The 121,896-nt window shown below is 47.8% G+C and overlaps 5 protein-coding genes across 15 annotated transcripts in view; 4 read left to right on the top strand and 1 right to left on the bottom strand.

The window, feature by feature from the left end:
• The first annotated feature begins 21,560 nt into the window (after nt 1–21,560).
• On the top strand, nt 21,561–27,228 carry TASP1 (taspase 1). Of its 2 annotated transcripts, none has more exons than XM_078602542.1 (2): nt 21,561–21,655; nt 24,809–27,228. In XM_078602542.1, the coding sequence occupies exon 2, from the start codon at nt 24,858–24,860 to the stop codon at nt 26,037–26,039; it is 1,182 nt and encodes a 393-aa protein (XP_078458668.1). In that variant the 5' UTR covers nt 21,561–21,655; nt 24,809–24,857; the 3' UTR covers nt 26,040–27,228. The 2 variants fall into 2 exon arrangements, with proteins under 2 accessions (XP_078458668.1, XP_078458667.1); XM_078602541.1 differs by having other exon boundaries at nt 21,626–21,714.
• On the top strand, nt 21,632–45,345 carry LOC144723649 (PITH domain-containing protein 1-like). 3 transcript variants are annotated; one of them, XM_078602544.1, is made up of 7 exons: nt 21,632–21,714; nt 33,768–33,970; nt 34,682–34,725; nt 35,172–35,249; nt 37,093–37,197; nt 41,796–41,904; nt 42,145–45,345. In XM_078602544.1, exons 2-7 carry the CDS (start codon nt 33,770–33,772, stop codon nt 42,244–42,246), a joined length of 639 nt encoding a protein of 212 aa, XP_078458670.1. In that variant the 5' UTR covers nt 21,632–21,714; nt 33,768–33,769; the 3' UTR covers nt 42,247–45,345. The 3 variants fall into 3 exon arrangements, with proteins under 3 accessions (XP_078458670.1, XP_078458669.1, XP_078458671.1); XM_078602543.1 differs by lacking the exon at nt 21,632–21,714 and adding an exon at nt 30,063–30,153; XM_078602545.1 differs by lacking the exon at nt 21,632–21,714 and adding an exon at nt 30,202–30,336.
• A 4,663-nt stretch (nt 45,346–50,008) lies between these two features.
• Nucleotides 50,009–57,155, bottom strand: LOC144723647 (cholesterol 25-hydroxylase-like protein 1, member 2). The gene has a single exon (XM_078602540.1). It carries the CDS (start codon nt 56,886–56,888, stop codon nt 56,013–56,015), a length of 876 nt encoding a protein of 291 aa, XP_078458666.1. The 5' UTR covers nt 56,889–57,155; the 3' UTR covers nt 50,009–56,012.
• A 26,404-nt stretch (nt 57,156–83,559) lies between these two features.
• Nucleotides 83,560–116,406, top strand: LOC144723645 (BTB/POZ domain-containing protein KCTD3-like). Of its 7 annotated transcripts, none has more exons than XM_078602535.1 (20): nt 83,560–83,594; nt 85,795–85,910; nt 87,096–87,149; nt 89,585–89,630; nt 91,362–91,435; nt 92,515–92,573; nt 95,095–95,175; nt 96,764–96,940; nt 97,314–97,407; nt 102,456–102,540; nt 105,116–105,221; nt 106,501–106,646; nt 107,093–107,180; nt 107,310–107,426; nt 108,544–108,729; nt 109,257–109,415; nt 110,180–110,276; nt 110,532–110,719; nt 110,915–111,053; nt 113,197–116,406. In XM_078602535.1, the coding sequence occupies exons 2-20, from the start codon at nt 85,852–85,854 to the stop codon at nt 114,302–114,304; spliced, it is 3,063 nt and encodes a 1,020-aa protein (XP_078458661.1). In that variant the 5' UTR covers nt 83,560–83,594; nt 85,795–85,851; the 3' UTR covers nt 114,305–116,406. The 7 variants fall into 7 exon arrangements, with proteins under 7 accessions (XP_078458661.1, XP_078458665.1, XP_078458664.1 ...); XM_078602539.1 differs by having other exon boundaries at nt 83,574–83,757; nt 106,531–106,646; nt 108,559–108,729; XM_078602538.1 differs by having other exon boundaries at nt 83,574–83,757; nt 106,531–106,646.
• Nucleotides 116,407–118,973: 2,567 nt separating this feature from the next.
• LOC144723644 (protein lin-52 homolog) overlaps nt 118,974–121,896 on the top strand; it is a 13,710-nt gene continuing 10,787 nt past the window's right edge. The window contains exons 1-2 of one of the 2 annotated variants that reach the window (XM_078602531.1): nt 118,974–119,057; nt 121,023–121,091. In XM_078602531.1, the coding sequence (XP_078458657.1) occupies nt 119,039–119,057; nt 121,023–121,091 (88 nt within the window). In that variant the 5' untranslated portion in view covers nt 118,974–119,038. The other variant, XM_078602532.1, reaches the window with a different exon arrangement.

Here is a 121,896-nt window from a genome sequence, read left to right as displayed (position 1 = left end):
GACCAAGACGGGGGTGGGGGGGGGGGGGAAACACACCCATTAGCATCCCTGCTCCGAAGATGGAGCAATGAAATTAGCTCATATTGAGGTGTTTGGTGGATTATTACATCGCAGAATCGTGAGAGATGGTTATAGCATGGGGATGGCCCTCATCCACCCCTCGTCAGCCACGATTGATCAACTCTCATCAGTCAAAATTGATCTTGGCTGATGAGAGGTGATGATGACCCAAATATAAGTTAATTTACTGCTATCGTAAGAAGTACACACGTACTTTTTCAGTGTCAAGTTCAAAGCATGAAATCCAGCAAGCAGGGCCAATCGAAATCATTGCATGCATGATTTGTTTTACAAGCATATGCAGCCAATGCCTACCATGGGTAATAAGTAGACCCTGTGAATTAATAAACAACTGTCACCACAATAAATATAACCAACCACTCAAAATGTCTCCACACGTGTGAGGCGAGCCAGTTTCTCTACGGTACTAGTTGACTGCGGAGAAAGGGGGGAGAGACATTTCACATGGATTGTTTAAATTCCTCAGGGAGCTGCAATGCACCTGCAGCTCCCCTCAGGCGCAAACGCGAAGAATGCGTCGCACGTACAAAAAGGTGTGGTCAAACTTTGCATCGTAGTGTAACTTAGTTTTCACATTTTAAAAAAATCGTGTCTAAATGTGACTGCATATATAAAAAAAAAATTCTGGAGGGCACGTGTTTGGGAGGAGAAGTGATGGTCGATGGTGTAACGTGGTGACGGACAGAGAGAGGAGGAAGGCTCTAATCGCAACCATAATACCTCTGGCATACCAGGATGACCAGAGGCTTGGTTGCATAGAGTGTCAATCTTGAATTTGGAGCTTTCGTGACTGCAGGAATTACTCTATGGTTCTTTCGGTAAAGTCACGTCTAAAGATAAAATAATAAGAGTGCATAGAGTGTGTTGAGAAGACTTTTCCGTTTGTTCTTTAATTTAAGCAGTGGAAGTTAAAGTTAGGATGGATGGAGGGGAGAAGTGATGGCGCGCTCTGACCTATGAACCCAAATTTGATTGGCGGGCAAGGCCAACATCAGTGACGAGTGACATTTTAACCGGTTCTGTCCCCCCCCACCAACTTCATGAACCTGCATTGGCAGGCCATGGTGAAGTAAGATCCCACGATCCTCATGACCAACAAGGTGTGATAAGGTCTTCATCCTGCGGGGGGTTTACAAAGGACTGAATATTATTATTAACTTAATAATATCAATTAAGAACAGGGTCTTGGTATTGATGGTCCCATACGATGTCACAGGCGTTCAAGTTTACACTTTGTTTGTGTAACAAGGAGAGAACTCAAGAGATCAGAATTAGTCTCATTTGCAAGAGTGGCCTGGGTCACCAAACTGACCAGAGCTAAAATCTATAAAGTAAGGTGGAGGTGTTCGTACCCTGAGCCGCGCAGCTACGCAGTACCGGATTATCCTAGTAGCAAAAAAGTAGCATATGCTACCGACTGTATGCTATGATTTTAGCACAGACATCTACTCCAAGTAACTTTCACTGTAGCGACATTAAACCCCATGACCGCGGGTTTACAAAGAATAACACTCACCCAACGAGAAATGCTGTTCATAAGCATTTGCCTTCTGTGTAAACAGTGACTGTTGCAACTAAATATTGCATTTGGTCTACGGTCAACAAGATACAGTATATAAAAGATGAATGTTTTATCCTGCCAGAACACAAAAAAATATAAAGGTGGTCACGTGAATGTGTTTATTCAGTTTCATGTTGGGATCGCAACCCAACACTAAGCTTGCAAATTGCCACATGTAAGCCTAATTGCCAATAACATTCCAAACGATGCCACTCACTCACACACTTGTCATCAGCACGGAGTTTTCGCAGTGGTGTGCATTCCTGGAATGCTGCAATAGCAATAAACACGCAAAACGGAAGCATATTTATTTTTTCAACGTAAAGACATAAATATACGATATTGAGAGAACAATTAGAGATAAGTCATACGTTACTATGATTTAAACCTCTACTTTTAATGGGCATCATCGGCCATGGTCAATCCGCTGCTGAATGAAGGCCTCCTCTTTCAAGTCGTCGCCACCACCCCTCGTGATTCTCCGATGGAACAATCCACCCAGCAACTACCTTCCTCTACACGAGCTCATCATCCAAGGCACCAACAACGTATGAGGGTCAAAACAAAATAAAACTCAAAACAAGACAAAGATTTGTAAGTGCCCAGGTTAAGCAACTTAAAATCAAAGCAAAAGCAAAACGGTGGGGCTTGAAATACATTGATGTGCAAGAGACGGTAACTTAAACACATCGTTGGACTGCTTCTCCCTCCTCGACGAGACCTCAAATAGGGCATTGGGGAGACAAAGGTGACTTGGTATCATTTTTGTTTTCATTCATGTCGAGGACAGGCCTGAAGGTCTATAACACAAAGGGTCCTGCAACAAAGGGCACGCCAGTAATTCAGACAAGGGATAAACACGGACAGGTTTCTTGAAATAAGCAAGATTTTAGGAACTTGGAAAAAGTGACCATGAGTAGGAGCTCCAAACTAGCTCCGGGACGACCGCCAGGACCTTCTGCCGTGTGGCTCCCCCAGCTGTGGAAAGCCGCCGCCCCCCCCCCCCCCCACGGCCGTTTTTTATGTCACTCTGGGCCCTGTCGATGTCACGACTGAAAACTCGCGTCCATGCTGATGCCCGTGAAGCCACGAGCCCAGTGACTCGGTGCAGGGTGCAGTCTGCTCACCCTCATTCTGTTGTCTCAGGAAAGCACTTTTGTGTGTTTTGTATTTGTGGAGTGTTAAAATGTTCACGTTAAAACTAAAAACTGTTTTTTTCGTTGACCAGGTAAAAGCCCACTGAGCTATTTTTCAGAAGCGACCTGGCCACAAATGATAGCCCATTGAAGTGGCTTATAATGTGGCAATTTATAGCAGCAGCCAAATGCTTTAAACAGTTTTTTGTGATCTTTCAATGGAAGCTGCTATGTTTAAAATAAATCACGGGTGGAAAAACCCCAATTTTTTTACACATTTTATCGGGTTATTGGTTTAATAAAAAAAAAACGATTTTGTCGAAAAAAGTCACGGTTTTAATCCGGCAAGTCAAGTTGTCGTCAATCGGCGCCAGTCATCGGATTCGCTATCCTCCTCGATCATCTCAATCGCGCCGTCAAAGAAGGCGGGAATGTTGCTCTCGATGAAGACGACCTTCTCCACCGACTTCACGCTCGGGCTGCTCCTCAGCTCGGAGTGAACGAAGGCCGTGGAGGAGAAGAAGTTCCTCTCGGACGCGGCACTAGACGTGGCAATGCTGAACAGCTTGCCGGCGATCTTTTGCCATCGGACAGCCAAGACTCCGTCAGGGTCTTGCGACCTTTGACCATCATCTTGTAGCGGAACGTGTTGTTTGTCTTCTCTTTGGTGGGGGCTATAATGATAGGGATTAACAGGCAATAAAACCGGATTTTTGGCCTTATTTCAAGGCTGCCAGCCTTGAAACAAATACATTATTAATATTATTAAGTGTTGCATCCTACTTTGTGTTGGCTGAACACAGCAGGGTCGAGAGGAAACCGCCAATCTTGTGCAACGAGTCGTTTGACTTTTGTGGCTGCGCCAATGCGTGGCATTCATGGGAGTAATAACCAAATCAAGATTAGGGAGCGAATGAGGGTGACAGAGCGAGCGAGTGGAGTGAATCGGCGAGAGTCGGGGCATCATCCAGCCAGGCTGCTGTCTACGCTGGAGCCTTTCAAACACACAACACCATGAGGTTGGACAGATTTTTCTCATCTGTAACGCCACACCTCTGGAACGACCTCCCCCAAGCAATCCGCACAAACAACTCCATCACTACATCCAAGTCACAACTCAAAAAACATATTTGCACTTGCATACAAATTCACCTCCACAACTTGCTTTTATTTTTCAAATTTCAATATCTGTAGATAGAATGTAAAATTCTATTTTTTCTCATTGTTTAGAATGTTAAATTGTTATGTTGAGTATTAATGTAATGGTGGCGCTTTGATTGGCAGATTTTGTGCCAGGAAGGCGTCAGATGTGTAAAAAAAACCACTTTACTTGACTTAACTAAACTTGTGTTTTTTTCATTCCTTAATTGGCTAAAACTTTAAAAGATAAATGTTATATTTGAAATTATATAATTTCTTACCTTTTTATTCATTTGTATTAAAAAATTTTCTCTGATGTGTCATGTATGTCATTGAAACGGTGTGTTTTTAGGGTACTTATAAATAAACTGAAACGGAAATAAGTCCCACTCCCAGATGTGACCGGTTCTCCAACCTCAACTCCATTTGTGTTGAACACAACAGCGGTGGCAGCGAAGAAGGATTTGGCACAGAAAACTCACCTAACGATTATTTAACGCCGAATAATCGAACAAATTCACGGCAAGTCAGATGAAACAGCCGTGCCAAAAAGACTGATGGATTCATCACAGATGAGATCGATATCAAGTTCGCATGCGATTCGTGCCTTTGGCATTATTACGTGGATATAAACCTTGGACGAGTTTGGAATCTGTCTACCAAGGCATGCTCTACAGGTGATGCATACTGTGTCAGCATTAACAGCCATTCCTTAACATCACTTGTCCCCTGTGCTATAAAGCACCATGTACGGTGAAATGTGGCGTCTGTCTTCGTTGCCTCGTGTCTTTAACCGTGATTGGTGTATGATGCCGATAGCAATTACACTTGTCAACACACCTTTTCTGGCATAAGGTATTCCAACGGTTTTAAGGTAATTTTGGGATGCTGATTCCAAATCTGGCATCAGTTTTTGTCTATCACATCAGGTTTTTGAGATATCAAATATTGTATTTTCAATCAAAACTGCAGAAGAAAAATATTAAATAAATGTGGATATCTACATAAACTGTTATTATAAACACACTATCCTAAAATACAGCACCATATTTTAACACTAAAGCAGACACTGACTCGCAACAACTTACAATCATAAGTGACAGAGTTAATTTCGGGTAAAAGAAATGAAAATGGGGTATGCCGATAGCATACAAATTATGTGATAGAGCAAATCTGAGATCAGATTTGGAATCAGCACCCTGAAATTAGTCTAAAACAGCTGCAAAAGTCCAGGCCAGAAAAAATTGTGTTTTTTTTGTTGACCAGTGTTATGCTCACTCTGGTACTAGCTGACAGCCTACTTACCTTAATGGCTGACTGCATTGCAATACTGTGCCTAACTTTACTATAGACATACCGTAGCATTCTCTGGGGTTGTTAAGCTTACACGATGTTAATTTTCATGAAGCCTCTAAAACACGCACAGTTCCTTGTGTCACAGTAAATACCTTTGGCCAGTCGTCAGTTACCCAAAACAGCATCAGTTAAACATTCCATCACTTTGTCATCTAAGCCGTTGTGATGTAAATTCTAGCAAGGTGTTTTTTTCTTCTATTATGCAACCAGCCACACAATCCGCAATCACAAGGCAACCCATCTTTTGTACAACTCTTCCCACGCAAATGTGTGCACAACTGGGCAAAGTTGAAATGAGCTTAATTCTTTAATGCATTTTAGTCACTAGAGCAATAGTTGTCAGCTTTGATCAATTTCTATTGTAAAAAACGAAATAAACAAACAGTTGCCCACTTTTTGGACAATCTCTTACCACTGCTTCCCCGAGTGGGCAAATGCTTTGGCCTACTTCCAATCAGATGACAGAGGTCATATGACTACGCAAGGATGTGCGCTCAAATCATTGTTCATCCAACGTGCTTTTCAACAAACTCGGTATATATTGGCGAGCAGCAACTCTCACACTCGATACCAGGGGTCGGCAACCCTCAACTCCGGAGCCGCATGCGACTCTTTAACGACTGCCTCGTGACGTTATTTATTAAGGATCACCGTCTCGTATTCATATCCACCGCGGCTCTTGAAATATTGAGGTTTTTTTTTACCTAATAAAATAAAAACCTCTTATACTGGTAGGAACATCCTGGTTACAGCAGCCCACAGGGGATTATTGTGTCCGTCCGTCCGTCGTGCAGGGAGGGACTGGGTGGGGAGGGAGGGGCTGAGTGGGAAGGGTGGGGACGGGCTGGGTGGGGAGGGGAGGTTGGGGAGGGGCTGGGTGTGGAGGGGCTGGGGAGGGTGGGGCTGGGTGGGGGCTGGGTGGGGGGTGGGAGGGGTGGGGCTGGGTGTGGAGGGGCTGGTCACCCCGTGGTGCCCTTATAAAACTCAACGTTTAACCTACTCACGCCGGCTTGTGCCCACCCTCATAGTCGGCCATATTTGCGGAATACACCACGCCGCCATTGACCCTGGCCATTGACCGAGCAACTCAACGTTCCTACCAGCTCCCTCCGCAGGAATGTGTTTGGTAGTTTGCTTGGCGACTCCTCCTCTATACCATGGCCACGCCAGGTTGCTAATTTTGGCAAAATTCACTCCCCGGTGATTCAATTAATTATCGCAATTCAAGGCCTCAATTTTATTTCAGAATATATTTGTGTTTGACTCATTGTTACCGCTTAGCTTATATTGTTTCGGTGTTACTTAGACAGTTATTGTTCACTCCGTTTATCCCAAATATACCTTAGCACGGCATTTGCATATAGTTTTCACAAATCGCAAAACATAAATTCGTACACAAGCGATCTGACCATGTCTGGTTGGTCTATCTTGACCAAATTATTCGAATGCACCAACTAAGCAACATTGAGCCTGAATAGTGCTTGGATGGGTGACTACAACATATAATACAGGTGTTGGAGGCTATTGCTGGGTTACATGGGGCACCCGGGTGGCAAAGTGGTATCTGCCTGGCCTAGTGTTGGGTTCCATCCCGACCCTGAGGCCTGTATATTGGAGTTGGTTGCGTGAATTTTTCTCCGGGTCCCCCGGTTTTTCCCTTCACATTTAGAATCAACATCACGTTTACAGTATTTGGCTGCTGCTGCTACTATACTTTTTCACGTGATCACCTGGTAAAATAACAAAAAATAGTTTCAATAGTAAAACATTGTGAGCAGCAAAAGCAGTAGTAAAATCCGTTGTCATGTTCTATACTGCCACATCTGTTCTCCCCACACTCACAACCCCGCATGTGACCAGAATAAGTACCTGGGGCGTGTGTAAGCATCGCTACTGGAAAGACAAAGGCGGTCGGGAGTGGTGCTGGATACCCACCTTATCGTGTACCGTGCCGGCCTTCATAGGTGCTCGCTAACAGCACTTGCCCCAACAGTCTGTGAAGGCTACACGGGGGTTATTTGTCTTTGATGTGCGGGTCAAATATCCTCTGCGACCTGCACGCGGTTTGGGACGGCCCTCATCCAGCAGTAGACCAACATGTATTCAGTGAGCCTCAACTCGATAGTAATAGGTCACATCGGTGGACGGTGACACCGCTGCAGGATGACATCGTTGTACAAAGCGAACGCGTTGCCAGTGACACGTCACGGAAACAGCTGCCGCAAAGCTGTGAGTGCATCATCGTATTCCGGTACTGTGCAGTCATCGGCAATGAGTCAGAATTACGCAGTTTAACCCACACATCGCACGGGTTTAAGCGTGCAAATGTTTCAGGGGGGGGGGGGGGGAGTAAACTTGACAGCTCTCAGGCAGAAGATAACTAAATAATAAAAGTAGGCGGTGGGGTAGGTCAGCATTTTAACAGGTAGACGTCACCGTGACTCGTGGACCGGGTCGGGGTCATATCTGCATTGTGTGTTACTCAATTGCCGGACACACTAAAATAACGAATTGCATTGTGGTAATGCTGGGTAAATTAATTGAAGGTGTACGAACATATGTAAACTAAACTATTTAAGCCCTTTTTTTTTAACCAGGTAAGGCCCACTGGTCTTTTTCAGAAGCGACCTGGCCACAGATGATAGCTCAACGAAGTGGCTTATCACGTGGACATTTATAGCAGCCAAATACCCTAAACGCACGTTTCTAAATGTGGACGGAAACCCCCGAGGACCTGGAGAAAAATCCACGCGATCAGGGGGAGAACATGCAGACTCCAAATATACAGCAGGCGTCAGAGATTGGGATCGAACCTAGGACATCCTGCATACCAGGCGAGGCAGTTAACATCTCACCACCATGACGCCGCCATCCGTAGTGCGTGAGGGGTACTTATTTTAGTTCCTTCAAATATGTCGGCTTAAATTTCGATTTAAAGCTTTCGTGACTGCAGGGATTCATCTTCTTGGTTCTTTCGGTAAAGTCACGTAGAAGGGAAATAATAAAATAATAAAAAGAACAAAAAAATTCTCACGACGCTTCGGCCACAACGCAAGCAGGTACGGCTGCTTGCGTTGTTTCGGCCACAACGTCGTGAGAATTATTGTATTATGTTTTATTTTTATTATTTTATTATTTCCCTTATACGTGACTTTACCAAAAGAACCAAGAAGATATGTCGGCTTATTCAGTCAGCCGATTAAAGGTGAAATAAAACTCCGCGACGCAAGCAGCTGCAAAGGAGTGATGAATGTCAGGTCACGTTGAGATATTCCGAGGTCTGGTGAAAAGAACGTGGAGCAACGAGCCCACGCTCACCTGAGCTGAACTCATAGCGCACCTGTAATCTGCCGGCTTAAACTGGGCACAGGTGTATGCAGCATACTGAGTTTATTGTAATAATGTAACAGCGCTTCATCAATCCACTGCTAGATCACGGTATGCAAACGCCACGCCGGTAGAGAGGGTTGCTTGACCATACTTCACCACGCTGGTCACTGCAGGTTGTTGAACGAACGACCCAGGATCAAATTTCGCTGTCTTCCCGACAGACCAGTTCTTCACCTGAGGACGCCTGCTTGCGTTGTGGCCGAAACGTCGTGAGAATAATTTTATTATATTTTATTATTATTATTATTATTTCATTACCCTTCTACGTGACTTTACCGAAAGAACCAAGAAGATGGACCCAGGATCAGTTCGGATATTAACCGCCACTATTGGTAGCCGTGAGCGTGAATCACTGTTGGACATCTGTGAGAAATAGCTGAAAAGCTCATCGGATTCCTCTTAGTATGGATATTTATATTCTGACTCTAATCAAACTCGGGTCACCCGCCAGGTTCGTAGCACAGTGCGCTCGTCAACACAGCAATACACACATCAAAAACCTCAATGACTTTGCCAATAAAGTTTTGGGCAAAGGAACCTTTTCCGAGCAGCGGTGCCATGATAAAGGGAAATCGGCCAAAGTGTTCCTATGTACAAAATAAATAATTTCGAGATGTTTGTCGTTCCATCGCTGAATGAAGGCTTGATCATAGGGTTTCCCCTTTTTTATGGCAACAAAACAGGTGTTAAGATGTTAAAACACCAAACTGAAACCTTTTACAAGGAATCATATCTACATTAACCACAATGCTTGTGGTCAGAATGCAAACAAAACCATATCAGTTTCAAGGACAATGCATATATTATCAGAGTATGTTTTTTGTTTGCATTCTGACCACAAGCATTGTGGTTAATGCAGACATGATTCCTTGTAAAAGGTTTCAGTTTGGTGTTTTAACATCTTAACACCTGTTTTGTTGCCAGAAAAAAGAGGAAAACGCTATCATCATATTTTGGGATTGGCAAAGAAGGTCCCATGATGAATGAAGACGTCTCCACGTGCCCTATTGGTCATGCGGGGGGGGGGGGGGATTTTGACCATACTTCACCATACTGGTCAGAGCAGGATGGAGGAGGGGAATGACCCAGAACTAGTAAAGACATGTTAATCTTCTATTTATCTCTCTGAAGGCAGTGTGAATGAGGAATGTGTTCATGTTTATATCTCAAATGTTTTGGTTGTGGCCTCACTGCCAATTACGAATTCCACTTATTGATTCGAATGCGTACAAAGTGTGCAGTCGTTGTCAGTGCGAAAATGAATGCACCCATTGTAAATCCGTGGCCACTTAAGCCGAACTTAATTACTCTGCATCCTGCTGCTGATGGCCTACGCCCGTTGTTTCGTCGTCCAGGGCCCACATTAAGGTTATTTTGTTTACACCTCACGATGTGAAAAATAATCTCGCGAGCCCAATGCGCTCGCCAGTTTTAAATTCTGCAGTGTTTTTAATGTGTCGTAAACCTCCACCACCCGACACGGCCAATCAGCAAAAAAGTGTCACGTTGACAAAAGACAAATAGTTCACTACTATAGCCCACTGGTGGCGAATTGCCCGATGATGCTGGATGCAATTACCAGCGAAACGTCGTACTCAAAAATTGTAAATGTTGTAGATTCACTCTTCAACACACCGATGGGCTAAAGTAGTGAACTATTTGTCTTTTGTCAACGTGACACTTTTTTGCTGATTGGCCGTGTCGGGTAGTGGAGGGTTACGACACATTTATAAATAACGCGATCTAATCCAAAAACGTTTATTATGAATAATATTGGTCGCGAAGGCCTACGTGTTAAACTGAGTGTTTTTTTAAGTACAAGTTGAGACGTGCCAATCAATGCAAGTGCCAACCCCCTTGTGTGTTTTTCCCTGCCGCGATTGTTTTCAAACAGCTGTTTTCGCAAACTTTAGCACGCTAAGTCTGGGGGGGGATGAGAGGTGTGATAAATAGGTGAGGGGTTAGGGGAGACAGAGTGAGTGGAGCGAGAGGGTGAGATGAGAGAGAGGATGAGAGGGTGAAGAGAGGTGAGAGGGAATGGAGATGTGAGAGAGAGGAGAGATAATGGCGAGGTGAAGTAGAGGTGAGATTTGGTCATTTATGGAAGAGGAAGGTGAGAGAGGTGTGGTGGGTGAGGTGTGATCAGAAAGGTGAGTGATCCAGTGAGGTAAACATGTAGGCGACATGCAATAGGGTGGGTGAGGGGTGAGAAAGAGAGAGAGCTGAGGTGAGAGGATGGAGGCGAGCGAGTAAAACACAAGGCACGTGAGATCGGTGAGGATTAAGAAAGGATTGAGGTGAGTGTAGTGAGGTGAGCGGGGCGGTTGGTAAGACATGAGTCCAGTGGGAATGCGTGAGGGTGTGAAGACAGCGGTGAGAGAAGGAGAATGGAGGTGAGCGAGGTTAGTAAAGCAAAGGTGTCTTTCAAAATATACTAAATGATTTCGTCGTATTGCGTTTGGTCGTGGTGCAACAAGCATAGCTAACTCAACACATTCGTCAATAGCACCGTGGCCTTTAAAGGACATATCCATAAAAGGCGACATTTCAGGCAATTGCGCTATGAAGAAGGGCCGTTGCCCGAAACGTCGCCTGTTATGAATACGTTTTTCTTTTAAGACCACGGTGTTATTGACGATCGCGTCGAGCTTTCGTGTTGTTTGAACAAGGTGCGATGGGTAAGTCACGAGAGCGTGTTCAGTTTAATCAGCAGGTGAGGGCGAGAGGTGAGCTCAGAGACAGAGACGTCACGGTGGCTAGGAGATGTCCACTACCTCGCCTGGTGTGCATGTGGTCGTGGGTTCGATCCCGACCCTGACGCCTGCTGCTGCTGTATATTTGGCGTTTGCGTTTCACTCTCTCATCTTCATCATCACAGTGGCTAGGAGATGTTAACTACCTCGCCTGGTATGCAGGTCGTGGGTTCGATCCCGACCCTAACGCCTGCTGCTGTATATTTGGAGTTTGCGGTGTCTCTTTCCCTCATCATCATCATCACGGTGGCTAGGAGATGTTAACTACCTCGCCTGGTATGCAGGAGGTCGTGGGTTCGATCCCAACCCCGACCCCCGTGTATTTGTGGTTTGCGTCTCTCTCTCCCCGCCCCGTGGTCGTGTGGATTTTTATCCGGGTCCTCCGGTTTTTCCCTCCGCATTTAGAATCACCCTCACGTGTTAGTGTAATTTGGCTGATATACACACACCTGTCAATCTATACGGTTTACCCCGTATTCTTTTACAGGGAAATTTCGTTTTCAGGTCCATACTGCGTACAGCCATTTCAATACGGGCACAATGTGTTTTGTCTATTTGTGTTGTGTTTCTCCCTTCTGTCGACACTTTGTAGGTTGAACGTTGAGATTTATAAGGGCACCTGGTGACAAAGAAGGTCTGAATTGGTCTGTTATAAGGTAGGCAGCACTGATAAATGGCTTGACAGGTACGTATACATTTCCACACGACGATAAGCCACCGACGTTGAGCTCTAATCAGTAGTAACAAACAAATAGATATATAGTTTAATCTTGATTTGAAACAGTCTGCCTCAGCAGCAGACCATGCTTTCCAACCTGACGACGGACGCTTGTGTTGCGCCCGAAACGTCGTCACTTATTCTATTCTATACCTACGTGACTTTACTGAAAGAACCTAAACGAGTATGGATATAGATTGAGTTGAGGTGAGCAGCAGGGTGAGGTGAGGGGTGAGGTGCCTCGCCATGAGCCTCTCCCTCCACCCCACCCCGAGGGAGGGAGGAGGGAGCGGTGCCGTGACGCTGGCTGGGCGACTTCCCTCCTCGCCCAGACCTTCGTCTGCCTCCTTATAAGGAAGAAAACCGCGTGGCGATGGCGCTGCCAGGGTGCGGCTTTTGTAGTCACCGCTGGCTGGAGGGAGGGGAGGGGGAGGGGAGGGGGAGGGGGGGAGGGAGGGGAGGGGGAGGGGGGGAGGGAGGGGAGGGGAGAGGGAGGGGAGGGGAGGCGGCTCCCACTCCACATTCCCGCGCCGCCCATTCACAGGGCGCACACACACAGGTAGTGACACACACACACAGGTAGTGACACACACACACAGGTAGTGACACACACAGGTAGTGACACACACAGGTAGTGACACACACAGGTAGTGACACACACACACAGATAGTGACACACACACACAGATAGTGACACACACACACAGATAGTGACACACACAGGTAGTGACATATACGGGTAGTGACACACACACACACGTAGTGACACACACACACGTAGTGACACACACAGACACACACACACACAGGTAAGGCAAAGATCACCCGTGTAGCCTCAACAGACTTTTGGGGCAAGTGCTGTTAGCGAGCACCTATGAAGACCAGGCTGGCACACCAGGGGGTGGGTGGCCAACACCACGCCCGGCCGTATTTGTCTCCCCAGTGGCGAGTTTAACACATCGCACCGGGTACTCATTTGAGGCTGAGTCGACCTAGGGGAGGCGCAGGACCGGTTCAGATAATTGTCAATGGTGTTGACCGTGAGCGGAAAACGCCAAGAGTCGAACTCGGGTCACTGGGTTAGTGGCGTAGGGCGTCTGCGCTGACTACTGTGCCACCGCTCCCCGCTGAGGCATGCGTGTTCCCACGCAGGTACACACACAGGCACACACAGGGAAAGCCAACCCCCCCCACACACAGGTACACACACACAGGTATAGCCTACCCCACTCACACACAGGTACACACACACAGGCATCGCCTACCCCACTCACACACAGGTACACACACAGGCATAGCCTACCCCACTCACACACAGGTACCCACAGGTACACACAGGTACCTTTACAGACTGTTAGGACGAGTGCTGTTAGCGAGCACCTATGAAGGCCGGGACGGTACATAAATGGGTGGGGTGGCCAGCACCACGCCCGACCGCCTTTGCCTCCCCAGTGGCGATGTTTACACACCGCACCAGGTACTCGTTTGAGACTGAGTCGTTCTAGGGGAGGCCCGGGACCGGTTCAGATAATCGTCACTGGTGTTGGCCGTGAACGGGAATCGAACCCGGGTCGCCGGGTTCATAGCGCAGCGCGCTAACTGCTACCCTACCGCTCCCCACACAGACGCTCACACACACACACTGGGTACAGACGCTCACACACACACACTGGGTACAGACGCTCACACACACACACGTGGGTTCAGCCCCGCACACACGTGGCCATGCCGTGCGAATAACCACGGGCTGCCACACCTTCCCTGCCTCCACAGTGATGGATACACAACACAGCTCACTGCTCCCTGTGTTGAAAACAAATCCTGGATGTGGTCATCCTATGCGAGGGACTGGCCCCCGCCATGGAGCTGTGGAATTATACCGATGGTTTGCATTTCTGCCTCTTCTGTTTGGATGTAACCCGGTAAACGTGCAACGTTGATGGCCCTACATTCCGTGTCCACGGGCTTATAGCACTCGATTCATAATCGGGAGGTTGCGAGTTCAATCTCGGTTAGCAGACGATTTTTCACATCATCGTTCGAAATTAATAAAGTATCACGTGGAGGACGTATTCAGTGGGTCGCTTTATGGATGGACTGTCCTCCGTCATGGGCATGTGGAATTCCCACCTATGCTTCAGTGCCTCTTAATTGTATACACCTGTGATGGGTATCCGATTTTAATTAGCAGTTTAATTGTCCACCAACAGCGAGCAAGCAGGTAGCAAACGTCTAAACTGGTAAAAGTCAATAGCCAAAGTATGTCCCTTCCCAACCCGTGGTCGGCACAGCCTTGGAGGACGAAACGTGTCGTGACGTATCGCCTGTTTGAGCTGTAAACCGCAAGCCCTCTCTAATTAGACACCGGCAGACGACCAGAGCCATATTGAAATTGTCCACGATTGTTGCCACAAGCAGTTGGGGGTAAACACATCTGGTAACGAGGAACAGGTCCCCCATATGCCGTGGTTTTTCACATGAAAGCCACTGCCCACAATTGACACGGCTGTACCAACAGAACCCCACCTTCTGCGTCGAAAACTTAATTAGTGGGTCAATTTAATAATCGTCTAAGGATGATGCCTTTTAATGTCAGAATTGCTTACAGTCCACTTGCCTTGCGTGGTGCCTTTTATCGCAGTATGACTTCCTTTATGGGTACAAGGTTGTTTGTCAGAAGGAGGAAAAGCATTTATTACCCTCCAACGTTCATCCTACAAAATTTATGGTCGAGTTTTCCAACGCCATGCAAATTTTCTGAAATGCCTTCAATAATCGTGGTCATTTGACGATTAAAGCGTATTTGGTACGCGTGTCATAACCTATGACATCGTCATTGTTGGAATTCAAAAAGTTACAGTATTTGTCAATGTCATGTATGGTTGCCAGTAACAACCCACAACTAGGTAGTCGTTTTTTTGGTGGGTGCTCAGCATTTTTGCCATGGATTTTGAAGCCTTTGGGTTGTGCTGCCCTCTGTCCCGTAGAGAGTGGAATAGCAGGCCATGTGCACTATAGCAGAGAGCCAAACCAGCATATGCGGAGTAGGAATGCATCAATTTCGTTGCCCACACTGACAAAAAAAACTACGTCCTCGCTACATGCTTTGCTAGATCTCTTAGATTTTTCACAGTGGAGATCACACTGCTTTTACAAAATCTCACCATATCCATTAATAAATAAGCAGACAATATGCCTCATTCCTACATATGCCCCTTCGCATTAAAATAAACTAAGTTTTTATTTTACACATCCTAGGAGGCACACGATACTTTGTGAGTGCATAATTTAATTAGCAATACAAACTCTGGACATGTGCCAGTAGAGCCAGGCTTGCTTGAACCAATGCCGGCAAACTGCCAAGGAACCCTAAATTCTATGGTTATTTCAGTAAAGTCACGTAGATAGAAAAATAAAGTGATTACAAATATCACGACGTTTCGATCTCAACACAAGCGGTCGTCATCAGGAACAGGGAGATTAGCCTCTGAAGGCAAACTGTTATAAAGGTTTAGAGATGGGCGGGGCAGCTAATGTTAATGTAGGATAGGGCCCTGACACCGGATAGGGCCCTGACACCGACAGTAGGTCTACACGAATCAAAGCATTGCACCTCGCTCCACACACCCACACTGCTGACGGTGGAGGTTGACAAGAAAACACAAATCAAGTGATAACCCAAAGTGGATGATGACATCTTTCCAATGATTGCTGAGCTTATAACCATCCTCTCGGTTAAAATGGTGTCTGTGTCTGTAAATATGGATGGCTTCATGAACGAATCTTTGTTCATAGCCAGTAGGCTTGCAAAGTACCATCGTCTTAGATAAATCAATTTCGTGTGAGCCAGCCGCATTAAAATAATGATCAGCCACGGCAGAAGTATTGGTCCTACCGTGTTTCAAATCTGCCTTATGCTCACGAACACGGTCCGAGACATGTCGTGTAGTTTCCCCAAGGCAACTGCTGCCGCAGATACAGCTTAGTTTGTAGACGCCGGGATATTGCATGTCAGGAATCTTGTCCTTCACAGATGGGATCAGATTACAAATTTTATGTACTGTGTTAAATCGGACCTGGATCTTGTGTTTGTTCATGATTTTGGAACTCGTTTTGGTTACCCCTGCTATGTAAGACAAGGTGATGGTTTTGATTGGATCCTCAGATGGCTCCTTTCTCACGGTTCGGGTGATGGCTTTGCGGATTGTGTTGTCAGAATATCCATTCGCCTTGAGAGCTTGGTGTACGTGTTTGAGTTCACTGGTCATGTGTTCATGGTCGGAGATACATTGAGCTCTATGGTATAGCGTTTTGATGAGGGGATTCTTCTGGGACGGGTGGTGGTGGGAATCAGGTTTTAGGTAGGTGTCAGTATGGGTTACTTTCCTGTAGACAGAATGGCGCATTGAGCCATCAGATCTCTTTTTGATTAGGACATCCAAGAAAGAGAGCATGCCATCCTTTTCTACCTCCATGGTGAATTTGATGGCTGGGTGTATGGAATTGATGTGATTAAGGAATTGGTTCAGAGCCGGTCGGCCATGTGGCCAGATGACAAACGTGTCATCCACGTTCCTCTTCCACAAGGACGGGCGTAGAGTGGATGCCTAAATGGCGTCCGTCTCAAATTTTTCCATGAAAATATTCGCTACAACCGGAGATAATGGATAACCCATTGGGGTGCCTTCCGTTTGTTTGTAGAATGTTCCATTCCAGGTGAAGTATGTATTGGTGAGGCAGTGTCTCACCAGGGCCGGTACATCAGCATTCAATCCTTGTTGGGCCAAATCTTCAATGATTGCAATGGTATTGGGCACAGGAACTTTGGTGAACAAAGAAACTACATCGAAACTAACGAGCAAATCACCTGGGGACAGTGAGATGTATTTAATTGACAATACCAGGTGAGCTGAGTTAAGTACAGAAGAGGTGGTCTTACCAGTGAATGGTTGTAGGGTCTCAGACAGAAATCGGTCCAGTTTGTAGGTGGGTGAGCCAATGGTGGAGACGATGGGAGGGAGTGGTGTACCTACTTCATGGATTTTTGGTAAGCCATATTATCTGGGTGGTCTAGCAGCAAAAGGTTTGAAGTAAAACCTTATATTTTTGTTATCACTTAATTTTTTTATTACTTTATTTTCATTTGTTCTATCTACGTGACTTTACCGAAAGAACCATAGAATACGAATTCCTACCGTCACGAAAGTTTTAAGTAAAGAATATGCCAAGGAACCCCTCTGTAGCCAAGGACTCTATAGGGGTAGGTGGGTGACCACCTCACTCTCCCTCGACTGCCACGGCCTACCCCTCATTCAAATCCAAAGTAGCAATATTTTTCCACACATGATATGATGCATGTATCATGAGCTTAATAATCAAATGCAATCGATTAATCTATGCATTGTTATATTGCGAGTAAGTCGTGTCTGCTGTTGGTTATGGGTTGCAACATTCCATCAATTCACGATAGTTTAAGCTCGCGATACACGCACACAGCAGCGTGTGTAAGAATTGATCTGTTTGTGATGAGAGTAATTTTTTTTCATTGATTGCATTTGTGTACGTGGGTTTGAGACATTCAGCCTAAAGCTGAGTTACAAAAACTACTCACGGAGGGCCTTGGTGGAAAAATGGACGTTCCAGCAATTAAACGCATTCGAAGAAAACATTAAAGTCATGCACCACTCAAGTAACCCTGGCAGGTGTAATGGGTTCACGTGACCTCTACACCAATTCGAGGTTGCGACATTCACCGCAGTGCAAATACAACAATAGATTATTTAATTAAATCGCAACCTGAATCGTGACATTTTAATCATGAGTCGGGTAACTTGCTCGCGTCAAAGTGATGGGGGCGGAGGGTTAAGGGAATGGTCAATACTTTCGGTAAAGTCACGTAGGTATAAAATAACAGCAAGACATTTTTTTTTTTTGCTGAAGTGGGAGAGGGATGCCGTCCAGCCTCACGTCCCTCTCCTAGCGTCCACGCAGCGCCCCCCCCCCCTCTCTCTCCCCCTTGCCCCTCCCCCTCTCTTACCTATATAACCTCTTACCACGCATCTCTCTCCCACTTCAGCCAAAAAAAATGTCTTGCTGTGGTTTTCCCACCTGATGATGATTGCTTGTGTTGCAATCGAAACGTCCTGATTTATTTAATTTTCTACCTACGAGACTTTACCGAAAAAACCAGAGTATGGATTCCTGCAGTCACGAAAGCCTCAAATCCAGATTGGAATGGTCAATTCTAGATTTGAAGTTTTCGTGACTGCAAGGATCAATACTTTTGCTTCTTTCGGTAAAGTCACGTAGATGAAATTTTTGTTTTAGTTATTTCCATTGTATTTTTTATTATTATTATAAAATAAGAAAATTTAGTTATTTTCATTTTATTATTATTTTTATAATTATTATTTTTAATCTACGTGACTTTACCGAAATAACTAATGAGTATGGAATGGTCAATGATGATTGTGTGATGGGTTTTGTAAGAGGACACAACGGTGATGCTGTAAAGACGTGGATGCTACCAAAAATCAAAAAGCAAAGTGCACACTGCACTTTACGCATAACAAAACCTATTATAAATAAAATGCTGTATCGTTGTCTATGCTGCAGCCAAAGCATTGAGCATTTGGCGCGTGTTGCATCCTTGCATCTGTGTCCGTTTAGGAGAGGCAATCATTTTACGTTCCAGCATGAGATGGTGACACAATGCCATCGTCACCCATGTCACAGGATCCACACCCACTCGGAAAGAATGTTTGGGTTCAACCAAAACGAAGCCAGTTTTAACTGGTAGCCCACACAAAAGGGCCCGAGATATACTCTTGCAAAGGTCATGCATGTGCTGGTGAACCAACAATCATTTAACAATAGATCACTGCATTTTTTTTAAATATGCAAAACAACGTAATATGTTCCTGTGCAATGCATGCAGGTGACTGGTTCGAAGGACATCTGTCCATATAAGGTGTCATCCTCGCACGGGGGAATGGAGTGGGTGTAAGATAAGACTACATTTTAATCATTGGCGGGTGGGGGGAGAAAATCATAACATTCATCAATAACACTTCCTTGAATGAATATGTGTTATGAAACATCGCCTATTATATGTTTGCCTTTTAACGCATTGGTATGGACGACAGTGTAATTGTTTTTGTTGTTGTTGTTAATTGGTGCTTGTGCACCGCTGCCAACGCAGCAGCAGCATCACCAAATAATGTTTCATTTCAATAGATGAATCATTGCATGCCGACAATGAGTCGATGTCCCATGCCATTTTCGGACATGAACCAAAGCTTTAGATACTGACAGTGGTTCTGGTCTTTTGCGTGATTCTGATGGGTCTGGTGTGGCCCTAGCAGTCTTGCAATCCAGACATAATAACACAACACTTTCATTTTATACAGCGTCATTCATGCTAATAGCATCCCACAACGCTGTACATGAATTACGCAGGGTGGCCATAGGGACATTATGTACACTGTATAGAATGACCAAATCCTATATGACAGCCACGAACAAGTAAATAGAAACCCTACTACTAAAAAAAATGTAATAAACAAATTAAGAAAAGGCACCAACACAAAAAGCACAAGCAACAAAGAGTTATCACAACAAATCGATGTAGGACAATATACTTGCAGAGTGACTGGGCGCTGATTGCTACTGCGCTGCTGTTCACAGCAGGTGCTGTGAACAGCAAACACTGCTTTTGATGGTCTTCTGTTACTTCATCTGGACACACCTGACGTGAGGAATGTGGAAAACCGGCGTTGCCTTCCTTCACGCCCTGTATCTGGCTTGTGGGTGGACTGTCTGCCCTTAATGCTAATCGTAAAATGAGATTACACACAGCAATACACTGCAGGGACGCCATGGTAGCGAGATGTTAACTACCTCGCCTGGTATACAGGAGGCCGTGGGTTCGATCCCGACGCTGATGCCTGCTGCTGTATACTTGGAGTTTGCGTGTTTTCTCTCCCAGTGGTCGCGTGGATTTTTCTTCGGCTCCTCTGGGTTGTCCCTCCACATTTAGAAACACGCGTTCAGAGTATTTGGCTACTGCTGTACATTTCCACGTGGTAAGCCGCTGCGTTGGTCGGTGATTTGTGGCCAGGTCGCTTCTGAAAAAGTGCTATATAGCTCAGTGGGACATACCTGGTAAAATAAAAATAGTCGTAGTAGACTTGAAATGGGTTTGCAAAGACAACAGAATGTGGTGCACATGCTGGAGTCCACGGACCATCATCCACTGCTGGATAAACCGCCCCAACAATTCACTTTCTGTTTGTCCTTCCTTGGCACCTCCGATTAGCACGGTTGGCTACTACGTATGGTGCGAAAGACGTTCAACATACCCTACATAGTACATACAGCAGTGGGGTGGGTGAGTGGGGTGGGGTGGGTGAGTGGGGTGGGGTGGGTGAGTGGGGTGGGTGGGGTGGGTGAGTGGGGTGGGTGGGGTGGGTGAGTGGGGTGGGTGGGGTGGGTGAGTGGGTGGGGTGGGTGAGTGGGTGGGGTGGGTGAGTGGGGTGGGGTGGGTGAGTGGGGTGGGGTGGGTGGGTGAGTCGGGTGGGATGAGCGGGGTGGGATGAGCGGAGCGGGGTGGGGTGAGTGGGGTGGGGTGAGTGGGGTGGGGTGAGTGGGGTGAGTGGGATGGGGTGGGGTGAGTCGGGGTGGGGTGGGGTGAGTGGGGTGGGGTGAGTGGGGTGGGGTGAGTGGGGTGAGTGGGGTGAGTGGGGTGGGGTGAGTGGGGTGAGTGGGGTGAGTGGGGTGGGGTGAGTGGGGTGAGTGGGGTGGAGTGGGGTGAGTGGGGTGAGTGGGGTGGGGTGGGTGATTGAGGTGGGGTGGGGTGGGGTGAGTGGGGTGGGGTGGGGTGAGTGGGGTGGGTGGGTGAGTGGGGTGGGTGGGTGAGTGGGGTGGGTGGGTGGGGTGGGTTAGTGGGGTAGGTGGGGTATGTGGGGTGGGTGAGTGGGGTGGGTGAGTGGGGTGAGTGGGGTGGGTGGGGTGAGTGGGGTGGGTGGGGTGAGTGGGGTGGGTGGGGTGAGTGGGGTGAGTGGGTGGGGTGAGTGAGTAAGTGGGGTGGGGTGGGGTGAGTGAGTGGGTGGGTTGGGGTGAGTGAGTAAGTGGGGTGGGGTGGGGTGAGTGAGTGGGTGGGGTGGGGTGAGTGAGTGGGTGGAGTGGGGTGAGTGAGTGGGGTGGGGGTGAGTGAGTGAGTGAGTGGGGGTGAGGGGGTGAATCTTCGTATTGCTTTACTTCCGGGTCACAGCCTGCCCCATCCCCGGCTCCACTCCCGGCGCTGCTGCTGCTGGCACCGCGGGAAAGGCGCCTCGTTGCCTGCTGCTCCCCCTGCCGCTCCCGTGGGTGTCCGGGCGCGAGGAGGAGGAGGGTGCCGGCCCCTCTCTCGCTCCACGTCCGTCTGGCACAGCAACCCGCGATGTCGTCGTAGCAGCAACAGCAGCCCTCTGCTTGACGAGTTCGCTTGGACGGGCGGGCGGGCGGGTGTCCCTTGGGAATGGTTTGTCTCGCAATCCGCGGCGTCGCGACGTTCCACGGGCAATCCGACACTCGCTAAAGGTTCGTTTTGTGCGGTGTTTTTTTTATTCTTCCCCATCCCACCCGTCCACACACCTCTTGGGAACGGAGACCCTCCGACTCGCCAGGCCCCGGCCACGTGAAACACACGGGGTTTGCTGCTGTCTGTGTGTCTGTGTGTGTATCTGTGTAGTCTGTGTGTCTGTTTGTGTGTGATCGTTCACCTCCCCTCTTTACCGTTCATTTATTCGGCCACGATTCGTGTGCGTGGTTGTTTTGGTAAATGAAGAACGTGTTGTTGTTTTTGTTGTGTGCGTGTGTGTGTCGTCTCGCGAAAGTAAACGCATTTTTAAGCGAGACGTGTTGCCGAGGTTAACGCGCAGTAAATTGTCAATATCCACGTGTAGCAAAGCTTCAGCGCTCTTGTGAAATGCAGCGTTATCAACAATATTCGTACGCTGGGCTGTCTTGTCAGGCTATACCGCTGGATGAAGGCCATTTCTGTGTGCCAAAGGGCTAAACATTGTCAATGTTAACATTGTCTGTGGCTACACAAGCATTTAAGACGCCAAGAGTGTGAGACTTGGTTTACTTTCATGCGGTTCAGACCACTCCGCCCCTGGTCAATCTGCTGGATGATGAAGATCTCGCCACGCCGGACCCTCATCTGCGAGTTGTTTGACCATATCAGCGGGAACTTTTTTTCCGGTATACAAAATGATGTGAAATAAAGTTCGGTTTGACCCTTTCGTGGCAATTAAACGGGGGTTGTTCAGGTGGTCAAACACCAGATCGATACATTTTGCAAGGCACCACGTGCGCATTAATCACACAAACTTGTGAAAAACATGCGAACAAACATGCTCGTTTATATGCATCGACATTGTTTGCATGTTTTGCCATAAGTACTGTGTGTGTGGCTAATGCAGACCTGATGATGCCTTGCGAAAGGTATCTGGTGTTTGACCGTACAATACATCAACACGCTTTATCAGTGCGGGTTGGTGAATCAGCCGTGATCGGGAATCGTGTCCTCTGGAAGCTGGATTCATAGCCACTGCTTCCTCTCTGTGTGTATGAATACAGAACAGTAATGCGTGACGTTGATAATATGTACGGCATATTGTCAGATGAACATGATCCATTGTAACTTGTATGACTATTCTGTATTAACCCCTCTCCACGGCGATGACATCACTTTACTCCCTCCGTTTAAGACTGAAACAAGAGGACTTCTTCACAATTCTGGCTATCACCTGATGAAGCTGGTTGTAATGACCAGCGAAACGTCATACTCGAATTGTAAATGTTGTGGGTTTACTGTCCAACACACCGCTATGCTGAAGTAGTAACTAATTGGCTAGTTTTATTTACGTGGCAAACCTTACTAATAATTGGCTGTGTCGGGTGGTGGTGGGTTTAAAAACACATTCAAATTTATTAAATCTAACCCAAAAAAACCTGTATTATGGATAATCAAGTTGTGCATTTCTACATATATTTCTGCACCTCCAGTTAGCACGGCTGCCTACGTATGGTGCGAAAGAAGTTCAGCGTACATACAATATCTTGCAACCCTGGGTGTTTTAGCCAGTCTCGTTGAGCCACGCTAATGAATGCTGCTATTGTTGAAGAGTTTTGAAATACAGTACGGTATGAAAGTGGATGCCTCCATGGGATTAGAATGTCCACAACTGGCTCCGGTCTAGAAGTGGAGACGAGCGTTCGACCACATGTTTCATAGATTGATCACTTCCAACAGTGGTAGAGGAATTGTATCGACTCAGAGATGTAATGAATCGACCACAGTGAATTTAACTCAGCGGTTTAATTATGAATTGAAGTAGCCAAACCTGCATATGTTTGGGTGGAATTTCACAAGCGACATTGTAATATTAGGTTTTTTTACCTTTTCAGTGATGTGGTAATAAATATACCAAGTGTTGGAAGAAGCCATTCACAGAGGGATACAAAACAAAAAGAATGTTCTCCCCTTTGTCTATCCACCGCTGGATGAACACTTTGGCACCTGCTTGGCACAGTCATTGCAGGTTGGTGAAGACTACCTTTGCAAATATATTACTGTCTACTGGAAACCAGAAATACTTTATTTTTAAGTTGCTTGGGGAAGCGGTGCATGTGATCACATGCTTTTCATATTCGGAAATTCGCATTGGATTTCCAGTTGAGTGATACTGTAAAAGTGGCATGAGATGAATAATTCAGGAGGAGGGATGAAAGTATACGTGTTCCTCCACAAAAAATGATTTACTCATGACTTTGATACAAATGTACAGGTATTACGTTTTCATGTAGATGCCTGGAGCATCCAGAGTAGTGCATTGATGGAGGGCAGTGAATGGTTTTAATGTATTAAATGGAAGAGGGCTAGTTGCTGATACAACAATTGGAGTGGTCTCCACGAGTCTGACGACCAAGGAGAGAGGAGACCTTAGAGGAGATGATGTGAGACTTTAAGGTCGAGATCTCAGAGGTCGCTGTTTTTTCTACTGGGCAGCAGCTACAGGATCTGGTAGAGTGTAGAAAGTGTTGGCAAAGTGCAGTGGTATCGATGGCTTTGGCCATCATGACATCTTGATCTTGACATTATTATAGAACGTGCATCAAAAATTAAGTGTCTATTGCAATCTACATTCATAATCAACGTTTTTGGGTTTAGATCGCGTTATTTATAAATGTGTCGTAACCCTCCGGTGTGTTGAAGCGTGAAACCACAATTTTTTTGTAAATGTTGTGGTTTCACGCTTCAACACACCGGTGGGCTAAAGCAGTGAACTATTTGTCTTTTGTCAACGTGACACTTTTTTTGCTGATTGGCCGTGTGGAGGGTTACAACACATTTATAAATAAAGCGATCTAAACCCAAAAACGTTGATTATGAATAATATTGGTCACGAAAGCCTACGTGCAATCTACATTGTATTTACAGACTTACTCTACTTAATTTTAGCATTTATTGTTTCTTAAGTCCACATCGTAATATAGCCCAGTCATCATCTTCCAGATGACTTAGTGAATAGAAACTTAATGATTTGTATCCAAGATGAAACCTCAAGCAGAGGTAGACCGACTGTGCGAGACCACGTCTTGTCTCCACATTCTCTTCTTGCCACAGACTGGGCGTTACAGCAGCATGCCTCCGCGTCCCCGGGCCGCCCAGCGCCATGCAGGAGGCTCCTGCCCCGCCCGCCGCACGGCCCCGCGCCACCGGATTTGTCCTCGTGCACGCAGGAGCAGGCTTCCACTCGGAGGCCAAGGCCAGGGAGTACAAGCAGGTGTGCCGCAGGGCCTGCCGCAGGGCGGCTGAGGAGCTGCGCGCCGGCGCGGGCTCCCTCAGGGCGGTGACGGCCGCGCTGGTGGAGCTGGAGAACTCCCCGCTCACCAACGCGGGGACGGGCTCGAACCTGAACATCGCGGGCGAGGTGGAGTGCGACGCCAGCATCATGGACGGCGAGGCGCTTCACTTTGCCGCCGTGGGGGCCCTGAAGCGTATCAAGAACCCCGTTCTGGTGGCCAACAAGCTGCTGCTGGAGGGGCGCAAGGGCAAGCTCTCGGCCGGCCGGGTCCCACCGTGCTTCCTCGTGGGCGAGGGCGCGCTGGCCTGGGCGCTGGCGCACAGCATCCCGACGTGCACCGAGGAGTCGCTGGTGACGAAGCTGAGCGTCTCCGTCTTCAAGAGGAACAAGCGCAAGCTGGAGATGGCGGAGGAATCGCAGACTCTGCACAAGCGGAGAAGGCTGTCGGTGCAGGCAGAGGCCGTGGCGGCGGCGACGCCGCTCGACACGGTCGGGGCGGTCGTGATCGACGCCAGCGGGCACGTGGCGGCGGCCGTGTCGAGCGGCGGCCTGGCCATGAAGCACCCGGGCCGCATCGGCCAGGCGGCCATGTACGCGTGCGGTTGCTGGGCGGAGAACGCGAGCGGCGCGAACTCGCACGCCACGGCCGTGAGCACGTCGGGCTGCGGGGAGCACCTCATGAAAACCATGCTGTCCCGCGAGTGCGCCCTCGCCATGCAAGCCGAGGACGCCCACCAGGCCCTGCTGCACACCATGCAGCACAAGTTCATCAACTCTCCCTTCCTGGCCGGAGAGGACTGCGTCATGGGCGGGGCCATCGTGCTCCGGCACCAGAGCTGCAAAGATGCGGGGGGCGAGTCGCAGCCCCCGCCGCCGATGCTGGTGGAGTTTCTGTGGACGCACACGACTGACAGCATGTGCGTCGGATACATGTCGACAGAGGACACCAAGCCAAAGACCTCCATCTCCAGGCTGCCTCCGGCTGCCGTCTCCGGCCGCTCTGTTGCCATTGAAGGTGGTGTCTGCAGACTTGGCGGTCCGCCATGCTAAACAAAGCCCAGAGGTCTTTGTAATGAAAGTGAAATGTCCTCCCCACTCAAGCGCGTTTGAGGGTGTGCTCCTATTCATTTATGGCCAGTGTTTAAGTTTAGGGCTCAACAAACCCTGGTAAATATATCCCCGCCCTCCTTGCCTAACCCCCCCTCCCCAACCATGAGAAATAGCCAGTGGTGGAAATTCCGTATTACCATGGAGGACATGAGTCCTTCCGTAGGATTACCACCTTGGTTCATGCCCTATGTTGTCCGATGTTGTGACACAATCACAATATGGTACTTGTCGACCCCAGTGGATGAGGGGTCAAGTTAACTCCACCCCAACTGGGTTTGAATTCGCACACTTTTCCCGATTGCGAATTGCAATCGTACGACTGTCAATGTAAATCTTTAATATTGCTACCTTGATCGACCTTTTTGTAAGCATGGTTAGAATTACCAAAACGCATTGTAAAAGTGTTTCCAAATGTAAATGTATTTTCTGCAAGTAATGTAAATATTTTGTCACGCCGCCAATGACATTTTGTCTTTAAATTAGTGAGTAGCCCTATGAATTGTGCAAAGCACGCATATTCCACTTTTTTTAATCTGCATTTTCAGGTCATACACAGTGTGGTTTGGATTTCAACATTAGTTCATATTAGCACCGTAGTTGAGTAGTTTTGAGTGTTTAAGTGTGTACTACTGGTTTTGCTGAAACAAAGGAAATCATGATACATTGATAAGCAAATGCTGCTAAGCGTAAACAATTCACCTTTACCAATGTCACCCGAAGGTGTAACCAATGACGTGCATGGCTGTGTTGTCTGAAGCTTGTGCGTGATTGTATTAACTTGAGCAATACTTAATGATTTAATTGACTAAAGTGAGGGTATAAGGCTGGCTGTGCAATGCAGATAGGGTCAAATCAATGCATATATGGTCAGTTGAATGTATGGCATTTCCATTTGCAGTGATCTCGCGTGATAATGTGTTAAGATTTAGAGCAGTTAACGAACGCTGTAAAGTGTTTTTTTTTTCAAAGAAAGAGCACTTTGTCCATTGTTGGCAGATATCAAAATTAAACACATGGGCCATAGTTGAGGTGCAAATGCTGCTGCTTTACACATTTGTCATCAAGTTGAGTACGAATGAATATGCCTACTGCAATATATGCTGCTAAAATAAACACATTTGCTATCTCAGCAGTGTTCTTGGTGTGTATTTGTGGATTGATCGACAACAGGGTTATCCAAACATGACCCCCTCAAGGGCCACCACAGTCTAACTTTACACATTTATTCTCTGTTCAAATGCAAATGAAGTAAGTTCAGGCTACACTTACCTGATGATTGGTAAACACATACCACGTGGCTTAAAGGGTGCTGACACGCTATTACTGTTGATATCTCGCGTGAGTTAATGTGCGTCACACACGACACACAAAGCAACTATTAAATTTCATCATCAGCCAAGATCATTCCACTGTTGGCTAAAATTCTCCAAAACCATCACCGTAACACCCCCCGGTTGACGTTGGGGATGCCTGGCTGAAAGATGCGATGACGAATATAGAAACAACAAAAGTCAAAGACATTTACAGGGTACGTGGAGGCGAAGGCCAAGGCGATAGATAAAATAAAATGCGGATGCTGTCAGCGACTAACTGTGCATTGAGGCAATGCAAATCAGGTCATGGTATTAATGAGGTGAGGTATTTGCGAAATGACGTGAAAGGGTGGGATGGAAATCGGGGTAACATCTTTCATGGTCCAGTGATGCAACAATCCATCTCGCACCTGTGCACAAGCTAATGTGATCACCTTATCTCCACGGTTGACGACTTGTCTTCCTCACACTTCTTAATTTCTCACACCCTTGTTAAAACCCACCGTCCACCACAACATCCTTCATCTCTGTGACTGACATAGCTTGGTTCCTCCCTCTTTCTTGTGCTCCAAGCACTCGGCCCCATGCAACAGCACCGGCCTCACCACCATCGTGTACTATACACTACACTATACACTACCCTATACACTACACTATACACTATACTATACACTACCCTATACACTCCCCGATACACTACACTATACACTACACTATACGCTACACTATACACGACCATATACACTACACACTACCATATGCACTACCCTATACACTACCATATGCACTATCCTATACACTACACTATACACTACCATATACACTACCCTATACACTACACTATCCACTACCCTATACACTACACTAAACACGATCCTATACACTATACACCAACAACCACCATTCGCCACTAAGTGGCGGTAACATCACCACGACGCTTGGGCCAGGCTATGTGCACGTTTAGGCCACGTGAAGAGTCGAACGCCCGCTGGCAGGTCACGGGGCAGACCCAGGTGTCACGGGTCGACTGAGATGACTGACCGATGCACCACCTGTGCCCCCTACTGTGCCAACTTTCTGTGCTTTATCCACCCGACACTCCGCTCGTTGTTGTGAGCGTCGCTCCTCCGCCCTCCGTTGTTGTTGGAGGGCGACTGCCTCCAACTGCCCAGTAGCGTCGTTCACGAGCCTCCTCCACAGAGGCCGATCTTGACACCGCTGGTACCAGTCATCGGCAAGTCCACTCAGCTCCACGTCCTCCTGTACCACATCACTCCATCTCTTCTCTAGCCCGTGCCGCGCCCGTTTAGCCCCCTCGATCCGGCCGAACAAAAGCTGTTTAGGCATGCGGTGGCTGGGCATGCGGGCTACATGACCCAGCCAGCGCAGCCTTGCCTGCCGGAGGAGCCCACCGATGGGACTTTGTCCAGATCTTTCAAGGATTTGTGAGCTTCTCACACAATCCAGCCTGGTTAAACCCAGGATGGATCGTAGGCAGGCCAGCCTAAATGTTTCGAACCGGCGAAGATGTTCCATTAGGGGGGTCCACATTTCGCAAGCGTAGAGGAGGGAGGGAATGACTGTGGCCGAGAAGACCTGACGCTTCGTGCGGAACGACAGACCAGGTAGCTTCCACACAGCGTTACGCAACCGATGAAAAGATAATGCCGCTCAACTGATTCGGAGTGAGACCTCTGTTGTCAAACTAGAGCCGGTCATAAGCACACTGCCCAGGTATGGGAAACTCTCCACTCTCTCCACTACTGCCCCATCACCGATTGGGAGTTGTGTGGGTGGATTGTCCGATGGTACAAAATACCCAGGCAGGTGCTTATTTTTGGTGGGGCTGATGGTAAGGCCCCACCTCTTAGTGGTAAGCTCTAGGTTCAGCAGCAGCGTCTCCAACTCCTCCTCTGAGTGAGCAGAAATTACCAGATCATCGGCATACATAACATGGTTGAGCAATAGGGAGCCATCCCTTGACCGCACCCTGGCATCGATCAGCCTCCCATTGTATCTACCAGGTGGAAATTCCTCCGGTACAGCTATTGATGAAGGCTTCACGAACTACGTGGTCGAAATAGATGTTAAATAATGCGTGAGCCAGAGGACATCCCTGTCGCACCCCAAGGTGTACAGGGAATGGCTCTGACTCCCGGCCACGTAGTTTTACCCGGGCCCGCTCACCATCATGAAGGTCCTTCATGATCGTGAAAGCACGAAGAACAACCCAGAGCCCAGGCCTACTGATGGTATCATTGGCCTTGACCAGGTTAATACACGACACTACCCACTACCCTATACACTACACTATAAACTACACTATACACTACACTATACACGACCCTATACACTACACTATACACTACACTATACACTACCATATAAACTACACTATACACTACCCTATACGCTACACTATACACTACACTATACACTACCCTATACACATCATACATTACCCTATACACTACCCTATACACTACACTATACACTACCCTATACACTACACCATACATTACCCTATACACTACACTATACACTACACTATACACGACACTTTCCCCTTCAACCAAACCGCTGCGCCACCGCTCCTCTCTAATGACAGGCACCCGCGTGTGACGTCACCCCCCCGGAGGGTGGGGGGAGGGGGTCGTGTGCGGTTATAAATTCGCCGCGGTCCCTTTGGCCGGGCTCAGGGGGGAGGGAGTCGCCGAGCTGAGAGGGTGCGCGCGCTGCAGGTGATGGTTGTTGTTGTGGTGGTTGTTGTTGTGGTGGTTGTGGTGGTTGTTGTTGTGGTAGTGGTTAGCGCTACGAACCCGGCGACCCCGGTTCGATTTCCACTCAACGTCGGTGACGATTTATCTGACCCGGTCCTGAGGCCTCCCCTAGGTCGACTCTGCCTCAAACGAGTACCGGATGAGGTGTGTAAACGTCGCCACTGGGGAAGACAAAGGCGGCCGGGCGTGGTTGCTGCCACAGTGCCAGTAGCCTTCATATGTGCTGCAAGATAACAGCACTTGCCCCTACAGGCTGTTAACACTGTACGGGGCATCTTTGCCTTTGTTGGAGTCGTTCGCCGCGGTCCCTGACCCCCAACCTCAGTCGCTTGGCTCAGGTGACGGCGACCACTCGCAGCGAGTTGAACACCGCGGTGGTTGTTGTGGTGGTTGTTGTGGTGGTTGTTGTTGTGGTGGTTGTTGTGGTGGTTGTTGTTGTGGTTGTTGTGGTGGTTGTTGTTGTGGTGGTTGTTGTGGTGGTTGTTGTGGTGGTTGTTGTTGTGGTGGTTGTTGTGGTGGTTGTTGTGGTGGTTGTTGTGGTGGTTGTTGTGGTGGTTGTTGTGGTGGTTGTTGTGGTGGTGGTGGTTGTTGTTGTGGTTGTTGTGGTGGTGGTTGTGGTTGTTGTGGTGGTGGTTGTTGTTGTGGTGGTTGTTGTGGTGGTTGTTGTTGTGGTGGTTGTTGTGGTGGTTGTTGTTGTGGTGGTTGTTGTTGTGGTGGTTGTTGTGGGTGATATTACTGTTGTGGTTGTTATGGTGGTGGTGGTTGTGGTTGATATTGTTGTTGTGGTTGATATTGTGGTGGTGGTGGTTGTTGTGGTTGATATGGTTGTGGTTGTTGATATGTTGTTGTTGTGGGTTGTTGTGTTTTATGTGGTTGTGGTGGTTGTTGTTGTGGTTGATATTGTTGTTGTTGTGGTTGTTGTTAACATTCGTTATTAAACACGGTAATAGTAGTAATAATCATAATGTAGATCCGCTTTAAACAACGGATGCACGACGGATGTATTAACATTGCCAGTGACTACGTTAGTGTAGTAACATTGCCAGTAGCTACGTTAGTGCAGTAACATTGCCAGTGACTACGTTAGTGTAGTAACATTGCCACTAACCACGTTAGTGTAGTAACATTGCCCTACGTTAGTGTAGTAACATTGCCACTAACCACGTTAGTGTAGTAACATTGCCCTACGTTAGTGTAGTAACATTGCCAGTGACTACGTAAGTGCAGTAACATAACCCTACGTTAGTGTAGTAACATTGACAGTAGCTACGACGTTTAATGTTGATATTAGCGAGTAAAAATAGTATTGGTATTTATGACCTTTAGAAGATGAATACTCTACTCTAATTTAAACAATGGGTTTTAATCGTACAGCGATACAATACTGTACTGTAACCCGATTATTTCAACAACAATCACATGCGCATCGTGCTGTTTAACAATAATAACAATACAGTAACTCCTGCGCCACATGAACAATATTAATGGCGATGTATAACTCGTATCGAAGCAATAATGGTGATTGTATTACGGTACCTGCCTGTATTACTATCGCATTCCTGTGTTATTGGTTTGGAGAGAGGGAGGCCTTTGTGCAGCAGTGGATTAATCATAGTTTGCAATGTGAATAATAAGTGTAACACTCATCAGTATTGTATGATTCACTTGATTAACAGTGCTTTATGGGCCGTCCATAAATGACGTCACGCACCTGGGGGGGTCAGACATTTGTGACGATGTGTGACGAGGGGGGGGGGGGGGAGAAATGTGACGTCACATAAAAATGCGCAACTTTAAATAAATATAGACAACACGTTCTACTTAATTAAATAGATTTTTTTAATCAAATGTTTTCTCCTACAACATCAGAGTACAGCGCCACATTAAATACGCACTACAATGACAATAGTTTAAAGCGATTTGTAGCATGTTTTATTTTTGGGGGGGGGGGGGGGCGGCAGAGCTTTGTGACGTCATATTTGTGGGGGGGGGTCTGACTTTTTGTGACTCCGTGTGACGACGGGGGGGGGTCAAAAATAGTCCAAAATCGCGTGACGTCATTTATGGACGGCCCTTTAGTGCTCAGTGTTGTATTCGCGCTGTGTGGCTACGGGGAGTTGCTGGTGGAGCGGTGGCGCTGCGGGCTTCACGTCCTGCGCTATCCACCCGAGTTCGATTCCCGACCACTGCGAATTTCAGTGGAGTGACATCTGAAATGGTCCCGCGCCCCGCCCGCCCCACCACGAACCTACACTGACCAGCGTGACGACAGACATATGGTCGTCAACACAAAGACAAAACAAAGATTCCCCGTATGGAATTTAAAACAGACTTTTGGGGCAAGTGCTGTCGGCGAGCGCCTAATAAAGGGCCGGTGCACACCACGCGCGTAAAGCGGCGGGGTGGCCAAACGCCACCACGCCGTGGCGATGTTTACACGCCCACACCAGGTTCTCGTTGAAGGCTGAGTCGACCTAAGGGAGACCCACGACCGGTTTAAATATTCGCCAGATATTGGTGGTGAGCGGAAACCGAACTCGGCAGTGCCCCCTGACCATTCTACTACCGCGAGAGTAATGGTCAAACAACCCCCGTGATCAGCACGGAGTGGGGAGGAGGCCTTCATCCAGAAGTGTTTTGGCAAAGCGTTATACATTATCTATCATAAGTGTGTTTTTTGGGTGAGATCGCGTAAATATAAACATCTCGTGAAACCCGCCAGCACTAGCCAATTGGTAATGTTTGTCACGCTAACAAAACTTCCCAATTACACCATTGGAACCTCCTTTGCCAGTAGCAAAATATGATAATTGTTTTTTTACCCTTTTATCTGGCAACAAAACTGACACCTTTTTTTACAAGGAGTCATGTTTGCATTGACCACAATACCTGCAGTCGGAATGCAAACAAAAAACAACTCTGATAATGTATGCACTGTCCTTGATATTGATTGGTCCACACCCGAGACGGCTTTCCTTAGAGCCTAGTCTCACATGGTGTTGGACCAGATGACACCAAAAGGCACACAACTCAAAGACAATGCACCATCATAGTATTTGTTGCCAGATAAAAGGGTAAAAAACCAATTATCAACTTCCCTATTAGTTACTACTTCAGCACACCTGTGTGTTGGAGAGTAAACCCACATCGTTTACGGAGTGTTTCACTGGTGATTGCAAACAGCTTCATCGGGCGAGTAGCCAGAATTGTGAAGGAGGAGTTCTGTTTCGGTCTTAAACAGAGTTAAGGTGATGTCGTCGCAGTGAGCCTGTCAGGAGCAACGATCAGAGGAGGGTTAATGTTATATCAATTGCAATGGATCATGCTAATCTGAGAATATGCAGTACCTATTATTGGGTGGGTTATTCACAGTTAACCAACATCCAGTGAAATGCTTTTATGTTTATTTTGTTGTCCCACCCCTTACCTCCAATTTGCATTAACTACACGTTCATATTTACGTGCTCCTACCCAAAATATTATGGATAACGTTGGTCGCGAGTGCCTCCTACGTGTTAAACTGACATTGTAAATGACTCGTTATTGAAGATGTCGTGTCCGTTGCGTTTGCGCAGTGATGGCTGGACACGGACACGGCCACGGCCCCGGTGGTGGGCACTGCGAGGCAGAGAGCCACGAGGAGGACGCGGAGAGAGGCGTGCAGTACGGACTCTTCCTGAAGATCGACCGTGACCGGCTCGAATGCCTCAACGAGCAGATTGACGGCTCGGGGAAGCAGGTCTTCCGGCCCTGGGATGAGCGCAACGACCGGAGCAGAGTAGGCGATGCTCGGACGCAACTCGGGGCTTTTGTTTGTACGACTGTGAAAGCTGCATTGTAACCGTAGTCGCCTGGCTCATGTTTCGTATGAAGAATGTGTGTGTGTTGAACTTCTTTCGTATACAACCATGCTAATCGGAGGTGATCGTGAGAACGGCATTGCAACGCAGCCTGGCCCATGCTGTGTGTGATAGCAAAAGCTGTATTACATCCTAGCCTAGCTTATGCTGTGTATGATCGGGAAAATAATGTATATTCGAAAGTAGATATGTTTTGTCAATCCACTGCTGGATGAGGGCCTCCCCACACTGTGTAGGTTGTGGCAGTTATGTTACGATACCTCACGCTCATATGTGTGGGTCGGTGAGGGTGCTAAGACTGCATGGGAGTACAAACTTCACTGCCTTCTGCTTGCCACAACACAACCATGCGGCGCCCGTAACAACTTGCTATGCACGGTGGTCACCCATACAAGCACTCTCCAGGCTCTCAACCCTGGTTGGGTTGGATTCGGAGATTTGATGAGAAGGGCCACAATCTGTGTGATTTGGTCAAAGGAAAGAGTACATTTTTTTCAGTTATAGATATTTTGTGTGTTTTTGTTCGCCATACAATACTGTTTGTCATACTAACAAAAGGAAATTGTGACGCAATGGTAATGACTGCAGTTATCAAGTAATAACAACACGTCATTTTTATTTCACTTTAGTTTGTTGAAAGTGATGCGGATGAGGAGCTGCTATTCAACATCCCGTAAGTAAGGAGGTCTGTTTCGATTGCATTCACATCCATTTTGGTTTGTTATCCTGCCCACCCCCACCCCTCTAAATTACATTATAACTTTTCTATCTGCACTGAGCCATGAGATGAAGACATTTCAATTTGGAAAAATATTTACGTTCATGCCAAGTATATGCAAATAACGCTCCTGTTCTGCTTGGGCTAATGTGGTGAACACCACTATCCTGTACAAGGGAGACGCAACACTTGCAAACTATACAAATCGGATGGTAAAACCTGAACACAAATTACGACCCTGAAACGTAATAATTTATCCAATCGCTCCATTAATTTCTGACATGGTTTTAGCCTGCCCTGAGCCAGCCATCCAATTTGTGTTGATTTACCATCAGTGTTGTACACTCCACCGACTTTACCATACCGCACTCCGCCCATCTGTTGCTGCTGCTGCTGCCCAGGTTCACTGGGAATGTGAAGCTGAAGGGGATTGTGCTGATCGGGGGAGAAGATGAGTCTCACCCTGCGGAGATGAGACTGTAAGGCACTTGGCATGCGCATCGCGTTTCCTTAGCTGCAGTGCCTCGGTATAAAGGCAGGTAAAGGTGCAGCCTTGCAATTGCTTGCTCATACCACTGCTGGCGGAAGGGGCCTCCCGCTATAGGGGGCTCTAGAGAGCCCATATACAGGGAACTCCACTACTTACGAACGTTCAACTTACCAACTTTCAGAGATACGAGCAAAACTGTCCCTATGTCCATTTGCCTGTTGGGCCCGAGAGCCATAAGTTCAACACGCCGCACAATAGATGGTGGTGGTGGCATCTACATCTGCAGAGCATGACGAACCAGTTGCATCTACAGGTGATTATACAACTTTTAAAGCCATTTCCCTTGTATGAGTAGATGCCATACAGCATGTCTGGAATTGACAGGATGAACAAATCGATTTGCGAACAGACCTGGAACCCAACTCGTTCGTAAGTAGAGGAGTTCCTGTATTATTATTTTACCTGTTTGACGCTGGCCATACTTTATAGAATAGGTGGCAGCATCCACACTTTACCCCATCAAATGCAACCTTTCGAGCGACTTAACTGTGATTCGTGTTACTCATTTATATGGCTGGGTGGACAGAGGCGGGGGGAGGGTTATTAGAAACTTGATTATTTTTTCAACTGCTACGCCGGGAGGTTGAAATGACGATCTCTGGATTGCAAGTTCATTGTGGCCACCTATCCACATCGGCAGTTTCTGCGGGTAATGCAGAAATATCTCATGGGACCTCCTTTGCCAGTACCAAAATATGAGAATAGGTTTTCCCCTTTTTTCTGACAACAAAACAGCTGTGTTAAGATATTCTTTGGGTCTTTTGGTCAAGCCTTTTGGCGTCCTCTGGTCTAACACCGTTTGAGACTAGGCTCGAAAGAAAGCTGTCTCTGGTGTGGACCAATCAGTTTCAAAGACAATGCATTTCTTATCAGAGTGTTTTTTCTTTGCTGACCACAAGTTTTGTGGTCAATGCAGACATGATTCCTTCTAAAAGGTTTCAGTTTGGTGTTTTAACATTGTAACACCTGTTTTGTTGCCAGAAAAAAGGGGAAAACCTATTCTCATAATGCAGAAATGTGTTTTTTTGCCTCCTCTCTTTAGGGCATTCCAAGGATAGGTGACGTGAGGGAGCCACGATAATGTTGTAGTCTGTGGGTAGCCCCGTACTATGGACACGGTGACTCTTCATACTCGTGGTAGCGGAGTGGTTGGGAAAGTGCTGCCCCCTACTGGACCGTGCGTAACTTGAAGGGATCTCAAAGGTAGCTTTGCGGTATCCTCTCCCATGGGCTGTCATCGAACACTGCTGTGCGAGAGATGTGAACAGATACTTTGTCTCGTGACACGACACCGGTTTAACATTCGGGATCAAATTGTGGGAGTAACACATTCAGGAGTGCCGTTGTAGTGAGATGCTAACTGCCTCGTCTGGTATACAGGCGGTCGTGGGTTCGATGCTGACCCTAAAGCCTGTATATTTGGAGTTTGCATATTCTCCCTGTGATTGTTGATTTTTCTCTGGGTCCTCCAATTTTTCTTCCACATGTAGAAACATGCTTTTAGAGTATTTGGCTGCTATACAATTCCACGATAAGCCATTGTGTTGAGCTATCATTTGTGGCCAGGTCGTTTCTGAAAGAATTATATATCTCAGCGGGCCTTGCCTGGTAAATAAAAATTATTTAGTTTTACGATCAGATGGAAAGATTACTGAAGATGACTTTTGGGAGTTTCTTAAGCACAACACATGTCACAGATGCCGCACAGATGAGGGGGCCTCGCTTGTGACCTGGAAGCGTGTGTGTGCGTGCGCGGCGTGCGTACCCCACAGTTTCAAGAACCTGCCACACATGTCATTTGATGATACGACACGGGAACCCGACCAGGTGTTCGGCCTCCAGCACGACGACACGGGGCTGCTGGAGTACCCCACCAAGTAAGGGGCTGTGCACCTTTCACGAGCTCTGCCAGAGTGTGGTCCGCCGTTGACGAGCTAAAAAAAATTGGTTTATTTTGTTTATACTCTTTGGTTTTTTCGGTAAAGTCACGTAGGTAAAAAATTTAAAGAAATCGTGACGTTTCGGGCGCAACACAGGTGGTGTGTGCTTGTGTTGCGCCCGAAACGTCATGAATCCTTGCAGTCACGAAAACTTCAAATCTAGAATTAGTTTATTTTGGTTAACCGGGTGAGAACCAGGAGGAGTCTCGTATGAAGGGCCTGCAAAGTGACCTGGGGCATTTGTCTGCAAGTAGGGGGAGATGTTTGCTTTGTACGATTCCGATTTTCAAATTGGGCAGAATATGGGCCCTGACGCTGGCACACGATGGCCTACTCTTGTCCACAGTGATGTCCACAGTGAAGCAGATGGCATGTAATATTGTTCTTACCCTTGCAGTAACCTCTGCAACATGTAGGTATGCATGTCGAACTTCTTTCGCACCGTACGTAGCCAACAGTGCTAATCGGAGTGTGGTGAACGCGCTACTTCTGGGGCATGTCGTCCTGCGGAAAAATCGGCATCGTGTTTAGTGCTTGCGCACGCAAAGCCTATGCTGCCATTCATGATTGTGTACAAATATACAGCTGTCTTGTACATCCACTGCTGGATAAAGGGTCTCCCCACTCGGTGTGGGTCGTGAGAATTTTTTAACCATTAGTCGGGGAGCATAGACGTGGGAACAGTGCAAAACTACAATGAATGTTGCAGTACCACCCACAACGTAGCCCTATTAATCGCACACTGTTATGTATGGGGGTCACCCATTCGTCTCTATGCAGGCTCAATTCTGCTTAACGTAGGAGATGCGACGAGTTTGGGCGCAATCCAGGTGGTTTGGTCATAGGGAATCGCAAATACGGCCGAATTAAATTGTTGGCGGGGAAACGGTTTCTGCCAGAGTATAATAGAAGAACGTCAGAAATTCCAATGTCAAAACTGGAACCTTCTGAGAAGCTGCGTTACATGTGCCTTTTATAGTTTGGTCATCAGGGGGCGCTAATAACCAATCATCATGTATCCAAACTGTTAAGAGGTCTGAGAAATACGCAGTCGAGTTTAGGATTTCAGCCTTCTACTGAATTTGCAGCACTGGCTCTACAGAACACATTCCTGCGGAGGGAGCTGGTAGGAACGTTGGGTTGCTTGGTCAATGGCCAGGGTCAACGGCGGCGTGGTGTATTCCGCAAATATGCCCGACTGTAAGGGCGGGCACAAGCCGGCGTGAGTAGGTTAAACGTTGAGTTTTATAAGGGCACCACGGGGTGACCAGCCTCTCCACACCCTGCCCCACCTCTCCCAGCCCCCACCCAGCCCCTCCCCACCCAGCCCCTCCCCACCCAACCCCACCCTCCCCACCAAGCCCCTCCCTGCACGATGGACGGACACAATAATCCCCTATGGGCTGGTGTAACCAGGAGGTTCCTACCAGTATAACATGTGAATTAGGCCACTTTTCTGCTGCATACAGTTGTAACCAACCCGTGCCCATAACAGAGCACATCACCCCAATACCTCGATTCATCCACCAGCTCCCAATGCAGTCCCAGATGAACTACAGTCTGACATTACCCTCATCATCGTCACGATTCAGCATGGATTCACCCCCCCCACCCCGCCTGCCTTTTCCCACTTCTTGTTCCCTGAGCGCTCTGCTCCAGCAATCGTGGTGGCTTTGTCGAAGGCCCCAGTTAACCGAGGCGTTGTGGGTGTCGCTCCTTCCTTTGTTGTCCCTGTAGTTTGAAATTCTCTCGCACCAGCCTCATCCACACTGTCGACTTCCTGTCTCCTGTTTAAGTTTTGAGCAATGACTTTTCTCCGCCTATGTTTTTTTTTCTTTAGCAAAAAAATAATGATACCTCCGTTCTCCCAATCCTCGACTTGTCCCACTGTTTTCATTCGGTTTCTCAAGACGCGGTTACAGTTAGACGCTGTCTTAACCTGAAATGTAACGCAGTAAGTCCCCAATGTTGCTCCTGTTTACATTGTCTCTCAATCCCGTCGCCAATGAATTGGGGAACGTAATTCGATTTGAAAACACATTGATTCACTCAAACGTTGTTATGAAGAAAATTTAAAGAAAAAAACGCAATACCGGGCGGTCCCCGCTTTTATGACACAATGGGTTCCTGGAAACTCGTCATAAATCTGTTCATCGTAAATCGGACCCTCTTTTCCCATAAACAGTAGGAACAGTATAAGCATCAGCCGTATTGATCAGGGTTTAGTGAGTACAAATCCACAAGAAACACTTGAGAATAATAAAAGCTCCACGCCAAGTCACCAGACTTATACTCTGTCCAAATGCGTTCAGAGTTGTCGGAAGATGCGTCGTAAATTAAGTGCTTGCAAAGTGAATCGATCCATGGTGCTGTTATGTAAACGTCGTAAATGTGGAGCGTTGTGAATCGGACCATGATAAACCGAAAACCGCCTGTAGTCTGGGCAGTATACAAAGGCCTCTGTTTACATCGCCATACAAGATTCACTACCTCCCCTCTACACCGTAGAACCCCTCTTAACGGCGGTAATTGGTTCCATGACACCGGTCGTTAAGTGATTTGGTCGTTAAGCAATTATAGGAAATACATGTTAAAGATTAATTTGTTCGGATCGCATCGAAAGTTACCCCTTTTCACCCCAAAAAGTACTTTATAATATTTAAACAATGGATATTAATACAGAAAGATACTAAAAACATTATAAACACATAATAATGCTTAATGCATTAATTAATGTTTACTGTTCCTACAACAGCCCGTCGTTAACAGAGAAATTGTCGGGAAGTGAAAACATTCGGCTCTATGGAGGCACTAAACTACACTATACACTACACTACTACACACTCCACTATTATACGCTACTATACACTACACAATACACTACACATTGGGCTCTATTGAGGCCCGTCGTTAAGAGGCGTTCTACTGTAGATGCAATCTCCACTATTATCTTTGGTGAGTACTCGGAGGTAACTTGTATAAATATTTATTTAAACTTGCTACATTACACATTTTGTTATCTTTTTAGTTTTTTACGTAATATTTCTCATGCGGATTTTTACCCCAAAAAAATTACCCCCAGGAAAGTATCCTAACTTTATAGAATTAAGTAAAGGGTATAGAAGCTTTTGATTTACGTTGTTTCGCCTACCGTTGCGTTTTACGGGGACGCATCACCAGTGTAAATAGATGACTCTCCATATTATTTTGTCATGTGTGTAAATGCAATCTCCACTATTATCTTTGGTGAGTACTTGGAGGAAACTTATATAATTATTTAACAAAAGATGTAATGTAGCAAGTTTAAATAAATAGTTATATATGTTTCCTCCGGGCACTCACCGAAGATAATAGTGGAGATTGCATTTACAGTAGAAAGTCTCTAACGACCACCCCTGTTAACGAATAATCGCTTAACGATGGGCCTCCATAGAGCCCACTGTGTAGTGTATAGTGTCGTGTCATGCGTGTATTGTCGACATTGGTTTTAACATTAGTTTTACAGGCATCGAGTTTCTTGATATTGAGACGTGGTAACGGCTTGAGGTGTTACGGCGCGATAGAGGTTGTTATTACTACACAGCAGCCTATTTGTGAATGATATATTTTGACCATATAGCACATGTAATTGGTGTATGGTCATATCTCACAGGTGAGCCTGTATGTCAGTGCTAGGCATGTTAACGATTTACCCATCAGCCCACAATATATTGAATGACTGGTTTAATTCAAGAATACATGTTTTTTGGTTGCATTATTCTATGCGTGTACTGTTAGCATAGTGGGGAGCGGTAGTGTAGTGCTTAGCTCATTGCGCTATGAACACGGCCACCCGAGTTCGATTCCCGCTCACGGTCAACACTGGTGATGATTATCTGAACCGGTCCTGGGCCTCCCCTAGGTCGACTCGGCCTCAAACAAGTACCTGGTGTGGTGTGTAAACATCGCCACTGGGGAGACAAAGGCGGTCGGGCGTGGTGCTGGCCACCCACCCCCTCGTGTACCGTTCCGGCCTTCATAGGTGCTCACTAACAGCACTTGCCCCTACAGTCTGTTACAGGCTATACGGAGGAACTTTGTGTGTGTTAGTCGATATGTGTGTTTGTGTGAGTTCATATGTGTGTGAGTTGATGTGTGTGTGTGTGTGTAAGTCCATATGTGTGTGAGTCTGTGTGTGCGTCAGTCGATGTGTGGGTGTGTGTGTCAGTAGATGTGTATGTGTGTTCAGCAATATGTGTGTGTAAATGCATATGTGTGTGTGAGTCCATGTGTGTGCGTGTGTCTTTTTCGCCCGGGCAACGCCGGGTACTTCCCGCTAGTAGGCAATAAACCAGTAATGTTAATACAGTTATGAGTGAATGTTGAGCTTCTTTTCTACCTTTCTTAGCCAACTGCGCTAATCAGATGTGCGGGGGAAGGACAACAATGAGTGAGTACTGCTGCTGATGTGCAGAAACGTTTCGCCTGATGTTTCCCTTCACTCCTGCTCTCCCCGCCGCCAAATCACACCCCCCCCCCCCGTTGCTGCGTGTCAGGATCGCGCGCTTCTCCAGCGTCTACCACCTCTCCATACACATCTCCCGCAACTTCGGTGCGGAAGCCACGCGGATCTACTACATCGGGCTGCGGGGAGAGTGGATGCAGGTTTGTGTTCGCTACTTCGCTCGCAATGTTGGTGAGGAACAATTTGTCGGGTACACCGCTCACTTCGTCGAGCTGGCCTCTCAACAATGTCACAACCAGCTCATTGTACGTAATTTATATAGCATGATGGTGTACGCACGTACGTACCTCCGATTAGCACGGTTGGCTGCGTATGGTGCAAAAGAGGTGCAATGTATCTGGATTGTTGGCTTCTAATCTGACACGTTTTTTTCCCATCAGGCCCACCAGCACAAGGTGACCCTGTGCACATACGAGGCCTCGGCCAACCCAGCCGACCACAAGGTCGACCTCTTCTCCCCTCAGACTCACTACATTTCCTGAAGGCCTGTGGGCCCGCTACGCATTTGCTACGGACATCCTCTGAGCGGCAGTAAACTACGCGACCCCCCCCCTTAATTTGTTATGATTCACGTTCCCAGTGATGACATTCCGCCGCGGTGTCATCGTCGTCGCTGGGAAACGATGTGGCTCCGCTTCAGACGGTCATTGCCGGTAATGCCATGCGCTGTGTTTGTTTTGGATTGGCGTGGTTCGTGCGGATTGTGACCATCTCAGACAGAGTTCTGCCAGTTACACGTCGAGTGTGTATTGTGTTATAGCAGCCTTGCTGGAAGTGTCGATTTAAGGTTTAAGTTATTAATCAAGTTCTAGTAAAAAAAAAATATTTTGCGGTAGATCCCCTTCCCCATTAACAGCACTACTTCCGGGAACTTGCACAGATGGGCATTTTTTAGCGATTCTCTTAGCGGATATAAGATTGGCCATAGAGGATGAGAGCGGGGCAGGAAGTGAGAGAGGGGTGTTGCCGGTGATGGGTATGTATGAATGGTTTGATACGGTGAAAAATAAATGTACTACTGGGTTTGTGCAGTTTGTGATCGGGTTGTGCGTGGGGTTGGTCATGTGCGTTTCAGTGCACGCGCGGTTGTATGCATGTACGGTTGACTGCAAAAAGTCTTGTGTGGTGCGTGTGTGTGGTTTAGCATGCGTGGTTGACTGAAGCACAGGTGATTGACAATCTACCGTCAAGTTATTTTTCATCCGTTCATTCATATGCAGATTAGAGTAAATTTCTACATTTTTGGTAATTCTTTCCTTCGATAGATTTAACTAAGACGGACGTGTTTTTCACAAAGTACTACCAATACGTTTTTGCTCATTTGTGCAAAAAAACCCCCACTCTCTAAAGATTATGGCTAAGACTAGAAGATATGTGACACAGTGTTGACCAAATATTCTGTTTAACATCTTGACATTTTTTTCTTTAATATTATTTATCTACTGAACATGATGGCATCTTGGTTTTCAGGCGATAAAGCAAATTATCGTTGAGGTTTGTGTAAAAACGGCTTTGATGAAGTTGCCCAAGGCAAAGCAGAGTTAATATGTTGAAGGAAGCACAGCCCAAAACACATCTCTTGGACCTACACAAAACACAGGTTGCGCCAGGCTGTCCAACATGAGATGGAAGTCTTGTTAATGAGAAGCGAGGAACCATGCTCGTTGATTTCTGTAATGCTCTCCAACATATGATTGCCCTCAGGAGTATTTAATTCCACACCGACTCGCGTGGTGTGAGACGACATTTCTGTGAGATGACGTCGTGGGTAGTTGAGGTCTGTGTGTGACATCGTCGCCTCGCCTGTTCAGCGTTGGATTTTTAACGCCAAGTTTATTGCAATCCTTTTGATCAATTTGATCGGTTTTTTTTTCTGGAAAAATTTGTAATGGCAATACAACTTTATTATAGAATGTTATTTATATTGGATCCTGTTTAGGACCATTATTGTGAACCCCTCCGCAAAAAAACACAAAAACCCCACTCCTGTGAGAGACACACAGATGGAGGCAATGCTTTTACGCTTTTGAGCTTTGCAAAGCATCACACATTTCAAAGTGAACCGTAAACTATCCCCCATTAATGTCGCTGTACTTTTTATACGACGTCACTATTGACATCACTTTGGGCACACCTCCAAAGTCGACTTAAAGTCTTCGTTTCTCAACTTCATGTTGGACAGCCCGGAGCACACAGCGGAGGTGTTTCTCCAGAGAACAAGAAGCCGTTTCATGTTCTGTGTTATCCTTTAAACCCGACGTGAAGGTGGCACACTCATGTCCTAAAATGTTTACTGCACTTAAAAGTGTCGCATTCATTGTCTTGCACAGCTATGTCAAAAGGCTCAAAATACAAAAAAACTTCTCCGATATTCCACCTGTTCCTGCATTTTTCTCTGCCACTTACGGCAATAAGCTTGAGGGTACTGGTTTTAGCGAGTTGATTGTTGACCCTTTGTGAGTCTGGCTGCTTGAAAGGAAACCTAGTTTTTGAAAACCTGGCTTGTTATTTGAATTTTGGATGCAGCAAAAAGTCCCCTGCAGTCTGCTGACTGCATGTGCGTTTCCTGCTGACGTTTTGGTTGGAGTCAACAGCCACCAGGCCAGTGACACTGTGACTTAGAGTGCCTGACTCGAGCAAAAGGTTGTGAGCGTTTAAAAATCCCCGCCGGGGTGCGGTGTGCAAACTCAGCATTGCATTTATCTGGGGGTTGACAATGAGTACTGCTTTTTTTGTTGAAAAGTTAAGTGGGTTAACCCATGGTTCAACTGTCCCCCACCAAAGTAACGTGGAATTTGCAGCATTGGCTTGGAATTGTAAATGAAGATGGGCACTACGCCCCCTTACTCGTTTGAGTCTGGTGACGCTTCGGCCTTGTTCAGTCGGTGGTGATTCGAATAGCACGTACAATGTCACGTTACTTGAGGTGTGTACTGATGTGATACAATGTTACGACTTGAGCAAAATTGCCCAATGCATTCCGCTCAAGGCACTTAGAAGACGGAGTAATCAATTTAACTCGTATTACGTCACAGGACAACTTGGCAAAGCCTTCATCCATCCAGCATCGTATTGATCATGGCCAATGATGATTATTGGATGGGTCACTGCAAAGGGCCTGTGTTCATGTTTTCTTAAGCACAGATATTTTAAACCTGCTGCTGTAACAACCAAACTGACCAAGGTGGATTAATTTCTTTAAAGTTGATGTAACCAGACAAGTTGTGAACAATGGAAAAAAAATTTATCTCGACAATTAGTTTTTTTTTTTCTACAATGTGTGACGTTTGTTCGTTCTCTTATAGCAAAAGGCTCCTGTTTACATGATCACACGGCGGTATGATTGGGGATGTCGTAGCCTTACATGCGTGGAAGCCTTAAGCGCTGCTGCCAAACTTGTTTGCACTGTTTATACGTAAACATGCGTGACTGTGTGCTTGCAAAGCCATGAATTTATACACGATTACACGTGGGTGTTTGCAAACTTCCTCCGGACTGTGCTTTTCTCTCCACAGGTGTGTATTATTAATGATTTGTAAGAGGGAGAAAAGCCGTGGAATAAATGTGCTCTGCAGAAATGACCCATACATTTACTCAAATTATTTGGTGCGGCTTCATTGGTCGTGGTCCACAAGCACACATAACATCTCGCCGTAGTGGCGAGATCTTAACTCCCTCGCCTGGTATACAGGAGGTTGGGGGGTCAATCCCGACCCTGACGACTGTACATTTGGAATTTGCATGTCTCTCTCCCTGAGATCGCTTGGATTTTTCTCAGGGTCCTTCGGTTTTTTTTCCCCCTCCACATTTAGAATCATGCGTTTAGAATATTTGGCTGGTATAAATTTCCACATGATGATAATCCACTTCGGTGAGCAATCATTTGTGGCGAGGTCACTCCTGAAAAAGAGCTATACAGCTCAGTGGAGCTTAGCTGGTAAAAAAAAAAAATCTTCATTTTAATAGTTTAACAACAACTCAACACGCATCTGTCAATAACATTGCCTTAAAAATAAAAGTGTTTTAATCCACAAGGTTTTAGGGCAATGGTCATTCTTCACAGGACACACAGGCCAGAGAGGCACCTCCTATATGTACTGATTTACAGCAGTACTTGAGAGGTACCTGTCTGGCAAATTTGCACTGACGCCGGCTCACAAGGGCCTGTTCTTGCGAATGACAGCACGGGGTCTTTAACATCCTCTTTGCAGTAGACCGCATGTGGCAGTTTTATGGCGAACACACCTGCAGTATTGACCGGAGCGGCCGCTGGATTCAAACCACGGATCTCGTGAACTGCAACAGGCGGTGAACACGCCACTGCAAAGAGACGTCACCGCCCTTTTAAGTCATGCATTGCGTGCTTATTTGTCCTGCTAAACAAATGCATGTGGTGGATACAGCCGATTCAGGCTTGTAATTGGCGAGCAGCGCATTGACCGCATGTAGACGTGGACTCCTATCTGCACGTTACATAAGTCTTTTGTGGTGCCTCTTTGCTGTTGGGTCACATTGGAGCAACCTTCCCAGTAATGTTGACACTTCCTGGAATGTGTGGAATCCGTTGGGGCTCGGAAATGTCATCACAGGGTACAGCGAGATATGCTCACCGCTACACTATAAAAAATAAAGGCATCCCTTACGTAATACGTTAACATCACTAAACATTGGGACCAGAGAGACGCCCTACATTGGGAGGTTGAATGGATTCCTCGGTTGCACGAGGCTGTGATTCGGTTAGCGTGTGTCATGAAAAACCAAATCACCAATTATCTATTAAATGTCTTTTATGTGCCAATCGCAATCTACAAATAAGCCATTTGTACATGTTTTTAAAGTGGCACATTGACCAAGACACATTGTAAATTACTGGCGTAATGTAGATATCAATTACCGATTTGCTATGCCTCATTTCATTTCTGTGCAAATTCCCACTAAATTAGAAGTGTATCACTTAAGTACCAATTACAAATGGCTAATTTGATCAAATAGCATATTTAAGTTGGAGGTAATTTTAGATGATGCCAATCTCTGCCAGTAATTAAACTAAAACATCGTTAACTTCTGTGTGGTCGTAGCAATGCTCATTATATATCCAGCACAAACTCACCGAGCCTCAAGTGCCCTACACTGCTATACTGTACTGCATTTGGCCAATTCCATGAATGAGATGTTTAGTTTACCCTCAAAAAACCCCATGCATACACGAGGAGATTACGCTTTTAAAGTGCCAGACTCGGAAGTCGTGAAATTAGGTGGGAGAGCGTTCCAGAGTGTGGGGGCTATACGGGCGGATTCTCGGTCGTTCAATAATTAGTTTGAATTTTTTTTAAAAGGAGTCTGTGATTCCTTACGTTTTCCCGGTACTCTTTACATTGGCAGCCCCGAGCCTACGCTGGACGCTCCACAGCCCCCACGTAGCATGTTCATGGATTTTCCATTTCCACGCGCCTGTCTGTTGCGTCGCACGAAACGTGACTCAAGATAAACCCAGCAGGTGGACGTAGGGTACTATTTCGCAAAGCAGTGGATATGTGGTGTGTGTGGAAATGTTGGTTTTGGGAAGATATGTGCGCAACCTGCAGTTTCCTTACCATCACCGTGCGTGAATGTTTGGATCCAGGCGTGGTGACTCGTGCTATCCACTGCATTAGAGGCAAGGCTTGGTGGATCACGCAGAGGTTTGTGAAACTCCCAAACCAGGTGGTACTGCGAGGTAGCCATGCGATGGCCGTAAACACATAAAGTACGTAGAAAATTAATCACTAATTGGAAGAACGCACCTTGATATATAGAGAACTGCAGAGCTCGGGCGATTGTTGGTGCTGGCTCACCGCCTGGCTACCTTTCCCACTTGTCTGATGGCTCCTTCTTGCATCACTGAGTCATGCTGTCTGGTCGAGAGTGAGTGAATATTGTGCGGTGTGTTACAAGTTGAAATTATTATTAGTACAGAAAATTGGTTCACGAATACATCTGTGTGGACATTTGAATGTTGTACCCTCTTATATGTGGGTTGTTTCCGGCATACACTGGTTTCCTCCCACAAACAAAACGTTTGTGAATGAATCTGTGCATAACATCCCAATGCAGAACCTTCCTAACACCTGCTATGTATGGCAAGGTGATGATTTTGATTGGGTCCTCAGATGTTTGTCTCCTCATGGTTGGGGATACACCTTTGCGGATTGTGTGGTCTGAATATCCATTCATCTTGAGGGCTTGGTGTACGTGCTTAAGTTCACTGACTAGGTGGTGTTGGTCGGAGATGCAACGGGCCCTATGGTGTAGTGTTTTGATGAGGGAATTCTTCTGGGCTGGATGGTGGTGGGAATCAGGCTTTAGATAGGAATCTGTGTGGGTGGCTTTCCTGTAGACAGAATGTCCCAACGAGCCATCAGGTCTCTTCTCAATCAAAACATCCAGAAATGGTAGCTTGCCCTCATTTTCCACTTCCATGGTGAATTTGATGGATGGGTGTATGGAATTTATGTGGTTGAAAACTTGGTTCAGTGCTGGCAGGCCATGTTTATAGAATGTACCATTCCAGGTGGAATGGTACATTCTACAAACAAAATGAAGGTACCCCTATGGGTTTTCCCTTATCACCAGTGGTAGCGAATGTCTCCATGGAGAAATTTGAAACGGATGCCATCCTGACATCCACCCTACGTCCATCCTTGTGGAAGAGATACGTAGATAACACGTTCGTCATCTGGCCACATGGCCTGCCAGCACTGATAAAAAAAAATGCAACCACATCAATTCCTTCTCATCCTCTCTCAAAGCCTCGCCTCTTCTCCATCGCCCATTCTCTTCCTCTTCCCTCCCCTCGCCCGTCCATTCCTTCACGTGCCTCTCCTACCCTTTCGTGATCCCTAAGTACCCACTATCGCTATCACTCATTCCTAAATCCTTGTACACCCCTGCAATCTGAATCATTATATTCTGCCGCCGTTCTGTAAGCTGCGTCAAGCGCCTTGAGTGAAGTCGCTCTATATAAATATAAATTAAGAGTTAGATTATTCTTTCTGTCACACTAGCGTAATTCGAAGCATGCACCTACCTACGCTTCTTCACGCACTTTTCAGCTCTATTAGACCCATCTTAGATTTTGTGATGCCGCCGTCATTATACCAATCAATGGCAATGGACGGCAGGATACCATAGGGGAACTGAATAAGAAGACTGCAAAGTTGGGGCCCTAAATAAACGGCAAAGAAATGTAATCACCAATGGCAAGTTCTCTGAACGAGCGAATATTGCTTTCGAAGGGACACAACTGGACAACACAGCAGATGAATGTAGACCGAGAGCAATTACATTTGAAGGCGGCCCAACATCACGCACCGGTTGAGAGATGTTAACTACCTCGCCTGGTATACAGGAGGTCGTGGGTTAAATTCCGACCCTGACACCTGTATATTTGGAGTTTGCATGTTCTCCCCGTGGTTGTGTAGTTTTTTACGGTGTGGGGAGGGGGGGACAAAATGCAATTTAGATACACAACCAAAGATCATGGCAAGCCTTGACACACAACGTATGCTTTGTGCTAGACAATGTAAATGGTAACTTAAACGGTCAAGGGTATTGCTAAGTTACTTCGTTTTGTACTCTCAGTTTTTCAGGATGCATCACTGGAACCCTCCAGTGATGCATCCTTCAAGCAACTCTACCCACGTGTGCTGGACTCTTCTACGCATGTTTCTAGATTCAATTACTTATAATAATGTTAATTTGAAATGCGCACAATTTGCACTTGCCCGAAGGCAGCGACCCTCATGTGCGGAGCCCAGCTCACAGATCGTCTCAGTTTTGAAAAGGCGCTTGAAGGTAGGTAAAAGAGTCAGTGCTGCGAATGTGGAGGGGGATGTCGTTCCAGGTGGAGGGTCCGACAATAGAGAAATAATGCATGGCGGTCGTGGCCCTGACTCTCAGGGTCGAGACTAACTCCTGGGTAGAGCTGCATAGAGTTCTGTTGGTGGTTTTGCAGCTCGGACATCAGGAGGTCCGAGAGGTATGGAGGGTACTTACTATACTTTGAAAGGCACTGGAAATGGAAACAGCCATCGCCTTGTTATGGAAAATGTTGACTTGTGCTTAGAACTAGAGTCTGTTCATAGAACGTGCACGACTGCGGAGTAAATTCCTCTAGATTCTATGACGCGTTTTATTTATTAATAGAAAGTGACGTTGGCACAAATAGAACATCGGCAGAATGCGAAAAATAACGAAACAGCAATGGTAAATCATAATCGGTTTATTTTGGGTTAGATCACGTGGGTATAACGTCGATTCGAGCTTGTTAACCCTCCACCACCCGACACAGCCAAACAAACCGAGTCACCTCGTTGGCTGCGTTGAAAATCAAACAACATTTTGACAATTTTATGAGAATAAAGATATATACACAGGCGTAATGAGTCCACCAGACGAAGATTGAGACGACACACTCTTTTCCACACGAGGTCACGGCGCGTTCGACCCCTCCACTCCCAATCCCGCCAGGATGTGCCCCGATCGCCCCGCCCCATCCGGTGACGTCAACACTCCCCTCTTGGGCGTTCCCTCTCTTTCACGCCCCGCCTTTCCTTTGTGACGTCATCTTTAACGAAACCTGGGATCCCGTGGGCATTTCTACCCCCGGATCGCGTAAGTATTAGCACTACACAGGTATCGATCAATGGTACCGACATCCGATCCAAGCTGAACATCTGGTCAAGCAGACGTCTAGAAACAACACGCAGCAAGTAAATCGATGCAGAGGCAAAAAAATTATAATCAGATGCTGTCAAAATTTAGAGGTGGCATGTATATACATCGTTACTGTATTTGCATTCCGACACGAGGGGGACATTCAGGTTTATATGTAAAATTTAAAACGTTTTATTTTAGTTTCACTAAACAACATTTTTTGGCCCAATCGAATTCATCAACAATCTCAAATTTAAGCAAAAATATCCATTGAACGAAAAATGTGAAACGGTTTAACTCGGTGATGCATGTCAGTTATTCATCAGAGAACGCGAAGGTGCTGTATGGCAGTAAACCCAACGAAACGTGCTACAGTATTCCCTCGTTATTCGCGAGGGATACGTTCCTGAGATGCTCGTGAATATGAAATTTAGTGGATGACGACATTGGCCTACGGACTGAACGCATTCGTCAATAACACCTGTGGACGTAAATAAAAAAAAATCGGTGACGTTTTTCGAAATTGTCCTTCATAGCAAATGAAGACAAAGATCCCCCGTATTGCCTTAACAGATTGTTGGGGCAAGTGCTGTTAGCGAACACCTATGAAGGCCGGCATGGCACACGAGGGGGTGGGTGGCCAGCACCACGCCTGGCCATCTTTGTCTCCCCAGTGGCGATGTTTACGCACCGCACCAGGTACTCATTTGAGGTTGGGTTGATTTAGGGGTGGCCCAGAACCGGTTCAGATAATCGTCACTGGTGTTGGGCGTGAGCGGGAATCGAATTTGGCTCGCCGGGTTTGTAGCGCAGAGCGCTGCTACACTAACCGCTCACACCCACGGCAAGGGGCCCCACTTCCCCACACGTTAAAAGACTGTCGTATTTCAGTCAAACTTATCAAGGGTATTTGTTTAAAAATATATAATTCTAAGAAGTGTAATTTTGCCAAATAAATCGTAAAACAAAAGTTAGTTTGTATCTGTGTGTGTGTAAATTCACTGGTGAGCGTTAATTCCCTACACTTTTGAGCCGGTGTTGAGTCACAGGCAGCTTCCAGAATTCAGCCCTCAAGACCTCAGCAGTCCCAACTCAGCACTCTGACCGCTAAGCCACTTCCTTGACATGGGTATTTCACATACCGTGAGCTTTCCAACCCACTTAAAAAATATATATATATATAATACGTTACCCTTGATTTGACCTTGCAATAAAATAACTATTGAGTTGCAAATGTTAAGTATGCATGGGCATAATTATTTGAGTTGCATCGTGCCCTTGACACAAATGTAGCCACCGCATTTTTATACACGCGGCAATTACGAACAGCGAGTCGTGTTGGACAGCACCAACACTCGAACAATGTACTTTACAATCATTATACAAGCAACCGAAAAACGTTAACCACCCCTCTCTCCACGACGAAGCGTGATGCTGAGCAAATGTTCTAATTGAAAATAATCAAACAAAGCGACTACTTGAGGGGCATGCAGACTTCACGAGTCGAGGTGTTGAGCGCCGTGGGGCACCGATATAAAATAAAAACGAAGAGATATAACTGCTCAACCCGAGCTCTAAAAACTCTTGATATTTGGATTGTCTCTGTACTGTTCGCCTTTTAGCATTCTCTGGTCTGACATTGGTGCTGAGACAAATAAATAAAGAAGGCTGTCTCTGATGTAGGCCAATTCGTTTCAAAGACAACACGTATACTATAAGGGCGTGTTTGCATGTTTTGCCACAAGTACGTGTGGTTAATGCAGACTTGATGCCTTGCCAAAAGGTATCTATTTTATGTTTAAACATCTCAACACCCGTTGTATTGTCATGAAGGGTAAACCTATTCTATTTTTCAACATACTCTTTGGTTCTTTGGGTAAAGTCACGTAGGTATGAAATAAATTAAATCACGACGTTGCGGGCGCAACACAAGCGTCCGTCATCCGGTGGGACAACCACAGCAAGACACAATTGCAAGAAACACAGCAAGAAAACGTCGTGATTTTTTTCATTTTCTACCTACGTGACTTTACCGAAAGAACCCAAGTGTATGGATCCCTGCAGTCACGAAAACTTCAAATCTAGATTATGTTTCACATACTTTGATACCAGCAAAAAATATCCCGTAGAAATAAATACACGATTAAATATAAACATGGACATTGACAGGAAATGTAAAAGAGCATCTTAGCTCACTGGGCCATACCCGATATCAACTGACTGACAAGAGGCAGGAGGGAATGTAGTTGCTAGAGATGTGTAATGGGGACGCGAGGGATGCGACGGAAGTTGAATGAGCCGTAGAAGATATTTTCATTAACAAGATACCTGAGATGTGTTTTTGGAAAAATAAGTGTGAGAGAGATTATTCAGACGACAGATAAAATAAATATAGGTGATATGTTTAAGAGAGACATGAGATGTATGCACAAAGAAGAGACTGAATATATATATGGAACAGATAAGATAGATATATAAAGAGATGTATTCAGAAGAGATATATATGAAATATATGTGATGTATGCAAAAGATTAGCATGGGCGATAAGATATATACCCGCAAGAGAGATTCGAGACATATAGGAGATGTATTGAGAATAGAGGGGTACTTGTATTCTAATCTAATTTATATGTATAGAGTGTCTTCACTCAAGGCACTCGACATAAGCTTTCAAAAGGATGACAGAATGAAATGATGGTGTAGTTGGCAAGAGCATTCACGAATTTAGGAATGAGTGAGAGTGCTGGAGGGTACTTCGGGATCACGAGAGGGTCGGGGAGGGACGAGAAGGAGTAGAGGGGCGAGGGGAGGAAGAGAATGGGAATAGAGAAGAGGTAAGTGTTAAGAGAGGAATAGGAGGTTCAGGACGGGGACTGTTTAATGTACAGGGGCAGTGTTGAGCCTTTGGTAGCAGTGTTGAGTCTATGGGCAGTGTTGAGTTTATGGGTTGCAGTGTTGAGTCGATGGGCAGTGTTGAGTCTATGGGAAGTGTTGAGTCTACGGACAGTGTTGAGTCTATGGGCAGTATTGAGTCTATGGGTAGCAGTGTTGAGTCGATGGGCAGTGTTGAGTCTATGGGCAGTGTTGAGTCTATGGGCAGTGTTGAATCTATGGATTGCAGTGTTGAGTCTATGGGCAGTGTTGAGTCGATGGGCAGTGTTGAGTCTATGGGAAGTGTTGAGTCTATGGGCAGTGTTGAGTCGATGGGCAGTGTTGAGTCTATGGGCAGTGTTGAGTCTATGGGCAGTGTTGAATCTATGGATTGCAGTGTTGAGTCTTTGAGCAGTGCTGCTCAATGTACAGGGGAAGTTGATTCCCGTGGAGGGGTGCAAGGAGGGAGAAGGATCGAAGACGGGATTGTGCACAAGGAGTAGGAGGGACAGAGAGAGATACAGAGAGTAGATTGGGAATGAAGAGGACGAGCGGAGGGGACATGGACGGAGATAAGAGAGGCAAGATGAGGTGGGAGCAAGGACATGAAGATATTTGTCGGTATCGGAAATGGAGTTGAATGAGGAGAGGCGAAGTGTACAAAATTAAAGGGGAGATTGGAAATATATCGTGCAGAATCATTTTGTTTTTGTTGGAGGGGAGTGAGAGCAGAGGCAGGGGTACAAGAAGATGATTACGCTAGCCCAGATGGGTGAAGATCAGACAATGAGCCAGGAGTTTGGCGGCAGAAGACAGATGTCCGATAGGGGAAAGATGTAATCAGAGATACAAGATGTCGGAGAGATGTGTCCATAAAGCACTTACGCCGCCACATTGCATTCCTCACTCCGCAGGCTGTAACCACCACCAACTTCCCCACCGCTATGCCAAGCCTCTACAGAGCCCACATAACACACAGTGGCCCCGATAATCACTCAACTCTTTCACACCGTCGTCTTAACAAAAGCGTGACTTTTATTTATGCTATCTTCACAACTCCGCGGGGCCTTTTTTGAATGGCGACTTGGAGTGATGCAACGTGCCCAGGCTAGGTGAGTTCTCTAGGCCGGGTTTGGCCCATTGGCCCAACGTGTGGCCAGACCTGGGCCCCCCTCTCTCTGCACTCTGCACCGTGGCACATCGTAGGCCGTACAAAGGTGCCCGTCATGAAAATAGTTCCTAGCAAGCTTTTTTATCCGCCCCTGAACAACCGTAACGACATTATACATAACATTTGTTGCGATCGTTATGTAACATTCCATCACACGTCTATTATATAATCCAAGTACATTATTATATAACTAGGCGAGACCTCAAAAGACCAGGATGAGTCTCATTTGCAGGAGCGACCTGGGGTATTAGTCTGCCAGTAGGGGGGAGATGATTGTTGCTGTGTGTAATATCAATTGAGTAATTTACTGCGTCAATTTCGAATTCCGCACATTTGGAGCCCGTTCTCCAGTACACAACGGCCATCAGGGGATCTTCATCATCCACTGTGAAGCACATGGCATGTATTATTAGTAAATACACACTGCAGTATTAACCAGGGTGGCCACTGGAATAGAACTGCAAACCTTTGCAAAAAGCGGCGAATGTGATTTAATTATAATAATTTCAACCTGTAATGTGCCGCACAGTGTTCGCTCGCCCTCGTAGAGAGAGAGAGTGCAACTCAGAGGGCGCAAGGAAGAAGAACCACAGAAAAGTGGGAGGGCACGCGGTGACCCCGTGCTACCAACAATTGCCCATGGACGCCACGGTGGCTAGGAGATGTTAACTACCTCGCCTGGTATACAGGAGGTTGTAGAATCGATCCCGACCCTGACGCCTGTTGTATATTTGGAGTTTGCGTGTTCTCCTCGTACTTACAAGTTTAGCAGTCGCTAAACTCGCTAAACTTGTAAGTACGAAATATAAATAATGCAGTCCCTGCACTTGCTTTCAGGTGACTCTGGAGATGGGCATACCCACACTGTAGTCCACTACAAAGTGCAACCTGCTTTCTAATAGACTAACATCAGCTATGCACTTTTAATTCGAGATTGAAAACGAATTTCATTGGAACTGCTTTTTTGTGTTTAGTTTGTGGTCCTTACCCTCACACCTCCGATTAGCACAGTTGGTTACGTACGGTGCGAACGAAAATCAACATACATACATGAAGGATAAAAAATAATCTGTCCATTTATAACTAACATTTACTTGTGATGGAGACCATATATTTGCGACAGCAATTCCGTTGTGAAGATGTACAATCATTGCTCACATTTTTATCATTATTTCATTGCAAATTCAGCTTCAAAAAGTTACCGTCTCTGTCACTTGATGAGAACACTGACTTCGAGCAGCCAGCGTGACGGCCAGCTCAAGCATGATAACTTCTTGTCACATATATTAAGGGACAATTTACTCCCCTTTTTAGCGTTTAAAAAAGACATCGCTGCGCGTGGCAAATCCTGGTAACTGAAACGCATCCCGCCCAGCGTCATTTGCTGACGGAACTTCGCTCCGGCAAGATAGTGAGGTGGATTACGTTGTGGCCGACCAACTGTGTGGAGCTGTAGCCGAGGGCGACACGAATTTGCGCCACGCGCAGGCACTCATCTCTGCATTCGTAGCATCAGCGTGACCCTTGCGGAGACTTGTCCATTGGTGTGGCTTCCACGGATGTCCCAAAGATCTTGTCCCAGTGACAGAAGTAAGGGGCGAAGTTTTTCGTCGGCTTCTGGTGGTGAAGGTCGTGGTGCGGTGCCCCTCCGTAGAGGCCTCTGGGCAGCAGATGATGAAGCCCCCAGGGCAGGTCGTACCCCGAATGATCCTCGATGGAGAGGTAGACATTGAGCAGCATAAACGTCCACGTGGTTAGAAGGTGGCAGTGGAGCACGATGGGATCGATGGTGGTCCAGAGGCCCACGCTCATGAGCTCCCAGCCGCCCATGTACTGCGTGCTCCACGCAAAGGGCACGGTACATTCATGGTGCACAGCATGGAAAGTCCTGTACAGCCAGCGCACACGGTGGTGCAGTAGGTGCCAGGCAAAGTACTGAAAGTCGAACAGCAGCAGGCAGGCCAGAACGCCGTGGCAAAGCTCAAAGAGGCCGGGTGCCTTCTCTGGCAGGTCGATGGCCGGCCGCCAATACCACTGAGCCACCGTGGCCGGCAAGACGAACACGACGTTGTTGTAGATAGTGAGCGCCACGCAGTCGCAGACGACCCTCAGGCTCGGTTCCTCTTTGCTCGCTTGAATCTTGTAGTGGCGCAAGTGAGGAGCCAGCCGGCGAGCCACGAGGCCCACGGCGGTGAAGAGCAGGCAGAACACGTAGTAAGCCATCACGGACAGGACGGCGGGGAAGATGGGCGAACGCAGCGTGTGCCCGTAGTTCAGGCGGAGGATGTCCCACAGCGGCTGCAGCAAAGACTCTTCGCCTGTCCACGACTCCAGCAGCTTGCAGAGTCTTGCCGACTGCACGGCTTCGAGCATCATCTGATGACCCATCTCCACTCGTCCGGCAATGTTGCGATTTGCTGCGAGCTCTCGATAAATAACACTATCATGCAACGATTTGCTGTGTTCATTACCTATACCCGGCAGTTAACGTGCATGCATATATTGAGGTATTGTTTATTTTCACGCCTTAGATATTTAAATACAGCTCGCAGTTAAATAGGAAAATTAAGAGGTACTTTTAAAAAAATGTCTATCTATCACCGATGTAGCGTTTTGGAGGCTGTGTCGCACAAGTCGAACGATGTCCTCAAAAGGTGCGGGTCATGAAGGAGGACCTATATAGCCCCAGGAGGAACCAGTGACGAGGTTACATTGAAACAGCAAGGAAAGCAGAAATGTGTGCAGAAACCCGCAGACCACAGTCTAAAATGCACGAGTCATGGAACCTTTCATGACGAAAGTGAGCTTTGTATAAGTCACGTATGCGATAGGGGTAGATTTAACCCAAGCAGCCACATCTCCGTGCATAGTTTTGGTGATCTGTGCCTAACGCCTGGCCCTCTGCACGCTGGGGGTAACGCTGGGTAGGCTCCGTGGAATTTCATGCAATGCAAAAAAATTATTTTAGTTTTTCACAAAAGTCTTATTATTAAAATTGTAACTAATTATTACCGTAGTTTGTTCCAAGAATAATCGATTTTCTCCACGAACCATGCCAGCGCCGCATTTGATAAAAGCTAAGTGCGCCACTATTTTTGGATTTTATTTTTTCGTTTTGCACGCCATTAAAGAACAATAATAAATAATAGCCTATTTAGTTATCATTCCTGCATTTGCTATCACTGTCATTAAGTCACAAGGACAAACGTTTGAGTATGTTGCACTTTATCTCAACAAACCTGTTTTTCCCCATGAACAACTTTATTATGTTGCTTTGTCAACATGAAAGTGCCCATTCAACTAAATTCGTCGCAAGGAACACTTTTGGGAGATGGTCGTCAATTTACATCAAATGTGATATCCGTAAGAGAGGTTTTTGGGGTTAGATCGCGTAAATATGTAAATGTGTCGTTAAAACCCGCCACCACCCGACACAGCCAACTAGTAAGGGTTCAAATCAAACATGCCAATTCGTCACGGTGTGCTGTACTAGTGACGAATTGGCATGTTCTGTTTACGTGACAACCCTTATTAGTTGGCTGTGTCGGGTGGTGGCGGGTTTTAACGACCATACTCACCACTCGCCAGACACTCACCTAACACGACCCTCATCAGACACCTCGCCACTCCCAAAACACCAACACTCACCACCATTCATCCACCTGACCCTCACCTCTCGGTAGACACTAAACATAAACTACTCTCCTGAAACTCAGCAGACATTACCCACGACTCGCATGACACTCACCAGTTACCAGCCTCATCGTTCACACCCATCACACCCACACACATATGACAAATAAAGAATTTGTAACACCCTACACTACACCCCCACACCACACGGCGAGACCACATCACTCGTGAATATGTAGTGACATAAGAGGAGAGGGGCTGCTGGGGGCTCTGGGACCCTAGGCAACCCAGACGCTTAAGCCCCTTGGTGCCAGGCGCTAGGTTCCCAGGCAACCCAGACGCTTAAGCCCCTTGGCGCCACCAACGGGGGGGGGCTGTGTGTGCTCTGTGGGATATCTGGGGGCGCACACAACCCCACCCCTCGTTGGGGACGAGGCATAAAAGGGCAGCTCCCTGGACGATCGAGGCCAGTTGTAGCTCAAGACCCAAGACCCAAGACCAGCCATCTCAGGACCCTGGGATGCTGTGAGAGCCAGTGGTGGGACTCTGGAACTCCCGGCTCTACGTCCTTGTGAGGGCGAGTTCCAGAGCGTAGCCAGAGTAGTGGATCTAGGCTGTGTACCTAGGCTGTGTACCTAGGCTGTAACAGAGTATCAGGACTGTTGGAGTGTTGGATTTTAATAAAGAAGTTACCTCTACAAGTGTCTCCGGAACCCATTACAAATACACTCCACCACTACACCATTACAGGACACAACTACACCACTGCTGTACTCTACTGCACAATTTTACTGCACCACTGAACACTACACCACACACCTACACCACACCACTACAGCCACAACTAAAACTTCATCATACTGCACTCCCCCACGGTACTATACCACACCACCGCATCACAACACCACACTATACATTGGAGCTCTCCACCACAACGCTACACGAACGTATTGCGCTTACACGACACAACTACACACCACGGCCGTGCACCATGCATCTGTGATGCCACGGCTACAGCAACGAAGCAGCTCTGCTGGCGCTGTCCCCCCTCGCAACCCCTCACACGAACACACACAAACATACCCCCACGTAGGACCTCGTGGGGGAGTCACCTGGCCTCTGGGTTTTCACCCGAGAGCCCCCTCGTGAGGGGTGCTCCACGGTTTCCCGGGGCCAGGGAATTGGCAGATTCCCCCCAGGTCGGATGACACTGCGGCGCCGTGAATTGACTTGAAATTACTTGGTCACGGCAAGGCCACCCGGCAACCGCAGTGAGCAAGCAGAAAGACGCGGCACGGCAGGTAGGGGTCGGGGCCACGAACGGCGAGCTGAAGGTGCCACAAACGGTGGGCTGAAGGGATATTCCGAAAGCTGAGACACGAGGGGGGGAGGGCGCTCTGATTGGCTGAGAGGACCGCCCGGCTTAGCGGTGAGCAATGTTGATGTAGAAAGGGATATAAGGGGAGGTTAGAGGACGATTTGGGAGTCGTTTTCTTCTCAAGTCAGCGAGCCACGCGTTCAGCCTTCCAGCCATTCAAGCATCCGAGAGACGCGGCCGAGCGCAGCTGGAACACGACACGGACAGGGATCTCCTGCACCCCCGTCTCTCCGACCCCCAGCACGATCGTGAGTATGTAAGAGGGGTGAGGAATAGCGTGAGGACTTCACGAGGGCTTTATTCGAAATAGGCGAGGTGGGTTGGGTTTAGACCGTCGTGAGATAGGTTAATCTTACCCTACTGCTTTCGGCTCTGGGTCACGTAGAAATAAGCCTCTAGCATCAAATACCGACGTTGTGTGGTTTCTGTGGGTGTCGAGAGAGCATGGGGATGGTGTGAGTACGCGCGTAAGTGTGATGATCGGCGCTCATTCACTGATAAACGATCGCAGACGTTCGGGCGTGGTGTGAAGAACGGGTGAAACGCGTGAAGTAGCCTCGATTCGATTGGCGTTGTGTTTGTGCCACGCTAACCGCGCGCGTTGGTGCCCGGGGTTTGCGCCCGCCCATGCGCGCTTTCTCGGGGATTAACGCGCGTTTATTGTCATCATTAGCTCGCCGTGGGGCTGGGAATTAGCGCGCGGATATCCTCATCAGCGCGATCACCTGCACCACGTGTTTGCGCTCGCCCATGCGTGTTTGCTCGGGGAGTAGCGCGCGTGCATTGTCATCAGTAGTGTGCCGTTGCCCTGCAGATTAACGCGCAACGCTACCATCATTAATTCGTTGTTGCACGTGGTGGCTGCGTCGGTGGTGGTGCTGGTGGTGGTGCTGGTGGTGGTGCTGGTGGTGGTGCTGGTGGTGGTGGTGCTGGTGGTGGTGGTGGTGCTGGTGGTGGTGGTGGTGGTGCTGGTGGTGGTGGTGGTGCTGGTGGTGGTGGTGGTGCTGGTGGTGGTGGTGGTGCTGGTGGTGGTGGTGCTGGTGGTGGTGGTGCTGGTGGTGGTGGTGGTGGTGGTGCTGGTGGTGGTGGTGGTGCTGGTGGTGGTGCTGGTGGTGGTGGTGGTGGTGCTGGTGGTGGTGGTGGTGCTGGTGGTGCTGGTGGTGGTGGTGGTGGTGGTGCTGGTGGTGGTGGTGGTGGTGCTGGTGGTGCTGGTGGTGTTGGTGGTGGTGCTGGTGGTGGTGCTGGTGGTGGTGGTGCTGGTGGTGGTGTCGGTGGTGGTGCCGGTGGTGGTGGTGTTGGTGCTGGTGGTGCTGGTGGTGCTGCTGGTGCTGGTGGTGCTGGTGGTGCTACTGGTGGTGCTGCTGGTGGTGCTGCTGGTGGTGGTTGTTGTTGTTGGTGGTGACTACGCCCGGGCCCGCGCATATTCACACGGCTATTTTTAGTGTACGCGGGGCATGCGTGGGACTAACCCCAGGTGGCCGAGAGCCAACTACGAGTCACGACTCACAGTCACATAGAGGACGCGGAGGCGGCGAGGCCGATGACTCGATCGGCGGCAAGAGGAAAAGGAGGTCGAAGGGGGAGAGGAAGCGGGGAGCATCAACCCCCACATCTGCTTGTATGCATGTGTTGAACTTCTTTCGCACCATACGTAGACAACCGTGCTCATCGGATATGAGGAGGAGGGAGATCAAACTCAACAGTGCACGACTGCACTACATCAACTACACGGGACAATTAATTTCCTCATTCACTCACTCGGTGACACATTTCACTTTGCAATGTACATAAGTGCTTTTGAGAATAGGCGTTTTTTACAGCACATATAATCAGAACTGTGAGCTGATTTTTTCAAAAGTGGTTGAAGTCATATTTCTCCCATTCCTCCCTCATTAAATCATTAATTCCTGTATTTAAGTATAATTCTTTACTCATTCATCAACTCACTCAATAATTGCATCACTCATCATTTCGTCATTTACTCACTCATTCAGTGAATTATGAATTATTCCCTCATTCTCTCACTTATGCCTCATTCACTCAATCCTCCCTCATTCAAATACTCAACCCTCTCATTCATTAACTCGCTCAAACCTCTCATTATCATTATTCCCTCAATTAGTCACTCATTTTCGCATTTGCACATACACTACGTTCTGGCGTACAACCGCAACACATTCAATTGTGGAATGCGCATAAGCACGTATTGAATTTCACAGTACATATGAGCAGAATTGTGAGAGGTTTTATTTTATTTTTTATTTAACGAATGCACAGTCCCTAAGCCAAGCTGTTGCTTCCGATCCTGCTGTGTTGAGAGTGAGTCGGCCTCCGCTCACTCACCAGCCACCAGCCAATGTCGGGCACGACACGAGCTGGTGAAGAGATGGAGTGATTTCAGTTTAATTTATTTGGTATAGCCCTGTGAGCCATTCGGCTCTTGAATCGGGTGCAACCGCAACAAACAAAAACATGAACAAGAAAACATCTTAAAGTGACTATGCGCAAACATAAAAATCCAGGAAAAAACTGCAAAGTCTTCCAGAAAAAAAGCACCGTACACCAACGCTGTGCAAAAATCCCAGTGGGATGCAAGTCAAACAACAACAACAACAACCACAAGACAAGTTAGATTAAAGCCATCATTCTAATTCTAGATTTTAAGCTTTCGTGACTGCAAGGATTCATATTCTTAGATTTTTTTCGGTAAAGTCACGTAGGTAAAAAAATTAAATTAATAAAATAAAAATAAAATAAAAATCACAACGTTTCGGAGGCAACACAACCCTCCGTCTTCAGGTGGAACCGTCACAGCACGATAGCTGTATCAAGTAAGAGAAATTCCAAGAAAACAGTCCTTGTATATGTAGTGGTGGTATTGACGTGCGCCGACTGTGACAGTGATGGATCACGGGGCGGCGCGGGGTGCGGGGTTGGGCACGCGCAGTGGGCGTGGTGTGGACGCGCGCGCCGGGAGTGACAGATGACGAGGCGGCGCGGAGTGAGTGGTGAGGCACGATGAGATGTGGGAAAAGAGGATCGTAGCCAGCGCCCGGCGATTGGTCGAATAAGTGGGTGCTCGCAGCGACGTCCGCAGGTGGGGTATAAAGGGGGACGCGCGAGAGCACTCGGGGAGAGTTACCCAGTTGAAGACCCGAAGACGGAGCTGAAGACCTAGTGAAGCCGAGTAGCTCAGTGGCGTTAGTCGCCGAGTAGCTAAGTGGATGTTGGTCATCCGAGTAGCTCAGTGGCGTTAGTCGCCGAGTAGCTAAGTGGATGTTGGTCATCCGAGTAGCTCAGTGGGCGTTAGTCGCCAAGTAGCTAAGTGGGTGTTTGTCACCCGAGTACTCAGTGGATGTTGGTCATCCGGGTAGCTCAGTGGCGTTAGTCGCCAAGTAGCTAAGAGGATGTTGGTCATCCGAGTAGCTCAGTGGGCGTTAGTCGCCAAGTAGCTAAGTGGGTGTTTGTCACCCGAGTACTAAGTGGATGTTGGTCATCCGAGTAACTCAGTGGGCGTTAGTCGCCAAGTAGCTAAGTGGGTGTTTGTCACCCGAGTACTAAGTGGATGTTGGTCATCCGAGTAGCTCAGTGGGCGTTAGTCGCCAAGTAGCTAAGTGGGTGTTTGTCACCCGAGATACAAAGTAGGTGTTAGTCACCTGTAACCAAGTTTGATCAAATAAAGAGTGTGTTACCCGTGAAGTCGTCTCCCGTGGAGTTACTACATTACAACTGGCATCAGAAGTAAACCTGTCTTCAAGAAGTATGGACACAAGGAAGACTACCCGTACCCACGAGCGAGGTCGGGATGACGACGGCGTACCGGGGACACCGACCTCGGGAGTAGAGGACGAGGAGTTGCCGCCGATGCAGCACTTCGCGGTGATGGCCGACGCTCCGCTTGCCTCCGACACCGGCCTCCAGGACGCGCACGCCCGCTTGGCGGAGTTGCTACTCGCCGCCGCCGCTGTCTTGGCCGACATCTCCATTCCGGCGAGCGGAAAAACGGCTGCGGGGGTCGTGGAGGAAGCGACGGTGGAGGATTCCCGCCAAAGGGCGCTTCGCGCCAAAAGCCTGGAAGTTGCCGCCGTTTTTGGGGGGCCGCCACCGATTGGCGGGAAAGACGGACGCCACGTGGCCGGACACCTCCGCGCAGCGCAGCCCACGTCATCGGCGCGCGCCGGAGCCCTCCATTTTGCGCCTGACAACCGAGCCGACATTTTACACAACTCCAGCGGAGCGCGGGAAAATCTCTCCGACGTCGACGACGATCGGGTCCTCCAGCAAAGATTGCCCGCGCTGTCGGCGTTCAAGGCGGATGGGGGCGACTGGGGAGCCTTCCAACGAAGGTTCCTCGCTCATCAGGAGATGTCGGGGTGGTCCGACACCACTGCCCTGCGTGCGTTGCCAGCGATGCTTGACGACGACGCGCTTGCAGCCTTCACATCTGCTGCAAGGTCGTCCCGCTCTACGCTCCAGGCCGCACTACACCTGATGGCGAAGGTGTTCGGGCCGCCCTCCACGTGCCGCCACCAGTTCTACGATCGGCGGAAGGTGGCTGGGGAAACGACGCTAGCCTACCGCACGGCACTGCTCGCCTTGGCGGACGCGGCTTTTCCCCGCATGGATAAGGAGGGGAAGGACGCCATGGTGACGGAGCAGCTGCTGGTGTTGGCCCACGAGTTGGGGGTCCCCATCAACGTGGCAGACGAGATGGAGATCTGCTCCCTGGCGATCGCCACGAGCATTCACGCGTACGAGGTCCTCAAACGCAAGCCGGGGGTCGTTTGCAAATGGCCGGGGAATGCGGCACTGGCCGCCACGATCGCCGAACCTCAGCCAGCTGCGGTGCAGGAGCGGGGCTTCGCTGCATCGTGTCCGGGGGAGTGGAGAACGGGAGGTCGTTCGCCCACACGTTCGCCCCGCAAGCTGGAGCAACCGAAACCTACGACGTCCGTCGTCTGCTACAACTGCGGCCTTCGGGGTCACGTCGCAGCCGGGTGCCGGGCCCCGCGTCCGCGCGCCGCAGGACCACGTCGGGACGACGACCAGGGCCACAAGTCATCCCAACAAAACCCGGCAAGTCGCGGCACCTCACACGTTCGGTCCACAAACACGGCACATTCGGGTCGCCGCTTCGCGGTGGGGGGTTCGCGGCTGGGTGCCGGGGGTTCAATTCGGCGAGGGGGGTCCGTACGCGGCCCGCAAGCAGTCGAGTGGTCCGAATTGGCCCACAGGATCGTGGCTGCGTCAGCCGGGTCGTCCGTGGTAACGGGGTTCATTGACGGGGTTGAGGTCCGGGTGCTTGTTGACACGGGTGCGTCGGCCACCATCATCTCGGACCTTATTTATAACATTCTTCCCGTCCAAAGTAGACCCCTTCTGCCGGTAGACGTGCCATTTTATGCGGCGAATGGGGGATCCCTGGGGATCATCGGCCAGATTCGGGCGACTATTTGCATTGGGGACATTAAATTAGCGGGCCCTATTTTTGTATCATCATCGCTGGCCGTTCCCTGTTTGCTAGGTACGGACTTTTTGTCAAAAATGCCCATCAAAATTCTTATTGATCAGGCCTGCATAGAGCTTCCGTCAGGTCGGCGGGTTGCCTTCTTGTCGAGCCCTATCAAAGTGCGCACGGTTTGTGCGACGGTGCAGGCGCTGGCGACTCACACTGTACGGGTACCCCCGGGATCGCAAATGTTAGTACCCCTTCGGTTCAGGAAGCCACTCGAGGTGGGTGCGGAGGCACAGGGGGTGCTGTTGGGGCCGTCAAACAGAGCCAGTAAGGGCCTCGACTTAGCGGTTGCTCAAACCATGGTGAGAGGGGACAGTGAGCCGTTCGTAATGGTCCTGAATACAGGGTCGCGGCCGGCCGTAATTGCGCAGGGAACGGTGCTGGCTCACGCCGCGCCGCTGCCCGTTGAGGAACGGCTCGTGGCTCAAGCAGATTTTACTGTCGAGTCGCATCCTCAAAGTGATGAGGGGACTGAGTGGTTGGACTCGCTGTGTGCGGGTTCTGCTAACTTGTCCGGGGTGCAATTGGGAGCATTGAGGGGTTTGCTCATCGAGTTTGCTGACGTGTTCAGCAAACATAAGTACGATATCGGCTGCACTGACCTGTTGCGCCACCACATAGCTACAGGGGACGCGGCCCCTATTCGTCAGAATCCTTTCCGGCTCAGCCCGGCCGAGAAGGAACATGTGCAATCGGCGGTTAATGATATGTTGGCGGCCGATATCATTTCGCCCTCTTCTAGTCCGTGGGGTGCTCCTATTGTCCTAGTAAAGAAACAGGACGGGTCCTTGCGGTTTTGTGTCGATTTCCGCCGCTTAAACAAAATCTCGATGGCGGATGCGTATCCGCTCCCCAGGATGGATGAGTCGCTGGATGCCTTGGCGGGAGCGCAGTTTTTTTCCACACTCGATCTGCTTTCTGGATTTTGGCAATTGCCACTCGATAACGAGTCTAAACCTAAAACTGCTTTCCGGACACCTGGGGGCCTTTTTGAATTCAACCGTTTGCCCATGGGCTTACATTCCGCTCCCGCCACGTTCCAGAGACTCATGGAATTGGTTTTGTCGGGCCTCCAATGGGATACCTGTTTGATTTATCTTGACGATATTATCGTCTTTAGTCGGACTTTCGAGGAGCACCTCCAGCGACTGAGAGCGGTGTTCCTCAGGATGCGTTCCGCTAAGCTAAAATTTAAACCGGCTAAATGTTTTCTGCTTCGGGAATCGGTCAGGTATTTGGGCCATATCGTGAGTCGTTCAGGGATCTCGACGGACCCTGCTAAGACGCATTGCGTCAGCTCATGGCCAACGCCAACCTCGGTCACGGAGGTTCGTAGTTTCATTGGTTTTGCCTCCTATTACCGTCGTTTTGTCAAGCAATTTGCCACCATAGCCAAGCCCCTGCACGCTTTGACGGCTAAGGGTGTGAGGTTTCACTGGGGGGCAGAGGAGGAGGATGCGTTCTGCTCCCTCCGTGACGCTTTGGTGCAGGCTCCCCCCTTGTGTTACCCCGATTTCACACAACCGTTTTTGCTTGACACGGACGCCAGCAATACGGGTATCGGGGGGGTGCTCTCACAGTTGGTCGGGGGGGTTGAACGGGTGGTCGCCTACGGTAGTAGGGTTCTTTCCCCCGCAGAACAACGCTATTGCGTAACTCGTCGTGAATTGTTAGCCATTGTGTTTTTTGCACAGCAATTCAGGCCGTATCTTTACGGCCGTCATTTTACGGTCCGGACGGACCATGCGGCTCTACAATACGCTATGCGCGTGGCGCAGCCATCGGGCCAATTGTCCCGATGGTTGGAGGTCCTTCAAGACTACCAATTCACGACGATTTACCGAAAAGGGTTGCGGCACTCAAACGCGGACGCCTTGTCGCGGTTGCCGCCGTGCACGGACTGCACATGTTTGTTGGGATCAGCGCGGTGCAAACCCCCGGTCGCCGGCACCCCGGGAGTTGCGCTCGCCGCCACTGACACCCCGGGAGAGGACGCCCCCACGGGGAGGGATTCGCTGTTGTCGTTGCCCCTCATTGAGTGGGGCCGCCTCCAGATGTCCGACAGCTCCCTACTTACGCTGCGTCGGAAAGTTGGCGCTCCCGAACAAGGGGAGGCGCGGGTCGGTTCCTGGGTGTGCAGACAGGGCCTGTTGATGAGGTGGGACAACATGTCCCGGCGTCACGTGCTCGTGGTGCCTGTTGCTATGCGGGGTAGGGTTGTTCTGGCAGCTCATGAACGGCTCATGCATCTGGGTTTTCACAAAACGCTCGCCCTAATCCAGCGAGACTATTATTGGCCGGGGATGGGTAACGACGTGGCGAATATTCTTAAGGGATGCGTAGGGTGCGCCAAAAGGAAACCGCCACCATTGGCGGCTAATCCACCGCTGCAATCCATTCAGGTTTCGCGTATAAACGAATTGGTAGCGTTGGACATCTTGGGGCCCTTTCCGGTTACACCAAGGGGAAATAGGTTCCTGCTGGTTGGCGTGGAATACTTCACCCGATGGCCTATGGCATGGCCGCTCGCCAACCAGTCGGCTGCGGCGGTGGCGGACGCCTTTGTCCAGGGTTATGTGTTGGACAAGGGCGCCCCCGAACGCTTGCTGACGGATCAAGGGAAGAATTTTTCGAGCGTTTTGTTGCGCGAGGTGTGCGACCTGTTGGGTACAAAGAAAGTGCGTACTTCCCCCTACCACCCGCAGACTGACGGGATGGTTGAGCGTCTGAACAGAACGATTACGTCTATGTTGTGCCAACAGGTCTGCGACGATCAGGTTGATTGGGACTTACAGGTGCCGGGGGTACTCGCGGCCTATCGAATGGCCCCTCATGCGGCGACAGGGTTTTCCCCATTTTTTCTCATGTATGGGCGGGAGGCCGATCCGGCCATGGACGTCCAACTGGGGATTTCCCAGCCACGTGCAAAATCTAAATTGGCAGACCACATCAAATTTAATATCGCCAAATTGACTGAAGCGCGGGAGGGGGCAAGGTTGAATTCGCGGTCGCGGCAAATTGCAAACGAGAAATTGCATGAGCGGAGGGTGCATACGCATGATTGGAAACCAGGCGATAAGGCCTGGCTGCATTGTCCACATGCACCGTTGGCTACGTCCCCCAAGTTGTTGAGACCTTGGAGGGGACCGGTGGAAATTGTGCGGGTTGCACGGCCCCAGAGTATACAGATTAAATGGGGGAAACGCCGTTGGTATGTGCACCCCTCCCGACTGAAGCCCTATGCGGCACCGTGTGACCCCGTTCTGTGCCGTGACGACCGGGCGTGTGATGTGACCGTCGACTCGGGGAGGGAGGTGTCGCAGGCTGATCCTCACGTGTCTCCACCTGACCCACCCCCAGGTGCCTCGGGCTTGACGGCTGCTGACCGTCGAGAGCCTGAACCCCGGGGCACGCACGAGTCCTCGATGCCTGGCCGATGTCTTCCTGAACCGCCGGCACCACCGGACGTTCAACCGCGTCTGGTGCCGTACGACGGACCGGCAAGGCGGACTCGGGCTAGGTCTCAAAAATTTTCATGAGGACGGTTTTTTTGTGCTCTACACCGAGCTCGCCCGGTGTTCCCCTCTGCCGGGGTAATGTCCCGTTGTAGGGACGCTCGGAAGAAAAGGGGACACTGCACGAGTCGGAAGGAAAAAAAATTTTTTCCATTTATTTTTTTTGTATACACATTGCTATTGTCACTCGCCGGTTTGTATATATTGTTCTATTGTCGCGGTGGCATTGGTTGAGGGTTGCGGATGGTGGTGTTCGCGTCGTGTTGTGTTGTTAGCTTAGTTGTTGTTCTTGTTGTTGTGTTGTGTTACGGGGCACACAGGGAGGGTTTGTATATTTTTGTAGCAGCCGGGGCGGCTGCGAGCTATGTGGTAGGGGGTGATGTAGTGGTGGTATTGACGTGCGCCGACTGTGACAGTGATGGATCACGGGGCGGCGCGGGGTGCGGGGTTGGGCACGCGCAGTGGGCGTGGTGTGGACGCGCGCGCCGGGAGTGACAGATGACGAGGCGGCGCGGAGTGAGTGGTGAGGCACGATGAGATGTGGGAAAAGAGGATCGTAGCCAGCGCCCGGCGATTGGTCGAATAAGTGGGTGCTCGCAGCGACGTCCGCAGGTGGGGTATAAAGGGGGACGCGCGAGAGCACTCGGGGAGAGTTACCCAGTTGAAGACCCGAAGACGGAGCTGAAGATCTAGTGAAGCCGAGTAGCTCAGTGGCGTTAGTCGCCGAGTAGCTAAGTGGATGTTGGTCATCCGAGTAGCTCAGTGGCGTTAGTCGCCGAGTAGCTAAGTGGATGTTGGTCATCCGAGTAGCTCAGTGGGCGTTAGTCGCCAAGTAGCTAAGTGGGTGTTTGTCACCCGAGTACTCAGTGGATGTTGGTCATCCGGGTAGCTCAGTGGCGTTAGTCGCCAAGTAGCTAAGAGGATGTTGGTCATCCGAGTAGCTCAGTGGGCGTTAGTCGCCAAGTAGCTAAGTGGGTGTTTGTCACCCGAGTACTAAGTGGATGTTGGTCATCCGAGTAACTCAGTGGGCGTTAGTCGCCAAGTAGCTAAGTGGGTGTTTGTCACCCGAGTACTAAGTGGATGTTGGTCATCCGAGTAGCTCAGTGGGCGTTAGTCGCCAAGTAGCTAAGTGGGTGTTTGTCACCCGAGATACAAAGTAGGTGTTAGTCACCTGTAACCAAGTTTGATAAAATAAAGAGTGTGTTACCCGTGAAGTCGTCTCCCGTGGAGTTACTACATTACATATATATACTGGTTGAGGGTGGGAGGAGCCAAGGTAGGCCCTGGATATTATTATTGTGAGGCTGAAGCACGCTGTTAGGAATGAGCCTTTGTTGTGTAGACTGGTGAAAAGAGTTGTTAAGGTGAGGCTGATGTAAAGATGCGTGTAAATGGGACTGAGCCTTTTGTTATGTAGAGGTGGTGAGGCTGAAACCGCTGCCAGGAATGAGTCTTTGTTGTGTTTACTGGTTGAACTGGGAGGTTCTTAAAGTTGTTAAGGTGCGGCTGATGTAAAGGTGCGGCTGCTGTGAATGGGACTGAGCCTTTGTTATGTAGATGAAACAGCACTTTTTGCTACGTTGCTGGGATTAGTTCTAGATTGGCCAAAATATGTGTGGTAAAACTTAAAGTAGGAAAACCAGTGTGTGAAAAAGAAGAAGAAACTATACGGTAACTGAAGAATAGTGCCTGTCAAATAAGATGGTCCAGATATGTGTAGTTAAATCTTTTTTGCATGGTTAATAACATCTTTCCAATGATTACTAAGTTTGTACCGATCATCACGGTTGAAATTATGTCTGTATATTTGGATGGCTTCATGTACAAACCTTTGATGGTGGCCAGGAGGTTTGCAGAGCACCTTGGTCTCGGAAAAAACAATTTCATGAGAGCCCACAGCGTTGTAGCAATGATCGGCAACGGCGGAAGAATCAGTTTTGCCGTGTTTCAGATCTGACTTGTGCTCGCGGACACGATCAGAGATATGACGTTTCGTTTCTCCAATGTAGCAATCACCACAATTGCAACTCAGTTTGTAGACTCCAGGGTATTGTAAGTCAGGAATGACATCTTTCACAGATGGAATTAGATCACGGATTTTATGTACTGTACTGAATCGGACTTGGATCTTATGTTTGTTTAGAATTTTGGAGATCTTTTTGGTCACGCCTGCTATGTATGGCAACGTGATAGTTTTGATTGGCGTTTCATGTGGCTGTTTCTGTATGGTGGGAGAAACAGCTTGGCGGATGGTGCGGTCAGAGTATCCGTTCATCCTGACCAACACCACCTGGTCAGTGAATTAAGACATGTTCATCGGGCCCTCAGAATTAACGGATACTCTGACCGCACCATCTGCCAAGCTGTTTCTCCCACCATACAGAAACAGCAACATGAAACTCCGATCAAAACTATCACGTTGCCATACATAGCAGGCGTGACCAAAAATATCTCCAAAATTCCTGACTTACAATACCCTAGAGTCTACAAACTGAGTTGCAGTTGTGGTGAATGCTACATTGGAGAAACGAAACGTCATATTTCTGATTGTGTCCGCGAGCACAAGTCAGATCTGAAACACGGCAAAACTGATTCTTCCGCCGTTGCCGATCATTGCTACAACGCTGTGGGCTCTCATGAAATTGTCTTTTCCGAGACCAAGGTGCTCTGCAAACCTCCTGGCTACCATCAAAGGTTTGTACACGAAGCCATCCAAATATACAAACACAGACATAATTTCAACCGTGATGATGGGTACAAACTTAGTAATCATTGGAAAGATGTTATTAACCATGCAAAAAAGATTTAACTACACATATTTGGACCATCTTATTTGACAGGCACTATTTTTCAGTTACCGTATAGTTTCTTCTTATTTTTTCACACAGTGGTTTTCCTACTTTAAGTTTTACCACACATATTTGGCAAATCTAGAATTAATCCCAGCAACGTAGCAAAAAGTGCTGTTTCATCTACATAACAAAGGCTCAGTCCCATTCACAGCAGCCGCACCTTTACATCAGCGGCACCTTAACAACTCTTAGAACCTCCCAGTTCAACCAGTCTACACAACAAAGACTCATTCCTGGCAGCGGTTTCAGTCTCACCACCTCTACATAACAAAAGGCTCAGTGACATTTACACGCACCTTTACATCAGCCTCACCTTAACAACTCTTTTCAACCAGTCTACACAACAAAGGCTCATTCCTAACAGCGTGCTTCAGCCTCACAATAATAATATCCAGGGCCTACCTTGGCTCCTCCCACCCTCAACCAGTATATATACAAGGACTGTTTTCTTGGAATTTATCTTACTTGATACAGCTATCGTGCTGTGACGGTTCCACCTGAAGACGGAGGCTTACGTTGCCTCCGAAACGTCGTGATTTTTATTTTATTTTACTTTTATTAATTTTAATTTTTTACCATCATTCTAACTCCGTACTACAACAAACAAACATGGCCAAAGCAAAAAACATTTTCGATATAACCAAAATAAAGCCATAAGCAATGTAACAGTGATCATAGGAACTGTGACCAAAATTTCACCATAAACGACATAAACAACATGTACCACCAAACCCTGTAGCCATAACTGGCTGCATGAGTCACTCCACAACAGCACGGGAGGATGTGGATCTGAGTGGACTTGCCGATGACTGGTACCAGCGGTGTCAAGATCGGCCTCTGTGAAAGAGGCTCGTGATGGACGCTGCTGTTGGATGCAGTCACCCTCCAGCAACAACGGAGGGCAGAGGAACGACACTCACAACAACGAGCGGAGCACCGGGCGGCTAAAATACAGCAAGTTGGCAGAGTGGGGGGTACAGCTGGTGGTGCATGTACCGGCCATCTCAATCAGCCAACCCATGGCACCTGGGTCTGTCCCGAGACCTCCTGTTAGCGAGCCTTCGACACTTCACGTAATAGCTTAAAAGTGCACCACCAAATGCCACGGTGTCTGTCTGTGAAGGTGGTTGTTGCCAGGTGGTTTCCTTGGACGGTGTCGGGGATAGCACAGGAAGTCGTCGCCTTTGATGGAGTAGCTGCTGGCCTCTTCCATTCCAATGTGGGTTTCTTGCAGGCAAACGATACCGGCAGTGTGTTGGACAGCAAGGACTTCAATGAGGCTGCGCTTGGCTGCCGACAGGTCTTCGACATTGAGTTGGAGGATTCGGAGGGGCTGGTCCGCCTGCAATGTAACCTTGAGGCGGTTTCTTCTCGGCTTTGGGACCTTGACGAGGATTCGTTGAGACTCTTCTCACGAAACTTTTTTTAGAATTTAGTCTGCTTGTAGCAAGGCCCCAATAATCAAATATGCTCAAAATGTTCCCCCCAATATATTGCTATAAAATGTTTTAAAAATAATAATTGCGATACTATGTAAATAAAAACAACAATTTGCTAAACCTTGGCCACAACATCTGGACTTGTCTTCATATAACAATGCATAGATTTCTGTTCATATGATTGTGGTTATGGTTGTACTTTATATCTCTGCCATTACATACAATGAAACAAGAAAAGGTAAAAAATAAAAAAAAATAAACAGCAATGTAATACAATACACTATTAGACATTATTGTAAAAAATAAATAACAACTCCGTCCCATGTGTTAGTGAATGTTTTAATATTTTACGCAGGAAATGGCAGGAAATTCGTTTTCTAATTTAGATTTTTTTTTGGGGGGGGGGGGGCCCCAGACCCCCTGGAAGATTTGCCCCCCCCCCCCCCCCAATGTTGACTCCATGGCTCCGGCCTTGGCTTGGAGGATCATTCGTCTCCCCAGGCGGACCTGGGTACTCACGACATGAACGCTGATCCATTGAGGGAGACATTTTGAATGCTTTCGACTTAAAATGTATTTAATTATTCTTGGTTCTTTCGGTAAAGTAATGTAGAAGGGAAATAAAAAAAAATAATAATAAATATTAAACAATCAAAATTCTCACGACGTTTCGACTGCAACACAAGCAGTCATCATCAGGTGTGAAATCCACAGCCGAAACATCGTGAGAATGTAAATTTTTTTATATTTTATTATTTCCCTTCTACGTGACTTTACCGAAAGAACCAAGAATATGAATCTCTGCAGTCACGAAAGCTTTAAATCAATTTTTTTTAAATGTATTTAATTAATTCCTCATGCAATCACTCATTCCTACAATTTTCATTCTTACCTCATTAAACCACTCAATCTTCTCATTAATTTTCATCATCAAATTAAACTATTAACTATTTTTTATTTTACCAGGTAAGGCCCACTGAGCTATATAGCTCTTTTTTCTGTATAGCTCAACGAAGTGGGTCATCATGTGGAAATGTATAGCAGCCAAATACTTTAAACGCGCGTTGTTTCTTAATGTGGAGGGAAAAACCGGAGGACCCAGAGAAAAATCCACACGACTACGGGGAGAGAGACACACAAACTCAAATGTACAGGTGTCAGGGGTCGGGATCGAACCCTCGGACCTCCTGCGTACCAAGCGAGGGAGTTAACATCTCCATACCGCTGCGCCCCAATCAATCACCCGGCTCCCTGACGCTCTTCAATGACTTCCTGCAGGGACACTCGTTGCTAGGGACGATGTTGCTAGGGACAGCCATTGTTGGGGACGACGTTGCTAGGGACATCCGTTGCTAGGGACGATGTTGCTATGGACAGCCGTTGCTGGGGACGACGTTGCTAGGGACGACGTTGCTAGGGACAGCCGTTGCTGGCGACGACGTTGCTAGGGACAACGTTGCTATGGACAGCCGTTGCTGGCGACGACGTTGCTAGGGACGACGTTGCTATAGACAGCCGTTGCTAGGGACGACGTTGCTAGGGACGACGTTGCTATGGACAGCCGTTACTGGGGACGACGTTGCTAGGGACGACGTTGCTATGGACAGCCGTTGCTGGCGACGACGTTGCTAGGGACGAGGTTGCTAGGGGCAGCCGTTGTTTGCGACGACGTTGCTAAGGCGACGTTGCTAGGGACGTCTGTTGCTAGGCTGGCGGTTTGTCCCGGCGGCCATCAGAGCCGTATTTGATTCTGTAGTGCACATAAGCGCGTTAGCGTTCCGAGTGCTCGAATATTGTAGTCCATATAAGCGCATTTTTTTGTTTTGTGCCCAGAACTCGACAATAAAAGGTCGTGGAGAAACACGTTTTGTGATTATGAAAACCCATTGACAGATATGCCACCTATTATATATATCCTATGATGTCAGTGTTATTGATGAATGCGTTATTTTTTTATTTGGGTTTGTGCACCACTGCCAATTGCAGCATCACCAATTAAAAGTTGACACTTTAGAAGGGGGCCTTAATTGGGATTTTGACCAATCCCTTGAGGTACCCAGAGAAAACCCACCACGCAAACAAGGGGATCTTCAAGGTCTGCCAATGTGTGTTCATGGACCCGCTTTCTGTACTGCCTCGCAACCCAGCGAGTTTCGTGGAATCCCACAATATATGCGTGTTAACAAAAAAAATCACCACTGTAGATTGGATGAGATGTATAAACCGTACCTTATAATTCTTCACTCACCACCACCACTTGCCAATACGTCCTAAAAAAATCTGGGGGCCCTGATACACCAACTTGGGACCGATCGGCGTGGCCAGCACTCGCCTTGCTGTCACTAATTTATTTTGATGGTGACATCTTCGTCAGGAGCTGCTGGTGGTTTTTTTGCATCGTGCACGAATGCTGAGAGATTTTTTTTCCACGTTTCCGTCTGCTTTTTTTGTTAACTAGCCTGGCTACCTTTTGTCTGTCCAGTGAGGCTGCTTCTACACCAGATTCAGATAATTAACTCAGGCTGAGTCAACTAGGGGATGTCAAGAGCAAACTAACTTCCAACATACCACCTATACCAGGTCACCAAGTTAACAGTACGGTCCATCACAAAGACAAAGATGCCCTGTGTAGCCTAAACAGACTGTTGGGGCAAGTGCTGTTAGCTAATACCTATGAAGGCCGGCACAGCACACGATGGAGTGGGTGGCCAGCATCACGCCCGGCCGCCTTTTTCTCCCCAGTGGCGATGTTTACACACCGCATTAGGCGCTCATTTGAGGCTGAGTCGACCTATGGGAGGCCCATAACCAATTCAGATAATCGTCACTGGTGTTGGCCGTGAGCGGGAATCGAACTTGGGTCATTGACTTCGTAGCACAGTATGTTAATCGCTGCACACCCCATATTTACACACACAGAGAAGTTCAACGTAGATACATACACAGTTGGGCAAGATTTACACATTGGTCTGAGGCTGTAGAAGAAAAAAAATGTGTACGGTATGGGCACAGGACATGCATGTACTTAAGCTGTTCCGCAACCTTGTGGTCCAATAGATCAGTTGTCAGCATGGGCCAGCTGTCATTGATATTACAGCAGCAGCAGCTCTGCAATAATCTAAACAGGAACTTACCAAGCGGCCAGTCGTTCCAAAAATGTCTCATCCTTATTTCGAACATATAGAAGATTGTGAGTGATTGATGTAAATGCTAAGGATATTCTAGAAAGGATGGAAATCTGACATTTAGCACAAATACAATCTAATTCATGGTTATACTGCAACTTGAACCAAAGGAAAACATATGTACACCCTATTTTGGTTTTCTCTCATCAAAACGCTATACCACAGAGCCCATGGCATTTCTGACAAACACCACCTGACCGGTGAATTAAGACATGTACATCGGGCCCTCAGGATGAACGGATACTCTGACCGTACTATCCGCCAAGCTGTCTCTCCCACCACACAGAAACAGCCACTTGAAACTCCGACCAAAACCATCACGTTACCATACATAGCAGGCGTGACCAAAAAGATCTCCAAAATTCTAAACAAACATAAGATCCAAGTCCGATTCAGTACAGTACATAAAATCCGTGATCTGATTCCATCTGTGAAGGATGTCGTTCCTGACTTACAGTATCCTGGAGTCTACAAATTGAGTTGCATTTGTGGTGATTGCTACATTGGAGAAACGAAACGTCATGTTTCTAATCGTGTCCGCGAGCACAAGTCAGATCTGAAACACGGCAGAACTGATTCTTCTGCCGTTGCCGATCATTGCTACAACTCGGTGGGCTCTCATGAAATTGTCTTTTCCGAGACCAAGGTTCTCTGCAAACCTCCCGGCTACCATCAAAGGTTTGTACACGAAGCCATACAAATATACAAACACAGACATAATTTCAACCGTGATGATGGGTACAAACTTAGTAATCATTGGAAAGATGTTATCAACCACGCAAAAAAGACTTAATTACACTTTTTTGGACGATCTTATCTGACAGGCACTATTTTACTTTACTTTACCGAGTGTTAACATCCTCAGTTATTTTTTGGCAGTGCTCTCTTCATTGTTCAGCCAGCATTGGTATAAACATGGGCATTTTCGTTCTTTTGTCTATCATGTGTATCAGACCTCCCCTCCCCCCTCTCTGTCCATTGTGTTGGCGTGTACAGCAGCAACCTCGTCCAAGCCGTAGTCCATTGTTTTTTCATTGGCTACCACATTCTGATGAGCTCCCCCCCCCCTCTCCTCCCCCCTTCAACTTGCTTATAAGGGATTACTTCTTGAATCATTGCCTCACTTGATGCAGCTAATTCGGCTGTGACGGTCCCACCTGATGACGGAGACTTGTGTTGCCTCCGAAACGTCGTGATTTTTGTTTTATTTTATTTTCATTGATTTTGATGTTTTGCCTGCGTGACTTTACCGAAAAAACCTAAGAATATGATTCCTTGCAGTCACGAAAGCTTCAAATCTAGAAAAATATATATATACATTACTTTAAATGTTGTATTAAATGCCTACAAATATATAGTCCCCATCCTCAGTGAACCATCGGCCATCATCCCTTCTTGCCATATGTCGTGCTTCAGCCCATTTACTTCTCTTAACATTCTCCCATGGAGTGTGACACGAAAGCCTAAACAATATAATGAGCGTCTTTGTGGAGGATATCCCAAAATAAATTCGCTGAAAATACAGCCCCATTGTTGTACTCCCATGTCTTCCAACACTTTCTGTTTATAGGTGGCATTGTGTCGCCACTTTGGAAGGGTTTAGCCAGAGATCAATCGATTACATTTTTGGTCCGCGTTTTGGGCAACTGAGAAAATGGGTCAGGGATTTGTCGTCGTCCGCTATGGGTGGGGGCCAACCCCCTAGCACGACATTGGGCTTGTAGGCGTTCAGGCAGTGCAAGGTGGCAGCGGAATGCAAGTGGTTCAAAATTGATTTGGTGGTGCTATTTGGTGGAAGAGCATTTAAAGTAGATTGCACGTTGGCAGAGGTGAAGGAAAGCAAGGTGTATTTCATTTTCCTAGCAGGTGCAGGGGCTTTGAGTAGCGTTGTGCAAGGATGCGTTGTCGAGTGGCATGAAGCCAGATATTGATCGATGAGAAGCTTGCAGTGTTCTTGAATCGGAAGAACTTTGGTTTCTTGGTGGAAATGGTCAATGGGCGCCATGAGGTGGCATCCTGTAGCTAGGCGAAGTGCCCGGTTTTGGAAGGTTTGGAGCGTTTGGTAACCTGTCGAGGAGAGGTTTGGGCACCAAATGGGACTGGCATAATTGATAATGGGACGTCCAATGGATTTGTAGGTTAGGAGTAAAGTCTCCTTTTGTTGACCCCAAGATGTACCGGCTAAAGCTCGTAAGATGTTATTTCATTTGTTAACTTTTGCATGGATGTTTCTGCCGTGTTGAGCAAAGCTAAACATGATGTCAAAGGTTACACCTAGAATTTTTGGGGTTTTTGCTAGTGGGAGGCGCTGGTTGTTTATTATGACGTTGGGATGTAAGTTTGCTTGATGAGGATCAGGTGTGAAAAGGGTGACTGTTGATTTGGATGTTGAGAGTTGAAGCGATCTACTGGCTAGGAAAGTGCTGAGCCGTTTTAGATAGGAGTTGATGGAGTTTTCCATTTTGGGTATATTTTGATTAGAATTGTAAACTGTGATGTCGTCGGCATAGCTGACTACTTATACTCCTTTTGGAGGAGTTGGTAGATCGTGGAGGTAGGCATTGAACAGCGCTGGGAATATTATGGAACCTTGGCGTACTCCTGCATGAATGTTTCGTGAGGAGGATTGAATATTACGAAAGAGAGTGCGTGATTGGCGGCCCCTTAGGTATTTTGCAAGCCAGCAAACAAGGCCTGATGGTAGCGTAGAACCCTGGATGATGTTGATGAGCGTGAGGTGGTTAACGGTGTCGAAAGCCTTTGTAAGGTCGAGGGAGGCGACAATAGTGCGAGATGAGGGCTTTTTCTCATTTAATCCGTTTGCAATTTGGGTGGTTAGGTTGAGAAGAGCTGTTGTTGTTGAGTGTGCAGGGCGAAAGCCATGTTGGTGAGATGATGGAGGTAAGTTGGTGGTGATGATTGGAAGGATGAGGGCCTCTAAAATATTGATTGATGGGCAAAGTAGGGAGATCGGCCTGTAGGACGTTGCTTGATTGAGGTCTTTGCCGGGTTTTGGAAGTGGGATGATTGTCGATGATTTCCAGATGGCCGGAATGAGGTTGCACTGTAGTGAGGCGTTAATGGTGGAGGCAAGAAACGTTATGCCTATGGGGCCGAGGTGTTTGAGATGGGGCATAGCTATGCCATCCGGGCCAAGTGCGGAATGATTGTTGGCTTTTTTGATAGCTAGTTTCACATCTTCAAGGGTAATTTGGGGGATGCCGTGTAGAGGTAGTTCTTTGATTTGACAGATTTTTTGACGGGCGAATTTATTGAAAGAGTGTGGGATGACTGATGAGAAAAGTTTGTTAAAGTGGTTGGTGATGTTATTGTTGTTTATGATGGATTCGTTGTTGAAATTGATTGCACAATTGGGTGACGGTTTGGAGTGTCCTTCTGAGTCTTTGATGGTCTTCCAAAGTTTTGATGAGTTTTGGCGATGGTCAAAAGATCCAACAAACTCGTGCCAGCGTTCTGTTTTGGCTTTATTGATTAGCTTTGTGAATTCAATATTAAAGGCTGGGATTTGTGGCGATGTAGGATTTTCAGTCGGCATAGTATTTTGTAGGTTTATTCGAGTTGAGGCTTCTTTAGGGAGGCAGGGAAGGTGGTCCTTGTGTAGGGGTGTTAGAGAGAGAGCCGTTATGCATGGCAGCTTATGGGAAACAAACACAGTGGGCGGGGCTACGTGAGTGCACGGGGGGGGGTGCTCTCAACGACGTCCGCACCAGGCAGCCCGGGGCCCCACCCCTCAGCGGGGGTTGAGTATAAAGGGGGATGTGTCAGAGGGCTCGGGGCAGAATGTTAAAGCTAAACCAGTGAAGACCGAAGATCGTCTAGCTAGAGCCCTGGACTCCCCTGGGACGCCGCCCTTGTCAGGGCCGCGCAGGACCGAGCCAGTGGCGTGGTCCCGAGAACCAGAGCTAGTGCTCTGGGACTCCGGGTACCGTAGCCCGACTTACCAGTGTCGGGCCAGACAGCCTCCCCTAGCCCGTTAGTGGAGGACTAGGAGGTAGGTCAGAGATAGCTAGCAGTGTATTCCCAGCTAGCCGGGTGAGGGGGCCGATACCCCCTCCAGTATTGTATGTCCGCGGTTGTGACAACTGTTGCAGAATAAATACGTATGCCTCAACCCCGGGTGTCCAAGAGTCCTCAACGGTATTACACTTGTAGCAACCCGTCGGGATGGTGTGCTTGGTGGTAGTTGCGATGATGTTTCTGAATATCTTTTCAGAGTTATGTGTGGATGTGGATATGGTTGATGTTGTCGGCAAATAATGCTTCTGATTCTGAAGAAAAAAGTGGCCAGTTGGCTTTTTAAAAGTTGTAATACAAGCGGTTTTTAGTAGTTTGTGAAGGCTTGGCGGCATTGACGGTCAACACAATTGGTAGGTGGTCGGATCCAAGGGCCGTAAAGACTTGCCAGTCGATTCATGAAAGGAGGTTTCCTGACGCTATTGAGATATCTGGTGAGGATGAAGTGCCAGATGACGGAACTCTGGTTTGCATCTTTTCATTGAGTACCCCATAGGGGGAGCCGTTCAAGATATCAGCAATGAGGTTGCCACATGCATCTGAAAGGGAAGAGTGACAAAGTTTGTTGTGGGCGTTGAAATCTCCAATAACAATTGAGTCGTTGTTTGGTAAAAGTTTATTTATATTGAACTGATAGTTGCGAGGGCAAAAACTGGTCGGTGGGATGTAGACGTTGATTATAGTGAGTGGGCCTAGATGAGATTTGATATGGCCGCTTAAGACGTCTTTGGTGATATCAGAAGGAGGCAATGGGATTTTAATTCCTTCAAATTGAATGCTGTTATGGATGAGAAAAGCTAAACCGCCACCAGCTGTTGGTCAGTCTCGACGGAGGAAAGTGAAATTTTGAAAGTTGGGCGGTCGAGGAGTTGATTTTAATTTTGTTCCTTGGATGGCAGCTATCAGGGGCGGTTTCTTCATTAGGGCGATTGGGCGACGCACCACCAATGTCATTCAACCACAGAGTCATGCTAGCCGTCACTGTGCCTCTGGATATAGTCCAATCAGCGTCATGTCACGTTCTGTGGAGTACCGCCTCTTTTTGGGCGATTTCACTCCGGCTGAGAATCGCCCAGAGTGGTCCCATAGACTTACATTCAAAGATGTTTTTTTTCGAACGGGGGGCGCTGCAATGCATTCTCTATGGCTTCCGGGAGGGCTCGCACTAATGTGCTTACGTCATCATACGTAAGCACGTTGCATCCAACAATATTATTTGTCGCCACCTAGTGGAATCTTTAATAAAATAAACTTGAGTGGATTGTATTAATAGTGAGTATAGAAACAAACAAGATGTATTGTAAGAGTCACTTTATTTTTCATTAATATTAAAGAAGTGAAGTTGCCTTTACATGCTTAAGCTGTTAATTTATCCTTTGCATGGGTGGACCTTATCCTTATAAATCATCCAGACATTTGCCCCCCCTAAGAGATTTTGCAGGAGCCGCCACTGGCAGCTATATTAATGGAGTTTTGTTGTAGAAAGGTGCTTAGTTCAAGAGGTTTGTTGTTGATGCCGTTGATGTTAATTTGAAGGATTTTTAGGTCGTTTTTTGTTGTGGACGTTTTGTTGTGGTTGAAACGGTGGTTGCGATGGATGAGGTGGTGGTGTTAGTGTGGTTGTGCAAGGTGGAGTTGTTGGAGTGGATGATGTACAATATTTGCAGAACCAACCGGAATTTGAACTGGGGATGCGGGCTAAAGTAGTGCAGCGTTCGTGGTACCAAGCTTTACAACCGCTGCATTGGATAAAATTTGCATTTACGTTCTTGCCGCAGCCGCCACAAGGGAAAAACGGGCCTGGATTCAATTCGACGTTCCCAGCAATAATGAGAAGCCAGCTCCAGTATGCTGGGAGGCCTGGACTGGCTGGCGTAAAACAGGAAAGTGCCGAGGGGTGATGTTGCCATTTGCAAGTGCTTTCGTAGTACTTGGTCTCTCCACTTCGAACAAGCGGCAACACTGGAGAGTTCCAACACGTTTCTGGACAGCATGGAATAGTAGAACAAATGCTGTACCCTCCAGAACCTCTAGGGGAGGCCTTTTCGTCAGCTGTGTCGTGAGCAAATTAGCAACTGCATAGCTGCTTCATCAAGCCTCTCATGAAGTGTGACTTCGTGTAAACTCCATTTGGCTTTCCAAACATCATCATCATCATCAGAGTCGGTCGATATATTTAAGTCTGCTTTAAAAACCCCATATCTTTAAAGTGGCCTTCCCTCTTTAGTTTGGTCGGTTGACCTGGTTCGGTTTTTGTTTCCTGCTTTCCATGCATTGCGCAATGGGATCCTAGGATAGAATGCGCATGAAACATTTGAATTATTATTGGTATCATGTTGAACTTCTTTCCCACCTTACGTAGCTGACCATGCTAATCGGTTGCGGGGGAAGAACAAACTCAAGACAAAAATGCAGTTCTAAAGAAATTAGTTAAAAGGTTGACCTCCCTATGTTCTCCAATCCACATATTTTTCATTCTGTGTATCTCAGTGTAATTCCAAGCATGCGTCTCGCCATACATTCATCATTGTGTACCATCCACTGCCGCATAAAGATCAAAACGATGTTTCTAACCCACGTATGTTTTCCTAATCCACATGTTCCTCTTTCCATCGGGATTTTTGCACACAGCGTTGGTGTACGGTGCATTTTTGTGGAAAAATTTGCTGTCTTTTCCTGGATTTTCTGTTTGCACATAGTCACATAGTCACTTAAAGATGTTTTCTTGTTCATGTTTTGTTTCATGTTTTTGTTTTTTGTTTGTTGCGGTTGCACCCTATTCAAGAGCCGAATGGCTCACAGGGCTATACCAAATAAATGAAACTGAAACAGGTACTTTGTGCATCTCTCCATGATTCTCTGCGCACTTTTCAGTTTATGTTCACACATTTTCTTTAACCACCACGTCTCTGAATCATAAGTCATAAACAGGTGGTTAAATAGTTCTATATTACGCCCCCCCCCCCCCCCCACTGGGAAAACTTGACAGGAACCTCTTGAAAGATGAGTCATAAGATTCCGTGAGGATTTCCTGGATAAATAAAAAAAAAAGTCCATCATAATTATGCCCCCCTATCCACTCAACAGATTTCAATCGATTGCTATAGATCTGGGACCTTTTTGGCAGCATAAAATTATTTAAAAAGTCCTTGCAAAAGGTTTCTATTTGACGTTTGAACATCTTAACACCTATTGTGTTGTTATAAAGGGTAAAATGCATTCCTATTTTTCCATATCCTCAGATACACGAACTCGTTATTGAATTCTAGTTTTGAAGCTTTCGTGACTGCAAGGATTCATACTCTTAGGTTTTTTTCGGTAAAGTCACGTAGGATAAAATAAATAATAAAAATAAAAGAAATTATAGAAATAATAATAGAAATAAAATTATTGAAACAAAAAAAGAAACGATTCTGGAATGCCGATTACTAGATTCTCTGCGATGGATCGATTCTCAGGTTCGTTGTGGATCATTCCACTGAATCGCTCGGATCGATTCCCTCCCCCCCACAGCCCCCCCCCTCCCCGCACACGGACGCGATGTGAGTGAACGAGACGCGGTGGGGTGGCTACGGGACGTGGTGGTGGTGGTGGCTGCCTCGCTTGTTTCACAGCGAAGCCTCCTCATCGCCGCTGCCGGGATCCCCGAGGGGTTCGCCGCCGACGAGGGGACGGGGGTCCCCGTCGCTCGAGGGATCGGGGAGGGTGAGACGCGGCAGGCGATCGCAGAGGAGTCCAGGTTCAGTAGGCCTCAAGTCGGGCCCCCCGCTCTTGCCTGAGCGGCCTTGCCCGAGATCTCTTGCCGCCCGCCCACCCTCTTTTGCCCACGTAACCTGTCACATTATAAGCAGCACGGGGGATGTTGGCCACAGGCTTAGTCATATGTCAAAGATTAAACGACGCTGCGGGAACAGTAAGACGCCACACAAATGCGTTGCTGCATCGGTCTATAACAGTCGTGCACACATTCGATCACACTGGATTATAAGACGCATCCCAACTTTTTGTGGTAATCCCACCGGGGTGGGAGGTGAGTGAAGTAGATTGCGTCTTATAATCCAGGGATTACGGCCAATCTCGTGGAGATGTCCAGATAGCACGGGGAGAGCGCGGGGGGGGGAGGTCGGAGGGCCGAGCCGGCAACGTTGATGACCGGTTTGAGACCCGGTTAGCGAGTGGCGTTGAACGGGGGATATCTCAAGCGTAGAAAGTCGATGGGCTCACCACCGGTAACTACTGTAAACAAAAAAAGCCATTGCATTTTAACTTTGGTTCATGATCGAAAACGTATTGTTAAACCTCGCAATAGTTTGGTTACGTCTGTGACGTTAAGACATTGTTGGGTTAATTTCGGTCCTGCACTCAATTTGGCTAAATTCGGGTCGGGGTGAAATGCCACTGTTTGGCTGCCATGCAGCAAACTCAATGTGTGACGGCATGTTTTGGAAAGTGCGGTCTTTAGGTGCGTGAATACAAGAGGCACATTGATGGGATCTCCGCTGTGACTACTCACATTCGATGTAGAAGGACGGAAAGGTCGCCTATTATATATTGTTACTTTTTAAGGCCACTGTTTTTGACGTATGTACTGTATTGAGTTTTTTTGTGTTAAGTTTGCTTGTGCACCACAGCCAACACAGCATCACAAAGTAATTTTATCTCCGCAGCAGCCTATAACACCTGTTTTGTACATGGTGGTCACCTATCCAAGCATTATCCAGGCCCACTCCTGCAATAGCTTCTGAGATATGATGAGTATAGGTGCATTCTGGTTGAGTTGTTCATTGCCTTGAATGACAATACAATAAAAAACAGTCCTTACTGTAATAGATGTATATTACACAATATTAGTAATTAATTTAATGACAATTACTGTATATTTTACACACTTTCTTATGTCCACATTTATCTCCTTGAAAGTAAAGTGGTAATTCCACTTCTGGCTCAAAGCTAACAGTGAAGATAAGCACCACTCCTGTTTGAGCAAATACAGACTTTTGAGTTTAACTTTTAAATGTTTAAAATAATCGTTTTCCATATACTGGACTGGTCTTTGCCATAGGAATGTGTATGTACCATCACTATCTCAGAGGTGTAAGCAGGAGATGAGCATCTGAGAGTTATTCCTCTGCCTCGTGTTGCATTACAAAATATTAATTTTACATGTAGGCTTTCACGACCAGTATTATGATTCGTATTTGAGTTTTTGGGTTGGGTAGTGGGAAACATTTTTTGTTGTAAATCCTCCACCACCCGACAGCCAAAAAAAAGTGTCACGTGAACAGATGTGCTACATGTATTCCTGCTTCAGCACACCGATGTGCTGAAACACTACTGGTCTTGCAGGGATCACACGTATCAGCTTTTGGGAGTTAAAACAACCTCCTGTAATATTTTATGAAGACACTCAACACATTAATCAATAACGCTGCCTTACAATGAAAACATATGGAGGTATTGGCGGTACACTGGTGGAGCATAACACACCGGTCCTCATAAAATCGTCTAAAATCTAAATTTGAGCTGACAATCGTCTTCCGACTGCTTCGACATCATGAAAACTGATTTTGATGCACCCCGCAAGATATTTTTACTGGGATTTTTTATACCATGCACCAGTGTATTACCAATGGGTTAATATAGAGTATAGTCGGTGACTCAGGCAATATCCCTTTTTCATAGTACAGGGTAATAATTTTGATGATGGCAAGTGATGCTGTAACAATCTCCAATTGCCCACAGGATTGCGGTGCTTGCCTCGAGACTCGTTGAGCCACACTAAAGCAAGTGACTCCAGCCATGGCGGCTGCTGCTCCCGGGTCAGGAGACATCATTCAGCTCAATGTGGGGGGCACCAGGTGGGTGGTGGGCGCTGTGCTGGAGGGTACATGTGCTGGCCAGGTCGTACCTTCAGTGACCTTCGGATTTTGTGAGATAAAGGCGACCTTGTGGGCAGGGGCAGTGGTGTTTCACTGCGTCAGAGGGGATGTGCATGTGCACGTAACAGCCCTTTTGTCAATCTACTGCTAGCCGAGGGCCTTCCCACACCGCACGTGTTGGAGCGGGAAAATTATTATACTTCACCATGCTGATCAATGCAATGTGGTGAATACACTCACTTAAGATGGACACTTCTGAAGATGTCTTAAGGTACAGCTGAATTCTTTCTGGTATTTATAAGCATGGGCATCTTGCTATGATAAAATAATAAATTAAATAATAGCATACAACGTTTCGATTGCAACACAAGCAATCATCATCAGGTATAAATGAAATAGCAACAAAAAATCTAACCAGAAAACTATAGACAGACATATAAGCAGACAGATATCACCAAGATACATAGAGAGAGTAACACAGGCACAGAGAGGGAGATTGTCTCTGTGGCGTGGCCTTGAATAGACAGAGGGGGGCGGAGGCAGAGAGAGGGAGGGGTTAGAGAAAAAATTAACATGTCAATGAGTACGAAGAACGCGTAGTAAAGTACGCAGGCTTGAACATTAGGAGAGAGGTAGAAAGAACACACTAAATTAAATAACCTGATGATGATTGCTTGTGTTGCAATCGAAACGTCGTATGCTATTATTTAATTTATTATTTTATCTTTATACGTGACTTTACCGAAAGAACCAAAGAATAAAATCTTGCTATGGTTTACAGATGGACAGTAAGGCACCCACACAATCACAAAATATATTCGCAACGAGAACGACAAAACTTGGAAAATTAACTGCATTCATGCAGCTCTTCCATATTCAGCCCCCTCGACTCTGGCTACAGTCTTTATAGTGCACAGTGTATTATGGAATAAAATAAAACACGGTACGTCCTCACTTAACGCGTGTTCACACAATGCATTTTCTCTGGAACGAGGTTCTTCCATTTGGAACACTTTTCACACAACGCGGGACACACAGCGTTATAATGCGGATTCTGAGCGGTTGACTACTTGCAATGGTCATAACACCCTGATAGACAATGATGTTGATGACAGGTGCATGTTGAAACAATTGTGTCGCTCACCATCTGTTCTTATTTTGCAGGTTCAGCACTTCCAGACAGACGCTCACCTGGGTCCCTGACTCCTTCTTCTCCAGGTGCCGACTCCTGGATGAGGCCTTGTGGCTGCATGATTTCTATACAGTTACTACATTGTGCACTTTCACATACGCTTCTGCGGCCGTCTGGAATGCTCTTCCTTCTGATATTAGGAAGCCACTTGAGCTATGCACTATTAAATCTAGATTGAAAACTTATTTCCTTCTACGGGGAAGTTTTAAGCTTATCTTTTTTCTCTCTCTCTGGCGACTTGTTTTCTCTGCCTGTGTCCTCTCTTTAGATTGTTCACACTTAAATTCTAACTTAGCAATCTTTGAAATACGTAATCAACCAGGCTATGCGTTAATTGTGTGTTGACCGACCCTCTGTGTTGTATTACATTACATTTCGATATTTTACTAGGTTATTTAATTTTAGTGTGTCCTTCTCCTGATTTTCAGGCTTGCTTGCCGTGCCATCGCATTCGCAGCACCACGTCTGTTGACCACTCATTGATATGCTGATTTTTTCTCTAGCCCTCCTCCCTCTCTCTGCCTCCGCCCCCCCCTCTGTCTGTTTGGGGCCACCACACAGAGACGATCACCCCTTTCTGTTGCCTGTGTTGCTCTCGCTATGTATCTTGGTGATATCTGTCTGCTAATATGTTTGTCTATAGTTTTCTGGTTAGATTTTGTGTCGCTATTTCATTGTGCCTGATGATGATTGCTTGTGTTGCAATCGAAACGTCGTATTCTATTATTTAATTTAATTTATTATTTTATCTTTAGACGTGACTTAACCGAAAGAAACAAATGATAATTCCTGCAGTCACGAAAGTTCTAAAATTAAGATTATTTCCTGAGAACTGCTTTTTGTGTGTTTAGTTTATTGTCCTTCCCCCGCACCTCTAATTAGCACGGTTCGCTACATAAAGTGTGAAAGAAGTTTAACATGAATACTTACATATGGATGTAACCATTCACCCCTCCCACGATGTAATTCATTCTCACGATTCTTGCTTAGGATTGGATCACATGTAAATATTTTTTTTATGTTAACCTATTGCATAATTAATATTTGGAATCTACAGTGATGTGAATCCATAGCATTCATGGTAGTATGATCGTTTTTTAAAATATAAAACTAGCGGGAAGTACCCGGCGTTGCCCGGGCCAAAAAAATATTTCAAAATAACTCTTAAAAATCTAACAGCAGTGCATACCGACTGTGGTGGTACCTGCTATCACTACAGTAGTACATTCTGACTCTATAGCAGTATTTATCGACTCTATAGCACAAAGTACTCACCTGACAGTGGTGTGATGAGGCCTAGTCCTATGCAGAGCCTCCGGCCTCGCCTAGATTGTCCAGCCGGCCGAGGTGGCACCTTGGCAGGCTGGGGCTGGGCTGCTACCCCTGACCGCCCCCCCCCAGCCACGATCTCCCCGGCCGCTCTGCAGTAATACCTACGGCCTATAGTGGTAGCATCTACCGACTGTATAGTAGTAACTGCACGCATCGAGGTGGGGGGGACATCACACAGTGAAGAAATTACCTCAGCGTTTAGTGTATTTTTATAGTATTTTTAACATGAAATAAAATGTCCTCCTCACTTGCACCGAAGACATATGACTTGGCATGGGCCGTCCCCCCTACCAAAGGCCGTGTGAGTTGGTATGGTCATGCACGCGTCATAAATAAATAAATAGAAAGCACACAAAAATCGCACTAAATCGCTAATTAAACTAATTAAAAGTTGACAGATGTGAAAAAGGAATAGCGCTAGCTCACGGCAGGGCTTATGGCGTGCTACATGGCTATTTTTATTTAGTGTAAACCCCACGGTTGGAGAGTTAAATCCTTGGCAAGCGCGCGAACACAAACACAAACAAACCCACACAAACCCCGCCACAAAACCACGGACAAATTTTGACTTTCATATATATCGAAGATAAATGTAATATATAATTCTGTAACTGAACATTAACCAAAAGTAATGATTACATGGATTATTCAATCCATAAATCATGACCATAACCAATTAAAATTCTGGATCCATCCAATTTTATACCCTGGTTCGTTTATCTGGGACAGGAGAAATTACTGGGAGGTCTATTAATCTGCATTATCTATTGACGTGCGATACTTGGCTCAAAATACCAGCACTAGTAGTATGTACTGTGGTAGCACTGCTTTCCCTTCCCCGTGTTATAGAGCCGTTACCTCTGGCGTCATTGAGGCTTTCCCCTCGTTCTCGTTTTGCTGCTGCTACACTTACACAAGTCCTCTCATTCTCATTGTGGTCATTCCGCCCTGCGGTGTCTTTTCACGAGGACGATGTCTAAAGTAAAACCTCAAAGTCGTTGCAAAGTAGCACCGTGCTTGCTGTGTCACGACGATGATGGTGGCAGTGATATTGGTTGTGGTGACAGGACATGGTCTTGTTTGACTTTCTGTGTTCTCACCCCCCCACCCCCGACAATTGCCCTTACAGCCTTCTAAGTGGAAGAATCTCAACGCTGAGGGATGAAACCGGAGCTGTAAGTGTTCACACCCCGTCGTCCTCCATCGTGAAATATTAACAACGGTCAGGAAGTCCACGGCCTGGCGGGGAGCCGTCCCTGCCCCCCATACACCTCTTCCTATCTCCCCCCCCCATCTCCTCTCCCCGCTGTCCCCTCCCTCTCCCATAATTTCGTCATTTTAGGCAACATGTTTTCCACTTATGCAAATTGGTGTGCACTCGAGGTCACTGTTTAATCCTCTTCTGGAAGACAGGTTCACACAATTACATGTTTTCATTATCTTATTATCACCTGAATGTGAAATTGCAGTTGTTGCTCTGCGTCTACATCAGCAGCCATGCGAAAGAAGAAGACTATCTCATTGAGAAGTAGTTTGTTCACAAACTGGTATTTTTTGCACAATCCAGAAGTCATAAGTTGTCAATTCACGTCCAGTTTACCTGTCTGTCTCATGTGTCATTTATACCGAGCAAAGAGTGGGCCATTGCAGAATATATATAGATAGGTGTTTTTATTTCGGAAGCCTTGCCAAGTCTCATTTACCAAGACTTTTCGTGATACAATAGCCCTACTTCCTCAAAATCAACTTTAAAAGGTGTGGCTTCTTTCCTTCTAGCAGATCTGGCAACTGGTACGGTTAAGAGGACCAGTCTCTTGGAGTCTGTTCGGTTACTCCAACATCCGTGTGGGACTTGGACCAAGTTGGTGTTTGAGGGCGCTCTGCCACATGGTGGCTTCAGTAGAGGCAGTTGTATTCTCCAGGTTAAATATGGAACCCATTCATTCGTTCCTGCTTTCTCGGTGGAGCCTGTGTGCCAGAGACCCTGACCTCTACATTTCTCTTTGCCCCTGCCATATTTTTTGGGCAGGATAGGGTGGTGCATAGGTTACTCCTCGATCCTAGCTTCCTTCCAAAGGTTGCGTCAACATTCTGGAGGGAGCATAGCTTCACGTCCTGAGCATCTTCCCTGTGCCATTCCATTCTAATAGGTAGAGGGTGCTACATGCCCTGTAAATTTCTTGTGCCCTTCGTTTTTACTGGGGTGCTCTTGGCAGAGATCTGCAAGTTGTAACAGCCATTTTTGTGTTTTTTTGAGAATGGGCGCAAGGAGCTCATAGCCTAGCTTCTCGGCTGAAAGACTACAATGCGGGGAGTGTTATAAGCTCTCGGGGTATGGCCACACAGCACAAAGTGTCCAAGCAGGGCAACAGCGGATTCATGCGTAACCGTGCTGGGGACACCTATATGCATTCATGAGATCATGTAAGCTGGAGAATAAAGATTAAAAAAAAATGATCAAACTTATTCACAAAAAATTAACCCGTCAAAACACAGTTTTTCACTATAAATCCTTTATATGCGTGGCATCGGTTTTATTTTATTATTCATTTCTGTTTTTCTTGAGTAAGAGTTTCATTTTTATCACATTGGTATTTTAAATTAAATATGAAATTTTATTTTTCCTAAAAAGTGGAAAATTTAGGAAAAAAATTTTCACGAAAATAAATTGTCACGCACCACGAGTCTGTGTGCAAAATGTCAGCTCGATTGGATCACGGGAAGTGGGTTAAAAAACGACCGAAAGATTTGCACGGTCGTAAGCGCGCAAGCAAGCAAGTGAACTTAATATAAAGGATTTAAAAATGGAACGGTCACATTGAAATGACAGTACTTGAAAAAAACAGGAAAATTATGGGCTGGAGAAGCTGACCTCACTGCGTTGTGTTCCGTCTCCTCGTGCCCAGATCTTCATTGATCGAGACCCCATGGCTTTTGTGCCAATCCTCAACTTCCTGCGCACCAAGGAGCTGGACCTGAGGTGAGTTGAACACTTTCAGTTGACATCGAGCGAGAGCATTTAACCCGTTTCCCGTTCCGAGATGTCTACAAGCAACAGGGTGGGTGTCCCGTTTACCGCTGAATTGCTGAACGCGCAAAGCGGGTTTAGCATTGTTTTTAAAGACAATGTACTCATCACAGAGAACTGTAGCGACACGACAGCACTCGATGATAGCTGGCGCCAAACTGTGCCACACGCCCTCCCGCATGGCTTTACGGTAGCCTCGATACCGATTAAGTAACTTTAATGTAGTGTTTTTTCGTTTCCGATGACGTACGTACGTATGTGTACGTCATTGGCACGGAATCGTAAGAAAAATTGAGGATGTACACGTACGTCGTCAGAATGTGAAAGGGTTAAGATGACGGGACGGCTCGGAAGGCTCGTAATGGCCGTGTTCGAGCAACGAGCTGGCACACTTGAGAATCTGGGTTCCAATCCAGATTTCAGCCGGATACGATTAAACCGAGTTCTAAAGTGTAATGGGTTCACGTGACTCGTGCGACCGCTAGGTTCAGGGGTCAACTTAGCCTGTTTTCGTCTGGGCTCGAGAAATATCGTATCTTGGAATTTCTACCACTGAGGAGCACCGGTAGAGGTGGTTGGGTGTCAGACATCAGGTGAGCATCAGACATCACAATAATTATTTCTATGGGAGGAATTCGACAAGCTCTAAAGCTATTTTTCATAGATGTACAGTAGGGGCAGGTCAAAACGTTACAACACACAATACAAAAACACGATAGCTTGAATAAAGTAAAACAAGAGACTCACTAATTACTTTTTTAAACCTACCAGACGATACCCGCGTTTGAAGCATAGCACCTTTGGAATAACATTGTGCTGTAAGAATTGCGTAAATATACAAAATGCACTCATGATTATCATACAAAGTATTTTATTGAGCATTGGCACGCCATTGCTTTAAATCTGACCTCACATGACAGCTCTTTTCCAAAATAACTCTCGTAAATTCCGGTGAGAGGGAGATCATTCATACCCGTTTGTCACACCAACCAACCGCTTTGCCCACGGATGCGTTGTTTGTCGTCCTGCAGGGGCGTTGGCATCAGCGTTCTGAGGCACGAGGCAGAATTTTACGGCATCACCCCACTGGGTAAGACCCCATGTGTAACCCGTCATTGCATTCATTGTTTGCGTCCCGGTCTCTCGTGTCTATGAATGTGTCTCTGTGTGCGGAGCGGTAGTGTAGTGGTTAGCGCATCGCAGTACGAACCTGCCAACTCCACTTCAATTCTCGATCGCGACCAATAACAGTGGCGAATATTCGAACCTCTCTTAGATCGGCTGGGCCTTCAATGAGTACCTGGTGCGGTGGATAAACATCACCACTGAGGGAGACAAAGACGGCTGGGCATGTTTCTTACCACACCACCACCTCGTGTGCACTGCCAGCCTTCATCGGTGTTCGCTTACAACAATTTCCACAAACGTCTATTAAAGGCAATACAGGGGATATTTTGTCTTTATCTCTGTACTTCCATGTCTGTGTGTTTGTCTCTATGTCTCTGTTCGTTCAACTCTCAACCGTTGATCTACCCTGACGTGGGCTCGAGATTAGTCATTCTTCGCCCTACCCTGGCCTTGATGCTGGACATGTGATGGTTTACCACAGTTGCCCTCCCTCCACTATTTGACAAATTGTCACCATTTGTAGCCATTGTTTGACTGAATAAAATTTTTGTCTATTGTTTGTGCCATCCCGGCGGCTCTGTCCATCTCTTTTTTCCCCCCATTGTATTGTCGTCTGTGTGTTTATTATTCTGTCTGTCCCTATTTGTCCAACCTACCCTGGTTGTTCTGTCTGTGTCATCTGCTGTCTATTCTTTGTTCTGTCTCTCTCGTTTCCACCGTCTCTTTCTAGTGTGTCTCATTTGTTCAAACCATAAACCGAAACATAACATTTTAAAAAAATTCGTGTAAAATTAAAATTACGTATACTTCTTTTGCAACGCATGATAGTGACTACGACAGTCATATACTGGTGATCAATTTGGTACACGCCTACTTAAGTTAAAACTTTTGGTTCCACGGATGATCCCGTTTATCCAGTTGCCCGGCTATTTTAGAAGAGAGATCCGTGGTGCGTGAGCACGGCAACAACAAAACAAGGACAAAAACATCAATATTGACACTTCCACTTTTGGTCGAATGAATAAATGTTCAGAATAATAATCAGAATATTTATTTACCCTGGAGAAATCCGAGGGGCTATAAAGCTCTTTTTTGCACAGATGTCCAGTAGTTGGCGAGTGTGGTGCCAATGCGCACGCCTGTAGCCCAGAGACTTGAGGCAAAGGTTTCTTGGTTGTCCAGGGCATTCAGAAGCTGCGGGTTTGGCTTCTCGAGTGCAGTCTGTCTGGGTGACGTGTCTCAAGCGGAAGGACGCCAGCGTGCCTGTTAACCATAAGTCATGAAGTCGGTGACATTCCGTCTGCTCGCTTGCATTGCTCTTCCATATCCACTGAGCTCTGAGAATCTGAGGGGGGGTTTGGCTGGCTAGGCCGTTTGTGCTGGCAAGGTTGCGCCATGCATTTGTGGGGAACGGTGGGGCAATGGATATAGCGCAATGCGCTATGAACGCTTGCCACCCGAGTTCAATTCCGGCCATGGCTACCGCAGGTGGTGAGAAAAATCTGAACAGGTTCTGGACCTCCCGTAGATTGGCTCAGCCATAAATGAGTACCAAGTTGCAGTGTGTAAACCATAGCAATGGGGAGATTATGTATGTGTCGCGACATCGTTGGATGTCACTATATGAAGTTGGCCTGGGAGAGACACGGCGCGCGATGCATTGGCGTCGCAGACACCACTGAAGGTGGATGCAGTAGCGGCCCTAGCGGGGCTCAGGGAGCGCTGCCTGACAGCTATGGATGGCTGTACGCAGCACGGGGTGTCAGCCCATACAGGATAGAGTGTGGCGGGTGCCAGCCTCGGAACGGGGTTCCAAGGGGCCATGGCACTCTGGTTGCCACCGGAGGACACGTGACCGGAGGTGTCCACCCCGGGACCCACCACGTGTCCAGTTGGAGATCCTCCTCGAGGAATCCAGAAGGGGAGCGTGGCCAGGGGCGGGGCGAGCCCCGCCACGGCAATATAAGCCGGGTCCCGGAGTGGGACTGGGGTTGGTTGTTATGGGATCCTCAAGAAGACGTCGTCCACGCTCCACGCTCTACAACACGGGGACTCGGACCCGAGCTAGGGTCGAGTCCGCTATAGCTACAGTGATCAGCGTAGAGAGCCTGGTGGTCCACCACCACAGCGTGTTATCTGGTAAAGGGGCAGTTACCCCTTTGTGTTAGCGTGCCAATGTTAAATACACGTGTTGCCTCCAGTAGAAGCCTGAGTCTCTGTTCGTACCCACTACATATGTATGTTGAACTTCTTTCACACTGTACGTAGCCAACCGTGCTAATTGGAGTTGCGTGGAAAAGACAACAAACTAAACACAAAAAGCAATGGCAGCCGTGCGTGGTGCTGGCCACCACCCCCTCACCTCCCCCTCCTTGTGCGACGTACCGACTTAATAGGCGCTCGCTAACGGCGCTTGCCCCAGCAGTCCTGTATGGGCAACACGGCGGATGTTTGTGAGTTGCTGTGGTGTGATGCCTGTACAGTGCGGAGGCTGCAGCTGTGCGAGGAGCTGGAGAGGTCATCCTGTGGGAACGTCCTCTTCCACGGCTACCTCCCCACGCCCGGTGAGCGCGCAGGGTGCTCCACACGCTCACCCAGCACGCTCACCCAGCACGCTCACCCAGCACGCTCACCCAGCACGCTCACCCGGCACGCTCACCCGGCACGCTCACCCGGCACGCTCACCCGGCACGCTCACCCGGCACCCTCACCCGGCACGCTCACCCGGCACGCTCACCCGGCACGCTCACCCGGCACGCTCACCCGGCACGCTCACCCGGCACGCTCACCCGGCACGCTCACCCGGCACGCTCACCCGGCACCCTCACCCGGCACGCTCACCCGGCACGCTCACCCGGCACGCTCACCCGGCACGCTCACCCGGCACGCTCACCCGGCACCCTCACCCGGCACGCTCACCCGGCACGCTCACCCGGCACGCTCACCCGGCACGCTCACCCGGCACGCTCACCCGGCACGCTCACCCGGCACGCTCACCCGGCACGCTCACCCGGCACGCTCACCCGGCACGCTAACCCGGCACGCTCACCCGGCACGCTCACCCGGCACGCTCACCCGGCACGCTCACCCGGCACGCTCACCCGGCACGCTCACCCAGTACGCTCACCTGACGCACTCACCTGACACACACACCGAGCACGTTCACCCAACATGCTCACCTAGCACACGCACGTGACTCCCGCAGCACGCTCACCTAACACGTTCACCTGACGCATTCACCCAGCACGCTCGCCTGACATGCCCCACACACCGGCTTGCGCTCCCAGCAGGTCTCCTGTATGGTTTTCCCTCTTCCAGTGTAATATTTTGATCTTCTGTCATGGATTATTTTCTTCTTGAATGCTCTTTCCTTTCAATTTTACGTGCACACGTACAGAACTTTTGTCAATTCACTGCTGGATTAGGGTTTCCCCCATGCCGTGCGGGTCGTGAGGATGGTTTGACCACACTTCACCGAGCTGGTCAGTGCGGGTGACTGTGGGTTTCCCGCGCCTCTGATCACTCCCTCTCTCCAAGAGTGAGTGAAAATTGCACACGTTACAAGTTCACAATTAAATTCCAATTAAATTAAAATGACGGTCACACTCACTACGCTGACAGTATCACAGTGACAGTGGTAAGGATGCCGGTAACAGCAGTAACCCAGGGGGAGGGTGATGATGATTGTGATAATGAACAAAAATATTTTTTATTTTACCAGGTAAGGCCCACTGAGCTATATCACTCTTTTAGAGAAGTGACCTGGTTCACAAATGATAGCTCAACGAAGTGGCCTATCATGTGGAAATTTATAGCAGCCAAAAACTCTAAACTCATGTTGATTCTAAATGTGGAGGGAAAAACCGGGGGATCCGGAGAAAAATGCACACAACCACGGGGAGAACACGCAAACTCCAAATATACAGCAGCAGGCGTCAGGGTCGGGATCGAACCCACGATCTCCTGCATACCAGGCGAGGTAGTTAACATTTCCTAGCCACCGTGATGATGATGAGAGAGAGACAAGCAAACTCCAAATATACAGCAGGCGTCAGGGTCGGGATCGAACCCACGATCTCCTGCATACCAGGTGGCGGGAGTTAACATCTCCTGGCCACCGCGCTCATAATTTCCTTCCCCCGCCTTGCGCAGTCTTCCCCAGTCACTGCGCGAGCAGCCTGTCGCGGGAGACGTCCATGCCTGCGCTGGGGATGCCGGCACCCACCAGAACCTGGGATCACTGCTCCACCCGGGCGCCGCCCGCAGGCGCGGTGGCCCAGCGGACGTCGCCCCCTGGCGCTGCGGGCATGGACGCGTGCGAGGCGGCCGGTGAGACGATGAGCCCGGAGCGGTCACGTGGGTCGCCGGACATGGCGATACCGTGATGCTGTCGTACGATATATAGACCCATGATAATCACGTCGCCCGCTTTTAAAAAATATCTTTGCAGTTGTCATCTTAACTCATAGGTTTTCGCAGCCAGTGCTACGATTCCTAATAGATTTTTATTTAGTTTTGGGGGAGTGTAATGACTTGGCCAGATTTACATCGTCGGTGGAGGGTCTCGGTCGTGGCAACGCGCATCTGTAGCGCAGCGGGGGGGGGGGGGACCGCTAGGTTTAAACTGAAGACTTGACTAAGACCGGCGTGCATCGTGCGTTCCCCCTGTCTCCACCCCCCCCCTCGTGCATCGTGCAAACAGTGAGCTCGCTGCTGGATCCACGCAGGGTCCTCATTGTGTGCGGCCACCACAACTGGATCGCGGTGGCGTACGCACATGCCGTTGTCTGCTACAGGTGGGTCCACGGAACGCAATGTCAATATTTTTGTTTAAAAAAACCAAAAACGGAAAATCAGACCGAGAGCAACTCTGAAATGTCCGGTAGTGCCTTTCTCGTCGCGCGGTGCAACGTCAAATGCCTTTTCAGGTCACGCTTGAAGTGGCGGAGCTGCCATATTTGTAAGTGCAGTCACCGGGCATACGCGTGGATGCACGCGTGCTTGCACAGTCAATGATTTGATTACAATGATTTGCGGATACGCAGCGATCCCAGTGCCTGGGTTGCGAACCGATGTTCTAATTGCTTCATCAAACAGAAATAGGTTGCGTTCTGTTTGTATAAATATAGTAACGATTAGGGTTATATTTATTTGGCCGAGGCTGCCCCAGAAGGCCTGGGATTGATGACGCGAGTTGCTTGGAGAGGGCCCGGTATGAGGCATCTCGCAAGAACTGCATCTAATGGTGAATTATGAAATTGAGGAAGGCTAGAAACGAACAAACATTCCGATTGTGCTGTCGGCATCATGTTATGATCCCAACCCTGACGCCTGTGTCTCTTCCATGGTCGCGTGGATTTTTCTCCTGGTCCTGCGATTTTTCCCTCCACATTTAGAATTAACATGCGTTTAGAGTATTTGGCTGCTATAAATTTGCACGTGATAAGCCACTTCGTTGGACTATCATTTGTGATAGCGAGGTCGTCACTACTGAAAAAGAGCCGTATATCTTCTTGGTTCTTTCGGTAAAGTCACGTAGAAGGGAAGTAATAAAATGATAAAAATAAAACATAATAAAATAATAAAATATATTCTTTTATTATTTCCCTTCTACGTGACTTTACCAAAAGAACCAAGAAGATGAATCCCTGCATTCACGAAAGCTTTAAATCGAAAAAGAGCCGTATTGCTCAGTGGGTCTTACCACATAAAATAAAAATACTTTACAGTCTTTAATAGTCCAACACGAAGCTGAAACTTTGTTAATGAGAAAAAAGAATTGAAAGTCATCTTCTTGGTTCTTTCGGTAAAGTCACGTAGAAGGGAAGTAATAAAATAATAAAAATAAAACAATAAAACAATTCTCACGACGTTTCGGCTACAACGCAAGCAGCCGTCTTCAGGTGAAGAATGAGACACTGCCAAGCTAGGAGCTTATATATAAGCTGAGTTGGAGGTGGAAGAAGAAGAGAGCCTTAACAAAAGAATGTGCATATAAAGAGGAATTTAGCATATTCATGGAAAATGCGTAGGAGGTGGGCGGGGGGGGTTTCAAAGTCATATTATGCCCATGCATTATGCAGGATCAGCAGCACCAAAGGGAGGGGGGGGTAGCATTAACCCCCCCCCTCCCTTTGGTGCTGCTGATCCTGCATAATGCATGGGCATAATATGACTTTGAAACCCCCCCCCGCCCACCTCCTACGCATTTTCCATGAATATGCTAAATTCCTCTTGATATGCACATTCTTTTGTTAAGGCTCTCTTCTTCTTCCACCTCCAACTCAGCTTATATATAAGCTCCTAGCTTGGCAGTGTCTCATTCTTCACCTGAAGACGGCTGCTTGCGTTGTAGCCGAAACGTCGTGAGAATTGTTTTATTATGTTTTATTTTTATTATTTTATTACTTCCCTTCTACGTGACTTTACCGAAAGAACCAAGGAGATGAATCCCTGCAGTCACGAAAGCTTTAAATCGAAATTGAAAGTCAGTTTAGGAGGCCGCTCTTCTACCTTACAGTTACATGCTAATTTCTCACATGAACATCACTAGCCCCAGCCACATCTTTATGACCCTTGAGCTGCACCCATTTCAATTTTTTTAAACAGTCTGCCTCAGCAACAGACTATACTTTCCCACCTGATGACAGACGCTTGTGTTGCGCCCGAAACGTCGTGATTTATTTTATTTTATACTTACGTGACTTTACCGAAAGAACCAAAGAGTATGGATTCCTGCAGTCACGAAAGCTTCAAATCAAGATTGAAAGTCAGTCGTTTGACTTTCAATCACCCCTCCTTAGCCCCGCTTAATGACGACGTCACTTGCTTGTGGCTGCTGAGCCTTTTGGTACAGGGCGTAGGAGGTGGTACTGCGTCTTTAAGGTCATCACGTGTTGTACTGCTTGTCACGGCATGCGGGTTAGAGTGAGAACTGCACATACTAAGCAGTAATGTTATGAGGTAAAAAAAAAACCCAAGACTTAAAAAAATATATACAATAGAGGTGACATTTCAAGCAATGGCTCTTGTCCATAGCACATGAATAACAATCACATTAAAATTTATTTTTCACTTTGTCACCATTTATGTGCAACGAAGAAGGGCCAATCACCTATTGTATATTTTTCCTTCCTTGTAAGCTGGCAAAGGCGGGCACACAGCAGGAAGTATCAAACCCACAGCAGCTGTGCTTTTTTCCTACACCTGTAGCCGCGGGTTTCGTGCGCCATCGTTAATTTGTTTTTTTTTGCATTGTCAAACTTTCCAGACAAATTTGAAATTGCTCTCTTTAAAGGGAGTGTGTTGTATTTGAACGACCCTATCTATTATACGACGTAGTTGGTGATGCAGTTGCTGCTGCGTTTTGGCAGTGGTGCACAAGTAACAAAAAAAACTCGGCACATTCGTCAATGGCCTTTAAAGGAAGACACATATAGTCTGTTCTCCGAAAAGGCGGGAGTTGCATTTCGATACTGCCACCTCCTGGCGCCTTGCAGCTCTCATATCCCGAATTATGCTGGGTTCTAAGTCCAGAGAGTTGATGGTTACTTACAGCCTTATACCAATAACTCCTCATAGAAATCATGAGTGGTTTATATTTTATATATATTATTAATAATCCTGTTTTTTGTTATTGTTCCACCAATTTGGTACCTCCCTTCTCTCTCTGCATCCCTCGCACCGCTCGACTTTGGAATTCCCTCCCATCTTCTATTTTTCCCCTCCAAGCTTTCCGAATAACCTCGCTCAATTCGCGAAACGTGTCAACTCTATCTATTCAATCTTTGACGGTGCTGTTCATTGCTGGCCATTCGACATTTTGGGCCATTGGGCCTGTGCTCAGCAACAGCATCAAAACCAAACATATCTCAGCATTTTAAGGGGTGAAATGTTCCAAACATCAGATTATTGGCGTGTTTTTAACACGTCTTTACAATGTAACGGAGGAGGTCCATCTAGTATTGAGTAGGAGAAGCTTATGGAATTGGGTTATACTCAAGTTGTATCTTATAGAGCTTTTCCCAAATGTAGTGGGATGCTACGATGGCTTAGAGATGGATGAGTTTCAGATGATGTTTCTTCACGTGGCCGTGATAGAATATATTTTGTGATAACATTAAAGTGATATGAAACTCCGCGAGTCGGCCGCTTGGATTTGAATCTACCTGTGTGTTGCTTTTTAGTGTTCTCTCCTCATTTGCGTGGATTTTTATCTTCGTACTTTGGTTTTCACGCACATGGCTCAACATAACGGTTCATGGTCCTCCTGAAAAAAAAGTCTTAAGACTTAGTGAGGCTTTCCTGGACAAATAAGAATAATAAAGTTTTGGTTTTATTTAGCATCGTCGTTCAGTAAAATTGTATCTCAAAGTCGCTGAGAAACTGCAGATATGAGCTAGAAGGCAGCCAGACGGTGAGCCGGCGCTACCAACAATTGTCCAAGCTCTGCAGTCCTCTATGTATTCAGTTGTTTTCAGTCACATACCTGTCAACCCATACGGTGTACCCATATTCTTCTTCAGGAAAATTGAGTTTTCAGGTCCATACAGCGTACAGCCGTTTCAATACGGACAAAATGTTTTTGTCTATTTGTTTGTTTTTCTCCCTTGTGATGGGACTTTGTCGGATGAATGTTGAGATTTATGAGGGCACGGGGATGACCAATAAGGTCTGAATTGGTCTGTAATAAGGTAGGGCGCTGATAATGGGTTTACAGGTATGCAGTCAATTAGTTTGTATGCACTCATTTATGTTTATTCGCAATAAAGCACATTTCTAATGCTTTATAACGAAGGGCAAAGACATTATTGCATTCACTCTATATGTCTGTCTGTAACTTTGGATCACATTTGTTTAGGTTTTGTATAGGTGATCCAATATAAATACAGTTTTACTTTAGATTGTAGAAATTCGGCCAAATTGATAACAGGGTTGCCAAAAACTAGGCCATGAATATCCAGCGATAAACTGATAAGTCTTTTCAGCCAAGGGGATGACAACTCGTGGTGCACGTTCCTCGCCTCCCAAATGACGTCACTCGGTCCATGCAATGTCATCTTGCACGGCTTCAAATGTAATGTCATTATCACCAATGAAATACTTCTGAGGGCATTGGACATCGCTACAGAATCGATGCATATGCATGGTTTTATCCTATTGTATCATGCTCAGCCTTACTGCTGTCAAATTTGGCGGTCAAAAATATCTGTGCGATCAGGAAGTGACGTGGGCGTATTGACCTTAATAGACGCGCCGTCTGCTTCGTGGTACAGCAGACCTCTGATTAGCATGGTTGGCTACGTATGGTGCGAAAGAAGTTCAACATAATACAGTATAGACAATGATCCCGTGACGCTGTTGGAAACGATTATTCCATTCACTGTTCGCCGGTGTCGTGTCGCAGAATTGTCAAGTTTGGAAAGTTACTCTCAAATCACTCAAACGGGATTATGCATAGCTTCATTGAACCCAACTGAATAATACTACAACTGCTTGTGAAACATAGCGCAATTAGAACGGCGAAAATTACAAAATGTATTCAATTATCACATGAACTCCGGTCATCCTCGCAGCGGCTTTTGGCTAGACGTCAAATAAAGGCGGTTACTGCATCGCGCGCTTTCAGATGCGCTTCTGTGGCCGTCCGAAACGCTCTTCCTTCCGATATCAGGATGCCACTGGAGCTATGCACTTGTAAATATAGATTGAAAACTAATTTCTGTTTTTCGTGTTTAGTTTGTTATTCTTCCCCGCATGGCTATGTACGGTGCGGAAGAAGCTCAACATATGTACATGATTATTCTCATCATTATCCCTGGGGGTACCGCGTTGTTTTGCGCAGAGTGAAGGAGTCATCGGGCTGGCAGCAGGTGTTCAGCAGCCCCTATCTGGAGTGGACGGTGGAGCGCGTCGCCCTCAATGCCAAGGTGAGCGCGCGTTACACTCCGCTTGCATCCAGTGAGGCTCTCCCGGACAAACGAAGCGCTGGCTCGCTCAACTCCGCCTACGCACAGGATGCATGTCGTGAGCAGCAAGCAGCAGCATGGCTTGTGCAGAGCACGACGTTTAGTTCCAGCTGCCTAAGTGGATACATATCTGCATTTTTCTGAGAAGTACTCTGTGGAAGCATCTGCTAAGATGTGCGATGCCTACAAGGCATATTTCGGCATGCCTGTCAGGGATCAAGACAAACCCTGGGCACCTCATTTCACCTGCAAGCAAGGCAAAAAAAACTCTGGAAGGTAAGATGGACAATTGTTGCTCGGAATTTTATGTTTTACGATTTTCAATGTTATTGAAAAAATATATCATATATGAAATTTTTTGCTAGAATCTCTTCCACATTAGTCATGGGTGAAATAAATGTATTTTTGTAGGATGGTACAGAGGGGAAAAGATAGCCATGAAGTTTGTTATCCCAAGAATTTGGTGGGAACCCACTGACCACTCAAGCAACTGCTTGGTGGACCCTTCCAAACGTCAGACTGGCAACAATGCACCTGCTATCACGTATCCGGACCTTCCTTCATCCATCGCCCGGTGCCACACTGCCATGAGCTCCCCGTACCCACTCCTCCGGAGAGAGAGCAGCGGTCTTTATAAGAGAGCAGCAAGTCAGAGAGCAAGGAAGACGTAGATCCAGATGACAATTTCAGAGGTGGAGCTGAGGAGGGAAATCCATACTACCCCAACCAAAAAGACCTCAACGACTTGATCAGAGATCTTGGTCTCACCAAGTCCAATGCCGAGCTTTTGACGTCTAGACCCAAGCAGTGGAACTTGTTGGATAAAAGTGTGCAAGTCGCAGATCAGAGGAAGCGTCACCAACCTTTTTGCAGCTTCTTCAGCCGTCAAGATGGGCTCTGCTTCTGCCACTGGTGGACCCCCGGAAGGTGCTGATGCCACCACTGCACATCAAATTTGGCCTTATGAAACAATTTGTCAGAGCTGTAGATAGGGAGTCGGCAGCCTTCAAGTACCTTCAAGACTTCTTTCCTAAGCTGTCTGAGGCAAAGGTCAAAGCCGGTGTCTTCATCGGACCACAGATAAAGAAGATCCTGGAGTGCAATGAATTCCCCATGAAACTCACTAGTAAGACGAAAGCGGCTTAGAACAGCTTTGTCGCAGTGATATCGTGGCTTCCTGGGCAATCACAAGGTCGAAAACTATGTGGAGATGGTTGAGACTGGTGAAGAACTACGGCACAATGGGCTGTAGGATTGACCTCAAAGTCCATATCCTTGATGCTAATCTTGATCAATTCAAGGAGAACATGGGAGCGTATTTGGAGGAGCAAGGCAAGCGCTTCCACCAGGATATACTGGACTTTGAAAGCCGCTACCAAGGATAGTATAACGAGAACATGATGGGAGACTACATTTGGGAGCTGATTCGTGAAAGTGATTTACAGTATAATCGTAAATTTCGAAAAACTACTCGCTTCTAAATCTTTGGTAGTATTTTTTGTATTACTTTATAAATACATGCAAATTTTGATTACATGTTGTTTTCTTCTGACTTTATGTGAACGAAAAGACACAAATTCACCCGTTTTCTCATTGAAAATAGGTACATTTATAAATATCACTGTCCTGGTCACAAAAGCAAAGTTTGTGGGGAATAATAGTCATTTTCTATACTTTTTAGGCATAAGCAATTACGAAATAACACTTACTACCCAGGAACAAAAATTGTGTTTATATAGTGTAATCTAATGATGCATCCCATGACAATGGCTGGGCTGGTTGAGTTAATTTTTTTTCGGTGTGATCACTAAAACACAATAATGTCACTGAAGGAATTGTCAATTTGTATTGGTGTGTAATGAAAATGAAGTGACTTTACTTTGTAGTCCTTTGCCAGTCCACTCTTGGGTGAGCGCTTCCCAATGCCGTGCGGGTTGATGAAGGCAGGAAGTCAGAACTAAGCTGGCAATAATCCTGAGCGTAGGTGTGAATTTGCGCAGCCACCCATCAATGATGTAACTGGGTTTCCAAGTGTATCGAGTTGATGGTCTCATGCACCAAAAAAAAAATCCCACAATTCAATGCAGTGTTAGACGTAAGCAAATAGCCAGCTGCGTTACAGATGTGATTTAGTTTCATTTAGTGTCGTCGATTGTTCACATAAAATCAGTTCCTCGATTGAACAAAACACCCACCGAATTGTGCACATGATCGTGAATTCTTCATATTTCATTAAAGTGGTGTGTAATTGATACGTTAACGTTACATTTAGATGAATGGAGAAAACAAAATTGTACCAATGAGATGTAGCAAACGAGAGACGATACAATAATGGTGAGACCAAAAACGATTGTTCGTTGTGCGAGTCGCAACCCGAAATCGTGACGGTGACTCGCTCGATCGTTGTGGTGGTCGTGGGGAGGGGGTGAGGGCGGAGGGCGCGGGGGTGAGACACGGCGTGCCGAGTCGGTGGTCCGGCGTGAGCGCGTGCCGCGGTGCCGGCCCGGTGAGATGCTCCCTGCGCCCGTGCCCACAGGTGGTGGGCGCCCCGCTCGGCGACAAGGACAAGATGGTGGCCGTGGCCGGAGGGCACAAGATCGTGCTGTGGAGCATCCAGGACGGCAGCAGCGGCAACGAGATCGGTGCGCGAGGGCCCGAGATCGTGGCGTCGACCCTCTCCGCCCCGCCCCTCCCCGCCCCCCCCACCGACCTTCCCTGACCTTCCCAGAACGATCTTCTTTCCGAAATTAGGAAGCCACCGGAGCTAGATTAAATAATCTAGATTTAAAACTAATTTCTTTACAACTGCTTTTTGTGTTTAGTTTGGTGGCCTTCACCCGCAACCTCTGATTAGCACAGTTGGCTACGTACAGTGTGAAAGAAGTTCAACATACATAAACACTTTCCTTCTTTGACCATCCTATATCGTAACTTAACGTGTAGGTTTTCGTGCCCCATGTTATTTATAGTTGATTTGGTCAGGATAAAACTCCAGAAAGTTGGGCAGTTTTGACTGCACTGAATTCTTCTTCTGACTTCCTAGATGTTGGCTTAATTATGCTTGACGTAGTCTCGAGCAAAACGTCGTGTTTAATTGCCAAATTTGATTGTGAGAACTGGCATGTTAATTGCTCGTACGCGTCATAATTTTATTAATTTGGCTATGTTGGGTGGGTATTCACGACAGATTTGGCCAGATCATTGTGCTCTCACCAAAAAAAATCGATGATGAATCATTTACCTTCACTGACCTTATATCACCTTACCTGATCTTCATTAACTTTGCGTGATCAATTAGAGGACATGGCCATTTTCTGACACCATTGTATTTCCTTGACCTTCAACTTTCAATGACAATCACCAAGACCTTTGCTGACTTTTCCTGACCACGCCCCACTTTGCGTGACATCACCTGACTTTACAACTTCAAATGGCCTTTACTATATCTTCTCAAACTGCGTTATCATGCCTGACCTTCCCCTGACCTTGCATATCTTCTGACTTTGCACGACCATTCTCAGCCACCTCTGATCTTACATCAGAGGTGGGGAACCTTACGGCCTGTGGGCCACATCCAGCCCACGGTGTCCTTACACTCGGCCCTGCAGCTACGCGAGGCCTACCACTTCGAAAACAACCTGCAATTTTTATCACTGCAAGTATCCTAGCTACACTAATTGGGTACTAGAGGGGAATATTTTATGCTTGTGTTTATAATTTTGGCAAGCTCAGTTACCTGGCAAGGTGGACTCTGATTATGTTTCACCTTATTATTGGATTACGCTGAGGTGCGTGTTAATGCGGGGCCCACCAAAGGTATTCGAAAGCCGGTAAGTAAAAGCTTCCCCACTTCTGCTTTACATGAACTCCTCTCAGTTTATCCCTGACCTTGTTCTCCTCCCCCGGCTGCCCCGTGCCCAGTGGAGCATGGTGTTTGTGTTGCTGTTGCAGGAGTGTTCAGCCTCGGCGTGTCTGTGGACGCTCTCTTCTTCATCGGCAATCAGCTGGTGGCCACCAGCCATACGGGGAAGGTGGGCGTGTGGAACGCCGTCACGCAACACTGGCAGGTAAAGGGGCGGCTCGGGTTTCACACCTCACATGGCCAGGGTTCTTCACCGATATTTTTCCGGCGGGGCCACGTGACGAATTCTGGCGCTTGCTACCGGGCCACATGACATGGTACGTCATGCCTGCGGATGTTGTGATATCACGTGGCGCCCGTGACATCCCGTAAATGTGTGCACGCATGACTGCTTACTTGGGGCCCTTGTTCGAGAATTCGCGCGTACGCTTTATTTTCTTCCTCGTTTCATAAGTTGATGTCGGACTCGTGTAACATTACTTTGCAGCATCGACCATCCCTGGTCTGATAATCTGTATTGTCCCCCAGTTCATCTGTTCTTTAACCACCCTTATTTTGCTGTTATTCACGCCTTGTTCGGCTGTTCCTAATAACCTCCCTGGTTGGGGGGCCGATCCTCATTGGCCCCTGCTCATCGTTGCTGCTTTGTAGGTGCAGGACGTGGTTCCCGTGACGAGCCACGACACCGCCGGCTCCTTCCTCCTGCTCGGCTGCAACAATGGCTCCATCTACTATATCGGTCAGAGCCCTGGCAGCCACGCGGGGCTGCACTGGAGCCCTGTTAGCACTCTCCGCAGCGACCCTGTTAAGTTGGCGGGTCTGCGTATTCAAAAACCGTCCTTAGCGTTCATTCTCGTTTTGCCTGCAGATATGCAGAAGTTCCCGCTGCGCATGAAGGACAACGACCTTCTGGTAACGGAGCTCTACCACGACCCGTCCAACGACGCCATCACCGCGCTCAGCGTCTACCTCACCCCGAAAACGAGTGAGACGCCCCCACCGGGCAGCCTGGGACAAGCGGGGAGCACAGACCTCCCCTGAGAATAGAATGGGACATTCAGAGCACGTGGAAAGAATGGATCACATCGGAGCGGGGGAGGGGGTGCATGGATCAGATAGGGAGACATGGGCATGGAACAAACGGAAATGGGACACGTGGAGCACATGGGATACTCAGGCCATGGGATACAAATCGGGGTCACCAATGTCTGCAAATTTAAGGATCGTTTTCAAAACAGGTTGTGATGGGTTGAGTGTGTGTAGAAAGGGGGTGGGCATGTACCAAGACAGGCATTAGAGTGGCATCCCAGGGGCTTTCTACTAAGGAAAGAAAATTCAAAGTCAGATTATGGAATACTTTAAACAACATCTTTAAGGACCAGTTTTGAATTTGTAGGATCTAGCAAGAAGGCTCATCGGTAGACTGAGCGGCTCACATTTGGAAGGTTGCAATTTCAAATCCTGGTTGGAGGTTGACTCAGCCCTTCATTCTTTAAGGGTTTATCAAATGATGAGTATCACTTTCTAGGGAAGTAAAAAGTCGTTGTCCTGGGGATGGAATTTAGTTTTTTACCTACGTGACTTTACCGAAAACACCTAAGAGTATGAATCCATGCAGTCACGAAAGCTTCAAATCTAGAATTAATACCCTCTACGGGGAGGAATTTCACCTATCTGTACAGACAACGAGATAAGAAGTCACAGCTTCTCGAGACGCTGGCCTTCTAGCTGTGACGGTCCTACCTAATGACGGAGACTTGTGTTGCCTCCGAAACGTCGTGATTTAATTTGATTTTTTACCTACGTGACTTTACCGAAAAAACCTAAGAGTATGAATCCTTGCAGTCACGAAAGCTTCAAATCTAGAATGTAATTTCCACCAATGGCTCAGGGCTGTAAATGGGAGATTCGCACTCCCTCAATGCTCATTGAGCAGGAATTAGCTTTGAATTTGAGTAGAAGAAAGGGAAGCGTAGGCAGGGTGTTTTGGCTTTTTTGACATTTGCCACGATGACCATGTCATCTTTTTACGTAGTAACCTGCTTTTACCCGAATTTGATCACCCTTCCCAACCACTCTGCACCATCCCACCGCCCCTGCTGACCCCCATACCGTAGGCGTGAGCGGGAACTGGATCGAGATCTCGTACGGGACGAGCTCGGGCGCCGTGCGCGTCATCGTACAGCACCCGGAGACCGTGGGCTCGGGCCCACAGCTCTTTCAGACGTTCACGGTGCACCGCAGCCCCATCATCAAGACCATGCTCTCCGAGAAGCACCTCGTGTCGGGTACGCGCCGCGCTTCTCGGCCCATGCTGACCACTTAACCACGACTCTCATTATCCCTCACCCGTGACCCTCATGATCTCTCACCCACGATCCTCACGATCTCTCACCCGTGATCCTCATGATCTCTAACCCGTGATCCTCACGATCTCTCACCCGTGATCCTCACGATCTCTCACCCGTGACCCTCACGATCTCTCACCCGTGACCCTCACGATCTCTCACCCATGACCCTCACGATCTCTCACCCGTGACCCTCATGATCTCTCACCCACGATCCTCACGATCTCTCACCCGTGACCCTCATGATCTCTCACCCATGATCCTCACGAGATCTCACCCATGATCGTGATTATCTCGAACCTATGACCCTCATGGTCTCTTACAATAACCCTCACGATCCTAATGATCTCTAACCTATGACCCTCACAATCTCTAAACCAATGACCCTCACGATCACACTCCCAGGACTTCCTCAATCTTTCACCCATAACCCTCACCGTCTGTCACCGATGACCCTTCCCCCGCAGTCTGCGCCGACAACAACCACGTCCGCACGTGGACTGTGACACGGTTCCGAGGTATGATCTCCACGCAGCCCGGATCCACGCCGCTCGCGTCCTTCAAGATCCTCGCGCTCGAGGAGGGAGGGAGCAGTAGCCTCTGCTACGGCGCCGGCAACGACATCGGTGAGATGGCTCGACCCACCCCATTCACAACAACAAAGACAGAGACCCCGTTTAGCCTATAACAGAATTACGGGCTAGTGCTGTTCGGGAGCACCTATGAAGGCTGGCACGGCACATGAGGAGATTGTGTGGGCAGCACCCCACCCAGCCGCCTTTGTCTCCCAAATGCTGATGTTTACACACTGCACCAGATACTCGCACGTGTCAGAAATGTTTCTATAGCTTTTTCGGAATTAGTTCATGAAAACTCTGTAGCCTCTGTGTATAGTATATGTGCAACAATGAAAAACAAACAAATGTATTTCTTAAATCATGACCCTAAACATCAAGGTGTTACCCGTGGAGGTAGTAAATTGTTAAGCGCCTACATGCCTGATGGGCTGGTTGGGTAGAGGCTGTTGGCGAGCATCTGTTCAGGCCGGCACGGTGCACAAGAAAGTAGTGTGCTCTGCACACTACCTTCAAGTAACTCATTTCAGGCTGAGTCGACCTAGCAGAGACCCAGGACTAGTTCAGATATTCGTCACCGAGGTTGGCTTTGAGCAGGAATCGAATTTGGATCGCTGGGTTCAAAGCGCAGTGCCGTTCTCCACACAGACACGCAAACACACGCACACACGTCGTCACAACGCGGCCCGTGTGATTCACAAGGGTGTAACGAGAGACTGGAATCTTCGTGAACATTATAGAGCAGGGTGGCCAGATGAGGCCCTGCGAGGCCAAATCGTCATTTGCTGACCTCTTTACTGTGCCACGGCGCGCAGGCCCCTACGGCGAGCGTGACGACCAGCAGGTGTTCATCCAGAAGGTGGTGCCCGTCACGGACCAGCTGCTTGTGCGCCTCTCCTCCACGGGGCGGCGGTGAGACTCTTAGACCAGCCTCTACACAACATTCGCTTAAACAGAAGAATTTCAAGCTAATGTCGTGCAATAAAATAAAAAAACAACCTCAGCAATCCCCAGTAGTGCTGTCTCGGTGCCCTAGCATCTCTCCATTCCTCCCCAACACACACGAGACACAGCACCACGCGACCTCCTCCCCCCATTTCCACACTGGCCAGTTGCCCCTGTTGTTACCCTCTTGACCCTTGCCCCGTGGCCCCGCTCGCCCCCCAGGATCTGCGAGATCCGCTCGGTGGACGCCACCACCATAACGTGCTTCACTGTGCACGAGTGCGAGGGCTCAAGCCGCATGGGCTCGCGCCCACGCCGCTACCTCTTCACGGGCCACGCCAACGGCAGCATCCAGATGTGGGACCTCACCACCGCCATGGAGGTGGCCAGCCGCACCGAGGAGCATGACGGTGAGTGCCGCGCTATGCCGGCCGTACCATTTATCCCTCTATTTAAGACCGAAACAGGAGGATTTCTCCACAACTCTGGCTGTCGCCTGATGAGATGATGATTCTCAGTTGTCCTCGAGAGAGGGGAGGAGACGCCGCTCGAAGGGAGTCGCGCGAGTTGAGTTGATCCGTGCGTGGGCTGTGCTTTCACAACAGAGGTTGGCAGCCCCTCCGAAGTGGAGCTGCTGCGGCTGCTTGACCAGTGCGACCTGAGTGCGTCGCGCTGTGCCACCCCCAACGTGAGCCCCGCGTCCTCGCTCGTGCAGCCCACCCGCCTGCGCGCCTCAACGTCAAGGTGCTCGCACCGCAGCCGCCGCCATTTCGTCGTTGCGCCCCCACCGCCCCCCCCCTTCCCGTCTCCTGCCCACTTCCCACTTTCTATCAGGGCTGCCTCATGGTGGCGTTGCCCAGCAGTATTGCATTTGTCGCTCGTTGTGTTGGTTCGGAATTTGAAACCGACAGGTTTTTACTGCGGATGTAATGACCATAATGTGTGCATCGTCTGCTTTGCAGTGGATGTTAAAAGATCCCCAGACGTTATTTTAAATCTGTGTACATGTAGTGACTGTGGCTGTCACTGTATGGTGCCGGGGCTTACGAAGCCACGGCGGATAATGTGTCATTATGGACAGCCCGGGTTACGGGGTGTAGTAGCAGCCCTAGTGGGGCTGGGTGAGCGCTGGTTAGCGCGGAGGCACCGCGAGCAGTGTGCGGTGCGGGCTCCCGGTGAGGGAGCGAGAGGGAGCGTCAGCCAGCCGGGGTGACCTTGGGGCACGTTACGCAGGTTGACCTGCTGACACGTGACCGGATGATATTGGAGGGGGGCCACTGGTGGACGGGGGCCGCGGGGCGGTCACGTGGTCCAAAAGAGCTCTCGGCAACCTTCGAGAAGGAGCTCGAGAGACCTGGAAGGTGGGCGGCGCGAAGGGCGGAGCCAGCCCCAGCCCGGGGCATATCACGAGGGCCCCGTGAGGAGCTCGGGGTTCTTCGTGTGCCGGTGTTACGAAGATCCACGTCGGGGAGAAGAAGCCTCTAGCCACGTGGTCCGGGACCCAGCAGCTCGTGGTCCGGGCCGGGATAGCGAACCGTGTCTAGTTCTGCCGTAGCGTGGTTGGATGGGCATCCGAATCCCGAGTGTAGATTGTGTTACGTTACGTACCGTTGTGTAAATAAATTGTTTCGATTTAAAGCTTTCGTGACTGCAGGGATTCATATTCTTGGTTCTGTCAGTAAAGTCACGTAGAAGGGAAATAATAAAATAATAAAACATAATAAAATATAATTCTCACGACGTTTCGGCCACAACGCAAGCAGCTGACCTTGTCAAGGTGCTCTCCTCCTCCCACCCAGCTTAAAATACGCTGCCAAGCTTGGCGGTGTTCATTAGGACGTTGTCTTTCCGACAGCCCTGTTCTTCACCTGAGGACAGCTGCTGCGTTGTGGCCGAAACGTCGTGAGAATTGTATTATATTATGTTATATTTTTATTATTTTATTATTTCCCTTCTACGTGACTTTACCGAAAGAACCAAGAATATAAATAAATAGTGTTGCTCCTAAGATAACGTCTGCGACTCAGTTGGACTCACTACATACGTATCTACGTTGAACTTCACCGTGCCAATCGAAATGAGCAGGCCATTGTGTGCTGGCATCACGGTCCAACGATGCCGTTTTCTATAAGTTCCCCGCAAATTACTCAATTGGGATTACACGTAAAAATCACCTCCACAGACAGGCAGACTATTGCCCGCTTGGAGGTCAGGTGTTTTGCGTCACATTGTGGCTGCAGAGGGATAGCTGTCACTGTCCGGTGCCCTTTCAAAAGTTTTGGGATGAGATGTGATGTCAAGTGAATTGCGTGTAAAGTGGTATGTATGTATGTAGGGCCATATGCTAAAACTATAAACTATTTTTTATTTTACCAGATAAAGCCCACTGAGCTATATAGCTCTTTATCAGAAGCGATCTGGCCACAAATAATTGCTCAATGAAGTGGCTTATTGTGCAGAAATTTATAGCAACCGAATGCTCGAATTGCATGTTTCGAAATATGGAGGGAAAAACTGGAGGACCCGGAGAAAAATCCACGCGAGCATGGGGAGAGAGACACACAAACTCCAAATGTTCAGGCATCGGGGTCTGGGTCGGGATCGAACCCACGACCCCCTGTGTATCAGGCGAGTTCGTTAATATCTCACCACCGTGCTATCAGTGGCCTACTTACAAACGGCCCACAAACAATATCTGTCACTCGAGGATACTATTTCAACCTATAAAAACTATGTTTCTAATTTGACACAATGTAGCATATTTATGATTTTACAACACAAATGTAAATACTCAGATTTGCCATCGGTATAGACGCACGCCGGTAGATGACGTTTTGCGGTAAATTCAAGGTGACCTCTCACTCCCCCCTCCCTCGTGTCACTGCAGCCTCCAGCTGCAACCCAGCGACGCGTTCCGCGACCGCTTCTACAGCGACCGCCTGTGGAGCACGGCCGACTGCAGCCCGTACGGCAGCCTACGCGCCACGCGCGACAGTCCACTCACGACCCGTGCCAGACGCACTGAGAGCTTCCACAGCACTCGCGACTTCTCCACCGCCGACTGCCCGAGCCGCCCGGTCAGCGGAGAGCAGCACCTACCTCTACGCCACACGCTGCAGCAGCACCAGCAGCAGCTGCCGCAGCAGCAACAGCAGCAACAGAACCAGCACCCTCACCGCGACGGCGGTGGTGGGGGCATGATGGTGAGGTTTGGCGCCGAGGGTGGAGTCGGTGGGCCGAGGCTGCGGCTCGCGCAAGACGTTGCCGGCAGTAGGGAGTTCTCGCCGAGCGATGTCAATGGTGCCGGCGGCGGTGGACGGCACGGCTCGGCGGCGCTCCCTGCCCCGGACGGTAGCGACGGCAGGGCCAAGCAGACCAAGCGCCTGGCGCTCTCTGGCACCTCCGGCGCGACGCCGGGCTCTGCCACGGCAAGGTGTTACTATGACGGCGGCCACGATGCGAGGCTACCGCAGCGGCCGGGTGGCCTCGGGGGACCGACGGCGCAGGAGGGCCGCGCGGCATGCGCTGCCGCCACCGCTGGCGGTGCGCGAGCCGGAACGACCGCGCCGGACGTCGGGGGGTTAGGCTCGGCGCCAAGAGGGGCGGCCACCGACGAGGGCAAGCAGCGGCACGCCGGCGAGGGGAGTCCCCTGAAGTCGCCTGACGGGAAGAAGAGAGGTGAGGAGGAGGACTGTGATTCGGGCATCGGTGTCAGAAAGAAGGTCCCATTCGAGGGTGTCCTGTCACGACGGAAAAACGCGTCAGCGAGCGCGACGGCCACATCGCCGCCTCCCTCGTCCCCGCCGCCGCCGCCACCACCGCCACCGCTGCCGCCCCCTCCTCCATCGTCGGCATCGTCCCCACCCTGTACTGGGGCAGCAAAGAGCGCGGGGGATGGAGCTGGGTATCCTTCTCCGCCACTGACACCACAACAGCAGCAGCAGGCGCAGAGGCAGAAGCGTGGAGATGTGGCCTGTCATGAGTACACTGTGTGAGCTGCGGTTAATGCGTGCATTTACACAGAGTGAACACTGCACACTGCAAAAAAAATAGTTTAAATAAATGCTCCGTTACTTTCTCTGCTTTCCCACCCCGATTTGCTGGCCTTATTCATGTGTGTAGTGTTGTCCTAACAGCCTGGAAAGGCAGGGTTTGTGGGTCGTGATGAGATATATAATCACGTCCATCGGACAACCCTGCTATGGGGATATGAGGTGGCCAGCGGGAGGCAGTGCAGCAAGTAGGCTGCTGTCCTATTTGTGTATACAATTGAGTGTTCTCTCTCCCCATGCGTGGAGTTTTCTCCAGGTGTACTGTACTCTGGTTAACTCTCACTTGTAAAAAATACATATCAAGCAGCATCTGCTTGAATACAAGTATTGAGTCTCAGATGGGGATTTCCGAAGAAATTACTTTTGAGATTCGACACACTTGAGACTGCATGCGACATCTCATAGCAGCTCAGCTCTGTTTTGAGCTGCTGCCCACACTCGTCAAAAAAGTGGGGTGGTCACTACGGGCTCACTGTTTATTTAATGTTATTTTCATCAGGGTCCGTTTACATTTGTTGTTTAGCAATGCAGAAATTGTCTCCACGAACCCCTGCACAGGTTACTAACAAAGTATGTTTACCCTATTCTTTGGGTCTTTCGGTAAAGTCACGTAGATAGGTTCAAATTAAATAGCAAAAAATAACCAAAAACTACGACGTTTCGATCGCAACACAACCGTTCGTCATCTTTGAACCTATCTACGTGACTTTACCGAAAGACCCAAAGAATATGAATTCCTGCAATCACGAAAGCTTTAAGTCAAGATTTATGTTTACCCTCTTTAGATATACCAGAATGTGCCAGGAAGGCATTGTAGATGTAATGTTCAAGAGATGGTTGTGATGGGTGGGACACGTACAGGATGGAGGAAGGCAGGTTACCAAGACAGGCATCAGGAGTGTGAAGCTATCGAACATTCCAAATTGGTAGCTTTTCAGGACAAGTCCCAGTTGCAGAAGAGCTGGTCCTTGTTGTCCCGAAGAATTTCTGGAAATCGGGATTCATTCCCAGTTTAATATTTTCTGGCCTCCTCCTTGACTTACAAGGACAACGCCCGAGTAGTGGGCATGGTTGGCAGAAGAGTAGATGGACAATGTTATGAAGAGCAAATCCACACTCTGTGGGCAGGGCCAGTGGTTGAGTAGGGGTGGTTATGTAAAAGCAGGCGGGGGCTACCAACTCGCCATGTATCCTGGGGTGCATTCAAATGGTCGAGAGCTTTTCCGTAATGCCACGTGATGGAAGTTGGTAGTTCGTGCTTATTGAACGGTGCGTTAGGACGGCGAGCACCTCACAATGACAAGTGACGTCACGCACCTGCTCCTCCAATGAGCGCACACGTTGTGTTCGTTGGAAGGAAGGTACGTACGGTGCCTCCGATTGGCTGGATTTTGACATGCCGACCCTTATGCTTAGCCTTGCAGCTCCTCAGACCGTTAGCTTCCCGTTGTGATGCGCTGTGGGCTAACAGGTCGTTCAATAGAAAAGCACTTTGGAGCTCTGTTGAATGCGCGCACACCCCCTTATTGAGCCTCGCAGAAATATTTGTGAAATTTAATTGTAGTGGCACCCAAAGGAAACCGACCAATGGGGGGAAGCGGTAAAATCAGAGACTCATCGCCTCCCTTAAAGAACAACAGCTGTGGTTTCTAGATGAAGGGAAGAAGCAACTGTGATGTGCGGTGGTGGCATTGACAGCACTGGCAGAGGTGGTCTTGTTTTTGGCTCGACATTTTGTAGAATGTCAACCTGAAATTATTTAGAATTAATAATTGTATCCAAAAGATTGAAGAGAAATGAGTTTTATTTAATTTCTTCTGAGAATAAGTGTGTCTTCCCCCCCCCCCTTCTCTCTGATTGGATAAAAAATGGATGGAATACGTTGAATGCCACAAATTTAAGTGGGGCATTAGCACTCGCTCTCCTGTCCTTGTGCATTGAGGGACACCCCGATGTATGCGTGTACACTCAACTGTCGTGGCATATGTACATCTGTGCAGGAATCTTTTCTCAGTGTCAACAGATGGAATAAAAGGTTGAAACCGTTTATGCGTAAGCTCTGTTTTTTCCATGACTGACTGCAACAGTGGAGCATTGGTAATGCTTTGAACGATAAATGATAACTAAACGTTAGTATGTATGAAGTTGTTTTGCTATTATATGCTTAACTCTATAAAAAAATTACTATTGATCAAAAGGTTCGCCAAGACTTGGTGACAGAAACCAGCACTAATAGAGTTCACCTGCTGTGCAGTGATATTGTTGGTTATATGCTCCGAAGGACAAACGCGTTTTGAAAACGTTGCAGATTCCATGCATATGCATGTGTTTTTTGTTACTGTTGAGTTTTGGTTGTGTGTTTTGGTTTAATAGGGACATCAAGAGGAGGATATTTAAGGCATGAATGCCCTCTGCATTACTGTGTGGAACAGAGCTGGTTGCTAACCAATCGGTTCGAAGGTAAGTTGCTGGAATTTGAGCACAGGTGTCTTGAGACAGATGCTAGGAAAGTTACAGCAAGAGAGAATGAGCAGAGCAGAAGTCCTGAAGGGAACATGGCAGGTGGGTCTGTAGATCTAAACAGCTCTTTTTCAGAAGTGACCTGGCCACGTTATCCCAACGAAGTGGCTTACTGTATGTGGAAATGTATAGCAGCCAAATGCTATAAACGCATGTTCTAATTGTGGAGGGAAAACCGGAGAAAGGAGCCAGAGAAAAATCCACGCGACCACGGGGACAACATACAAACTCCAAATATATAGGGGTCGGGATCGAACCGACGACCTCGTGTATACCATGCGAGGTAGTCTCCTATGCTGAGGAGAGGCAAACACATTCCTGCGGAGGGAGCTGGTAGGAACGTTGGGTTGCTCGGCTCAATGGCCAGGGTCAACAGCGGCGTGGTGTATTCCGCAAATATGCCCGACTGTGAGGGTGGGCACAAGCCGGCGTGAGTAGGTTAAACGTTGAGTTTTATAAGGGCACCACGGGGTGACCAGCCCCTCCCCACCCAACCCCACCCTCCCCACCCAGCCCCACCCTCCCCACCCAGCCCCACCTTCCCCACCAAGCCCCTCCCAGCACGACGGATGGACGGATACAATAATCCCCTGTGGGCTGGTGTAACCAGGAGGTTCCTACCAGTAAAACGGTGGCGCTAGGTGTGACGTTTGCATGACGGAGGAGGATCTGTTACCAGTCACTGGAGTGGTTGTCTGCACAAGCCCGGCAACCAAGAGGACGACCTCGGAGGGACAATTGTGTTCGGGCAGATCTTGGAGGTCGCTGTGTGTCCACTGTGCAGCAGCTGTGGGATCTCGCCGAGGGTGGAACACTGGCGAGGTGTGGGGGCGTCAACACCTTTGACAACTGAATTACATCTTGACCTCCACCGCATAGATAACACAGGACCATTGCAAACCCTATACGTTATAGGAAATATGGGCATTGTGCACCCTACACTGCATAGATAATAGGGATATTATAAACCCTACAATGCATAGGCCATAGGGATACAGGCACGTCTTGCTTAACGAGCATTATTTTTATGACAATTCGCAATAACGAGCTATTTGAATTTAGACCCATTTGTACGCAAACCGAGCAAAATGTTCGTTTAGCGAGCGGAACCCGATCGACCAATATGCGTTCCGTGGCAGCAGGGGGCGCACGGCGGCCCACGGCTTCTTGTTTACCAGCTGTGCTGTGCTGTGTGAGGACAGGGATATAGAAACGGAATCTTTAGACTGTAGGAATTCGATTATCTATGAAGTTATTTTTAACAGATATCCAAGTCACGCTCCATCTCGCATCTCCGCGTCGTGGCTATGAATCCAGCAACCCTGGTTTGATTCAGAGCCAGGGCTAACATCAGTGTTGAGTGATATTTGAACCAGCGGTCCTGCACGGCCCCTGCTGCTCCCTCCACCCAATAACATCCAATACCCTTCAAACAACAAATGCCAGGCACTTGGAAGCGATATGATTCTTCGTGTGGTATTACATTTTATGTTTTCTTTATTTTAACATTTTTTTCTCACGTTAATCAAGTTTTTCAAAAGTTGAATATTTTGTGGCTGAAACATAACTGAGTTTCTAACGTGGGAGTCAGTGGAAAAAAAACGGTGATCGTTTAACATGGTTTTGCTTCCCGAGAAATTTTCGCGGAACGTATCTCGCTCGTTAAGCGAGACACGCCTGTATTACATAATCAGTGGGGCTATTGCAAACCCCACACTGGATAGGCAGTGGGGACTATTGTAAACCCCACACTGGATAGGTAGTGTGAGGCTATTGTAAACCCCACACTGGATAGGTCGTAGGATTATTGTAAACCCCACACTGGATAGGCAGTGGGATTATTGCAAACCCCACACTGGATAGGCAGTGTGAGGCTATTGTAAACCCCACACTGGATAGGCGGCAGGATTATTGTAAACCCCACACTGGATAGGCAGTGGGATTATTGCAAACCTTACACCCGATAGGCAGTGGGAGGCTATTGTAAACCCCACAATGGATAGGCGTTAGGATTATTGTAAACCCCACACTGGATAAGCGGTATGATTATTGTAAACTCTACACTGGATAGGCAGTAGGGTTGTTGTAAACCCCACACTGGATAGGTATTGAGTAGGCGTGTCTTCGCCGTCGCGTCACGTGGCTCCGCTGTTCAAGATGGCGGCCTCGAGTGCGGGTAAATTCCAAATTGGCGCCGGCGCCGCTGCGAGGCGGCCTCGGCCCCGCCGCGGTGCCTCGATCGCTCCCTCGCTCCTTCGCTCGATCTCTCGATCGTCCACGACCGCGCGTTTACCACGCCACCAGTGGCGGCGGCCGAACTATAAGCGCCGGTTTTGTTTTGTGTTGTTTAATTCTGAACGGCGGCGTGTCGGTTCAAGGCAGGGGGCGCGGGACTTTGTGCGCCAACAACAAGCTGCAATTGACGACCCAATGATGGCTTAATTAGTGAAGCGGACGGCTTTGGTTTCGAGGTAACTCTGTCACGCACGGCGTGCCGCCGTCTCACGGATTTGCGACCGAGCGGTCAGTGACCCCGTGACCCCTCGGGTCAGACTCGACTCGCGGTGCTGTGGTTCCAATACGGATCGATTTCTCCCCTGCGGTGAACATCGCGCTGCTTGCCGTGTTTGTTCTGATGCCAGCCAGGTTTCGCGCAAACTTTTTTTTGTTTTTTCGGTAAAGTCACGTAGGTAAAATTAAGTAATAAAAAGAAATAATAAAAGTAATAGAAATACAATTATTTTATTTCTAATTTCTTTTCTATTTTTATTTATTTTTACCTACGTGACTTTGCCGAAAAAACCTAAGAGTATGAATCCTTGCAGTCACGAAAGCTTCAAATCTAGAATTTTTTTTTAGTTTTTGCGCAATTTTGCCGTGGTGAGTTGAAGGGGAGAGGCGCTCCGCAATTTGCCTGCCGGCTCGAGGAAAGGCCTCGGATCGACCCCTCCAAGAGGGCTTTTGTTTTTGGCTTTCTCTGCGAGAAACCAATCAGTTTCAAGGACAATGCATCTATTATCATAGTGTGTTTTGTTTGCATTTCGACTGCAAGTATTGTGGTTAATGCAGACATGAATCCTTGTAAAAAGGTTTCAGTTTTGTTGCCAGAAAAAAGGGGAAAGCCATCGGACAAAGGCGCTATGGGATGTGCTCCTGCGGCCGTCTGGAACGCTCTTCGCATATTAGGAAACCACTGGGAGTTATGCATCTTTAAGTAATCTCGATTGAAAACTCATTGCTTTAAGGCTGCTTTTTGTGTTTAGTCTTGTTATCCATCCCCTCACACCTCCGATTAAGACGGTTGGCGACGTACGGTGCGAAAGAAGTTCAACACAACATTAAAACTGCATTTCGCAAATGAACATACCTGGCCCACTTGATAAACGTACCTGGCATATTGAATTCTACACGAGTCATTTCTATTTTTAGTCTAGTGCACGCTGCTTCTCTGCATCATCCACCAATTCTACCTCCCAAGCCACCACATTACTGGAATGTATTTCAATGACCACGCTTGGCAATTATTATATAATGTGCTCACGTGACTTCATTTGAGACAAATGTAAGTCTCCAACTTTAAAAATCATCAGCCAGCCATGGTCAGTCCACTGTTGGATGAAAGCCTGCCCAGGCCGTCACCATCTCTCACGGGCCTGCGAAGTTTAATCCATCAAGCACCTGCACACGAGTTGATTTCATCGCTCTGTCTCTGCGGTGTATGTTCCCTCAAAGTGCATTCTCTGCCTTGGCTGCAACTCCGTTGTTTAGTTTCGACCACCCCACCGACCCTTCAAGTCTCATATCCTGCCCAAGCTCATCTGTGAAAAAGAGCTTTATAGCTCATCGGATTCTTCCCTTATAAATGCATATTCCGATTGTTTTCTTGACGGTCAACGTTACGTCTTTCACAAGTTTATATTCTCTAATACATGTTTCTCTGTCTTCGTGTAATTCCAAGCAGGTTCCTCTCCGTTATATCTTTGCACAAGCATTTCTGCGTTTTCCTATTTCATATCCACGGATGTGGTCCGTATATCAAAGCAGATAATACGCACTGATTAAAAACGTTATTGTTTGGGCACATTGATACAGTATGTTGCTTTTCATGTTTCGTGTGTCGCATGTGTGTGTGTCTTCGCAGACATGGAACAATCGCTGTTGAGTTTCGAGAAGCTGGACAGGTCATCTCCAGAGCTGTGGCCAGAGCAGAGTAAGGCAAACACAAAGACGCGCACGTGCCAAGCTCTCAAGAGAACTAAAGAAGTGGCATACCTGTCAACTCCTTATCAGTGCCCTACCTTATTACAGACCAATTCAGACCTTATTGGTCACCCCGTACCCTTATAAATCTCAACATTCATCCTACAAAGCCCAATCACAAGGGAGAAACACAAACAAATAGACAAAAAAATTGCCCGCATTTAAATAGCTGTACGCTGTATTGACCTGAAAACTCAATTTTTTTGTACAAGAATACCGCTAAACCGTATGGCTTGACAGCTGTGAAGTGGTGCCGCTTGTGTTGTGGAGGTTTCCACATTCACACTTGGACGCCACAGTTGCCATGGTTCTCGGACGTCTGTGCAGTTTACAACTGCTGGGGAGGGGGATTGTGCAATGAGCAAGTGTGCAATCACACTGCCACTCTGTGTACTTGCTTGTGTTTTCTGTGTGCGTATGTGTTTCCGTTCATCTGTAATTTTGTTGTACGTGTGCTTTTGTGTGCATATAATTATGTCGACATTTACGTGTGCTTATGTATGTATACTTGTGGGGAGCGGTAGTGTAGCGGTCCGTGCACTGCACTACGAACCCGGTGACCCGAGTTAGATTCCCGCTCACGGTCAACACCAGTAAAGATTATCTAAACTGGTCCTGGGCATTCCCTAGGTCGACTCAGCCTCAAATGAGTACCTAATACAGTGTGTAAACATCGCCATGAGGGAGACAAAGGCGGCTGGGCGTGATGTTAGCCACCCACCTCCTTGTGTGCCGGTAGCCTTCATAGGTGCTCG

This window comes from Lampetra planeri, chromosome 18, assembly GCF_965212315.1.
Source record: "Lampetra planeri chromosome 18, kcLamPlan1.2.h2, whole genome shotgun sequence".
In the NCBI taxonomy this organism is placed as follows: domain Eukaryota; kingdom Metazoa; phylum Chordata; class Hyperoartia; order Petromyzontiformes; family Petromyzontidae; genus Lampetra; species Lampetra planeri.
Note: the sequence above shows the minus strand (reverse complement) of the source record. Positions and strands in the feature narration are given on the sequence as shown.

What these genes read in the sequence shown, in the direction of transcription:
- TASP1 (XM_078602542.1), top strand. Translation starts at nt 24,858, where the DNA reads ATGCAGGAGGCTCCTGCCCCGCCCGCCGCACGGCCCCGCGCCACCGGA.
- LOC144723649 (XM_078602544.1), top strand. Translation starts at nt 33,770, where the DNA reads ATGGCTGGACACGGACACGGCCACGGCCCCGGTGGTGGGCACTGCGAG. An exon ending in AGCGCAACGACCGGAGCAGA is followed by an intron (nt 33,971 to 34,681) that starts GTAGGCGATGCT and finishes ATTTCACTTTAG; the next exon opens with TTTGTTGAAAGTGATGCGGA. An exon ending in CACCCTGCGGAGATGAGACT is followed by an intron (nt 35,250 to 37,092) that starts GTAAGGCACTTG and finishes CGTACCCCACAG; the next exon opens with TTTCAAGAACCTGCCACACA.
- LOC144723647 (XM_078602540.1), bottom strand. Translation starts at nt 56,888, where the DNA reads ATGGGTCATCAGATGATGCTCGAAGCCGTGCAGTCGGCAAGACTCTGC.
- LOC144723645 (XM_078602535.1), top strand. Translation starts at nt 85,852, where the DNA reads ATGGCGGCTGCTGCTCCCGGGTCAGGAGACATCATTCAGCTCAATGTG. An exon ending in TGGCTCCATCTACTATATCG is followed by an intron (nt 107,181 to 107,309) that starts GTCAGAGCCCTG and finishes TTTTGCCTGCAG; the next exon opens with ATATGCAGAAGTTCCCGCTG. An exon ending in CGAGAAGCACCTCGTGTCGG is followed by an intron (nt 108,730 to 109,256) that starts GTACGCGCCGCG and finishes CTTCCCCCGCAG; the next exon opens with TCTGCGCCGACAACAACCAC.